Here is a 144,179-nt window from a genome sequence, read left to right as displayed (position 1 = left end):
TCCCAGAAGAGGAGGAATGCTCTGTGTAATAGAAGTGATCCCGACAGAGGAGGAATGCTCTGTGTAATAGAAGTGATCCCGGCAGAGGAGGAATGCTCTGTGTAATAGAAGTGATCCCGGCAGAGGAGGAATGCTCTGTGTAATAGAAGTGATCCCGGCAGAGGAGGAATGCTCTGTGTAATAGAAGTGATCCCGGCAGAGGAGGAATGCTCTGTGTAATAGAAGTGATCCCGGCAGAGGAGGAATGCTCTGTGTAATGGAAGTGATCCCAGCAGAGGAGGAATGCTCTGTGTAATAGAAGTGATCCTAGCAAAGGAGGAATGCTCTGTTTAATGGAATTGATCCCAGAAGAGGAGGAATGCTCTGTGTAATGGAATTGATCCCAGCACAGGAGGAATGCTCTGTGTAATAAAAGTGATCCCAGCAGAGGAGGAAGGCTCTTTATATAAGAGGTGATCCTAGCAAAGGAGGAATGCTCTGTGTAATGCAAGTGTTCCCAGCACAGGAGGAATGCTCTGTGTAATGGAAGTGATCCCAGCAGAGGAGGAATGCTCTGTGTATAAGAGGTGATCCTAGCAAAGGAGGAATGCTCTGTGTAATGGAATTGATCCCAGCAGAGGAGGAATGCTCTGCGTAATATAAGTGATCCCAGCAGAGGAGGAATGCTCTGTGTAATGGAAGTGATCCCGGAAGAGGAGGAATGCTCTGTGTAATGGAAGTGATCCCAGCAGAGGAGGAATGCTCTGTGTAATGGAAGTGATCCCAGCAGAGGAGGAATGCTCTGTGTAAGAAGTGATCCCAGCAGAGGAGGAATGCTCTGTGTAATAGAAGTGATCCCAGCAGAGGAGGAATGCTCTGTGTAATAGAAGTGATCCCAGCAGAGGAGGAATGCTCTGTGTAATAGAAGTGATCCCGGCAGAGGAGGAATGCTCTGTGTAACAGAAGTGATCCCGGCAGAGGAGGAATGCTCTGTGTAATGGAAATGATGCTAGCAGAGGAGGAATGCTCTGTGTAATGGAAGTGATCCCAGCAGAGGAGGAATGCTCTGTGTATAAGAGGTGATCCTAGCAAAGGAGGAATGCTCTCTGTAATGGAATTGATCCCGGCAGAGGAGGAATGCTCTGTGTAATAGAAGTGATCCCAGCAGAGGAGGAATGCTCTGTGTAATGGAAGTGATCCCGGCAGAGGAGGAATGCTCTGCGTAATAGAAGTAATCCCAGGAGAGGAGGAATGCTCTGTGTAATAGAAGTGATCCCGGCAGAGGAGGAATGCTCTGTGTAATGGAAGTGATCCCAGCAGAGGAGGAATGCTCTGTGTAATAGAAGTGATCCCGGCAGAGGAGGAATGCTCTGCGTAATGGAAGTGATCCCAGCAGAGGAGGAATGCTCTGTGCAATAGAAGTGATCCCGGCAGAGGAGGAATGCTCTGTGTATAAGAAGTGATCCCAGCAGAGGAGGAATGCTCTGTGTAATAGAAGTGATCCCGGCAGAGGAGGAATGCTCTGTGTAATAGAAGTGATCCCGGCAGAGGAGGAATGCTCTGTGTAATAGAAGTGATCCCGGCAGAGGAGGAATGCTCTGTGTAATAGAAGTGATCCCGGCAGAGGAGGAATGCTCTGTGTAATAGAAGTGATCCCGGCAGAGGAGGAATGCTCTGCGTAATGGAAGTGATCCCAGCAGAGGAGGAATGCTCTGTGTAATAGAAGTGATCCCAGCAGAGGAGGAATGCTCTGTGTATAAGAAGTGATCCCAGCAGAGGAGGAATGCTCTGTGTAATAGAAGTGATCCCAGCAGAGGAGGAATGCTCTGTGTATAAGAAGTGATCCCAGCAGAGGAGGAATGCGTGGTCAGTTATGGATCCACGTCAGATCCAACTCAAGTGGAGTGCATGGTCAGCAATGGAACCAACTCAGGTGGGGTGAGGGGTCCACGTTAAAACCAACTCTGGTGGAATGCGAAGTCCACGTCAGAACCAACTCAGGTGGAGTGCACGATCCACATCGGAACCATCTTAGGTGGAGTGCGGGGTCCATGTCAGAACCAACTCAGGTGAAGCGTGGGATCCATGTCAGAAACAATTCAGGTGGAAGCGTGGTCAGTGATGGAACCAACTCAGGTGGAGCGCAGGGTCCACGTCAGAACCAACTCAGGTGGAGTGCGGGGTCCACATCAGAACCAACTCAGGTGGAGCATGGGGTCGTCGGCAGAACCAACTCAGGTGGAGTGCAGAGTCAGCGATGGAACCAGCTCAGGTGGAGTGCAGGGTCCACGTCAGAACCAACTCAGGTGGAGTGCAGGGTCCACGTCAGAACCAACTCAGGTGGAGTGCAGGGTCCACGTCAGAAACAACTTAGGTGGAGCGTGGGGTCCTCGGCAGAACAAACTCGGGTGGAGTGCGGGGTCCACATCAGAACCAACTCTGGTGGAGTGCAGGATCCATATCAGAACAAACTCAGGTGGAATGGAGGTGCACGTCAGAAACAACTCAGGTGGAGTGCGGGTTCCACGTCAGAACCATCTCAGGTGGAGTGCGCGATCCACATCAGAACCATCTTAGGTGGAGTGTGGGTTCCATGTCAGAAACAACTCAGGTGGAGTGCATGGTCAGTGATGGAACCAACTCAGGTGGAGCACGGTGTCCTCAGCAGAACCAACTCAGGTGGAGTGCATGGTCAGTGATGGAACTGACCTCAGGTGACCTCAGGTGGAGTGCGGGGTCCACGTCAGAACCAACTCAGGTGGAGTGCGGGGTCCACGTCAGAACCAACTCAGGTGGACTGCGGGGTCCTAGGCAGAACCAACTCAAGTGGAGTACAGGGTCAGCGATGGAACCAACTCAGGTGGAGTGCGAGGTCCATGTCAGAACCAATTCAGCTGGAGTGCAGGATCCTTGTCGGAACCAACTCTGGTGGAATGCGCGATCCACATCAGAACCATCTTAGGTGGAGTGCAGGGTCCACGTCAGAACCAACTCGGGTGAAGCGTGGGATCCATGTCAGAACCAACTCAGGTAGAGCGTGGGGTCCTCGTCAGAACCATCTCAGGTGGAGTGCACGATCCACATCAGAACCAACTTAGCTGGAGTGCGGGGTCCACGTCGGAACCAACTCAGGTGGGGTAGGGGTTCACATCAGAACAAACTCAAATGGAGCGTGGGGTCCACGTTGGAAAAAGCTCAAGTGGAGTGCAGGGTCAGCAATGGTACCAACTCAGGTGCAGTGCAAGTTCCATGTCAGAACCAACTCAGGTGGTGCGCGGGGTCCTCATCAGAGCCATCTTAGGTGGAGTGCAAGATCCACATCAGAACCAACTTAGGTGGAGTACGGGGTCAGCGATGGAACAAACTCAGGTGGAGCGCATGGTCCACGTCAGAACCAACTCAGGTGGAACAGTGGGTCCTCGGCAGAACAAACTCAGGTGGAGTGCGGGGTCCACGTCAAAACCATCTCTGGTGGAGTGCAGGATCTGTGTCGGAACCAACTCTGGTGGAATGCGAGGTCCACGTCAGAACCAACTTAGGTGGAGTGCGAGTTCCACGTCAGAACCAACTCAGTTAGAGCGTGGTGTCCTTGTCAGAACCATCTCAGGTGGAGTGCGCGATCCACATCAGAACCATCTTAGGTGGAGTGCAGGGTCCACGTCAGAACCAACTCGGGTGAAGCGTGGGATCCATGTCAGAAACAACTCAGGTGGAGTGCATGGTCAGTGATGGAACCAACTTAGGTGGAGTGCGGGGTCCTCAACAGAACCAACTCAAGTGGAGTGCAGGCTCAGCGATGGAACCAACCCAGGTGGAGTGCGGGGTCCATGTCAGAACCAACTCAGCTGGAGTGCAGGATCCTTGTCGGAACCAAATCTGGTGGAATACGAGGTCCACGGCAGAACCAACTCAGGTGGAGTGTCGGGTCCACGTCAGAACCAACTCAGGTAGAGCATGGGGTCCTCGTCAGAACCATCTCAGGTGGAGTGCACGATCCACATCAGAACCAACTTAGGTGGAGTGCGGGGTCCTCGGCAGAACAAACTCAGGTGGAGTGCAGGGTCCACATCAGAACTGACTCAGGTGGAGTGCAGGGTCAGCAATGGAACAAAATCAGGTGGAGTGAGGGATCAACATTGGAGCTAACTCAGGTGGAGCGCACATTCAGCGATTGAACCAACTCAGGTGTAGTGCGGGGTCCACGTCAAAACCAACTCAGGTGGAGTGCAGGATCCGTGTAGGAACCAAGTCTGGTGGAATGCGGGGTCAACGTCAGAACCAACTCAGGTAGAGCGTGGGGTCCTCATCAGAACCATCTCAGGTGGAGTGTGCAATTCACATCGGAACCAACTTAGGTGGAGTGTGGGGTCCACGTCAGAACCAACACAGGACGAGTGCGGGGTCCTCGTCTGAACGATTTCAGGTGGAGTGTGCGATCCACATCGGAACCAACTCAGGTAGAGCGCGGGGTCCTTAGCAGAACCAACTCAAGTGGAATGCAGGGTCAGCGATGGAACCAACTCAGGTGGAGTGCGGGGTCCACGTCAAAACCAACTCTGGTGGAGTGCAAGATCCAAGTCAGAACCAACTCAGGTGGAGTGCGGGGTCCACGTCAGAACCAACTCAGGTGGAATGCGGGATCAATGTCAGAACCAACTCAGGTAGAGCGCGGGGTCCACATCAGAACAACCTCAGGTGGAGTGCGGGGTCAACGTCGGAACCAAATCAGGTTAATCGCAGGGTCCACATAAGAACCAACTCAGGTGGAGCGTGTGATCCATGTCAGAACCAACTCTGGTGGAGCGGTGGGTCCTCAGCAGAACAAACTCAGGTGGAGTGCGGGGTCCACATCAGAACCAACTCAGGTGGTGTGCGGGGTCCACATCAGAACCAACTCAGGTGGAGTGCGGGATCCACATCAGACCCAACTCAGGTGGAGCGCAGGGTCAGCAATGGAACCAACTCAGGTGGAGTGCGGGAACAGCATTGGAACCAACTCAGGTGGAGTGCGGGGTCCAAGTCAAAACAAACTCAGGTGGAGTGCGGGGTCCATGTCAGAACCAATTTACCTGGAGTGCAGATTCCGTATCAGAACCAACTCAGGTGGAGTGCAGGTTTCACGTCAGAACCAACTCAGGTAGAGCGCGGGGTCCTCGTCAGAACCATTTCAGGTGGAGTGCATGATCCTTGTCGGAACAAACTCTGGTAGAATGCGAGGTCCACGGCAGAACCAACTCAGGTGGAGTGTCGGGTCCACGTCAGAACCAACTCAGGTAGAGCGAGGGGTCCTTGTCAGAACCATCTCAGGTGGAGTGCACAATCCACATCAGAACCAACTTAGGTGGAGTGCGGGGTCCACGTCAGAACTAACACAGGTGGAGTGCAGGGTCCTCGTCGGTGCAAACTCGGGTGGAGCATGGGATCCATGTCAGAAAAAACTCAGGTGGAGTGCAGGAAAAACATTGGAACCAAATGGCCACAACCGACCCTGGAGGGAATCTATTCCACATTCTCACCACTCACTGTGAAGAAACCATTCTGTGTTTGGAGATTACATTTCTTTTCCTCCAGACGTAAAGAGCGCCCCCTTGTCCTCTGTGATGACCTCAGGGGGATTAACTACACCGAGTTCACTACATGAACCACTGATGTATTGTACATGGAGATCATATCCCCCCCTTATGTATTATACATGAGGATAATATCCCCCCCTTATGTATTATACATGGAGATCATATCCCCCCCTTATGTATTATACATGGAGATCATATCCCCCCCTTATGTATTATACATGGAGATCATATCCCCCCTTATGTATTATACATGGAGATCATATCCCCCCTTATGTATTATACATGGAGATCATATCCCCCCTTATGTATTATACATGGAGATCATATCCCCCCCTTATGTATTATACATGGAGATCATATCCCCCCCCTTATGTATTATACATGGAGATCATATCGCCCCCTTATGTATTATACATGGAGATCATATCCCCCCCTTATGTATTATACATGGAGATCATATCCCCCCTTATGTATTATACATGGAGATCATATCCCCCCCTTATGTATTATACATGGAGATCATATCCCCCCTTATGTATTATACATGGAGATCATATCCCCCCCTTATGTATTATACATGGAGATCATATCCCCCCTTATTTATTATACATGGAGATCTTTTCCTTCCCTTATGTATTATACATGGAGATCATATCCCCCCTTATTTATTATACATGGAGATCATATCCCCCCTTCTGTATTATACATGGAGATCAAATCCCCCCTTCTGTATTATACATGGAGATCATATGCCCCCCTTATGTATCATACATGGAGATCATATCCCCCTCTTATGTATCATACATGGAGATCATATCCCCCCTTATGTATCATACATGGAGATCATATCCCCCTTATGTATTATACATGGAGATCATATCCCCCCCTTATGTATTATACATAGAGATCATATCCCCCCCCTTATGTATTATACATGGAGATCATATCCCCCCCTTATGTATTATACATGGAGATCATATCTCCCCTTATGTATTATACATGGAGATCATATCCCCCTTATGTATTATACATGGAGATCATATCCCCCCCTTATGTATTATACATGGAGATCATATCCCCCTTATGTATTAAACATGGAGATCATATCCCCCCTTATGTATTATACATGGTGATCATATCCCCAGTATGTATTATACATGGAGATCATATCCCCCCTTATGTATTATACATGGTGATCATATCCCCCTTATGTATTATACATGGTGATCATATCCCCCCTTATGTTATATACATGGAGATCATATCCCCCTTATGTATTATACATGGAGATCATATCCCCCCTTATGTATTATACATGGAGATCATATCCCCCCCTTATGTATTATACATGGAGATCATATCCCCCTTATGTATTATACATGGAGATCATATCCCCCCTTATGTATTATACATGGAGATCATATCCCCCCTTATGTATCATACATGGATATCATATCCCCCTTATGTATTATACATGGAGATCATATCCCCCTTATGTATTAAACATGGAGATCATATCCCCCCTTATGTATTATACATGGTGATCATATCCCCCCTTATGTTATATACATGGAGATCATATCCCCCTTATGTATTATACATGGAGATCATATCCCCCCTTATGTATTATACATGGAGATCATATCCCCCCCTTATGTATTATACATGGAGATCATATCCCCCTTATGTATTATACATGGAGATCATATCCCCCCTTATGTATTATACATGGAGATCATATTCCCCCTTATGTATCATACATGGAGATCATATCCCCCCTTATGTATCATACATGGAGATCATATCCCCCCTTATGTATTATACATGGAGATCATATCCCCCTTATGTATTATACATGGAGATCATATCCCCCCCTTATGTATTATACATGGAGATCATATCCCCCTTATGTATTATACATGGTGATCATATCCCCCCTTATGTATTATACATGGAGATCATATCCCCCCTTATGTATTATACATGGAGATCATATCCCCCTTATGTATTATACATGGGGATCATATCCCCCCTTATGTATTATACATGGTGATCATATCCCCCTTATGTATTATACATGGAGATCATATCCCCCCTTATGTATTATACATGGAGATCATATCCCCCCCTTATGTATTATACATGGAGATCATATCCCCCTTATGTATTATACATGGAGATCATATCCCCCTTATGTATTATACATGGTGATCATATCCCCCCTTATGTTATATACATGGAGATCATATCCCCCTTATGTATTATACATGGAGATCATATCCCCCTTATGTATTATACATGGAGATCATATCCCCCTAATGTATTATACATGGAGATCATATTCCCCCTTATGTATTATACATGGTGATCATATCCCCCCTTATGTTATATACATGGAGATCATATCCCCCTTATGTATTATACATGGAGATCATATCCCCCTTATGTATTATACATGGAGATCATATCCCCCCATATGTATTATACATGGAGATCATATCCCCCCTTATGTTATATACATGGAGATCATATCCCCCTTATGTATTATACATGAAGATCATATCCCCCTTATGTATTACACATGGAGATCCTATCCCGCCTTATGTATTATACATGGTGATCATATCCCCCTTATGTATTATACATGGAGATCATATCCCCCCTTATGTATTATACATGGAGATCATATCCCCCCCTTATGTATTATACATGGAGATCATATCCCCCTTATGTATTATACATGGAGATCATATCCCCCTTATGTATTATACATGGTGATCATATCCCCCCTTATGTTATATACATGGAGATCATATCCCCCCTTATGTATTATACATGGAGATCATATCCCCCTTATGTATTATACATGGAGATCATATCCCCCATATGTATTATACATGGAGATCATATCCCCCTTATGTATTATACATGGAGATCATATCCCCCCTTATGTATTATACATGCAGATCATATCCCCCTTATGTATTATACATGGAGATCATATCCCCCCTTACGTATTATACATGGAGATCATATCCCCCCTTATGTATTATACATGGAGATCATATCCACCCTTATGTATTATACATGGAGATCATATCCCCCCTTATGTATTATACATGGAGATCATATCCCCCCTTATGTATTATACATGGAGATCATATCCACCCTTATGTATTATACATGGAGATCATATCTCCCCCTTATGTATTATACATGGTGATCATATCCCCCCTTATGTATTATACATGGAGATCATATCCACCCTTATGTATTATACATGGAGATCATATCCCCCCTTATGTATTATACATGAAGATCATATCCCCCCTTATGTATTATACATGGAGATCATATCCCCCTTATGTATTATACATGGAGATCATATCCCCCTTATGTATTATACATGGAGATCATATCCCCCTTATGTATTATACATGGAGCTCATGTCCCCCCTTATGTATTATACATGGAGATCATATCCCCCCTTATGTATTATACATGGAGATCATATCCCCCCTTATGTATTATACATGGTGATCATATCCCCCCTCATGTATTATACATGGAGATCATATCCCTCTTATGTAATATACATGGTGATCATATCCCCCCTTATGTATTATACATGGAGATCATATCCCCCTTATGTATTATACATGGTGATCATATCCCCCTTATGTATTATACATGGAGATCATATCCCCTTATGTATTATACATGGAGATCATATCCCCCTTATGTATTATACATGGAGCTCATGTCCCCCTTTATGTATTATACATGGAGATCATATCCCCCCTTATGTATTATACATGGTGATCATATCCCCCCCTTATGTATTATACATAGAGATCATATCCCCCCTTATGTATTATACATGGAGATCATATCCCCCTTATGTATTATACATGGAGCTCATGTCCCCCCTTATGTATTATACATGGAGATCATATCCCCCTTATGTATTATACATGGAGATCATATCCCCCTTATGTATTATACATGGAGCTCATGTCCCCCCTTATGTATTATACATGGAGATCATATCCCCCCCTTATGTATTATACATGGAGATCATATCCCCCCTTATGTATTATACATGGTGATCATATCCCCCCTCATGTATTATACATGGAGATCATATCCCTCTTATGTAATATACATGGTGATCATATCCTCCCTTATGTATTATACATGGTGATCATATCCCCCTTATGTATTATACATGGAGATCATATCCCCCCTTATGTATTATACATGGAGATCATATCCCCCTTATGTATTATACATGGAGATCATATCCCCCTTATGTATTATACATGGAGCTCATGTCCCCCTTTATGTATTATACATGGAGATCATATCCCCCCTTATGTATTATACATGGTGATCATATCCCCCCTTATGTATTATACATAGAGATCATATCCCCCCTTATGTATTATACATGGAGATCATATCCCCCCCTTATGTATTATACATGGAGATCATATCCCCCCTTATGTATTATACATGGAGATCATATCCTCCCTTATGTATTATACATGGAGATCATATCCACCCTTATGTATTATACATGGAGATCATATCCCCCCTTATGTATTATACATGAAGATCATATCCCCCCTTATGTATTATACATGGAGATCATATCCCCCCTTATGTATTATACATGGAGATCATATCCCCCTTATGTATTATACATGGAGCTCATGTCCCCCCTTATGTATTATACATGGAGATCATATCCCCCCCTTATGTATTATACATGGAGATCATATCCCCCCTTATGTATTATACATGGAGATCATATCCTCCCTTATGTATTATACATGGAGATCATATCCCCCTTATGTATTAAACATGGAGCTCATGTCCCCCCTTATGTATTATACATGGAGATCATATCCCCCCCTTATGTATTATACATGGAGATCATATCCCCCCCCTTATGTATTATACATGGTGATCATATCCCCCCTCATGTGTTATACATGGAGATCATATCCCTCTTATGTATTATACATGGAGATTATATCCCCCCCTTATGTATTATACATGGAGATCATATCCCCCCTTATGTATTATACATGGAGATCATATCCCCCCTTATGTATTATACATGGAGATCATATCCCCCTTATGTATTATACATGGAGCTCATGTCCCCCCTTATGTATTATACATGGAGATCATATCCCCCCCTTATGTATTATACATGGAGATCATATCCCCCTTATGTATTATACATGGAGATCATATCCCCCTTATGTATTATACATGGAGATCATATCCCCCCCCTTATGTATTATACATGGAGATCATATCCCCCCCCTTATGTATTATACATGGAGATCATATCTCCCCCTTATGTATTATACATGGAGATCATATCCCCCCCCTTATGTATTTTACATGGAGATCATATCCCCCTTATGTATTATACATGGAGATCATATCCACCCCTTATGTATTATACATGGAGATCATATCCCCCCTTACGTATTATACATGGAGGTCATATCCCCCCCTTATGTATTATACATGGAGATCATATCCCCCTTATGTATTATACATGGAGATCATATCCCCCCTTATGTATTATACATGGAGATCATATCCTCCCCTTATGTATTATACATGGAGATCATATCCCCCCCTTATTTTTTTATACATGGAGATCATATCCCCCCTTACGTATTATACATGGAGATCATATCCCCCCCTTATGTATTATACATGGAGATCATATCCCCCCTTACGTATTATACATGGAGATCATATCCCCCCCTTATGTATTATACATGGTGATCATATCCCCCCTTATGTATTATACATGGAGATCATATCCCCCCCTTATGTATTATACATGGAGATCATATCCCCCTTATGTATTATACATGGAGATCATATCCCCCTTATGTATTATACATGGAGATCATATCCCCCCTTATGTATTATACATGGAGATCATATCCCCCCTTATGTATTATACATGGAGATCATATCCCCCCTTATGTATTATACATGGTGATCATATCCCCCTTATGTATTATACATGGAGATCATATCCTCCTTATGTATTATACATGGAGATCATATCCCCCCTTATGTATAATACATGGAGATCATATCCCCCTTATGTATTATACATGGAGCTCATGTCCCCCCTTATGTATTATACATGGAGATCATATCCCCCCTTATGTATTATACATGGAGATCATATCCCCCCTTATGTATTATACATGGTGATCATATCCCCCCTTATGTATTATACATGGTGATCATATCCCCCCTTATGTATTATACATGGAGATCATATCCCCCTTATGTATTATACATGGAGATCATATCCCCCTTATGTATTATACATGGTGATCATATCCCCTTATGTATTATACATGGAGATCATATCCCCCTTATGTATTATACATGGAGCTCATGTCCCCCTTTATGTATTATACATGGAGATCATATCCCCCCTTATGTATTATACATGGTGATCATATCCCCCCCTTATGTATTATACATAGAGATCATATCCCCCCTTATGTATTATACATGGTGATCATATCCCCCTTATGTATTATACATGGAGATCATATCCCCCCCTTATGTATTATACATGAAGATCATATCCCCCCTTATGTATTATACATGGAGATCATATCCCCCCTTATGTATTATACATGGAGATCATATCCCCCTTATGTATTATACATGGAGCTCATGTCCCCCCTTATGTATTATACATGGAGATCATATCCCCCCCTTATGTATTATACATGGAGATCATATCCCCCCTTATGTATTATACATGGAGATCATATCCTCCCTTATGTATTATACATGGAGATCATATCCCCCTTATGTATTAAACATGGAGCTCATGTCCCCCCTTATGTATTATACATGGAGATCATATCCCCCCCTTATGTATTATACATGGAGATCATATCCCCCCCCCTTATGTATTATACATGGTGATCATATCCCCCCTCATGTGTTATACATGGAGATCATATCCCTCTTATGTATTATACATGGAGATTATATCCCCCCCTTATGTATTATACATGGAGATCATATCCCCCCTTATGTATTATACATGGAGATCATATCCCCCCTTATGTATTATACATGGAGATCATATCCCCCTTATGTATTATACATGGAGCTCATGTCCCCCCTTATGTATTATACATGGAGATCATATCCCCCCCTTATGTATTATACATGGAGATCATATCCCCCTTATGTATTATACATGGAGATCATATCCCCCTTATGTATTATACATGGAGATCATATCCCCCCCCTTATGTATTATACATGGAGATCATATCCCCCCCCTTATGTATTATACATGGAGATCATATCTCCCCCTTATGTATTATACATGGAGATCATATCCCCCCCCTTATGTATTTTACATGGAGATCATATCCCCCTTATGTATTATACATGGAGATCATATCCACCCCTTATGTATTATACATGGAGATCATATCCCCCCTTACGTATTATACATGGAGGTCATATCCCCCCCTTATGTATTATACATGGAGATCATATCCCCCTTATGTATTATACATGGAGATCATATCCCCCCTTATGTATTATACATGGAGATCATATCCTCCCCTTATGTATTATACATGGAGATCATATCCCCCCCTTATTTTTTTATACATGGAGATCATATCCCCCCTTACGTATTATACATGGAGATCATATCCCCCCCTTATGTATTATACATGGAGATCATATCCCCCCTTACGTATTATACATGGAGATCATATCCCCCCCTTATGTATTATACATGGTGATCATATCCCCCTTTATGTATTATACATGGAGATCATATCCCCCCCTTATGTATTATACATGGAGATCATATCCCCCTTATGTATTATACATGGAGATCATATCCCCCTTATGTATTATACATGGAGATCATATCCCCCCTTATGTATTATACATGGAGATCATATCCCCCCTTATGTATTATACATGGAGATCATATCCCCCCTTATGTATTATACATGGTGATCATATCCCCCTTATGTATTATACATGGAGATCATATCCTCCTTATGTATTATACATGGAGATCATATCCCCCCTTATGTATAATACATGGAGATCATATCCCCCTTATGTATTATACATGGAGCTCATGTCCCCCCTTATGTATTATACATGGAGATCATATCCCCCCTTATGTATTATACATGGAGATCATATCCCCCCTTATGTATTATACATGGTGATCATATCCCCCCTCATGTATTATACATGGTGATCATATCCCCCCTTATGTATTATACATGGAGATCATATCCCCCTTATGTATTATACATGGAGATCATATCCCCCTTATGTATTATACATGGTGATCATATCCCCTTATGTATTATACATGGAGATCATATCCCCCTTATGTATTATACATGGAGCTCATGTCCCCCTTTATGTATTATACATGGAGATCATATCCCCCCTTATGTATTATACATGGTGATCATATCCCCCCCTTATGTATTATACATAGAGATCATATCCCCCCTTATGTATTATACATGGTGATCATATCCCCCTTATGTATTATACATGGAGATCATATCCTCCTTATGTATTATACATGGAGATCATATCCCCCCTTATGTATTATACATGGAGATCATATCCCCCCTTTTGTATTATACATGGAGATCATATCCCCCCTTACGTATTATACATGGAGATCATATCCCCCCTTATGTATTATACATGGTGATCATATCCCCCTTATGTATTATACATGGAGATCATATCCCCCCTTATGTATTATACATGGAGATCATATCCCCCTTATGTATTATACATGGAGATCATGTCCCCCTTATGTATTATACATGGAGCTCATGTCCCCCTTTATGTATTATACATGGAGATCATATCCCCCCTTATGTATTATACATGGTGATCATATCCCCCCCTTATGTATTATACATAGAGATCATATCCCCCCTTATGTATTATACATGGAGATCATATCCCCCTTATGTATTATACATGGAGCTCATGTCCCCCCTTATGTATTATACATGGAGATCATATCCCCCCTTATGTATTATACATGGAGATCATATCCCCCCTTATGTATTATACATGGTGATCATATCCCCCCTCATGTATTATACATGGAGATCATATCCCCCTTATGTATTATACATGGAGATCATATCCCCCTTATGTATTATACATGGTGATCATATCCCCCTTATGTATTATACATGGAGATCATATCCCCCCTTATGTATTATACATGGAGATCATATCCCCTTATGTATTATACATGGAGATCATATCCCCCTTATGTATTATACATGGAGCTCATGTCCCCCTTTATGTATTATACATGGAGATCATATCCCCCCTTATGTATTATACATGGTGATCATATCCCCCCCTTATGTATTATACATGGAGATCATATCCCCCCTTATGTATTATACATGGAGATCATATCCCCCTTATGTATTATACATGGAGCTCATGTCCCCTCTTATGTATTATACATGGAGATCATATCCCCCTTATGTATTATACATGGAGATCATATCCCCCTTATGTATTATACATGGAGCTCATGTCCCCCCTTATGTATTATACATGGAGATCATATCCCCCCCTTATGTATTATACATGGAGATCATATCCCCCCTTATGTATTATACATGGTGATCATATCCCCCCCTTATGTATTATACATGGAGATCATATCCCTCTTATGTAATATACATGGTGATCATATCCTCCCTTATGTATTATACATGGAGATCATATCCCCCTTATGTATTATACATGGTGATCATATCCCCCTTATGTATTATACATGGAGATCATATCCCCCCTTATGTATTATACATGGAGATCATATCCCCCTTATGTATTATACATGGAGCTCATGTCCCCCTTTATGTATTATACATGGAGATCATATCCCCCCTTATGTATTATACATGGAGATCATATCCCCCCTTATGTATTATACATAGAGATCATATCCCCCCTTATGTATTATACATGGAGATCATATCCCCCTTATGTATTATACATGGAGCTCATGTCCCCCCTTATGTATTATACATGGAGATCATATCCCCCCCTTATGTATTATACATGGAGATCATATCCCCCCTTATGTATTATACATGGAGATCATATCCTCCCTTATGTATTATACATGGAGATCATATCCACCCCCCTTATGTATTATACATGGAGATCATATCCCCCCTTATGTATTATACATGGAGATCATATCCCCCTTATGTATTATACATGGAGATCATATCCCCCCTTATGTATTATACATGAAGATCATATCCCCCCTTATGTATTATACATGGAGATCATATCCCCCCTTATGTATTATACATGGAGATCATATCCCCCCTTATGTATTATACATGGAGATCATATCCCCCTTATGTATTATACATGGAGCTCATGTCCCCCCTTATGTATTATACATGGAGATCATATCCCCCCCTTATGTATTATACATGGAGATCATATCCCCCTTATGTATTATACATGGTGATCATATCCCCCCTCATGTATTATACATGGAGATCATATCCCTCTTATGTAATATACATGGTGATCATATCCCCCCTTATGTATTATACATGGAGATCATATCCCCCTTATGTATTATACATGCTGATCATATCCCCCTTATGTATTATACATGGAGATCATATCCCCCCTTATGTATTATACATGGAGATCATATCCCCCTTATGTATTATACATGGAGATCATATCCCCCTTATGTATTATACATGGAGCTCATGTCCCCCTTTATGTATTATACATGGAGATCATATCCCCCCTTATGTATTATACATGGTGATCATATCTCCCCTTATGTATTATACATGGAGATCATATCCCCCCTTATGTATTATACATGGAGCTCATGTCCCCCTTTATGTATTATACATGGAGATCATATCCCCCCTTATGTATTATACATGGTGATCATATCTCCCCTTATGTATTATACATGGAGATCATATCCCCCTTATGTATTATACATGGTGATCATATCTCCCCTTATGTATTATACATGGAGATCATATCCCCCCTTATGTATTATACATGGAGATCATATCCCCCCTTATGTATTATACATGGAGATCATATCCCCCCCTTATGTATTATACATGGAGATCATATCCCCCCTTATGTATTATACATGGAGATCATATCCCCCCCTTATGTATTATACACAGAGATCATATCCCCCCTTATGTATTATACATGGAGATCATATCCCCTTATGTATTATACATGGAGCTCATGTCCCCCCTTATGTATTATACATGGAGATCATATCCCCCCCTTATGTATTATACATGGAGATCATATCCCCCCTTATGTATTATACATGGAGATCATATCCTCCCTTATGTATTATACATGGAGATCATATCCCCCCTTATGTATTATACATGGAGACCATATCCCCCCTTATGTATTATACATGGAGATCATATCCCCCCCTTATGTATTATACATGGTGATCATATCCCCCCTCATGTGTTATACATGGAGATCATATCCCTCTTATGTATTATACATGGAGATTATATCCCCCCCTTATGTATTATACATGGAGATCATATCCCCCCTTATGTATTATACATGGAGATCATATCCCCCCTTATGTATTATACTTGGAGATCATATCCCCCTTATGTATTATACATGGAGCTCATGTCCCCCCTTATGTATTATACATGGAGATCATATCCCCCTTATGTATTATACATGGAGATCATATCCCCCTTATGTATTATACATGGAGATCATATCCCCCCCCTTATGTATTATACATGGAGATCATATCCCCCCCCCCCTTATGTATTATACATGGAGATCATATCTCCCCCTTATGTATTATACATGGAGATCATATCCCCCCCTTATGTATTTTACATGGAGATCATATCCCCCCTTATGTATTATACATGGAGATCATATACCCCCCTTATGTATTATACATGGAGATCATATCCCCCCTTACGTATTATACATGGAGGTCATATCCCCCCCTTATGTATTATACATGGAGATCATATCCCCCTTATGTATTATACATGGAGATCCTATCCCCCCTTATGTATTATACATGGAGATCATATCCTCCCCTTATGTATTATACATGGAGATTATATCCCCCCCTTATTTTTTTATACATGGAGATCATATCCCCCCTTATGTATTATACATGGAGATCATATCCCCCCCTTATGTATTATACACAGAGATCATATCCCCCCTTATGTATTATACATGGAGATCATATCCCCCTTATGTATTATACATGGAGCTCATGTCCCCCCTTATGTATTATACATGGAGATCATATCCCCCCCTTATGTATTATACATGGAGATCATATCCCCCCTTATGTATTATACATGGAGATCATATCCTCCCTTATGTATTATACATGGAGATCATATCCCCCCTTATGTATTATACATGGAGACCATATCCCCCCTTATGTATTATACATGGAGATCATATCCCCCCCTTATGTATTATACATGGTGATCATATCCCCCCTCATGTGTTATACATGGAGATCATATCCCTCTTATGTATTATACATGGAGATTATATCCCCCCCTTATGTATTATACATGGAGATCATATCCCCCCTTATGTATTATACATGGAGATCATATCCCCCCTTATGTATTATACTTGGAGATCATATCCCCCTTATGTATTATACATGGAGCTCATGTCCCCCCTTATGTATTATACATGGAGATCATATCCCCCTTATGTATTATACATGGAGATCATATCCCCCTTATGTATTATACATGGAGATCATATCCCCCCCCTTATGTATTATACATGGAGATCATATCCCCCCCCCCTTATGTATTATACATGGAGATCATATCTCCCCCTTATGTATTATACATGGAGATCATATCCCCCCCTTATGTATTTTACATGGAGATCATATCCCCCCTTATGTATTATACATGGAGATCATATACCCCCCTTATGTATTATACATGGAGATCATATCCCCCCTTACGTATTATACATGGAGGTCATATCCCCCCCTTATGTATTATACATGGAGATCATATCCCCCTTATGTATTATACATGGAGATCCTATCCCCCCTTATGTATTATACATGGAGATCATATCCTCCCCTTATGTATTATACATGGAGATTATATCCCCCCCTTATTTTTTTATACATGGAGATCATATCCCCCCTTACGTATTATACATGGAGATCATATCCCCCCCTTGTGTATTATACATGGAGATCATATCCCCCCTTACGTATTATACATGGAGATCATATCCCCCCCTTATGTATTATACATGGTGATCATATCCCCCCTTATGTATTATACATGGAGATCATATCCCCCTTATGTATTATACATGGAGATCATATCCCCCCTTATGTATTATACATGGTGATCATATCCCCCTTATGTATTATACATGGAGATCATATCCTCCTTATGTATTATACATGGAGATCATATCCCCCCCTTATGTATTATACATGGTGATCATATCCCCCCTTATGTATTATACATGGAGATCATATCCCCCCTTATGTATTATACATGGTGATCATACCCCCCCTTATGTATTATACATGGTGATCATATCCCCCTTATGTATTATACATGGAGATCATATCCCCCCTTATGTATTATACATGGAGATCATATCCCCCCCCCTTATGTATTATACATGGAGATCATATCCCCCTTATGTATTATACATGGAGATCATATCCCCCCTTATGTATTATACATGGTGATCATATCCCCCCTTATGTATTATACATGGAGATCATATCCCCCCTTATGTATTATACATGGTGATCATATCCCCCTTATGTATTATACATGGAGATCATATCCCCCTTATGTATTATACATGGAGATCATATCCCCCTTATGTATTATACATGGAGATCATATCCCCCCTTATGTATTATACATGGAGATCATATCCCCACTTATGTATTATACATGGTGATCATAGTGATGTATACCACATCCATAGCCACCCCTCTGTTCAAGTGTATCACGTCCATCTTTTGTCTTTCATGAATTCATGCTGTCTGCTTTCGATTTCTAGTCTGTTTCCTGTTTGGTGTCTCCAGTTTATTTCTTTTCTGTTTCCTGTTGGGTGCCTCCTGTGGATTTCTAGTCTGTTTCCTGTTTGGTGTCTCCAGTGGATTTCTAGTCTTTTTCCTTTTTGGTGTCTCCAGTGGATTTCTAGTCTTTTTCCTGTTTGGTGTCTCCAGTGGATTTCAGGTCTTTTTCCTGTTTGGTGTCTGTATTTGATTTCTAGTCTTTTTCCTGTTTGGTGTCTCCAGTTTATTTCTTGTCTGTTTCCTGTTGGGTGTCTCCAGTATATTTCTAGTCTGTTTCCTGTTGGGTGTCTCCAGTGGATTTTTAGTCTTTTTCCCGTACGATGTCTCCAGTGGATTTCTGGTCTTTTTCCTGTTGGGTGTCTCCAGTGGATTTCTAGTCTGTTTCCTGTTTGGTGTCTCCAGTGGATTTCTAGTCTTTTTCCTGTTGGGTGTCTTCAGTGGATTTCTAGTCTTTTTCCTGTTCGGTGTCTCCAGTGGATTTCTAGTCTGTTTCCTGTTCGGTGTCTCCAGTGGATTTCTAGTCTGTTTCCTGTTCGGTGTCTCCAGTGGATTTCTAGTCTTTTTCTTTTCTGCGTCTCCAGTGGATTTCTAGTCTTTTTCCTGTTGGGTGTCTCCAGTGGAATTCTAGTCTTTTTCCTGTTCGGTGTCTCCAGTGGATTTCTAGTCTGTTTCCTGTTCGGTGTCTCCAGTGGATTTCTAGTCTTTTTCTTTTCTGCATCTCCAGTGGATTTCTAGTCTTTTTCCTGTTGGGTGTCTCCAGTAAATTTCTAGTCTTTTTCCTGTTTGGTGTCTCCAGTGGATTTCTAGTCTTTTTCCTGTTCGGTGTCTCCAGTGTATTTCTAGTCTTCTTCTTTTCTGCGTCTCCAATGTATTTCTAGTCTTTTTCCTGTTTGGTGTCTCCAGTAAATTTCTAGTCTTTTTCCTGTTTGGTGTCTCCAGTAAATTTCTAGTCTTTTTCCTGTTCTGTGTCTCCAGTGGATTTCTAGTCTGTTTGGCTGAGGTATGGGATAAAGAAGGGATTCTGACTGGAGGGGAGGCAAGGAAGAGGATATGGGTTTTGAAGAGCTATTTGGGTGGGAAAGGTATGGGGTATAGAATGGGTTTTGACTGGAGGGGAGGTATGGGCTAGGGAGGAGTATTTATTTAGGATACGTATGGGGTGTGAAAGGTGTATTGGGGTGTATGTGTGTGTGTGTGGGGGGGGTATGGGGTATGGAACAGGTATTGGTAAGGGAAATGTATGGGATATAGAAGTAGTGTTGGCTGAAGGGGAGGTATGGTGCAGGTATGGGGTATTGAAGGGCTGTTGGTGTGGGAAACGTATGTGGTATAGAGGGAGTATTGGTTGGAGGTGAGGTATTGAAGGGGTGTTGGTTGGAGGGGAGGTTTAGTGGAGGTATGGGGGATAGAGGGTGTATTGCTTTTATAGAGGTATGGGGTATTAAAGAGGTGTTGGTTGGAGGAGAAAGATAGAAGGGTGTTGAATGGAGAAGAGGTATGGAGTATAGAAGAGGTACTGGTGTTGGAAATGTATGGGGTATCGAAGGAGTATTGGTTGGATGTGAGGTATTGAAGGGGTGTTGGTTTTGCTGAGGTATGGGTTATAAAAAGGGCATGGACTGAAGGGGTGGTATGGAAGGAATATTGAATGAAGGGGACATATGGGGCATAAAAAGATGTGTTGGGTGGAGGGGTGGTATGATATAAGGATTTTGGCTGGAGGGAGGTATTGAAAAGGTATTGGCTATGGTGAGGTATGGAAGGGGTTTGGTTGGAGGAGAGTATGGAGAAGGTGTGGGGTATGGAAGGGATATTGGTTTGGGTGGAAGGTATGGAAGAGGTGCTGGTTGTAGAGGAGGTATGGAGTGTGAAAAGGATATTGGTCTAGGGGGGTATAAAAGGGGTTTTGGTTTAGGGGAGATGGTAAGATCCATGGGCAGGGCCGCCTATTCCTTCTGTACTGAAATGTATTGTTATTGTACTGTCTCTCTTATATTGTGAAGTGCTGAGCAAACTATTGGCGTTTTATAAATCCTGTATAATAATAATAATAGGGGAGAGGTTTGGGGCATAGCAGGAGTATTGGTTAAAGGGGGGTATAGAAGGAATGTTTGTCGGGGGGTGATAAGGTGTGTGAAAGGGGTGTTGGGTGGAAGGGAGATAGGGAAGAGATATAGGGTATGGGAGAGGTATTGGTTGGAGTTGAGGTATGGGGTATGGAAAAAGTATTGGTTGTGATAAAGTAAGAGGTATGAAAGGTGTGCTGGCAGGATGGGTGGTGTGGATGAGGTATAGAAAGAGTTTATGTTTTAGGGAGGTAAGGGGTAAAGAATTGGTGTTAGTTGGAAGAGGAGTATGGAGTAGGTATGGAAAGGGTATTGGTTGAAGGGGAGGTAAGGGATTTAGAAAAGGTATTGTTTAGAGGGTATATGGGGTATAGAATAGGTGTTGGTTGAATGGCAGGTATGGAGAAGGTATTGGGTATTGATTTTGGGGAAGGTATGGGGTATGGAAGCTGTATTGGTTTGGAGGAGGCAGGGGGTATAGAAGGGGTGTGGATATTTGGGAAAGGTATAGAGTGTGGAAGGTGTATTGGTGTGGAGGTATGGATGGAGTATTGGTTGGAGGTGTGGTATGGAGGAGGTATGGGATATAGAAGGAGTTTTGGTTGGAGGAGAAGTAAAGAAGGGGTGTTGTGTGGATTGGAGGTTTTGTGATGGTATGGAGTATAAAAGAGTTATTGGTCGGAGGGGAGGTATGGGGTATGGAAAGGGTATTGGTTTGGGGAGATATGGGCTATGGAAGGGGTATTAGTTTGAGAGAGGTATGCGGTAAGGAAGTGTATTGGTTGGAGGGAGGTATGTGGCATTGGTTTGGGGAGGTATGGTGTATGGGAGGGGTATAGGTTTTGGGGAGGTATGGGGTATAGAGTATGGAATGGGTATTGGTAGCAAAAGATGTATGGAGGAGGTATGAGTTATGGAAGGAGCATTGCTTTGGGGGAAGTCTGGGGTATAGAAGGAATGCTGTGTGGAGGGAGGAAAATGGTGATGGTATGGGGTATGGAAAGGATATTGGTTTGGGGAGGTATTCAGTAGGAAAGGGGTTTGGTGATGTATGGGGTATGGAAGGGGTGTTGGATGAAGGGGAAGTATAAAGTTTGGAAGAGGTATTAGTTTGAAGGTTGGTTAGGGGTATAAATGGGGTGTTGGTTGGTGAGGCAATATGAAGACGAGAAGAGTTATGGACATGGTGTTGGTTGCAGGAGAGGTATGAGGTATGAAGAGGGTGTTGGATGGATGGAAGGTATGGAGGAGGTTTGGGATATGGAAGGAGTATTGGTTGGAAGGTGTGGAGGAAGTATGAGGAATGGAAGAGGTGTTGGTTGGAGGAGGTATCAGATATGGAAAGGGGTTTTGGTTTAGGAAGGTGTCTGGTATGGAAGGGGTATTGGTTTTGGGGAGGTATGAGATAAGGAGATGTGTTGAGTATGGAAGGGGTATTGATTTTCAAGAGGTATGGGCTATAGAATGGTACTGGAGGAGAGGAATGGAAGAGGTGTTGGTTGGAGGAGGTATCAGATATGGAAAGGGGTTTTGGTTTAGGAAGGTGTCTGGTATGGAAGGGGTATTGGTTTTGGGGAGGTATGAGATAAGGAGATGTGTTGAGTATGGAAGGGGTATTGATTTTCAAGAGGTATGGGCTATAGAATGGTACTGGAGGAGAGGAATGGAAGAGGTGTTGGTTGGAGGAGGTATCAGATATGGAAAGGGGTTTTGGTTTAGGAAGGTGTCTGGTATGGAAGGGGTATTGGTTTTGGGGAGGTATGAGATAAGGAGATGTGTTGAGTATGGAAGGGGTATTGATTTTCAGGAGGTATGGGCTATAGAATGGTACTGGAGGAGAGGAATGGAAGGAGTGTTGGTTGGAGGATAGTTGTATAGATGTGGTGTTATCTGGAGCTGCGGCATGGAATATGGAAGAGGTACTGTATAGGGGTGAAATAGGGTAATGAAGGGGTTTAGGTTTGGGAAAAAGGTAATGGGGTATGTCACAGATTTTGGTTTGGGGCAGGTATGGGGTATGGTAGGGGTATTGGTTTAGGGAGGTATGGGATAGGGAGAGGTGTTGAGTATGGAAGGGGTTCTGGTTGGGGCTAAAAGGGTATTGGAGGGAGTGTTGGTTGGAGGATAGTTATGGAGTATAGATGTGGTGTTGGTAGGAGGTGTGAAGTATGGAGTATGGAAGAGGTATAGGTTTTAGAGGAGGTATAGGGTTTTGGGCGGGTAAAGGGTATGGAAGAGGTGCTGGTTGGAAGGGATGTGTGGAAGGGGTGCTGGTCGGAAGGGATGTGTGAAAGGGGTGCTGGGTGAAAGGGATGTGTGGAAGGGGTGCTGGGTGGAAGGGATGTGTGGAAGGGGTACTGGTTGGAAGGGATGTGTGAAAGGGGTGCTGGGTGAAAGGGATGTGTGGAAGGGGTGCTGGGTGGAAGGGATGTGTGAAAGGGGTGCTGGGTGAAAGGGATGTGTGGAAGGGGTGCTGGTTGGAAGGGATGTGTGGAAGGGGTGCTGGTTGGAAGGGATGTGTGGAAGGGGAGCTGGTTGGAAGGGATGTGTGGAAGGGGTGCTGGGTGAACGGGATGTGTGGAAGGGGTGCTGGGTGGAAGGGATGTGTGAAAGGGGTGCTGGGTGAAAGGGATGTGTGGAAGGGGTGCTGGGTGGAAGGGATGTGTGGAAGGGGTGCTGGGTGAACGGGATGTGTGGAAGGGGTGCTGGTCGGAAGGGATGTGTGGAAGGGGTGCTGGGTGGAAGGGATGTGTGGAAGGGGTGCTGGTCGGAAGGGAGGTGTGGAAGGGGTGCTGGTCGGAAGGGAGGTGTGGAAGGGGTGCTGGTCGGAAGGGAGGTGTGGAAGGGGTGCTGGTCGGAAGGGATGTGTGGAAGGGGAGCTGGGTGGAAGGGATGTGTGGAAGGAATGCTGGTTGGAAGGGATGTGTGGAAGGGGTGCTGGTCGGAAGGGATGTGTGGAAGGGGTGCTGGGTGGAAGGGATGTGTGGAAGGGGAGCTGGTCGGAAGGGAAGTGTGGAAGGGGAGCTAGGTGGAAGGGATGTGTGGAAGGAATGATGGTTGGAAGGGAGGTGTGGAAGGGGTGCTGGTCGGAAGGGATGTGTGGAAGGGGTGCTGGGTGGAAGGGATGTGTGGAAGGGGAGCTGGTCGGAAGGGAAGTGTGGAAGGGGAGCTGGGTGGAAGGGATGTGTGGAAGGAATGATGGTCGGAAGGGATGTGTGGAAGGGGTGCTGGTCGGAAGGGATGTGTGGAAGGGGTGCTGGGTGGAAGGGATGTGTGGAAGGGGAGCTGGGTGGAAGGGATGTGTGGAAGGGGAGCTGGGTGGAAGGGATGTGTGGAAGGAATGCTGGTCGGAAGGGAGGTGTGGAAGGAATGCTGGTCGGAAGGGAAGTGTGGAAGGGGAGCTGGGTGGAAGGGATGTGTGGAAGGAATGCTGGTCGGAAGGGAGGTGTGGAAGGGGTGCTGGTTGGAAGGGATGTGTGGAAGGGGTGCTGGTCGGAAGGGATGTGTGGAAGGGGTGCTGGTTGGAAGGGATGTGTGGAAGGGGTGCTGGTCGGAAGGGATGTGTGGAAGGGGTGCTGGGTGGAAGGGATGTGTGGAAGGGGTGCTGGTCGGAAGGGATGTGTGGAAGGGGTGCTGGGTGGAAGGGATGTGTGGAAGGGGAGCTGGGTGGAAGGGATGTGTGGAAGGGGTGCTGGGTGGAAGGGATGTGTGGAAGGGGTGCTGGTCGGAAGGGAGGTGTGGAAGGGGTGCTGGTCGGAAGGGAGGTGTGGAAGGAATGCTGGTCAGAAGGGATGTGTGGAAGGAATGCTGGTCGGAAGGGATGTGTGGAAGGGGTGCTGGGTGGAAGGGATGTGTGGAAGGGCAGCTGGGTAGAAGGGATGTGTGGAAGGAATGCTGGTCGGAAGGGAGGTGTGGAAGGGGTGCTGGTCGGAAGGGAGGTGTGGAAGGTTGGAAGGAGGTATGTGGCATTGGTTTGGGGAGGTATGGTGTATGGGAGGGGTATAGGTTTTGGGGAGGTATGGGGTATAGTGTATGGAATGGGTATTGGTAGCAAAAGATGTATGGAGGAGGTATGAGTTATGGAAGGAGCATTGCTTTTGGGGAAGTCTGGGGTATAGAAGGGATGCTGTGTGGAGGGAGGAAAATGGTGATGGTATGGGGTATGGAAAGGATATTGGTTTGGGGAGGTATTCAGTAGGAAAGGGGTTTGGTGATGTATGGGGTATGGAAGGGGTGTTGGATGAAGGGGAAGTATAAAGTTTGGAAGAGGTATTAGTTTGAAGGTTGGTTAGGGGTATAAATGGGGTGTTGGTTGGTGAGGCAATATGAAGACGAGAAGAGTTATGGACATGGTGTTGGTTGCAGGAGAGGTATGAGGTATGAAGAGGGTGTTGGATGGATGGAAGGTATGGAGGAGGTTTGGGATATGGAAGGAGTATTGGTTGGAAGGTGTGGAAGGGGGTGCTGGTCGGAAGGGAAGTGTGGAAGGGGAGCTGGGTGGAAGGGATGTGTGGAAGGAATGCTGGTCGGAAGGGAGGTGTGGAAGGGGTGCTGGTTGGAAGGGATGTGTGGAAGGGGTGCTGGTCGGAAGGGATGTGTGGAAGGGGTGCTGGGTGGAAGGGATGTGTGGAAGGGGAGCTGGGTGGAAGGGATGTGTGGAAGGGGAGCTGGGTGGAAGGGATGTGTGGAAGGGGTGCTGGGTGGAAGGGATGTGTGGAAGGGGTGCTGGTCGGAAGGGATGTGTGGAAGGGGTGCTGGGTGGAAGGGATGTGTGGAAGGGGTGCTGGTCAGAAGGGAGGTGTGGAAGGGGTGCTGGTCGGAAGGGAGGTGTGGAAGGGGTGCTGGTCGGAAGGGAGGTGTGGAAGGAATGCTGGTCGGAAGGGATGTGTGGAAGGGGTGCTGGTCGGAAGGGATGTGTGGAAGGGGTGCTGGTCGGAAGGGATGTGTGGAAGGAATGCTGGTCGGAAGGGATGTGTGGAAGGGGTGCTGGGTGGAAGGGATGTGTGGAAGGAATGCTGGTCGGAAGGGAGGTGTGGAAGGGGAGCTGGGTGGAAGGGATGTGTGGAAGGGGTGCTGGGTGGAAGGGATGTGTGGAAGGGGTGCTGGTCGGAAGGGATGTGTGGAAGGGGTGCTGGTCGGAAGGGATGTGTGGAAGAGGTGCTGGTCGGAAGGGATGTGTGGAAGGAATGCTGGTCGGAAGGGATGTGTGGAAGGAATGCTGGTCGGAAGGGAGGTGTGGAAGGGGAGCTGGTCGGAAGGGAGGTGTGGAAGGGGTGCTGGTCGGAAGGGAGGTGTGGAAGGGGTGCTGGTCGGAAGGGATGTGTGGAAGGGGTGCTGGTCGGAAGGGATGTGTGGAAGGGGTGCTGGTCGGAAGGGAGGTGTGGAAGGGGTGCTAGTCGGAAGGGATGTGTGGAAGGGGTGCTGGTCGGAAGGGATGTGTGGAAGGGGTGCTGGTTGGAAGGGATGTGTGCAGGGGAGGACTGAAACTCATGGGGCCCCCGGGCAATAGGGGATCATGGAGCCCCTGTGTCCTTGACCACACTCATATCACTCCCAAAAAGCCTATGAAAGGTACCAGGGGCATTTCATGGGGCCCCCTACTGACCCTGGGCCCTCTGGCAGTGCCTGAGTGCTCGAATAGTCAGTCCGCCCCTGGATGTGTGAAAGGGGTGCTGATTGGAGAGGAGGTATGGAGTGTTGTTTTGGGGGAGATATAGTGCATGGAAAGGGTGCTACTAAGTTATGAGGTATAGAAGGGTATGGTTGGAGGGTATGAGGTATGGAGGAGGTATGAGGTATGGAGGAGGTATGAGGCATGAGGCATGGAGGAGGCATCAGGCAAGGAGGAGGTATGAGAAATGGAGGAGGTATGAGGCATGGAGTAGGTATGAGGCATGGTGGAGATATGAGGTATGGAGGAGGTATGAGGATAGGAGGAGGAATGAGGCATGGAGGAGGTATGAGGCATGGAGGAGGTATGAGGCTTGGAGGAGGTATGAGGCTTGGAGGAGGTATGAGGAATGGAGGGGGTATGAGGAATGGAGGAGGTATGAGGCATGGAGTAGGTATGAGGCATGGTGGAGATATGAGGTATGGAGGAGGTATGAGGCTTGGAGGAGGTATGAGGCATGGAGGAGGTATGAGGCTTGGAGGAGGTATGAGGCTTGGAGGAGGTATGAGGAATGGAGGAGGTATGAGGCTTGGAGGAGGTATGAGGCTTGGAGGAGGTATGAGGAATGGAGGGGGTATGAGGAATGGAGGAGGTATGAGGCATGGAGTAGGTATGAGGCATGGTGGAGATATGAGGTATGGAGGAGGTATGAGGAATGGAGGAGGTATGAGGCTTGGAGGAGGTATGAGGCATGGAGGAGGTATGAGGAATGGAGGAGGTATGAGGCATGAGGCATGGAAGGGGTGATGGTTGGCGATCAGAGATCGGTGAGGAGGGATTGAGGAGGGAGCAGAGGGTGATGCGGTTAGGGGGCGGGGCCAGGGCGGCCGGTGGGCGGGGATTTGGCTGGTGCTGATGTTGGAGCCGGAGATGCTCAGAGCGGCGGAGAGGAGAGGAGACCCCCCGGGATCCACAGAGAGGAGAGGAGACCCCCCAGATCTCCAAAAAGGAGAGGAGACTCCCCCCAATCTGCGGAGAGGAGAGGAGACCCCCGGGATCTGTACAGCCCGGTGACACCATGTGGATGCAGATGATGTGTGCGGCGTGCTGCTGCTGGGGGCTGCTGGGGGCAGGTAGGTCCGAGATCTACCCCCATCATCTCCCGACTACTCTTCATCTCCATCTACTACCCCATCATCTCCCGACTACTGCCCCCCACCATCTACTACCCCCATCATCACCCGACTACTGTTCATCACCATCTACTACCCCATCATCTCCCGACTACTGCCCCCCACCATCTACTACCCCCATCATCTCCCGACTACTGTCCCCCACCATCTACTACCCCCATCATCTCCCGACTACTGCCCCCCACCATCTACTACCCCCATCATCTCCCGACTACTGTTCACCACCATCTACTACCCCCATCATCTCCCGACTACTGCCCCCCCCCCTACCATCTACTACCCCCATCATCTCCCGACTACTGCCCCCCCCCCTACCATCTACTACCCCCATCATCTCCCGACTACTGCCCCCCCCCCTACCATCTACTACCCCCATCATCTCCCGACTACTGTTCACCACCATCTACTACCCCCATCATCTCCCGACTACTGTTCATCACCATCTACTACCAACCATCATCTCCCGACTACTGCCCCCCCCCCCCCTACCATCTACTACCCCCATCATCTCCCGACTACTGTTCATCACCATCTACTACCCCCATCATCTCCCGACTACTGTTCATCACCATCTACTACCCCCATCATCTCCCGACTACTGTTCATCACCATCTACTACCAACCATCATCTCCGACTACTGCCCCCCCCCCACCATCTACTACCCCCATCATCTCCCGACTACTGCCCCCCCCCCCCACCATCTACTATCCCCATCATCTCCCGACTACTGTCCCACCACCACAATTACCCTCATCATCTCCCGACTACTGCCCAATACCATCTATTACCCCCAACCATCTCCCGACTACTCTCCCACTCCCATCTATTACCCCCATCATCTCCATGTATTACCCCATCATCGCATGACTACTGTCCCACCAGCATTTATCAACCCCATTATTACCCGACTACTGCCCACCACCGTCTCTTACCCCATCCATCTCCATCTATTACTCTAATGAATCTCCAGACTACTGTCCACCTCTATCTGTTACTGTTATCATCTCCATTTACTACTCCCATCATCTCTCAACTACTGTCCACCACCATTTATTACTCTCTTATTCACAAGACTACTCTCCCACCACCATCTAATACCTCCATCATCTCGATCTATTACCCCCATCATCCCCTGACTACTGTCCCACCACCATCTAATACCTCCATCATGTCCATCTATTACCCCCATCATCCCCTGACTACTGTCCCACCACCATCTAATACCTCCATCATCTCCATCTATTACCCCCCTCATCCCCTGACTACTGTCCCGCCACCATCTAATACCTCCATCATCTCCATCTATTACCCCCATCATCCCCTGACTACTGTCCCACCACCATCTAATACCTCCATCATCTCGATCTATTACCCCCATCATCCCCTGACTACTGTCCCACCACCATCTAATACCTCCATCATGTCCATCTATTACCCCCATCATCCCCTGACTACTGTCCCACCACCATCTAATACCTCCATCATCTCCATCTATTACCCCCATCATCCCCTGACTACTGTCCCACCACCATCTAATACCTCCATCATCTCCATCTATTACCCCCATCATCCCCTGACTACTGTCCCACCACCATCTAATACCTCCATCATCTCCATCTATTACCCCCATCATCCACTGACTACTGTCCCACCACCATCTAATACCTCCATCATCTCCATCTATTACCCCCATCATCCCCTGACTACTGTCCCACCACAATATATAACTACTCTGTACCCTCATCTCTCCTCTCTCTGTACCCTCATCTCTCCTCTCTGCACCCTCATCTCTCCTCTCTCTGCAACCACATCTCTTCTCTCTGCACCCTCATCTCTCCTCTCTCTGTACCCTCATCTCTCCTCTCTGCACCCTCATCTCTCCTCTCTCTGCAACCACATCTCTTCTCTCTGCACTCTCATCTCTCCTCTCTCTGCACTCTCATCTCTCCTCTCTCTGTACTCTCATCTCTCCTCTCTCTGTACTCTCATCTCTTCTCTCAGCACCCCATCTCTCCTCTCTCTGCACTCTCATCTCTCCTCTCTCTGCACCCTCATCTCTTCTCTCTCTGTACTCTCATCTCTTCTCTCTCTGTACTCTCATCTCTTCTCTCTCTGCACCCTTATCTCTTCTCTCTGTACTCTCATCTCTTCTCTCTGCACTCTCATCTCTCCTCTCTCTGCACTCTCATCTCTCCTCTCTCTGTACTCTCATCTCTCCTCTCTCTGTACTCTCATCTCTTCTCTCAGCACCCCATCTCTCCTCTCTCTGCACTCTCATCTCTCCTCTCTCTGCACCCTCATCTCTTCTCTCTCTGTACTCTCATCTCTTCTCTCTCTGTACCCTCATCTCTCCTCTCTCTGCACTCTCATCTCTTCTCTCTCTGTACTCTCATCACTCCTCTCTCTGTACTCTCATCTCTCCTCTCTCTGTACCCTCATCTCTTCTCTCTCTGTACTCTCATCTCTCCTCTCTCTGTACCCTCATCTCTTCTCTCTCTGTACTCTCATCTCTCCTCTCTCTGTACCCTCATCTCTCCTCTCTCTGCACCCTCATCTCTCCTCTCTCTGCACCCTCATCTCTTCTCTCAGCACCCCATCTCTTCTCTCTGTACTCTCATCTCTTCTCTTTCTTTGCCCTCATATCTCCTCTCTTTGTACCCTCATCTCTCATCTCTGTACTCTCATCTCTCCTCTCTGTACTCTCATCTCTTCTCTCTCTCTGTATCCTCATCTCTCCTCTCTCTGTACCCTCATGTCTTCTCTCTGTACCCTCATCTCTCCTCTCTCTGTACCCTCATCTCTTCTCTCTCTGTACCCTCATGTCTTCTCTCTGTACCCTCATCTCTCCTCTCTCTGTACCCTCATCTCTTATCTCTGTACTCTCATCTCTCCTCTCTCTGCACCCTCATCTCTTATCTCTGTACTCTCATCTCTCCTCTCTCTGCACCCTCATCTCTTCTCTCTGCACCCTCATCTCTCCTCTCTCTGTACCCTCATCTCTCCTCTGTGTATTCTCAGCTTTTCTCTCTGTACTCTCATCTCTCCTCTCTCTGTACCCTCATCTCTCCTCTCTCTGTACCCTCATCTCTCCTTTCTCTGCACCCTCATCTCTCCTCTCTGTACCCTCATCTCTCCTTTCTCTGTACTCTCATCTCTCCTCTCTGCACCCTCAGCTCTTCTCTCTGTACTCTCACCTCTCCTCTCTGTACCCTCATCTCTCCTCTCTCTGTACCCTCATCTCTCCTCTCTCTGTACCCTCATCTCTCCTCTCTCTGTACCCTCAACTCTTCTCTCTGTACCCTCATCTCTCCTCTCTCTGTACCCTCATCTCTTCTCTCTGTACCCTCATCTCTCCTCTCTCTGTACCCTCATCTCTCATCTCTGTACCCTCATCTCTCCTCTCTGTACCCTAATCTCTCCTCTCTCTGTACCCTCATCTCTCCTCTCTCTGCACCCTCATCTCTCTACTCTCTGCACCCTTATCTCTCCTCACTCTGTACCCTCATCTCTCCTCTCTCTGCACCCTTATCTCTCATCTCTGTACCCTCATCTCTCCTCTCTGTACCCTAATCTCTCCTCTCTCTGTACCCTCATCTCTCTACTCTCTGCACCCTTATCTCTCCTCACTCTGTACCCTCATCTCTTCTCTCTCTGCACCCACATCTCTCCTCTCTGCACCCTCATCTCTCCTCTCTGTACCCTCATTACTCCTCTCTCTGTACTCTCATCTCTCCTCTCTGCACCCCATCTCTCCTCTCTCTGTACCCTCATCTCTCCTATCTCTGTACTCTCATCTCTCCTCTCTCTGTACCCTCATCTCTCCTCTCTGTACCCTCATCTCTCCTCTCTATGTACCCTCATCTCTCCTCTCTCTGTACCCTCATCTCTCCTCTCTCTGTACTCTCATCTCTCCTCTCTCTGCACCCTCATCTCTCCTCTCTCTGCACCCTCATCTCTTCTCTCTCTGCACCCACATCTCTCCTCTCTGCACCCTCATCTCTCCTCTCTGTACCCTCATTACTCCTCTCTCTGTACTCTCATCTCTCCTCTCTGCACCCCATCTCTCCTCTCTCTGTACCCTCATCTCTCCTATCTCTGTACTCTCATCTCTCCTCTCTCTGTACTCTCATCTCTCCTCTCTGCACCCCATCTCTCCTCTCTCTGTACCCTCATCTCTCCTATCTCTGTACTCTCATCTCTCCTCTCTCTGTACCCTCATCTCTCCTCTCTGTACCCTCATCTCTCCTCTCTATGTACCCTCATCTCTCCTCTCTCTGTACCCTCATCTCTCCTCTCTCTGTACTCTCATCTCTCCTCTCTCTGCACCCTCATCTCTCCTCTCTCTGCACCCTCATCTCTTCTCTCTCTGCACCCACATCTCTCCTCTCTGCACCCTCATCTCTCCTCTCTGTACCCTCATTACTCCTCTCTCTGTACTCTCATCTCTCCTCTCTGCACCCCATCTCTCCTCTCTCTGTACCCTCATCTCTCCTATCTCTGTACTCTCATCTCTCCTCTCTCTGTACCCTCATCTCTCCTCTCTGTACCCTCATCTCTCCTCTCTATGTACCCTCATCTCTCCTCTCTCTGTACCCTCATCTCTCCTCTCTCTGTACTCTCATCTCTCCTCTCTCTGCACCCTCATCTCTCCTCTCTCTGCACCCTCATCTCTCATCTCTGTACTCTCATCTCTCCTCTCTGTACCCTCATCTCTCCTCTCTGTACTCTCATCTCTCCTCTCTGTACCCTCATCTCTCCTCTCTGTACCCTCATCTCTCCTCTCTCTGTACTCTCATCTCTTCTCTCTCTGCACCCACATCTCTCCTCTCTGTACTCTCATCTCTCCTCTCTGCACCCTCATCTCCTCTCTCTGTACCCTCATCTCTCCTATCTCTGTACTCTCATCTCTCCTATCTCTGTACTCTCATCTCTCCTCTTTGCACCCTCATCTCTCCTCTCTCTGTACCCTCATCTCTCCTCTCTCTGTACTCTCATCTCTCCTCTCTGCACCCTCATCTCTCCTCTCTCTGTACCCTCATCTCTCCTATCTCTGTACTCTCATCTCTCCTCTTTGCACCCTCATCTCTCCTCTCTCTGTACCCTCATCTCTCCTCTCTGTATCCTCATCTCTCCTCTCTGTACCCTCATCTCTCCTCTCTCTGTACCCTCATCTCTCCTCTCTGTACCCTCATCTCTCCTCTCTCTGTACACTCATCGCTCCTCTCTATACCCTCATCTCTCCTCTCTGTATCCTCATCTCTCCTCTATGTACCCTCATCTCTTCTCTCTGTACCCTCATCTCTCCTCTCTCTGTACCCTCATCTCTCATCTCTGTACTCTTATCTCTCCTCTCTCTGTACTCTCATCTCTTTTCTCTCTGTACCCTCATCTCTCTTCTCTCTGTACCCTCATCTCTCATCTCTGTACTCTCATCTCTCCTCTCTGCACCCTCATCTCTCCTCTCTCTGTACCCTTATCTCTCCTCTCTCTGTACCCTCATCTCTCCTCTTTGCACCCTCATCTGTCCTTCTGTACTCTCATCTCTCCTCTCTCTGTATCCTCATCTCTCCTCTCTGTATCCTCATCTGTCCTTCTGTACTCTCATCTCTCCTCTCTCTGTACCCCCATCTCTCCTCTTTGCACCCTCATCTCTCCTCTCTCTGTACCCTCATCTCTCCTCTCTCTGCACCCTCATCTCTCCTCTCTGTATCCTCATCTCTCCTCTCTCTGTACCCTCATCTCTCCTCTATATGTACCCTCATCTCTCCTCTTTCTGCACCCTCATCTCTCCTCTCTCTGTACCCTCATCTCTCCTCTCTCTATACCCTCATCTCTCCTCTCTGTATACCCTCATCTCTCCTCTCTCTGTACCCTCATCTCTCCTCTCTCTGTACCCTCATCTCTCCTCTCTCTATACCCTCATCTCTCCTCTCTCTATACCCTCATCTCTCCTCTCTCTGTACCCTCATCTCTCCTCTCTCTATACCCTCATCTCTCCTCTCTCTGTACCCTCATCTCTCCTCTCTCGGTACCCTCATTTCTCATCTCTCTGTACCCTCATCTCTCCTCTCTATATACCCTATACTTTCTCTGTATCCTCATCTCTCCTCTCTCTGTACTCTCATCTCTCCTCTCTCTGCACTCTCATCTCTCCTCTCTGTACTTTCATCTCTCCTCTCTCTGTACTCTCATCTCTCCTCTCTGCACTCTCATCTCTCCTCTATATGTACCCTCATCTCTCCTCTGTGTACCCTCATCTCTCCTCTGTGTACCCTCATCTCTCCTCTCTGTACCCTCATCTCTCATCTCTGTACTCTCCTCTCTCCTCTCTCTGTACCCTCATCTCTCCTCTCTCTGCACCCTCATCTCTCCTCTCTCTGTACCCTCATCTCTCCTCTCTCTGCACCCTCATCTCTCCTCTCTCTGTACCCTCATCTCTCCTCTCTGTACTCTCATCTCTTCTCTTTCTGTACCCTCATCTCTTCTCTCTATGTACCCTCTTCCCTTCTTTTTTCTGTGCTCCGATTTTTCTTTTGTTTTTCTTCTTTCCTCTATGTACCTCCTTCTCTCTCCTCTCTGTACCCCAATTATTATCCTCCTAACCCCCAGCATTTCTTTCTCTGTACCCTGATCTCTCATTTATCTGCACCCCCAGATCTCTTCTCTCTGTACCTCTATCCATTTCCTCTTTACCACTCTCTCCCTTCTCCAATCTTTCTGACTGCATTATTTGCTCTCTAGGAAAACCCTCTTTTATGTCCAGTATTTCAATTGCACATCTTTTTCACTTCTATCAGCTTTTTACCCATCGCTGGTCGCTGCATACCCCAATATTTGTATTCATTTCAGGTACTTATATAGCGTCATGAATTTACGCAGCGCGTTACATATATAGTACATTCACATCAGTCCCCGCCCCCGAGGAACATACAGTCTAAGGTCCCTAACTCACATTCATACATACACATACTAGGGACAATATAGACAGGAGACAATAACCTCCCAGCATGTCATTCCCTTTACTCCTTCTTTTCATCTTTTCATCCTGGAGTTTCCGTTTCTTTCTCCACTTTCAGTTCTGTTCGCCCTGGGTGTCCCTCTCCTTCCATTCATAGTGTCTGTGCTCCTTTGCTGTCGCTGCGTCTCCTGGTGTCAGTAATGTTTGCCAGTATTTTTTTTTGTTTGTTTCACTATCAGAAAATAAAGACTAACTTTATCCTTTTCACAGACTTGCAGGTTCCTCCAGCTTTTTCTTTCTGTTCTCATCTCCAGATATTTAGCACTGATCTCAATTTTTGTCATTTTTTAAAAAAAAATCCTTTCTCTGTCTTCCATACACTTGTCTAGCTGTCACTCAGCATCTATTGTGAGCCTGCTGTCCCTCCTCAGATCTCTCTCCTATGTTCTCTCTAGTGGTCTCTTTCTTGGGTTCTATCTCTTCTGTCTCTCTTACTCTTGTAGTATTTTTCCAATATTTGCACCCTGGTGGTCTCTTTCTTGGGTTCTATCTCTTCTGTCTCTCTTACTCATGTAGTATTTCTCCATTACTTGCTCCCTGGTGGTCTCTTTCTTGGGTTCTATCTCTTCTGTCTCTCTTACTCATGTAGTATTTCTCCATTACTTGCTCCCTGGTGGTCTCTTTCTTGGGTTCTATCTCTTCTGTCTCTCTTATTCTCGTAGTATTTCTCTATTATTTGCTCTCTGGTGGTCTCTTTCTTGGGTTCTATCTCTTCTGTCTCTCTTACTCTTGTAGTATTTCTTCGTTATTTGCACCCTGGTGGTCTCTTTCTTGGGTTCTATCTCTTCTGTCTCTCTTACTCTCGTTGTATTTCTCCATTACTTGCTCCCTGGTGGTCTCTTTCTTGGGTTCTATCTCTTCTGTCTCTCTTACTCTCGTAGTATTTCTCCATTACTTGCTCCCTGGTGGTCTCTTTCTTGGTTTCTATCTCTTCTGTCTCTCTTACTCTCGTAGTATTTCTCCGTTATTTGCTCCCTGGTGGTCTCTTTCTTGGGTTCTATCTCTTCTGTCTCTCTTACTCTTGTAGTATTTCTTCATTATTTGCTCCCTGGTGGTCCCTTTCTTGGGTTCTATCTCTTCTGTCTCCTTACTCTCGTAGTATTTCTTCGTTATTTGCTCCCTGGTGGTCTCTTTCTTGGGTTCTATCTCTTCTGTCTCTCTTACTCTTGTAGTATTTCTTCATTATTTGCTCCCTGGTGGTCCCTTTCTTGGGTTCTATCTCTTCTCTCTCCTTACTCTCGTAGTATTTCTTCGTTATTTGCTCCCTGGTGGTCTCTTTCTTGGGTTCTATCTCTTCTGCCTCTCTTACTCTCGTAGTATTTCTCTATTATTTGCTCTCTGGTGGTCTCTTTCTTGGGTTCTATCTCTTCTGTCTCTCTTACTCTTGTGGTATTTCTTTGTTATTTTCTCCCTGGTGGTCTCTTTCTTGGGTTCTATCTCTTCTGCCTCTCTTACTCTCGTAGTATTTCTCCATTACTTGCTCCCTAGTGGTCTCTTTCTTGGGTTCTATCTCTTCTGTCTCTCTTAATCTTGTAGTATTTCTTCGTTATTTTCTCCCTGGTGATCTCTTTCTTGGGTTCTATCTCTTCTGTCTCCTTACTCTCAAAGTATTTCTTCGTTATTTGCTTCTTGGTGGTCTCTTTCTTAGGTTTTGTCTCCTCAGTCTCACTTCCTACCATAGTTGCTCTCTCATATCTTTTCTGTCTCATAGTTTAACCATCACTCTCACTCCCATAATCCTCTTTGTATTGCAGTCTGTACCCCGGAGCCCTCCTGGTGCTCACATTGTTCTTTGGCCACTGTGCCCAGCACTCAATTAGCTCTCTCTGTCGGTCTTTTAGCAGTGTGTGTGGGCCCCTGCGGTGTCCCTGTCTTTCTCCTCAGTGGGAGCTGTAGACTGTTATTAGGATTCCATTAGTATGTTTGCAGTGAATGGTCCAGGGCACAGAGAAGGAACAAGATCAGAAAGAAACGATGGGTGGCTGTGATTATTGGTCACTTTGTGCCTTTCATGTCATTTTCTTGTATTTTCTTCAGGTTCTCTGTTTCCCATCGCAATTTTCTTTGGCTTTTTGTTGTGTGCTAATCGACACTGACCCCTCTGCTAAGAGCAGTGTTGTTAATGGTGACAGACAGCTAAAACCATTCCAGGAATCACAGTGTATGCTTTCATTGGGTCTCTATTTTTAATGGGTGTTTACATAATGGCCAGTCCTCAGTCGTTATAATGTGCCTTTATCTGGTGCCTTAAAAAGCTTGCCAGCTGCTGGTACCATTGGTCTCCTTACCTCACCACTAGTACCACCTCCACCATCACCATTGCTGCATTCCTGAATACCAACACCATCACCGTCCCTGTACCTTCACCTCCACCATTGCTTCCTTCTTCCATACTACCACCACTACTGTCCCTGTACCTTCACCTCCACCATTGCTTCCTTCTTCCATACTACCACCACTACTGTCCCTGTACCTTCACCTCCACCATTGCTTCCTTCTTCTGTACTACCACCACTACTGTCCCTGTACCTTCACCTCCATCATTGCTTCCTTCTTCCATACTACCACCACCACTGTCCCTGTACCTTCACCTCCACCATTGCTTCCTTCTTCTGTACTACCACCACCACTGTCCCTGTACCTTCACCTTCACCATTGCTTCCTTCTTCCATATTACCGCCATTACTACCCCGTACCTTCACCTCCATTATTGCTTCCTTCTTCAGTATTACCACCACTACTGCCCCTGTATCTTCACCTCCACCATTGCTTCCGTCTTCTGTACTACCACCACCACTGTCCCTGTACCTTCACCATTGCTTCCTTCTTCCATATTACCACCATTACTACCATGTACCTTCACCTCCATCATTGCTTCCTTCTTCCATACTACCACCACTACTGTCCTGTACCTTCACCTTCACCATTGCTTCCTTCTTCCATATTACCACCATTACTACCCTGTACCTTCACCTCCATCATTGCTTCCTTCTTCCATACTGTCACCACTACTGTCCCTGTACCTTCGCCTCCACCATTGCTTCCTTCTTCTGTACTACCACCACTGCTGTCCCTGTACCTTTACCTCCACCATTGCTTCCTTCTTCTGTACTACCACCACTACTGTCCCTGTACCTTCACCATCACCATTGATTCCTTCTTCAGTACTACCACCACTACTGCCCCTGTATCTTCACCTCCACCATTGCTTCCTTCTTCTGTACTACCACCACTACTGCCCCTGTATCTTCACCTCCACCATTGCTTCCTTCTTCTGTACTACCACCACTACTGCCCCTGTATCTTCACCTCCACCATTGCTTCCTTCTTCTGTACTACCACCACCACTGTCCCTGTACCTTCACCTCCACCATTGCTTCCTTCTTCCATACTACCACCACTAATGTCCCTGTACCTTCACCTTCACCATTGCTTCCTTCTTCCATACTATCACCACTACTGTCCCTGTACCTTCACCTCCACCATTGCTTCCTTCTTCCATACTATCACCACTACTGCCCCTGTACCTTCACCTCCACCTCCACCATTGCTTCCTTCTTCTATACTATCACCACTACTGTCCCTGTACCTTCACCTCCACCATTAATTCCTTCTTCTGTACTACCACCACTACTGCCCCTGTACCTTCACCTCCACCATTGCTTCCTTCTTCCATACTACCACAACTACTGCCCCTGTTCCTTCACCTCCATCATTGCTTCCTTCTTCCATACTATCACCACTTCTGCCCCTGTACCTTCACTTCAACCATTGTTTCCTTCTTCCTTACTACCACCACTAATGTCCCTGTACCTTCACCTCCACCATTGCTTCCTTCTTCCTTACTACCAGCACTACTGCCCCTGTACCTTCACCTCCACCATTGCTTCCTTCTTCTGTACTACCACCACTACTGCCCCTGTACCTTCACCTCCATCATTGCTTCCTTCTTCCATACTACCACCACTAATGTCCCTATACCTTCACCTCCACCATTGCTTCCTTCTTCCGTGCTACCACCACTACTGTCCCTGTACCTATACCTTCACCATTGCTTCCTTCTTCCGTGCTACCACCACTACTGCCCCTGTACCTTCACCTCCACCTCCACCATTGCTTCCTTCTTCCGTGCTACCACCACTACTGTCCCTGTACCTTCACCTCCACCATTGCTTCCTTCTTCCGTGCTACCACCACTACTGTCCCTGTACCTTCACCTCCACCATTGCTTCCTTCTTCCGTGCTACCACCACTACTGCCCCGTACTTTTACCTCCATCATTGCTTCCTTCTTCCTTACTACCACCACTAATGTCCCTGTACCTTCACCTCCACCATTGCTTCCTTCTTCTGTACTACCACCACTTCTGCCCCTGTACCTTTACCTCCACCATTACTTTATTTTTCAGTACTACCGCCGTCACTGTCACCCTATTTCTACATCTACCATTGCTCCAAGCCCCACCTCGACCATCACTGTCTTCAACAATACCACCACCACTGTAACCCTACCCAACCATCACTGCTTTCCTCAGTGCCATCCCCACTATTTTCACGCTGCCTCCACCTCCACACTTACTGATTTCCTTCATACCACCACCACTACTGTGACCTGAACTCCTCCTCTACCATTGCCACCTTTTCAATACCACCACTACTAGTTCCACCATCATTAATGTCCCGCTACCTTACTCTCACCATCACAACCTTCAGCAGCACCACTAGGACCAGATCTACCACTAATGTCACCCAACGTTCAAATCCACTATCACTGCCTTCACAACTCAATACAAATGGCCCAAAACGTGCCACATCCCTATTTTATTTGAATTAACCAAGCATTTGACCTGGTGGGATTATTCGGGCACAACACAATTGTTCTGTTAAAACATAGTTTATTTGTACACGAACACTTAAAAAGTATTCTTAACATAAAATGTAATGTCTAAAACCACATTCCTGTATTTAAACTTGCAATACATCTCAAATATAATACAAAATACATATTCAGATTCTCGAAAACTAGACGCATTTCTTGGATTTAACCACTTCATCAGGAGATAGAGATGAATGTCCACGAATATAAGAACATATATTGTTAACACATATTATATTCTGCCCAAATGTACATATACAGTTTTTACAATTCCCACTAACCTAAATATGCCCAAAAGAAAAGTAAAGAAAAATGTTGGAGGTCCAGGCAAGGAGGCAGATCTGGATGTTGGAATCCCACCTTAGTAATTATGAGGCAAGGGACGCTGCACGAGCAAGTTAATGGGTTGTCCCGCATACTATATTCATAGATTGAATGAAGAGGCAGTATGTTGTTGGGATTATCTATGGTCTATAAAGAATGTCTTTTATAATTATCCCTTAAATATATCCCCAAATATATGTGTGTATACATATATGAAAAAAAAACACATACATGTCCCTTTGTTTAATACCAATGGTTTACCTAATATACTTGCTGGTTCCTCTTGAGGATGTTTCAAAACCTTCCCCAAGGATCGCAATAATCGGGATCCTAGCAGACAGCCAAACATTAGAATGCATTGTGGTATATTAAGACCAACCCACAAACTGGGTTCAAAAGAGCCTGTTTAGCGACAACAGACAAAAAACAAAAGCAAGATCCACCTACTATTAATGCCTAATAGTCATAAAATCGAAGACCCAGTCAACAGGGTTCCCCTCCACAGCTCTATTCACCCACAGGACCATTAGGGCTATCCAACCCCATATGCGTCACCCATATATACGGCCACTGAGATAATCCAACTGTGGATACCAGCCGGCAACCTGGATGCTCCAAGATGGCCAATTAAGAGGCAGGCCCATTAACTTTGGGCCTACCTCCTAATCCACCATCACTGCCTTCAAGAATACCATTTCCATCTTGTTACTGTTTCCACACCTTCACCTCCTCTATCACTGCGTTTGTCAATATTACCTCTACCGAATCCATAATCACTACTGTCACCCTACAGACCACCACTTCCTTCATCAACAGCACTTCTATTGGATCCACTAATATTGCTGTCACCCTATTATCACCATCACCACCACTTCCTTTCTCAATACCAGCACTACCAGTCCACCACCACTATTGTCCAATAAGAATCGTTCCCATCACTGCCTATCTGATTAGCAACACTACTATCACCCTTCACTGTCACCATCACTGCCTACCTCGGCACCTCCACTACCAGCCATTATTATTCTAGCAGAACCATCACCAGGATATATGAATCCCCACAGAGACCTTAGAAATAAGTAGATGTGAGCCCTCGCCCTGTAAAACAACCCATTCAGTTTAAACTAGAAATGAAAGGCAGAACACGAGGATAGATATATATATATATATATATTTATATAACATTATAAATAACTTTTCCCTTCTTTATCAGTGATCACTTTTCCTCTGTTCTCATCAGCATAGAGAGGTGATGGAGGAGAAACAGCAGCACACTGACCTTCCCAGTGAATTGCTGTGCAGGGGGTAGGGGTGTCAGGATGAATCTGATGATTGGAGGAGAGCAGGCTGAGTTCCCAGCATAGCTAGAGAACTGACCATGCTGTACTCTCATGCCTAGTGTGGTCAGTGTGTAATAGGAAAACAGAGGGACTGTCAGAAACACCAGGGATTTCACACAATAGCAATGTTTCAGGGAGCTTGTCCCCTTTTCTCAAGTCATGTCCCATCGCATTTAGGGATGTGCTGACTGCTGTGATGACTTATTTATTTGATTGTATATTCATGAGAGATGTTTGCAGGAGGTCTCTGGTATGGTTGCAGCACCCACTTACAACCTGTTTTGAGCATATAATAAATAGGGTGTGGATTGACCATCCATGTTTACTAGCTGTCCTGAGCATCCCCACCGCTACTGGTATCTTCACCAATACTGTCACCATCATTGCCTTTCCCACCACTATCCCTGTCTGCCTGAAGACCAGCACCATTACACTTGCTATCACTGCCTTTCCAAAAAAAGGAAACACCAACATTGCCATCACACCTCCACCAATAGTGTTTTACCACCATCACTACATTGGCACCAGGTCACCCTACCACTTTCTCCATTACAATCATTGCATTCCTACAAACAACAACCCTTATTCTACCATCCCCTTCACATTGTCCATCAATGACTTCAGAAAACCAGCATCCCCAATCTCCCCATTACTGCGTTCCTGACCACCAACTACCTTACACCACCAACACAATTGCCTCCAATTCCTTGACACCAAGACTGTAACCACACCAAGATCTTCATTATCATCAGTGCTTTCACCTCCACTACCATTCCAGCTCCATCATTACTTTCAGCAGACCATCATTAGTACTTCAGCTGACTTCCATGCCATCCCCATCACAGTTACCTTTACCATTGCTGCCAGCATCAATCCACGACCACTATCACCGCCATGACCACCATGACCACCTTCACCGCCATGACCGCCATGACCACCATGACCACCTTCACTGCCATGACCGCCATGACCACCCCCACCATGTGTCTTATCCCAATGTCTTCATTTTCCATCCTATCGCCATTCCTAATAGTTATAATGCACTTCCTAGATGACACCACAAACACCCTCCAACCCCCACCAGCAATATCCTTGATCCTCATAATGTTTGGAGTAGAAGAAAGGTGAAGAGACAATTTTTTAAAACTATTATCTCGCCATTTAAATTGTTGTTGAAAATTGGAAACAAGAATCAAAAAGTCTTTATAAACCATAAATAATCTGGAGTCTCTGTAGGCAGGATTTTATGAGATTATTGGAACTGAGAGGAAACCCAATCAGAGAAGTTCTCAGAGCAGCCCTATTAATAGACAAGATGTTGCAATCCGTGTTTTCCATGAAAAAATACAAAACATTATTTTTAGACTTTCATGAATAGAACCAAAAATATTTTATGTTTATAGACCTTCTGAGAAAGTCAAGCTTAATCAAATATCCAGACAAGAAAAAATCTAGCAAGATGTAGCTGCATACACCACGGCTGCAGGAAACACTCAGCATGTCCGAGTGACACGGAATGTATGGACACATGGAGTATGGACACATGGAGTATGGACACACGGAGTACGGACATACAGAGTACGGACACATGGAGTACGGACACACGGAGCATAGACACACAGAGTACGGACACATGGAGTATGGACACGCGGAGTATGGACACACGGAGTACGGACACATGGAGTATGGACACATGAAGTATGGACACACAGAGTACAGACACACAGAGTACAGGCACATGGAGTATGGACACACGGAGTATGGACACACGGAGTACAGACATATGGAGTATGGACACACGGAGTACGAACACATGGAGTACAGACATATGGAGTATGGACACACGGAGTACGAACACATGGAGTACAGACATATGGAGTATGGACACATGGAGTATGGACACATGGAGTACGGACACATACTGTACAGCTCAGCAATATGAGCACTCATTTTTTAGGGTCAGTAGGGGCAGGGGGGACAATGCTGTGCCCTGCCATGGGTTCTCATCCAGGCAAGCTGAGGGGCTCTAGGGTCCATTTTTCATTCAAAAGAAACCATTTTTTTCAGTTTCCGCAAGTTAATAAAACCCAGTTTTGGGACTTGGAGTCTGGAGACTTCATAGAGACTTGGGAGGGATGAAGTCTCCAATCCTGGGAACAGGGATTTTACAAACAAAACCCTAATTGGACAGGTATGTGCAGGGTTTTTATTAGAGACAGGAGTAGGGTCCAGAGCTCTGCCCAGGAGTCAGGAGAGCTCCACCTAAAAGCCAGAGGATGTTTCTGCCCAGGAGTCAGGAGGGCTCCACCTAAGAGACAGAGAAGTTGTCTGCCCAGTACAGGAGAGCTCCACCTAAGAGACAGAGGAGGTCTCTGCATGGGAGAAAGGAGGGCTCCACCAAACAGACAGAGGGGGTCTCTGCCGAGGAGTCAAGAGGGCTCCACCAAACATACAGAGGGAGTCTCTGCCCAGGAGTCAAGAGGGCTCCACCTAGGAGACAGAGGAGGTTTCTGCCTCTCTGCCTAGCAGTCAGGAGAGCTCCAACAAAGAGACAGAGGAGGTCTCTTCCCAGGAGTCAGGAGGGCTTCACCTAAGAGACAGAGGAGTTTTCTGCCCAGTAGTCAGGAGAGCTCCACCTAAGAGACAGAGGAGGTAGCTGCATGGGAGTCAGGAGGGCTCCAACTTGGAGACAGAGGATGTCTCTGCCCGGGAGTCAGGAGGTCTCCACCAAAGAGACAGAGGTGGTCTCTGTCCAGGAGTCAAGAGGGCTCCACCTAGGAGACAGAGGTGGTCTCTGCCTTTGAGTCAGGAGGCTCCACCTGGGAGAGAGAGGAGGTCTCTGCCTCTCTGCTCAGCAGTCAGGAGGGGGCTCCAACTAAGAGACAGAGGAGGTCTCTGCCCAAGACTCAGGAGGGCTCCACCTAGGAGACAGAGGTGGTCTCTGCCCAGGAGTCAGGAGGGCTCCACCTAAGAGACAGAGGAGGTCTCTGCCCAGCAGTCAGGAGGGCTCCACTTGGGAGACAGAGGAGGTCTCTGTCCAGGAGTCAGGAGGGCTCCACCTAAGAGATAGAGGGGTCTCTGCCTAGGAGTCAATAAGGCTCCATCTAAGAAACAGAGGAGGTCTCTGCCCAGGAGTCAGGAGGGCTCCACCTAAGAGACAGATGATTTCTCTACCCAGGAGTCAGGAGGGCTCCAACTATGACACAGAGGTACTCCCTGCCCAGGAGACAGGAGAGTTTCACCCAGGAGACAGAGGTGGTTTCTGCCCAGGAGTCAGGAGGGCTCCACATGGGAGACAGAAAAGGTCTCTGCCCAGGAGTCAGGACGGCTCCAGATAAGAGACAGAGGAGGTCCCTGCCCAGGAGTCAGGAGGGCTCCACTTTGGAGACAGAGAAGGTCTGTGACCAGGAGTCAAGAGGGCTCCACCTAAGATACAGAGGAGGTCTCTGGCCAGGAGTCAGGAGGGCTTCACCCAGGAGACAGAGGTGGTCTTTGCCCAGGAGTCAGGAGGGCTCCACCTAAGAGACAGGGGATGTCTATGCTCGGGAGTCAACAGGGCTCCACCTAAGAGACAGAGGGGGTCTCAGCCAAGGAATCAAGAGGGCTGCATCTAAGAGACAGAGGAGGTCTCTGCCCAAGATTCAGGAGGGCTCCACCTAAGAGACAGAGGTGGTGCCTGCCCAGGAGTCAGGAAGGCTCCACCTAGGAGACAGAGATGGTCTCTGCCTGGGAGTCAGGAGGGCTCCACCTGGGAGACAGAGGAGGTCTTTGCCCAGGAGTCAGGAGGGCTACACCTAGGAGACAGAGGATGTCTCTGCCCAGGAGTCAACAGGGTTCCACCTAAGAGACAGGAGGGGTCTCTGCCTGGGTGTCAAGGGGTCTCCATCTAAGAGACAGAGGAGGTCTCTGCCCAGGAGTCAGGAGGGCTCCACCTAAGAGAAGGAGGACTTTTCTGCCCAGGAGTCAGGAGGGCTCCACCTAAGAGACAGAGGTGGTCCCTGCCCAGGAGTCAGGAGGGCTTCACCCAGGAGACAGAGGTAGTTTCTGCCCAGGAGTCAGGAGGGCTCCACATGGGAGACAGAAAAGGTCTCTGCCCAGGAGTCAGGAGGGCTCCACCTAAGAGACAGAGGTGGTCCCTGCCCAGGAGTCAGGAGGGCTTCACCCAGGAGACAGAGGTGGTTTCTGCCCAGGAGTCAGGAGGGCTCCACATGGGAGACAGAAAAGGTCTCTGCCCAGGAGTCAGGAGGGCTCCAGCTAAGAGACAGAGGAGGTCTCTGCCCAGGACTCAGGAGGGCTCTACCTAGGAGACAGAGGAGGTCTATAACCAGGGATAAGGAGGGCTCCACCTGTGAGACAGAGGGGGTCTTTTCCCAGGAGTCAGGAGGGCTCCAGCTAAGAGACAGAGGAGGTATATGACCAGGAGTCAGGAGGGCTCCACCTAGGAGACAGAGGACTTCTCTGCCCGGGAGTCAGAAGGGCTCCACCTAAGAGACAGAGGTGATCCCTGCCCAGGAGTCAGGAGGGCTTCACCCAGGAGACAGAGGTGGTCTCTGCCCAGGAGTCAGGAGGGCTTCACCCAGGAGACAGAGATGGTCCCTGCCCAGGAGTCAGGAGGGCTCCACCTGTGAGACAGAGGGGGTCTTTGCCCAGGAGTCCAGAGGGCTCCACCTAGGAGACAGAGGATGTCTCTGCCTAAGAGTCAGGAGGGCTCCACCTAGGAGACAGAGGAGGTCTCTGACCAGGAATCAGGAGGGCTTTACCAAGGAGACAGAGGTGGTTTCTGCCCAGGAGTCAGGAGGGCTCCACCTGGGAGACAGAAAAGGTCTCTGCCCAGGAGTCAGGAGGGCTTCACCTAGATGACAGAGGAGGTCTTTGCCCAGGAGTCAGGAGGGCTCGAGCTAAGAGACAGAGGAGGTCTCTTCCCGGGAGTCAGGAGGGCTCCACCTAGGAGACAGAGGTGGCCTCTGCCCAGGATTCAGGAGGTCTCCACCTAAGAGACAGAGGAGGTCTCTGTTCAGGTGTCAGGAGGGCTCCACCTAGGAGACAGAGGAGGTCTCTGTTCAGGTGTCAGGAGGTCTCCACCTAAGAGACAGAGGAGGTCTCTGTTCAGGAGTCAGGAGGGCTCAGCCTAGGAGACAGAGGAGGTCTCTTCCCGGAAGTCAGGAGGGCTCCACCTAGGAGACAGAGGAGGTCTCTGTTCAGGAGTCAGGAGGGCTCCACCTAGGAGACAGAGGAGGTCTCTGTTCAGGTGTCAGGAGGGCTCCACCTAGGAGACAGAGGAGGTCTCTGTTCAGGTGTCAGGAGGGCTCCGCCTAAGAGACAGAGGAGGTCTCTGTTCAGGTGTCAGGAGGGCTCAGCCTAGGAGACAGAGGAGGTCTCTGTTCAGGTGTCAGGAGGGCTCAGCCTAGGAGACAGAGGAGGTCTCTGCTCAGGTGTCAGGAGGGCTCAGCCTAGGAGACAGAGGAGGTCTCTTCCCGGAAGTCAGGAGGGCTCAGCCTAAAAGACAGAAGAGGTCTCTGTTCAGGAGTCAGGAGGGCTCCACCTAGGAGACAGAGGAGGTCTCTGTTCAGGTGTCAGGAGGGCTCCACCTAGGAGACAGAGGAGGTCTCTGTTCAGGAGTCAGGAGGGCTCAGCCTAGGAGACAGAGGAGGTCTCTGCTCAGGTGTCAGGAGGGCTCAGCCAAGGAGACAGAGGAGGTCTCTTCCCGGAAGTCAGGAGGGCTCAACCTAGGAGACAGAGGAGGTCTCTGTTCAGGAGTCAGGAGGGCTCAGCCTAGGAGACAGAGGAGGTCTCTGTTCAGGTGTCAGGAGGGCTCAGCCTAGGAGACAGAGGAGGTCTCTGCTCAGGTGTCAGGAGGGCTCAGCCTAGGAGACAGAGGAGGTCTCTGCTCAGGTGTCAGGAGGGCTCAGCCTAGGAGACAGAGGAGGTCTCTGTTCAGGTGTCAGGAGGGCTCAGCCTAGGAGACAGAGGAGGTCTCTGTTCAGGTGTCAGGAGGGCTCAGCCTAGGAGACAGAGGAGGTCTCTGCTCAGGTGTCAGGAGGGCTCAGCCTAGGAGACAGAGGAGGTCTCTGTTCAGGTGTCAAGAGGGCTCAGCCTAGGAGACAGAGGAGGTCTCTGTTAAGGTGTCAGGAGGGCTCAACCTAAAAGACAGAAGAGGTTTCTGTTCAGGAGTCAGGAGGGCTCCACCTAGGAGACAGAGGAGGTCTCTGTTCAGGTGTCAGGAGGGCTCCACCTAGGAGACAGAGGAGGTCTCTTCCCGGAAGTCAGGAGGGCTCAACCTAGGAGACAGAGGAGGTCTCTGTTCAGGAGTCAGGAGGGCTCAGCCTAGGAGACAGAGGAGGTCTCTGTTCAGGAGTCAGGAGGGCTCAGCCTAGGAGACAGAGGAGGTCTCTGTTCAGGAGTCAGGAGGGCTCCACCTAGGAGACAGAGGAAGTCTCTGTTCAGGTGTCAGGAGGTCTCCACCTAAGAGACAGAGGAGGTCTCTGTTCAGGAGTCAGGAGGGCTCAGCCTAGGAGACAGAGGAGGTCTCTTCCCGGAAGTCAGGAGGGCTCCACCTAGGAGACAGAGGAGGTCTCTGTTCAGGAGTCAGGAGGGCTCCACCTAGGAGACAGAGGAGGTCTCTGTTCAGGTGTCAGGAGGGCTCCACCTAGGAGACAGAGGAGGTCTCTGTTCAGGTGTCAGGAGGGCTCCGCCTAAGAGACAGAGGAGGTCTCTGTTCAGGTGTCAGGAGGGCTCAGCCTAGGAGACAGAGGAGGTCTCTGTTCAGGTGTCAGGAGGGCTCAGCCTAGGAGACAGAGGAGGTCTCTGCTCAGGTGTCAGGAGGGCTCAGCCTAGGAGACAGAGGAGGTCTCTTCCCGGAAGTCAGGAGGGCTCAGCCTAAAAGACAGAAGAGGTCTCTGTTCAGGAGTCAGGAGGGCTCCACCTAGGAGACAGAGGAGGTCTCTGTTCAGGTGTCAGGAGGGCTCCACCTAGGAGACAGAGGAGGTCTCTGTTCAGGAGTCAGGAGGGCTCTACCTAGGAGACAGAGGAGGTCTATAACCAGGGATAAGGAGGGCTCCACCTGTGAGACAGAGGGGGTCTTTTCCCAGGAGTCAGGAGGGCTCCAGCTAAGAGACAGAGGAGGTATATGACCAGGAGTCAGGAGGGCTCCACCTAGGAGACAGAGGACTTCTCTGCCCGGGAGTCAGAAGGGCTCCACCTAAGAGACAGAGGTGATCCCTGCCCAGGAGTCAGGAGGGCTTCACCCAGGAGACAGAGGTGGTCTCTGCCCAGGAGTCAGGAGGGCTTCACCCAGGAGACAGAGATGGTCCCTGCCCAGGAGTCAGGAGGGCTCCACCTGTGAGACAGAGGGGGTCTTTGCCCAGGAGTCCAGAGGGCTCCACCTAGGAGACAGAGGATGTCTCTGCCTAAGAGTCAGGAGGGCTCCACCTAGGAGACAGAGGAGGTCTCTGACCAGGAATCAGGAGGGCTTTACCAAGGAGACAGAGGTGGTTTCTGCCCAGGAGTCAGGAGGGCTCCACCTGGGAGACAGAAAAGGTCTCTGCCCAGGAGTCAGGAGGGCTTCACCTAGATGACAGAGGAGGTCTTTGCCCAGGAGTCAGGAGGGCTCGAGCTAAGAGACAGAGGAGGTCTCTTCCCGGGAGTCAGGAGGGCTCCACCTAGGAGACAGAGGTGGCCTCTGCCCAGGATTCAGGAGGTCTCCACCTAAGAGACAGAGGAGGTCTCTGTTCAGGTGTCAGGAGGGCTCCACCTAGGAGACAGAGGAGGTCTCTGTTCAGGTGTCAGGAGGTCTCCACCTAAGAGACAGAGGAGGTCTCTGTTCAGGAGTCAGGAGGGCTCAGCCTAGGAGACAGAGGAGGTCTCTTCCCGGAAGTCAGGAGGGCTCCACCTAGGAGACAGAGGAGGTCTCTGTTCAGGAGTCAGGAGGGCTCCACCTAGGAGACAGAGGAGGTCTCTGTTCAGGTGTCAGGAGGGCTCCACCTAGGAGACAGAGGAGGTCTCTGTTCAGGTGTCAGGAGGGCTCCGCCTAAGAGACAGAGGAGGTCTCTGTTCAGGTGTCAGGAGGGCTCAGCCTAGGAGACAGAGGAGGTCTCTGTTCAGGTGTCAGGAGGGCTCAGCCTAGGAGACAGAGGAGGTCTCTGCTCAGGTGTCAGGAGGGCTCAGCCTAGGAGACAGAGGAGGTCTCTTCCCGGAAGTCAGGAGGGCTCAGCCTAAAAGACAGAAGAGGTCTCTGTTCAGGAGTCAGGAGGGCTCCACCTAGGAGACAGAGGAGGTCTCTGTTCAGGTGTCAGGAGGGCTCCACCTAGGAGACAGAGGAGGTCTCTGTTCAGGAGTCAGGAGGGCTCAGCCTAGGAGACAGAGGAGGTCTCTGCTCAGGTGTCAGGAGGGCTCAGCCAAGGAGACAGAGGAGGTCTCTTCCCGGAAGTCAGGAGGGCTCAACCTAGGAGACAGAGGAGGTCTCTGTTCAGGAGTCAGGAGGGCTCAGCCTAGGAGACAGAGGAGGTCTCTGTTCAGGTGTCAGGAGGGCTCAGCCTAGGAGACAGAGGAGGTCTCTGCTCAGGTGTCAGGAGGGCTCAGCCTAGGAGACAGAGGAGGTCTCTGCTCAGGTGTCAGGAGGGCTCAGCCTAGGAGACAGAGGAGGTCTCTGTTCAGGTGTCAGGAGGGCTCAGCCTAGGAGACAGAGGAGGTCTCTGTTCAGGTGTCAGGAGGGCTCAGCCTAGGAGACAGAGGAGGTCTCTGCTCAGGTGTCAGGAGGGCTCAGCCTAGGAGACAGAGGAGGTCTCTGTTCAGGTGTCAAGAGGGCTCAGCCTAGGAGACAGAGGAGGTCTCTGTTAAGGTGTCAGGAGGGCTCAACCTAAAAGACAGAAGAGGTTTCTGTTCAGGAGTCAGGAGGGCTCCACCTAGGAGACAGAGGAGGTCTCTGTTCAGGTGTCAGGAGGGCTCCACCTAGGAGACAGAGGAGGTCTCTTCCCGGAAGTCAGGAGGGCTCAACCTAGGAGACAGAGGAGGTCTCTGTTCAGGAGTCAGGAGGGCTCAGCCTAGGAGACAGAGGAGGTCTCTGTTCAGGAGTCAGGAGGGCTCAGCCTAGGAGACAGAGGAGGTCTCTGTTCAGGAGTCAGGAGGGCTCCACCTAGGAGACAGAGGAAGTCTCTGTTCAGGTGTCAGGAGGTCTCCACCTAAGAGACAGAGGAGGTCTCTGTTCAGGAGTCAGGAGGGCTCAGCCTAGGAGACAGAGGAGGTCTCTTCCCGGAAGTCAGGAGGGCTCCACCTAGGAGACAGAGGAGGTCTCTGTTCAGGAGTCAGGAGGGCTCCACCTAGGAGACAGAGGAGGTCTCTGTTCAGGTGTCAGGAGGGCTCCACCTAGGAGACAGAGGAGGTCTCTGTTCAGGTGTCAGGAGGGCTCCGCCTAAGAGACAGAGGAGGTCTCTGTTCAGGTGTCAGGAGGGCTCAGCCTAGGAGACAGAGGAGGTCTCTGTTCAGGTGTCAGGAGGGCTCAGCCTAGGAGACAGAGGAGGTCTCTGCTCAGGTGTCAGGAGGGCTCAGCCTAGGAGACAGAGGAGGTCTCTTCCCGGAAGTCAGGAGGGCTCAGCCTAAAAGACAGAAGAGGTCTCTGTTCAGGAGTCAGGAGGGCTCCACCTAGGAGACAGAGGAGGTCTCTGTTCAGGTGTCAGGAGGGCTCCACCTAGGAGACAGAGGAGGTCTCTGTTCAGGAGTCAGGAGGGCTCAGCCTAGGAGACAGAGGAGGTCTCTGCTCAGGTGTCAGGAGGGCTCAGCTAAGGAGACAGAGGAGGTCTCTTCCCGGAAGTCAGGAGGGCTCAACCTAGGAGACAGAGGAGGTCTCTGTTCAGGAGTCAGGAGGGCTCAGCCTAGGAGACAGAGGAGGTCTCTGTTCAGGTGTCAGGAGGGCTCAGCCTAGGAGACAGAGGAGGTCTCTGCTCAGGTGTCAGGAGGGCTCAGCCTAGGAGACAGAGGAGGTCTCTGCTCAGGTGTCAGGAGGGCTCAGCCTAGGAGACAGAGGAGGTCTCTGTTCAGGTGTCAGGAGGGCTCAGCCTAGGAGACAGAGGAGGTCTCTGTTCAGGTGTCAGGAGGGCTCAGCCTAGGAGACAGAGGAGGTCTCTGCTCAGGTGTCAGGAGGGCTCAGCCTAGGAGACAGAAGAGTAGAGCTGATGAATGTGTATTTGTTTAGTGGAAGAGAAATGCTGTAACTCTCCCAGGAGAGGAAACTCGATGTATTTTGTTGAACGTTTAAAAAAAGTGAGCAGGAAAAACTGCAAAGAGATTGAAAATTTCCTATTAATGCAAGGATACGTGTAATCTGGGGGATGGTATATATATTGGACCTGTAATCTGGGGGACGGTATATATATTGGACCTGTAATCTGGGGGACGGTGTATATATTGGACCTGTAATCTGGGGGACGGTGTATATATCGGACCTGTAATCTGGGGGATGGTGTATATATCGGACCTGTAATCTGGGGGACGGTATATATATTGGACCTGTAATCTGGGGGACGGTATATATATTGGACCTGTAATCTGGGGGACGGTGTATATATGGGACCTGTAATCTGGGGGACGGTGTATATATTGGACCTGTAATCTGGGGGACGGTGTATATATCGGACCTGTAATCTGGGGGACGGTGTATATATCGGACCTGTAATCTGGGGGACGGTATATATATTGGACCTGTAATCTGGGGGACGGTGTATATATCGGACCTGTAATCTGGGGGACGGTGTATATATCGGACCTGTAATCTGGGGGACGGTGTATATATCGGACCTGTAATCTGGGGGACAGTGTATATATCGGACCTGTAATCTGGGGGATGGTGTATATATGGAGCCTGTAATCTGGGGGACGGTGTATATATGGAGCCTGTAATCTGGGGGACGGTGTATATATGGAGCCTGTAATCTGGTGGACGGTGTATATATCGGACCTGTAATCTGGGGGACGGTGTATATATCAGACCTGAAATCTGGGGGACGGTGTATATATCGGACCTGTAATCTGGGGGATGGTGTATATATCGGACCTGTAATCTGGGGGATGGTGTATATATCGGACCTGTAATCTGGAGGATGGTGTATATATCGGACCTGTAATCTGGGGGATGGTGTATATATCGGACCTGTAATCTGGGGGACGGTGTATATATTGGACCTGCAATCTGGGGGATGGTGAATATATCGGACCTGTAATCTCAGGGATGGTGTATATATCGGACCTGTAATCTGGGGGACGGTGTATATATCGGACCTGTAATCTGGGGGACGGTGTATATATTGGACCTGTAATCTGGGGGATGGTGTATATATATGGAGCCTGTAATCTGGTGGACGGTGTATATATCGGACCTGTAATCTGGGGGACAGTGTATATATCAGACCTGTAATCTGGGGGACGGTGTATATATCGGACCTGTAATCTGGGGGACGGTGTATATATGGAGCCTGTAATCTGGTGGACGGTATATATATCGGACCTGTAATCTGGGGGATGGTGTATATATTGGACCTGTAATCTGGAGGATGGTGTATATATCGGACCTGTAATCTGGGGGATGGTGTATATATCGGACCTGTAATCTGGGGGACGGTGTATATATCGGACCTGTAATCTGGGGGACGGTGTATATATCGGACCTGTAATCTGGGAGACGGTGTATATATGGATCCTGTAATCTGGGGGACGGTGTATATGTGGAACCTGTAATCTGGTGGACGGTGTATATATATAACATGTAATCTTGTGGACGGTGTATATATGGAATCTGTAATCTGGTAGACGATGTATATATATAACATGTAATCTGGTGGACGGTGTATATATGGAATCTGTAATCTGGTGGACGGTGTATATATATAACATGTAATCTGGTGGACGGTGTATATATGGAATCTGTAATCTGGTGGACGGTGTATATATATAACATGTAATCTGGTGGACGGTGTATATGTGGAACCTGTAATCTGGTAGACGATGTATATATATAACATGTAATCTGGTGGACGGTGTATATATATAACATGTAATCTGGTGGACGGTGTATATATATAACATGTAATCTGGGGGACGGTGTATATATGGAATCTGTAATCTGGTGGACGGTGTATATATGGATCCTGTAATCTGGGGGACGGTGTATATGTGGAATCTGTAATCTGGTGGACGGTGTATATATATAACCTGTAATCTGGTGGACGGTGTATATATGGAACCTGTAATCTGGTGGACGGTGTATATATGGAACCTATAATCTGGGGGATGGTGTATGTATGGAACCTGTAATTCTGGTCGAAGGTATATATGGAACCTGTAATCTGGGGGAAGGTGTATATGTGGAAACTGTAATCTGGTGGAAGGTGTATATATGGAACCTATAATCTGGGGGATGGTGTATGTATGGAACCTGTAATCTGGTGGAAGGTATATATGGAACCTGTAATCTGGGGGAAGGTGTATATATCGGACCTGTAATCTGGTGGACGGTGTATATATTGAACCTGTAATCTGGTGGACAGTGTATATGTGGAACCTGTAATCCATGGGATGGTGTATATATGGCACCTGTAATCTGGTGGACTGTATATATATATGGATCATGTAATCTGGTGGACGATGTATATGTGGAACCTGTAATCTGGGGGACGGTGTATATATCAGATCTGTAATCTGGAGGACAGTGTATATATCGGACCTGTAATCTGGAGCACAGTGGATATATGGATCCTGTAATCTGGTGGACGGTGTATATATGGATCCTGTAATCTGGTGGACGGTGTATATATGGATCCTGTGATCTGGTGGACCGTGTATATAAGGATTCTGAAATCTGGTGGACGGTGTATATATCGGACTTGTAATCTGGTGGACGTTTTATATATCGGACCTGTAATCTGGTGGACGGTGTATATATCGGACCTGTAATCTGGTGGACGTTTTATATATCGGACCTGTAATCTGGTGGACGGTGTATATATCGGACCTGTAATCTGGTGGACGGTGTATATATGGATCCTGTAATCTGGTGGACGGTGTATATATGGATCCTGTAATCTGATGGACGGTGTATATATCGGATTTGTAATCTGGTGGACGGTTTATATATTGGACCTGTAATCTGGGGAATGGTGTATATATCGGATCTGTAATCTGGGGAATGGTGTATATATCAGACCTGTAATCTGGGGGATGGTGTATATATCGGACCTGTAATGTGGGGGACAGTGTATATATCGGACCTGTAATGTGGGGGACGGTGTATATATGGAACCTGTAATCTGGGGATGGTGTATATATCGGATCTGTAATCTGGGGAATGGTGTATATATCAGACCTGTAATCTGGGGGATGGTGTATATATCGGACCTGTAATGTGGGGGACAGTGTATATATCGGACCTGTATTCTGGGGGATGGTGTATATATCGGACCTGTAATCTGGAGGATGGTGTATATATCGGACCTGTAATCTGGGGGACGGTGTATATATGGATCCTGTAATCTGGGGGATGGTGTATATATCGGACCTGTAATCTGGAGGATGGTGTATATATCGGACCTGTAATCTGGGGGATGGTGTATATATCAGACCTGTAATCTGGGGGACGGTGTATATATCAGACCTGTAATCTGGGGGATGGTGTATATATCGGACCTGTAATCTGGGGGATGGTGTATATATCGGACCTGTAATCTGGAGGATGGTGTATATATCGGACCTGTAATCTGGGGGATGGTGTATATATCAGACCTGTAATCTGGGGGACGGTGTATATATCAGACCTGTAATCTGGGGGATGGTGTATATATCGGACCTGTAATCTGGGGGATGGTGTATATATCAGACCTGTAATCTGGGGGACGGTGTATATATCGGACCTGTAATCTGGGGGATGGTGTATATATCGGACCTGTAATGTGGGGGACAGTGTATATATCGGACCTGTCTTCTGGGGGATGGTGTATATATGGATCCTGTAATCTGGGGGACGGTGTATATATCGGACCTGTAATCTGGGGGACGGTGTATATATCGGACCTGTAATCTGGGGGACGGTGTATATATCGGACCTCTAATCTGGGGGACGGTGTATATATCGGACCTGTAATCTGGGGGACGGTGTATATATCGGACCTGTAATCTGGGGGACGGTGTATATATCAGACCTGTAATCTGGGGGATGGTGTATATATCAGACCTGTAATCTGGGGGACGGTGTATATATCGGACCTGTAATCTGGGGGACGGTGTATATATCGGACCTGTAATCTGGGGGACGGTGTATATATCTGGCCTATTTTTCTGGAGGCTCTATATATGGTGTATATATCGGACCTGTAATCTGGAGGATGGTGTATATATCGGACCTGTAATCTGGGGGATGGTGTATATATCAGACCTGTAATCTGGGGGACGGTGTATATATCAGACCTGTAATCTGGGGGATGGTGTATATATCGGACCTGTAATCTGGGGGATGGTGTATATATCGGACCTGTAATCTGGGGGACGGTGTATATATCGGACCTGTAATCTGGGGGACGGTGTATATATCTGGCCTATTTTTCTGGAGGCTCTATGGCCTTTTGTCAGGACCTGAGAGGGTATTTAGGTCCTCCTCATTCCAGTGTTTTGCTGCAGCCAGATCTTGTTCCTGCCGTGTACCCAGCACCCCACGCCTGGTTCCTGCCCTGTACCCAGCACCCCACGCCTAGTTCCTGCTCTGTACCCAGCACCCCACACCTGATTCCTGCCCTGTACCCAGCACCCCACGCCTAGTTCCTGCCCTGTACCCAGCACCCCACGCCTGATTCCTGCCCTGTACCCAGCACCCCACGCCTAGTTCCAGCCCTGTACCCAGCACCCCACGCCTAGTTCTTGCCCTGTACCCAGCACCCCACGCCTAGTTCCTGCCCTGTACCCAGCACCCCACGCCTAGTTCCTGACCTGAACCCAGCACCCCACGCCTAGTTCTTGCCCTGTACCCAGCACCCCACGCCTAGTTCCTGCCCTTTACCCAGCAATCCACAACTAGTTCCTGCCCTGTACCCAGCACCCCACGCCTAGTTCCTGCCCTTTACCCAGCAATCCACAACTAGTTCCTGCCCTGTACCCAGCACCCCACGCCTAGTTCCTGCCCTGTACCCAGCACCCCACGCCTGATTCCTGCCCTGTACCCAGCACCCCACGCCTAGTTCCAGCCCTGTACCCAGCACCCCACGCCTAGTTCTTGCCCTGTACCCAGCACCCCACGCCTAGTTCCTGCCCTGTACCCAGCACCCCACGCCTAGTTCCTGACCTGAACCCAGCACCCCACGCCTAGTTCTTGCCCTGTACCCAGCACCCCACGCCTAGTTCCTGCCCTTTACCCAGCAATCCACAACTAGTTCCTGCCCTGTACCCAGCACCCCACGCCTAGTTCCTGCCCTTTACCCAGCAATCCACAACTAGTTCCTGCCCTTTACCCAGCACCCCACGCCTAGTTCCTGCCTGTACCCAGCACCCCACGCCTGGTTCCTGCCCTGTACCCAGCACCCCACGCCGAGTTCCTGCCCTGTACCCAGCACCCCACACCAAGTTCCTGCCCTGTACCCTGCACCCTGTCTGGTGTTAGTCGGGGATTCTGTCTGGTATTAGTCGGGGATTCTGTCTGGTATTAGTCGGGGATTCTATCCGGCATTAGTCGGGGATTCTGTCTGGTGTTAGTCTGGTATTATGTCCGGTATTAGTCGGGGATTCTGTCCGGTATTAGCCGGGGATTCTGTCTGGTATTAGTCGGGGATTCTGTCTGATGTTAGCCGGGGATTCTGCCTGGTATTAGTCGGGGATTCTGCCTGGTATTAGTCGGGGATTCTGTCCTGTATTAGTCGGGGATTCTGTCCGGTGTTAGTCTGGTATTATGTCCGGTATTAGTCGGGGATTCTGTCCGGTATTAGCCGGGGATTCTGTCTGGTATTAGTCGGGGATTCTGTCTGATGTTAGCCGGGGATTCTGCCTGGTATTAGTCGGGGATTCTGTCTGGTGTTAGTCGGGGATTCTGTCCGGTATTAGTCGGGGATTCTGTCTGGTGTTAGTCGGGGATTCTGTCTGGTGTTAGTCGGTGATTCTGTCTGGTATTAGTCGGGGATTCTGTTCGGTATTAGTCGGGGATTCTGTCCCGTATTAGTCGGGGATTCTGTCTGGTGTTAGTCGGTGATTCTGTCCGGTATTAGTCGGGGATTCTGTCCGGTATTAGTCGGGGATTCTGTCTGGTGTTAGTCGGGGATTCTGTCTGGTATTAGTCGGGGATTCTGTCTGGTGTTAGTTGGTGATTCTGTCTGGTGTTAGTCAGGGATTCTGCCTGGTATTAGTCGGGGATTCTGTCCGGTATTAGTCTGGTATTATTTCCGGTATTAGTCTGGGATTCTGTTCAGTATTAGTCGGGGATTCTGCCTGGTATTAGTCGGGGATTCTGTCTGGTGTTAGTTGGGTATTATGTCTGGTATTAGTCTGGGATTCTGTTCAGTATTAGTCGGGGATTCTGCCTGGTATTAGTCGGGGATTCTGTCTGGTGTTAGTCGGGGATTCTGTTCAGTATTAGTCGGGGATTCTGCCTGGTATTAGTCGGGGATTCTGCCTGGTATTAGTCGGGGATTCTGTCTGGTGTTAGTCGGGGATTCTGCCTGGTGTTAGTCGGGGATTCTGCCTGGTATTATTCGGGGATTCTGCCTGGTATTAGTCGGGGATTCTGTTCGGTATTAGTCGGGGATTCTGCCTGGTAATATTCGGGTATTATGTCCGGTATTAGTCGGGGATTCTGTCCGGTAATATTCTGGGATTCTGTCCGGTATTAGTCGGGGATTCTGTCCGTTATTAGTCGGGGATTCTGTCTGGTATTAGTCGGGGATTCTGTCTGGTATTATTCTGGGATTCTGTCCGGTATTAGTCGGGTATTATGCCTGGTGTTAGTCGGGGATTCTGTCCGGTAGTAGTCGGGTATTATGCCTGGTATTAGTCGGGGATTCTGCCTGGTATTAGTCGGGGATTCTGTCTTGTATTAGTCAGGGATTCTGTTCGGTATTAGTCGGGGATTCTGTCCGGTAGTAGTCGGGTATTATGCCTGGTGTTAGTCGGGGATTCTGTCTTGTATTAGTCGGGGATTCTGTCCGGTATTAGTCGGGTATTATGTACGGTATTAGTCGGGGATTCTGTCCGGTATTAGTCAGGGATTCTGTCTGGTGTTAGTTGGGGATTCTGTCCGGTATTAGTCTGGTATTATGTCCGGTATTAGTCGGGGATTCTGTTCAGTATTAGTCGGGGATTCTGCCTGGTGTTAGTCGGGGATTCTGCCTGGTATTAGTCGGGGATTCTGTCTGGTGTTAGTCGGGGATTCTGTCTGGTGTTAGTCGGTGATTCTGTCTGGTGTTAGTCGGGGATCCTGTCTGGTGTTAGTCGGGGATTCTGTTCGGTATTAGTCGGGGATTCTGTCCTGTATTAGTCGGGGATTCTGTCCGGTATTAGTTGGGGATTCTGTTCGGTATTAGTCGGGGATTCTGTCTGGTGTTAGTCGGGGATTCTGTCTGGTGTTAGTCGGTGATTCTGTCTGGTTTTAGTCGGGGATTCTGTTCGGTATTAGTCAGGGATTCTGTCCTGTATTAGTCGGGGATTCTGTCCGGTATTAGTCGGGGATTCTGTTCGGTATTAGTCGGGGATTCTGTCTGGTGTTAGTCGGGGATTCTGTCTGGTGTTAGTCGGTGATTATGTCTGGTTTTAGTCGGGGATTCTGTCTGGTTTTAGTCGGGGATTCTGTTCGGTATTAGTCGGGTATTATGTCTGGTATTAGTCGGGGATTCTGTCCGGTATTAGTCGGGGATTCTGTCTGGTGTTAGTCGGGATTCTGTTCGGTATTAGTCGGGGATTCTGCCTGGTATTAGTCGGGGACTCTGTCTGGTGTTAGTCGGGGATTCTGTCTGCTGTTAGTCGGGGATTCTGTCCGATATTAGTCTGGTATTATGTCCGGTATTAGTCTGGGATTCTGTTCGGTATTAGTCGGGGATTCTGTCTGGTGTTAGTCGGGGATTCTGTCTAGTGTTAGTCGGGGATTCTGTCTGGTGTTAGTCGGGGACTCTGTCTGGTGTTAGTCGGGGATTCTGTCTGCTGTTAGTCGGGGATTCTGTCCGATATTAGTCTGGTATTATGTCTGGTATTAGTCGGGGATTCTGTCCGGTATTAGTCGGGGATTCTGCCTGGTGTTAGTTGGGGATTCTGCCTGGTGTTAGTTGGGGATTCTGTCTGGTGTTAGTCGGGGATTCTGCCTGGTGTTAGTTGGGGATTCTGCCTGGTGTTAGTCGGGGATTCTGTCTGGTATTAGTCGGGTATTATGTCCGGTATTAGTCGGGTATTATGTCCGGTGTTAGTCGGGGATTCTGTCCGGTGTTAGTCGGGGATTCTGTCCGGTGTTAGTTGGTGATTCTGTCCGGTATTAGTCGGGGATTCTGTCTGGTGTTAGTCGGGGATTCTGTCTGGTGTTAGTTGGTGATTCTGTCTGGTGTTAGTCGGGGATTCTGCCTGGTATTAGTCGGGGATTCTGTCTGGTGTTATTCGGGGATTCTGCCTGGTATTAGTCGGGGATTCTGTCTGGTGTTATTCGGGGATTCTGTCTGGTATTAGTCGGGGATTCTGCCTGGTGTTAGTCGGGGATTCTGTCCGGTATTAGTCGGGGATTCTGTCCGGTATTAGTCGGGGATTCTGTCCGATGTTAGTCGGGGATTCTGCCTGGTATTAGTCGGGGATTCTGTCTGGTGTTAGTCGGGGATTCTGTCTGGTGTTAGTCAGGGATTCTGTCTGGTGTTAGTCGGGGATTCTGTCCGGTGTTAGTCGGGGATTCTGTCTGGTCTTAGTCGGGGATTCTGTCCGGTTTTATTCGCGGATTCTGCCTTGTATTAGTCGGGGATTCTGTCCGGTATTAGTTGAGAATTCTGTGTAGTATTAGTCGGGGATTCTGTCTGGTATTAGTCGGGGATTCTGTCCGGTATTAGTTGAGAATTCTGTGTAGTATTAGTCGGGGATTCTGTCTGGTATTAGTCGGGGATTCTGTCTGGTGTTAGTCGGGGATTCTGTCTGATGTTAGTCGGGTATTATGTCTGGTGTTAGTCGGGGATTCTTCCTGGTGTTAGTTGGGGATTCTGTCTGGTGTTAGTCGGGGATTCTGTCTGGTGTTAGTCGGGGATTCTGTCTGGTGTTAGCTGGGGATTCTGTCTGGTGTTAGTCGGATATTATGTCCGGTGTTAGTCGGGGATTCTGTCAGGTGTTAGTCGGGGATTCTGTCTGGTGTTAGTCGGGGATTCTGTCTGGTGTTAGTCGGGGATTCTGTCTGGTGTTAGTCGGGGATTCTGTCCGGTATTAGTCGGGGATTCTGTCCGGTTTTAGTCGGGGATTCTGTCTGGTGTTAGCTGGGGATTCTGCCTGGTGTTAGTCGGGAATTCTGTATGCTGTTAGTCGGGGATTCTGTCTTGTGTTAGTCGGGGATTCTGTCTGGTGTTAGCTGGGGATTCTGTCTGGTGTTAGTCGGGGATTCTGTATGCTGTTAGTCGGGGAATCTGTCTGGTGTTAGTCGGGGATTCTGTCTGGTGTTAGTCGGGGATTCTGTCCGGTGTTAGTCGGGGATTCTGTCTGGTCTTAGTCGGGGATTCTGTCCGGTTTTATTCGCGGATTCTGCCTTGTATTAGTCGGGGATTCTGTCCGGTATTAGTTGAGAATTCTGTGTAGTATTAGTCGGGGATTCTGTCTGGTATTAGTCGGGGATTCTGTCTGGTGTTAGTCGGGGATTCTGTCTGATGTTAGTCGGGTATTATGTCTGGTGTTAGTCGGGGATTCTTCCTGGTGTTAGTTGGGGATTCTGTCTGGTGTTAGTCGGGGATTCTGTCTGGTGTTAGTCGGGGATTCTGTCTGGTGTTAGCTGGGGATTCTGTCTGGTGTTAGTCGGATATTATGTCCGGTGTTAGTCGGGGATTCTGTCCGGTTTTAGTCGGGGATTCTGCCTGGTGTTAGTCGGGAATTCTGTATGCTTTTAGTCGGGGATTCTGTCTTGTGTTAGTCGGGGATTCTGTCTGGTGTTAGTCGGGGATTCTGTCTTGTGTTAGTCGGGGATTCTGTCTGGTGTTAGTCGGGGATTCTGTCTGGTGTTAGTCGGGGATTCTGTCTGGTGTTAGCTGGGGATTCTGTCTGGTGTTAGTCGGGGATTCTGTCAGGTGTTAGTCGGGGATTCTGTCTGGTGTTAGCTGGGGATTCTGTCTGGTGTTAGTCGGATATTATGTCCGGTGTTAGTCGGGGATTCTGTCAGGTGTTAGTCGGGGATTCTGTCTGGTGTTAGTCGGGGATTCTGTCTGGTGTTAGTCGGGGATTCTGTCTGGTGTTAGTCGGGGATTCTGTCCGGTATTAGTCGGGGATTCTGTCCGGTTTTAGTCGGGGATTCTGTCTGGTGTTAGCTGGGGATTCTGCCTGGTGTTAGTCGGGAATTCTGTATGCTGTTAGTCGGGGATTCTGTCTTGTGTTAGTCGGGGATTCTGTCTGGTGTTAGCTGGGGATTCTGTCTGGTGTTAGTCGGGGATTCTGTATGCTGTTAGTCGGGGAATCTGTCTGGTGTTAGTCGGGGATTCTGTCTGGTGTTAGTCGGGGATTCTGTCCGGTGTTAGTCGGGGATTCTGTCTGGTCTTAGTCGGGGATTCTGTCCGGTTTTATTCGCGGATTCTGCCTTGTATTAGTCGGGGATTCTGTCCGGTATTAGTTGAGAATTCTGTGTAGTATTAGTCGGGGATTCTGTCTGGTATTAGTCGGGGATTCTGTCTGGTGTTAGTCGGGGATTCTGTCTGATGTTAGTCGGGTATTATGTCTGGTGTTAGTCGGGGATTCTTCCTGGTGTTAGTTGGGGATTCTGTCTGGTGTTAGTCGGGGATTCTGTCTGGTGTTAGTCGCGGATTCTGTCTGGTGTTAGCTGGGGATTCTGTCTGGTGTTAGTCGGATAATATGTCCGGTGTTAGTCGGGGATTCTGTCAGGTGTTAGTCGGGGATTCTGTCTGGTGTTAGTCGGGGATTCTGTCTGGTGTTAGTCGGGGATTCTGTCTGGTGTTTGTCGGGGATTCTGTCCGGTATTTGTCGGGGATTCTGTCCGGTTTTAGTCGGGGATTCTGTCTGGTGTTAGCTGGGGATTCTGCCTGGTGTTAGTCGGGAATTCTGTATGCTGTTAGTCGGGGATTCTGTCTTGTGTTAGTCGGGGATTCTGTCTGGTGTTAGCTGGGGATTCTGTCTGGTGTTAGTCGGGGATTCTGTATGCTGTTAGTCGGGGATTCTGTCTGGTGTTAGTCGGGGATGCTGTCCGGTATTAGTCGGGTATTATGTCCGGTATTAGTCGGGATTCTGTCTGGTATTAGTCGGGAATTATGTCCGGTATTAGTCGGGGATTCTGTCCGGTATTAGTCGAGGATTCTGTCTGGTGTTAGTCGGGGATTCTGTCTGGTATTAGTCGGGGATTCTGTCTGGTGTTAGTCGGGTATTATGTCCGGTATTAGTCGGGGATTCTGTCAGGTGTTAGTCGGGGATTCTTTCCGGTGTTAGTCGGGGATTCTGTCCGGTGTTAGTCGGGGATTCTGTCCGGTGTTAGTCGGGGATTCTTTCCGGTGTTAGTCGGGGATTCTGTCCGGTGTTAGTCGGGGATTCTGTCAGGTGTTAGTCGGGTATTATGTCCGGTATTAGTCGGGGATTCTGTTCGGTATTAGTCGGGGATTCTGTCTGGTATTAGTCGGGGATTCTGTCTGGTGTTAGTCGGGGATTCTGTCCGGTGTTATTCGGGGATTCTGCCTGGTGTTAGTCGGGGATTCTTTCTGGTGTTAGTCGGGGATTCTGTCCGGTGTTAGTCGGGGATTCTGCCTGGTGTTAGTCGGGGATTCTGTCTGGTGTTAGTTGGGGATTCTGTCTGGTGTTAGTCGGGGATTCTGTCCGGTTTTAGGCGGGGATACTGTCTGGTGTTAGTCGGGGATTCTGCCTGGTGTTAGTCGGGGATTCTGTCTGCTGTTAGTCGGGGATGCTGTCCGGTATTAGTCGGGATTCTGCCAGGTATTAGTCGGGTATTATGTCCGGTATTAGTCGGGGATTCTGTCTGGTGTTAGTCGGGTATTCTGTCCGGTATTAGTCGGGGATTCTGTCCGGTGTTAGTCAGGGATTCTGTCTGGTATTTGTCGGGGATTCTGTCCGGTGTTAGTCGGTTATTCTGTCCGGTGTTAGTCGGGGATTCTTTCCGGTTTTAGTCGGGGATTCTGTCCGGTGTTAGTCGGGGATTCTGCCTGGTGTTAGTCGGGGATTCTGTCAGGTGTTAGTCGGGGATTCTGTCTGGTGTTAGTCGGGGATTCTGTCCGGTGTTAGTCGGGGATTCTGTCCGGTTTTAGTCAGGGATTCTGTCTGGTGTTAGTCGGGGATTCTGTCTGGTATTAGTCGGGGATTCTGCCTGGTGTTAGTCGGGCATTCTGTCCGGTATTAGTCGGGGATTCTGTCCGGTATTAGTCGGGGATTCTGTCTGGTGTTAGTCGGGTATTATGTCTGGTGTTAGTCGGGGATTCTGTCTGGTGTTAGTCGGGGATTCTGTCTGGTGTTAGTCGGGGATTCTGCCTTGTGTTAGTCGGGGATTCTGTCTGGTGTTAGTCGGGGATTCTGCCTGGTGTTAGTCGGGGATTCTGTCTGGTGTTAGTCGAGGATTCTGTCCAGTGTTAGTCGGGGATTCTGTCAGGTATTAGTCGGGGATTCTGTCCGGTGTTAGTCGGGGATTCTGTCTGGTATTAGTCGGGGATTCTGTCCGGTGTTAGTCCGGGATTCTGCCTGGTATTAGTCGGGGATTCTGTCTGGTGTTAGTCGGGGATTCTGTCTGGTGTTAGTCGGGGATTCTGTCTGTTATTAGTCGGGGATTCTGTCTGGTATTAGTCGGGGATTTGGTCTGGTATTAGTCGGGGATTCTGTCTGGTATTAGTCGGGGATTCTGTCTGGTGTTAGTCGGTGATTCTGTCTCGTGTTAGTCGGGGATTCTGTCTGGTGTTAGTCGGGGATTCTGTCTGGTATTAGTCGGGGATTCTGTCCGGTATTAGTCGGGGGTTCTGTCCGGTATTAGTCGGGGATTCTGTCCGGTATTAGTCGGGGATTCTGTCTGGTGTTAGTCGGGGATTCTGTTCGGTATTAGTCGGGGATTCTGTCCTGTATTAGTCGGGGATTCTGTCTGGTATTAGTCGGGGATTCTGTTCGGTATTAGTCGGGGATTCTGTCTGGTGTTAGTCGGGGATTCTGTCTGGTGTTAGTCGGTGATTCTGTCTGGTGTTAGTCGGGGATTCTGTCCTGTATTAGTCGGGGATTCTGTCTGGTGTTAGTCGGTGATTCTGTCTGGTGTTAGTCGGGGATTCTGCCTGGTGTTAGTCGGGGATGCTGTCCGATGTTAGTCGGGGATTCTGTCTGGTATTATTCGGGGATTCTGTCCGGTATTAGTCGGGGATTCTGATCGGTATTAGTCGGGTATTATGTCCGGTATTAGTCGGGGATTCTGTCCGGTATTAGTCGGGTATTATGTCCGGTAATAGTCGGGGATTCTGCCTGGTATTAGTCGGGGATTCTGTCTGGTGTTAGTCAGGGATTCTGTTTGGTGTTAGTCGGGGATTCTGTCCGGTATTAGTCGGGGATTCTGCCTGGTGTTAGTCGGGGATTCTGTCTGGTGTTAGTCGGGGATTCTGCCTGGTGTTAGTTGTGTATTATGTCTGGTGTTAGTCTGGGATTCTGCCTGGTGTTAGTCGGGGATTCTGTCCGGTATTAGTCTGGGATTCTGTCTGGTGTTAGTCGGGGATTCTGCCTGGTATTAGTCGGGGATTCTGTCTGGTGTTAGTCGGGGATTCTGTCTGGTGTTAGTCGGGGATTCTGTCTGGTGTTAGTCGGGGATTCTGTCCGGTGTTAGTCGGGGATTCTGTCTGGTCTTAGTCGGGGATTCTGTCTGGTCTTAGTCGGGGATTCTGTCCGGTTTTATTCGCGGATTCTGTCTGGTCTTAGTCGGGGATTCTGTCTGGTCTTAGTCGGGGATTCTGTCCGGTTTTATTCGCGGATTCTGCCTTGTATTAGTCGGGGATTCTGTCTGGTGTTAGTCGAGGATTCTGTCCAGTGTTAGTCGGGGATTCTGTCAGGTATTAGTCGGGGATTCTGTCCGGTGTTAGTCCGGGATTCTGCCTGGTATTAGTCGGGGATTCTGTCTGGTGTTAGTCGGGGATTCTGTCTAGTGTTAGTCGGGGATTCTGTCTGTTATTAGTCGGGGATTCTGTCTGGTATTAGTCGGGGATTTGGTCTGGTATTAGTCGGGGATTCTGTCTGGTATTAGTCGGGGATTCTGTCTGGTGTTAGTCGGTGATTCTGTCTGGTGTTAGTCGGGGATTCTGTCTGGTGTTAGTCGGGGATTCTGTCTGGTATTAGTCGGGGATTCTGTCCGGTATTAGTCGGGGGTTCTGTCCGGTATTAGTCGGGGATTCTGTCCGGTATTAGTCGGGGATTCTGTCTGGTGTTAGTCGGGGATTCTGTTCGGTATTAGTCGGGGATTCTGTCCTGTATTAGTCGGGGATTCTGTCTGGTATTAGTCGGGGATTCTGTTCGGTATTAGTCGGGGATTCTGTCTGGTGTTAGTCGGGGATTCTGTCTGGTGTTATTCGGTGATTCTGTCTGGTGTTAGTCGGGGATTCTGTCCTGTATTAGTCGGGGATTCTGTCTGTTATTAGTCGGGGATTCTGTCTGGTATTAGTCGGGGATTTGGTCTGGTATTAGTCGGGGATTCTGTCTGGTATTAGTCGGGGATTCTGTCTGGTGTTAGTCGGGGATTCTGTCTGGTGTTAGTCGGGGATTCTGTCTGGTATTAGTCGGGGATTCTGTCCGGTATTAGTCGGGGGTTCTGTCCGGTATTAGTCGGGGATTCTGTCCGGTATTAGTCGGGGATTCTGTCTGGTGTTAGTCGGGGATTCTGTTCGGTATTAGTCGGGGATTCTGTCCTGTATTAGTCGGGGATTCTGTCTGGTATTAGTCGGGGATTCTGTTCGGTATTAGTCGGGGATTCTGTCTGGTGTTAGTCGGGGATTCTGTCTGGTGTTAGTCGGGGATTCTGTCCTGTATTAGTCGGGGATTCTGTCTGTTATTAGTCGGGGATTCTGTCTGGTATTAGTCGGGGATTTGGTCTGGTATTAGTCGGGGATTCTGTCTGGTATTAGTCGGGGATTCTGTCTGGTGTTAGTCGGGGGTTCTGTCCGGTATTAGTCGGGGATTCTGTCCGGTATTAGTCGGGGATTCTGTCTGGTGTTAGTCGGGGATTCTGTTCGGTATTAGTCGGGGATTCTGTCCTGTATTAGTCGGGGATTCTGTCTGGTATTAGTCGGGGATTCTGTTCGGTATTAGTCGGGGATTCTGTCCTGTATTAGTCGGGGATTCTGTCTGGTGTTAGTCGGTGATTCTGTCTGGTGTTAGTCGGGGATTCTGCCTGGTGTTAGTCGGGGATTCTGATCGGTATTAGTCGGGTATTATGTCCGGTATTAGTCGGGGATTCTGTCCGGTATTAGTCGGGTATTATGTCCGGTATTGGTCGGGGATTCTGTTCGGTAATAGTCGGGGATTCTGTCTGGTGTTAGTCAGGGATTCTGTTTGGTGTTAGTCGGGGATTCTGTCCGGTATTAGTCGGGGATTCTGTCTGGTGTTAGTCGGGGATTCTGCCTGGTGTTAGTCGGGGATTCTGTCTGGTGTTAGTCGGGGATTCTGCCTGGTGTTAGTTGTGTATTATGTCTGGTGTTAGTCTGGGATTCTGTTCAGTATTAGTCGGGGATTCTGCCTGGTGTTAGTCGGGGATTCTGCCTGGTATTAGTCGGGGATTCTGTCTGGTGTTAGTCGGGGATTCTGCCTTGTGTTAGTTGGGTATTATGTCTGGTGTTAGTCGGGGATTCTGTTCGGTATTAGTCGGGGATTCTGTCCTGTATTAGTCGGGGATTCTGTCTGGTATTAGTCGGGGATTCTGTTCGGTATTAGTCGGGGATTCTGTCCTGTATTAGTCGGGGATTCTGTCTGGTGTTAGTCGGTGATTCTGTCTGGTGTTAGTCGGGGATTCTGATCGGTATTAGTCGGGTATTATGTCCGGTATTAGTCGGGGATTCTGTCCGGTATTAGTCGGGTATTATGTCCGGTATTGGTCGGGGATTCTGTTCGGTAATAGTCGGGGATTCTGTCTGGTGTTAGTCAGGGATTCTGTTTGGTGTTAGTCGGGGATTCTGTCCGGTATTAGTCGGGGATTCTGTCTGGTGTTAGTCGGGGATTCTGCCTGGTGTTAGTCGGGGATTCTGTCTGGTGTTAGTCGGGGATTCTGCCTGGTGTTAGTTGTGTATTATGTCTGGTGTTAGTCTGGGATTCTGTTCAGTATTAGTCGGGGATTCTGCCTGGTGTTAGTCGGGGATTCTGCCTGGTATTAGTCGGGGATTCTGTCTGGTGTTAGTCGGGGATTCTGCCTTGTGTTAGTTGGGTATTATGTCTGGTGTTAGTCGGGGATTCTGTCCGGTATTAGTCGGGGATTCTGTCCGGTATTAGTTTGGGATTCTGTCCGGTATTAGTCGGGGATTCTGTCCGGTATTAGTCGGGGATTCTGTCCGGTATTAGTTTGGGATTCTGTCCGGTATTAGTCGGGTATTATATCTGGTATTAGTTTGGGATTCTGCCTGGTGTTAGTCGGGGATTCTGTCTGCTGTTAGTCGGGGATGCTGTCCGGTATTAGTCGGGATTCTGTCTGGTGTTAGTCGGGTATTCTGTCCGGTATTAGTCGGGGATTCTGTCTGGTGTTAGTCGGGGATTCTGTCTGCTGTTAGTCGGGGATGCTGTCCGGTATTAGTCGGGATTCTGTCTGGTGTTAGTCGGGTATTCTGTCCGGTATTAGTCGGGGATTCTGTCTGGTGTTAGTCGGGTATTCTGTCCGGTATTAGTCGTGGATTCTGCCTGGTATTAGTCGGGGATTCTGTCCGGTATTAGTCGGGGATTCTGTCCGGTATTAGTCGGGGATTCTGTCTCGGGGGTTTTGGTTTTTATTTCTCAGACACAGTCAGGTCCCAATGTCCTGATTGTAGCCCCCCCAGACCTGGGCATCCCGGCCGCTGATTCCTGACACCCTGTTTGAAGGGACTGTCCCGGTTCTGCTCCTCAGTCCGTCTCGGATGTCTACAATTCTCGGAGGTTTTATTTCATCTTGTATTGTGTATTATAGTGTTATGGTAGTAGTAGCTGGAGGTGTGTCCTTTATAAATATAAATAGGGGCGTGTACCTTATAAATATAACTGGGGGCGTGTCCTTTATAAATATAAATAGGGGCGTGTACCTTATAAATATAACTGGGGGCGTGTCCCTTATCTGTCAGGTGTTAGTCGGGGATTCTGTCAGGTGTTAGTCGGGATTCTGTTCGGTTTTAGTCGTGGATTCTGTCCGGTATTAGTCGGGGATGCTGTCCGGTATTAGTCGGGGATTCTGTCTGGTATTAGTCGGGGATTCTGTCCGGTGTTAGTCGAGGATTCTGTCCGGTATTAGTCGGGGATTCTGCCTGGTGTTAGTCGGGGATTCTGTCAGGTGTTAGTCGGGGATTCTGTCAGGTGTTAGTCGGGGATTCTGCCTGGTGTTAGTCGGGGATTCTGTCATGTGTTAGTCGGGGATTCTGTCCGGTATTAGTCGGGGATTCTGCCTGGTGTTAGTCGGGGATTCTGTCAGGTGTTAGTCGGGGATTCTGTCTGGTATTAGTCGGGGATTCTTTCCGGTATTAGTTGGGGATTCTGCCTGGTGTTAGTCGGGGATTCTGTCAGGTGTTAGTCGGGGATTCTGTCAGGTGTTAGTCGGGGATTCTGTCAGGTGTTAGTCGGGGATTCTGTCTGGTGTTAGTCGGGGATTCTGTCTGGTGTTAGTCGGGGATTCTGTCCGGTGTTAGTCGGGGATTCTGTCCGGTTTTAGTCAGGGATTCTGTCTGGTGTTATTCGGGGATTCTGTCTGGTGTTAGTCGGGGATTCTGCCTGGTGTTAGTCGGGGATTCTGTCCGGTATTAGTCGGGGATTCTGTCCGTTATTTGTCGGGATTCTGCCTGGTATTAGTCGGGGATTCTGTCTGGTGTTAGTCGGGTATTATGTCTGGTGTTAGTCGGGGATTCTGTCTGGTATTAGTCGGGGATTCTGTCTGGTGTTAGTCCGGGATTCTGTCTGGTGTTAGTCGGGGATTCTGTCCGGTGTTAGTCGGGGATTCTGTCTGGTGTTAGTCCGGGATTCTGTCTGGTGTTAGTCGGGGATTCTGTCCGGTGTTAGTCAGGGATTCTGTCCGGTATTAGTCGGGGATTCTGTCCGATGTTAGTCCGGGATTCTGCCTGGTGTTAGTCGGGTATTATGTCCGGTATTAGTCGGGGATTCTGTCCGGTGTTAGTCCGGGATTCTGTCTGGTGTTAGTCGGGGATTCTGTCCGGTATTAGTCGGGGATTCTGTCCGGTGTTAGTCGGGGATTCTGCCTGGTATTAGTCGGGGATTCTGTCTGGTATTAGTCGGGGATTCTGTCCGGTATTAGTCGGGGATTCTGCCTGGTATTAGTCGGGGATTCTGTCCGGTATTAGTCGGGGATTCTGTCCGGTATTAGTCGGGGATTCTGTCCGGTATTAGTCGGGGATTCTGTCCGGTGATAGTCGGGGATTCTGCCTGGTATTAGTCGGGGATTCTGTCTGGTATTAGTCGGGGATTCTGTCTGGTATTAGTCGGGGATTCTGTCCGGTATTAGTCGGGTATTATGTCCGGTATTAGTCGGGGATTCTGTCCGGTATTAGTCGGGGATTCTGTCCGGTGATAGTCGGGGATTCTGCCTGGTATTAGTCGGGGATTCTGTCTGGTATTAGTCGGGGATTCTGTCTGGTATTAGTCGGGGATTCTGTCCGGTATTAGTCGGGTATTATGTCCGGTATTAGTCGGGGATTCTGTCCGGTATTAGTCGGGGATTCTGTCCGGTATTAGTCGGGGATTCTGCCTGGTATTAGTCGGGGATTCTGTCCGGTGTTAGTCGGGGATTCTGTCCGGTGTTAGTCGGGGATTCTGTCCGGTATTAGTCGGGTATTATGTCCGGTATTAGTCGGGGATTCTGTCCGGTATTAGTCGGGGATTCTGTCCGGTATTAGTCGGGGATTCTGTCTGGTATTAGTCGGGGATTCTGTCTGGTGTTAGTCGGGGATTCTGTCTGGTGTTAGTCGGGGATTCTGTCTGGTGTTAGTCGGGGATTCTGCCTGGTGTTAGTCGGGGATTCTGCCTGGTGTTAGTCGGGGATTCTGCCTGGTGTTAGTCGGGGATTCTGCCTGGTGTTAGTCGGGGATTCTTTCCGGTATTAGTCGGGGATTCTGTCCTTTATTAGTCGGGGATTCTGTCCTGTATTAGTCGAGGATTCTTTCCGGTATTAGTCGGGGATTCTGTTCGGTATTAGTCGGGGATTCTGTCTGGTGTTAGTCGGGGATTCTGTCTGGTTTTAGTCGGGGATTCTGTACGGTATTAGTTGGGGATTCTGTCCGGTATTAGTTGGGGATTCTGCCTGGTGTTAGTTGAGGATTCTGTCTAGTATTAGTCGGGGATTCTGTCCGGTATTAGTCGGGGATTCTCTCCGGTATTAGTCGGGGATTCTGTCTGGTGTTAGTCGGGGATTCTGTCCGGTGTTAGTCGGGGATTCTGTCAGGTGTTAGTCGGGGATTCTGTCTGGTGTTTGTCGGGGATTCTGTCAGGTGTTAGTCGGGGATTCTGTCTGGTGTTAGTCGGGGATTCTGTCCGGTTTTAGTCGGGGATTCTGTCTGGTGTTAGTCGGGGATTCTGCCTGGTGTTAGTAGGGGATTCTGTCTGCTATTAGTCGGGGATGCTGTCCGGTATTAGTCGGGATTCTGCCTGGTATTAGTCGGGTATTATGTCCGGTGTTAGTCGGGGATTCAGTCCGGTATTAGTCGGGGATTCTGTCTGGTATTAGTCGGGGATTCTGTCTGGTATTAGTCGGGGATTCTGTTCGGAATTAGTCGGGGATTCTGTCCGGTATTAGTCGGGGATTCTGTCTGGTATTAGTCGGGGATTCTGTCTGGTGTTAGTCGGGGATTCTGTCTGGTGTTAGTCGGGGATTCTGTCCGGTGTTAGTCGGGGATTCTGTCAGGTGTTAGTCGGGGATTCTGTCAGGTGTTAGTCGGGGATTCTGTCCAGTTTTAGTCGGGGATTCTGTCCGGTGTTAGTCGGGGATTCTGCCTGGTGTTTGTCGGGGATTCTGTCTGGTGTTAGTCGGGGATTCTGTCAGGTGTTAGTCGGGGATTCTGTCTGGTGTTAGTCGGGGATTCTGTCCGGTTTTAGTCGGGGATTCTGTCTGGTGTTAGTCGGGGATTCTGCCTGGTGTTAGTCGGGGATTCTGTCTGCTATTAGTCGGGGATGCTGTCCGGTATTAGTCGGGATTCTGTCTGTTATTAGTCGGGTATTATGTCCGGTATTAGTCGGGGATTCTGTCTGGTATTAGTCGGGGATTCTGTCTGGTATTAGTCGGGATTCTGTCTGGTGTTAGTCGGGTATTATGTCCGGTATTAGTCGGGTATTATGTCCGGTATTAGTCGGGGATTCTGCCTGGTGTTAGTCGGGGATTCTGTCTGGTGTTAGTCGGGTATTATGTCTGGTGTTAGTCGGGGATTCTGCCTGGTGTTAGTCGGGGATTCTGCCTGATATTAGTCGGGGATTCTGTCTGGTGTTAGTCGGGGATTCTGCCTGGTATTAGTCGGGGATTCTGTCCGGTATTAGTCGGGGATTCTGTCTGGTGTTAGTCGGGGATTCTGTCTGGTATTAGTCGGGGATTCTGCCTGGTATTAGTCGGGGATTCTGTCCGGTATTAGTCGGGGATTCTGCCTGGTGTTAGTCGGGGATTCACCCTGGAATTAGTCGGGGATTCTGCCTGGTATTTGTCGGGGATTCTGTCTGGTGTTAGTCGGGGATTCTGCCTGGTATTAGTCGGGGATTCTGTCTGGTGTTAGTCGGGGATTCTGTCCGGTGTTAGTCGGGGATTCTGTCCGGTGTTAGTCGGGGATTCTGTCCGGTATTAGTCGGGGATTCTGTCCGGTATTAGTCGGGTATTCTGTCCGGTATTAGTCGGGGATTCTGTCCGGTATTAGTCGGGGATTCTGTCCGGTATTAGTCGGGGATTCTGTCTGGTGTTAGTCCGGGATTCTGCCTGGTATTAGTCGGGGATTCTGTCTGGTGTTAGTCGGGGATTCTGTCTGGTGTTAGTCGGGGATTCTGTCCGGTATTAGTCGGGGATTCTGCCTGGTATTAGTCAGGGATTCTGCCTGGTATTAGTCGGGGATTCTGTCCGGTATTAGTCGGGGATTCTGTCCGGTATTAGTCGGGTATTCTGTCCGGTATTAGTCGGGTATTATGCCTCGTATTAGTCGGGGATTCTGCCTGGTGTTAGTCGGGGATTCTGTCCGGTATTAGTCGGGGATTCTGTCTGGTGTTAGTCGGGGATTCTGTCTGGTGTTAGTCGGGAATGCTGTCCGGTATTAGTCGGGGATTCTGTCCGGTATTAGTCGGGGATTCTGTCCGGTATTAGTCGGGGATTCTGTCTGGTATTAGTCGGGGATTCTGTCTCGTGTTAGTCGGGGATTCTGTCTGGTGTTAGTCGGGGATTCTGTCCGGTGTTAGTCGGGGATTCTGCCTGGTGTTTGTCGGGGATTCTGTCTGGTGTTAGTCGGGGATTCTGTCAGGTGTTAGTCGGGGATTCTGTCAGGTGTTAGTCGGGGAATCTGTCTGGTGTTAGTCGGGGATTCTGTCCGGTTTTAGTCGGGGATTCTGTCTGGTGTTAGTCGGGGATTCTGCCTGGTGTTAGTCGGGGATTCTGTCTGCTATTAGTCGGGGATGCTGTCCGGTATTAGTCGGGATTCTATCTGTTATTAGTCGGGTATTATGTCCGGTATTAGTCGGGGATTCTGTCTGGTGTTAGTCGGGGATTCTGTCCGGTATTAGTCGGGGATTCTGCCTGGTGTTAGTCGGGGATTCTGTCTGGTATTAGTCGGGGATTCTGCCTGGTGTTAGTCGGGGATTCTGTCCGGTATTAGTCGGGTATTATGTCCGGTATTAGTCGGGGATTCTGTCCGGTATTAGTCGGGGATTCTGTCCGGTATTAGTCGGGGATTCTGTCTGGTATTAGTCGGGGATTCTGTCTCGTGTTAGTCGGGGATTCTGTCTGGTGTTAGTCGGGGATTCTGTCTGGTGTTAGTCGGGGATTCTGTCCGGTGTTAGTCGGGGATTCTGCCTGGTGTTTGTCGGGGATTCTGTCTGGTGTTAGTCGGGGATTCTGTCAGGTGTTAGTCGGGGATTCTGTCAGGTGTTAGTCGGGGATTCTGTCTGGTGTTAGTCGGGGATTCTGTCCGGTTTTAGTCGGGGATTCTGTCTGGTGTTAGTCGGGGATTCTGCCTGGTGTTAGTCGGGGATTCTGTCTGCTATTAGTCGGGGATGCTGTCCGGTATTAGTCGGGATTCTGTCTGTTATTAGTCGGGTATTCTGTCTGGTATTAGTCGGGATTCTGTCTGGTGTTAGTCGGGTATTATATCCGGTATTAGTCGGGTATTATGTCCGGTATTAGTCGGGGATACTGTCTGGTATTAGTCGGGGATTCTGCCTGGTGTTAGTCGGGGATTCTGTCCGGTATTAGTCGGGTATTATGTCCGGTATTAGTCGGGGATTCTGTCCGGTATTAGTCGGGGATTCTGTCCGGTATTAGTCGGGGATTCTGTCTGGTATTAGTCGGGGATTCTGTCTCGTGTTAGTCGGGGATTCTGTCTGGTGTTAGTCGGGGATTCTGTCTGGTGTTAGTCGGGGATTCTGTCCGGTGTTAGTCGGGGATTCTGCCTGGTGTTTGTCGGGGATTCTGTCTGGTGTTAGTCGGGGATTCTGTCAGGTGTTAGTCGGGGATTCTGTCAGGTGTTAGTCGGGGATTCTGTCTGGTGTTAGTCGGGGATTCTGTCCGGTTTTAGTCGGGGATTCTGTCTGGTGTTAGTCGGGGATTCTGCCTGGTGTTAGTCGGGGATTCTGTCTGCTATTAGTCGGGGATGCTGTCCGGTATTAGTCGGGATTCTGTCTGTTATTAGTCGGGTATTCTGTCTGGTATTAGTCGGGATTCTGTCTGGTGTTAGTCGGGTATTATATCCGGTATTAGTCGGGTATTATGTCCGGTATTAGTCGGGGATACTGTCTGGTATTAGTCGGGGATTCTGTCTGGTGTTAGTCGGGGATTCTGTCCGGTGTTAGTCGGGGATTCTGCCTGGTGTTAGTCGGGGATTCTGTCAGGTGTTAGTCGGGGATTCTGTCTGGTGTTAGGCGGGGATTCTGTCTGGTGTTAGTCGGGGATTCTGTCCGGTTTTAGTCGGGTAATCTGTCTGGTGTTAGTCGGGTATTATGTCTGGTGTTAGTCGGGGATTCTGCCTGGTGTTAGTCGGGGATTCTGCCTGGTATTAGTCGGGGATTCTGTCTGGTGTTAGTCGGGGATTCTGCCTGGTATTAGTCGGGGATTCTGTCCGGTATTAGTCGGGGATTCTGTCTGGTGTTAGTCGGGGATTCTGTCTGGTATTAGTCGGGGATTCTGCCTGGTATTAGTCGGGGATTCTGTCCGGTATTAGTCGGGGATTCTGCCTGGTGTTAGTCGGGGATTCACCCTGGAATTAGTCGGGGATTCTGCCTGGTATTTGTCGGGGATTCTGTCTGGTGTTAGTCGGGGATTCTGCCTGGTATTAGTCGGGGATTCTGTCTGGTGTTAGTCGGGGATTCTGTCCGGTGTTAGTCGGGGATTCTGTCCGGTGTTAGTCGGGGATTCTGTCCGGTATTAGTCTGGTATTATGTCCGGTATTAGTCGGGGATTCTGTCCGGTATTAGTCGGGGATTCTGTCTGGTGTTAGTCGGGGATTCTGTCTGGTGTTAGTTGGTGATTCTGTCTGGTGTTAGTCGGGGATTCTGTCCGGTATTAGTCGGGGATTCTGTCTGGTGTTAGTCGGGGATTCTGCCTGGTATTAGTCGGGGATTCTGTCTGGTGTTAGTCGGGGATTCTGTCCGGTGTTAGTCGGGGATTCTGTCCGGTGTTAGTCGGGGATTCTGTCTGGTGTTAGTCAGGGATTCTGTCTGGTATTAGTCGGGGATTCTGTCCGGTATTAGTCGGGGATTCTGTCTGGTATTAGTCGGGGATTCTGTCCGGTATTAGTCGGGGATTCTGTCTGGTATTAGTCGGGGATTCTGTCTAGTAATAGTCCGGGATTCTGTCCGGTATTAGTCGGGGATTCTGTCCGGTATTAGTCGGGGATTCTGTCTGGTATTAGTCGGGGATTCTGTCCGGTATTAGTCGGGGATTCTGTCTGGTATTAGTCGGGGATTCTGTCCGGTATTAGTCGGGGATTCTGTCTGGTATTAGTCGGGGATTCTGTCTAGTAATAGTCCGGGATTCTGTCCGGTATTAGTCGGGGATTCTGTCCGGTATTAGTCGGGGATTCTGCCTGGATTAGTCGGGGATTCTGTCCGGTATTAGTCGGGGATTCTGTCCGGTATTAGTCGGGGATTCTGTCCGGTATTAGTCGGGGATTCTGTCCGGTATTAGTCGGGGATTCTGTCCGGTATTAGTCGGGGATTCTGTCCGGTATTAGTCGAGGATTCTGTCCGGTATTAGTCGGGGATTCTGTCCGGTATTAGTCGGGGATTCTGTCCGGTATTAGTCGGGGATTCTGTCTCGGGGGTTTTGGTTTTTATTTCTCAGACACAGTCAGGTCCCAATGTCCTGATTGTAGCCCCCCCAGACCTGGGCATCCCGGCCGCTGATTCCTGACACCCTGTTTGAAGGGACTGTCCCGGTTCTGCTCCTCAGTCCGTCTCGGATGTCTACAATTCTCGGAGGTTTTATTTCATCTTGTATTGTGTATTATAGTGTTATGGTAGTAGTAGCTGGAGGTGTGTCCTTTATAAATATAAATAGGGGCGTGTCCTTTATAAATATAACTGGGGGCGTGTCCTTTATAAATATAAATAGGGGCGTGTCCTTTATAAATATAAATAGGGGCGTGTCCCTTATCTGTCAGGTGTTAGTCAGGGATTCTGTCTGGTATTAGTCGGGGATTCTGTCCGGTTTTAGTCGTGGATTCTGTCTGGTGTTAGTCGGGGATTCTGTCTGCTATTAGTCGGGGATGCTGTCCGGTATTAGTCGGGATTCTGCCTGGTATTAGTCGAGTATTATGTCCGGTGTTAGTCGGGGATTCTGTCTGGTGTTAGTCGGGGATTCTGTCTGGTATTAGTCGGGGATTCTGTCAGGTGTTAGTCGAGGGTTTCTGTCTGGTGTTAGTCAGGGATTCTGTCTGGTATTAGTCGGGGATTCTGTCTGGTGTTAGTCGGGGATTCTGTCTGGTGTTTGTCGGGGATTCTGTCTGGTGTTAGTCGGGGATTCTGCCTGGTGTTAGTCGGGGATTCTGTCCGGTGTTAGTCGGGGATTCTGTCCGGTGTTAGTCGGGGTTTCTCTCCGGTATTAGTCGGGGATTCTGTCCGGAATTAGTCGGGGATTCTGTCCGGTATTAGTCGGGGATTCTGTCCTGTATTAGTCGGGGATTCTGTCCTGTATTAGTCGAGGATTCTTTCCGGTATTAGTCGGGGATTCTGTTCGGTATTAGTCGGGGATTCTGTCAGGTGTTAGTCGGGGATTCTGTCCGGTGTTAGTCGGGGATTCTGTCAGGTGTTAGTCGGGGATTCTGTCTGGTGTTAGTCGGGGATTCTGTCCGGTTTTAGTCGGGGATTCTGTCTGGTGTTAGTCGGGGATTCTGCCTGGTGTTAGTCGGGGATTCTGTCTGCTATTAGTCGGGGATGCTGTCCGGTATTGGTCGGGATTCTGCCTGGTATTAGTCGGGGATTCTGTCCGGTATTAGTCGGGGATTCTGTCTGGTATTAGTCGGGGATTCTGTCTGGTGTTAGTCGGGTATTATGTCCGGTATTAGTCGGGATTCTGTCTGGTATTAGTCGGGGATTCTGTCCTGTATTAGTCGGGGATTCTGTCCGGTGGTAGTCGGGGATTCTGTCCGGTATTAGTCGGGGATTCTGTCCGGTATTAGTCGGGGATTCTGTCCGGTATTATTCGGGGATTCTGTCCGGTATTAGTCGGGGGTTCTGTCTGGTATTAGTCGGGGATTCTGTCCGGTATTAGTCGGGGATTCTGTCTCGGGGGTTTTGGTTTTTATTTCTCAGACACAGTCAGGTCCCAATGTCCTGATTGTAGCCCCCCCAGACCTGGGCATCCCGGCCGCTGATTCCTGACACCCTGTTTGAAGGGACTGTCCCGGTTCTGCTCCTCAGTCCGTCTCGGATGTCTACAATTCTCGGAGGTTTTATTTCATCTTGTATTGTGTATTATAGTGTTATGGTAGTAGTAGCTGGAGGTGTGTCCTTTATAAATATAAATAGGGGCGTGTCCTTTATAAATATAACTGGGGGCGTGTCCTTTATCTGTCAGGTGTTAGTCGGGGATTCTGTCAGGTGTTAGTCGGGGATTCTGTCCGGTTTTAGTCGTGGATTCTGTCTGGTGTTAGTCGGGGATTCTGTCTGCTATTAGTCGGGGATGCTGTCCGGTATTAGTCGGGATTCTGCCTGGTGTTAGTCGGGATTCTGCCTGGTATTAGTCGAGTATTATGTCCGGTGTTAGTCGGGGATTCTGTCTGGTGTTAGTCGGGGATTCTGTCTGGTATTAGTCGGGGATTCTGTCAGGTGTTAGTCGGGGATTCTGTCTGGTGTTAGTCGGGGATTCTGTCTGGTATTAGTCGGGGATTCTGTCTGGTGTTAGTCGGGGATTCTGTCTGGTGTTAGTCGGGGATTCTGTCTGGTGTTAGTCGGGGATTCTGCCTGGTGTTAGTCGGGGATTCTGTCCGGTGTTAGTCGGGGATTCTGTCCGGTATTAGTCGGGGATTCTGTCCGGTATTAGTCGGGGATTCTCTCCGGTATTAGTCGGGGATTCTGTCTGGTGTTAGTCGGGGATTCTGTCCGGTGTTAGTCGGGGATTCTGTCCGGTTTTAGTCAGGGATTCTGTCTGGTGTTATTCGGGGATTCTGTCTGGTGTTAGTCGGGGATTCTGCCTGGTGTTAGTCGGGGATTCTGTCCGGTATTAGTCGGGGATTCTGTCTGGTGTTAGTCGGGGATTCTGTCCGATATTAGTCGGGGATTCTGTCCGGTATTAGTCGGGGATTCTGTCCGGTATTAGTCGGGGATTCTGTCCGGTATTAGTCGGGGATTCTGTCCTGTATTAGTCGGGGATTCTGTCCTGTATTAGTCGAGGATTCTTTCCGGTATTAGTCGGGGATTCTGTTCGGTATTAGTCGGGGATTCTGTCTGGTGTTAGTCGGGGATTCTGTCTGGTGTTAGTCGGGGATTCTGCCTGGTTTAAGTCGGGGATTCTGCCTGGTATTAGTCGGGGATTCTCTCCGGTATTAGTCGGGGATTCTGTCCTGTATTAGTCGGGGATTCTATCCGGTATTAGTCGGGGATTCTATCCGGTATTAGTCGGGGATTCTGTCTCGGGGGTTTTGGTTTTTATTTCTCAGACACAGTCAGGTCCCAATGTCCTGATTGTAGCCCCCCCAGACCTGGGCATCCCGGCCGCTGATTCCTGACACCCTGTTTGAATGGACTGTCCCGGTTCTGCTCCTCAGTCCGTCTCGGATGTCTACAATTCTCGGAGGTTTTATTTCATCTTGTATTGTGTATTATAGTGTTATGGTAGTAGTAGCTGGAGGTGTGTCCTTTATAAATATAAATAGGGGCGTGTCCTTTATAAATATAACTGGGGGCGTGTCCTTTATAAATATAAATAGGGGCGTGTACCTTATCTGTCAGGTGTTAGTCGGGGATTCTGTCAGGTGTTAGTCGGGGATTCTGTCCGGTTTTAGTCGTGGATTCTGTCTGGTGTTAGTCGGGGATTCTGTCTGCTATTAGTCGGGGATGCTGTCCAGTATTAGTCGGGATTCTGCCTGGTATTAGTCGAGTATTATGTCTGGTGTTAGTCGGGGATTCTGTCTGGTGTTAGTCGGGGATTCTGTCTGGTATTAGTCGGGGATTCTGTCAGGTGTTAGTCGGGGATTCTGTCTGGTGTTAGTCGGGGATTCTGTCTGGTATTAGTCGGGGATTCTGTCTGGTGTTAGTCGGGGATTCTTTCCGGTATTAGTTGGGGATTCTGCCTGGTGTTAGTCGGGGATTCTGTCAGGTGTTAGTCGGGGATTCTGTCAGGTGTTAGTCGGGGATTCTGTCAGGTGTTAGTCGGGGATTCTGTCTGGTGTTAGTCGGGGATTCTGTCCGGTGTTAGTCGGGGATTCTGTCCGGTTTTAGTCGGGGATTCTGTCTGGTGTTATTCGGGGATTCTGTCTGGTGTTAGTCGGGGATTCTGCCTGGTGTTAGTCGGGGATTCTGTCCGGTATTAGTCGGGGATTCTGTCTGGTGTTAGTCGGGGATTCTGTCCGGTATTAGTCGGGGATTCTGTCCGTTATTTGTCGGGATTCTGCCTGGTATTAGTCGGGGATTCTGTCTGGTGTTAGTCGGGGATTCTGTCCGGTGTTAGTCCGGGATTCTGCCTGGTGTTAGTCGGGTATTATGTCCGGTATTAGTCGGGGATTCTGTCCGGTATTAGTCGGGGATTCTGTCCGGTATTAGTCGGGGATTCTGTCCGGTATTAGTCGGGGATTCTGCCTGGTGTTAGTCGGGTATTATGTCCGGTATTAGTCGGGGATTCTGTCCGGTGTTAGTCCGGGATTCTGTCTGGTGTTAGTCGGGGATTCTGTCCGGTATTAGTCGGGGATTCTGTCCGGTGTTAGTCGGGGATTCTGCCTGGTATTAGTCGTGGATTCTGCCTGGTATTAGTCGGGGATTCTGTCCGGTATTAGTCGGGGATTCTGTCCGGTATTAGTCGGGGATTCTGTCCGGTATTAGTCGGGGATTCTGTCCGGTGTTAGTCGGGGATTCTGCCTGGTATTAGTCGGGGATTCTGTCTGGTATTAGTCGGGGATTCTGTCTGGTATTAGTCGGGGATTCTGTCCGGTATTAGTCGGGTATTATGTCCGGTATTAGTCGGGGATTCTGTCCGGTATTAGTCGGGGATTCTGTCCGGTATTAGTCGGGGATTCTGCCTGGTATTAGTCGGGGATTCTGTCCGGTGTTAGTCGGGGATTCTGTCCGGTATTAGTCGGGGATTCTGTCCGGTATTAGTCGGGTATTATGTCCGGTATTAGTCGGGGATTCTGTCCGGTATTAGTCGGGGATTCTGTCCGGTATTAGTCGGGGATTCTGTCCGGTATTAGTCGGGGATTCTGTCTGGTATTAGTCGGGGATTCTGTCTGGTGTTAGTCGGGGATTCTGTCTGGTGTTAGTCGGGGATTCTGTCTGGTGTTAGTCGGGGATTCTGCCTGGTGTTAGTCGGGGATTCTGCCTGGTGTTAGTCGGGGATTCTTTCCGGTATTAGTCGGGGATTCTGTCCTGTATTAGTCGGTTATTCTGTCCGGTGTTAGTCGGGGATTCTGCCTGGTGTTAGTCAGGGATTCTGTCAGGTGTTAGTCGGGGATTCTGTCTGGTGTTAGTCGGGGATTCTGTCCGGTTTTAGTCGGGTAATCTGTCTGGTGTTAGTCGGGGATTCTGCCTGGTGTTAGTCGGGGATTCTGTCTGGTGTTAGTCGGGTATTATGTCTGGTGTTAGTCGGGGATTCTGCCTGGTGTTAGTCGGGGATTCTGCCTGGTATTAGTCGGGGATTCTGTCTGGTGTTAGTCGGGGATTCTGCCTGGTATTAGTCGGGGATTCTGTCCGGTATTAGTCGGGGATTCTGTCTGGTGTTAGTCGGGGATTCTGTCTGGTATTAGTCGGGGATTCTGTCCGGTATTAGTCGGGGATTCTGCCTGGTGTTAGTCGGGGATTCACCCTGGAATTAGTCGGGGATTCTGCCTGGTATTTGTCGGGGATTCTGTCTGGTGTTAGTCGGGGATTCTGCCTGGTATTAGTCGGGGATTCTGTCTGGTGTTAGTCGGGGATTCTGTCCGGTGTTAGTCGGGGATTCTGTCCGGTGTTAGTCGGGGATTCTGTCCGGTGTTAGTCGGGGATTCTGTCCGGTATTAGTCGGGGATTCTGTCCGGTATTAGTCGGGTATTCTGTCCGGTATTAGTCGGGGATTCTGTCCGGTATTAGTCGGGGATTCTGTCCGGTATTAGTCGGGGATTCTGTCTGGTGTTAGTCGGGGATTCTGTCCGGTGTTAGTCGGGGATTCTGTCCGGTATTAGTCGGGGATTCTGCCTGGTATTAGTCAGGGATTCTGCCTGGTATTAGTCGGGGATTCTGTCCGGTATTAGTCGGGGATTCTGTCCGGTATTAGTCGGGTATTCTGTCCGGTATAATCGGGGATTCTGTCCGGTATTAGTCGGGGATTCTGTCCGGTATTAGTCGGGGATTCTGTCCGGTATTAGTCGGGGATTCTGTCCGGTATTAGTCGGGTATTATGTCCGGTATTAGTCGGGGATTCTGTCCGGTATTAGTCGGGGATTCTGTCCGGTATTAGTCGGGGATTCTGTCTGGTATTAGTCGGGGATTCTGTCTCGTGTTAGTCGGGGATTCTGTCTGGTGTTAGTCGGGGATTCTGTCTGGTGTTAGTCGGGGATTCTGTCCGGTGTTAGTCGGGGATTCTGCCTGGTGTTTGTCGGGGATTCTGTCTGGTGTTAGTCGGGGATTCTGTCAGGTGTTAGTCGGGGATTCTGTCAGGTGTTAGTCGGGGATTCTGTCTGGTGTTAGTCGGGGATTCTGTCCGGTTTTAGTCGGGGATTCTGTCTGGTGTTAGTCGGGGATTCTGCCTGGTGTTAGTCGGGGATTCTGTCTGCTATTAGTCGGGGATGCTGTCCGGTATTAGTCGGGATTCTGTCTGTTATTAGTCGGGTATTATGTCCGGTATTAGTCGGGGATTCTGTCCGGTATTAGTCGGGGATTCTGTCTGGTATTAGTCGGGATTCTGTCTGGTGTTAGTCGGGTATTATATCCGGTATTAGTCGGGTATTATGTCCGGTATTAGTCGGGGATTCTGTCCGGTGTTAGTCGGGGATTCTGCCTGGTGTTAGTCAGGGATTCTGTCAGGTGTTAGTCGGGGATTCTGTCTGGTGTTAGGCGGGGATTCTGTCTGGTGTTAGTCGGGGATTCTGTCCGGTTTTAGTCGGGTAATCTGTCTGGTGTTAGTCGGGGATTCTGCCTGGTGTTAGTCGGGGATTCTGTCTGGTGTTAGTCGGGTATTATGTCTGGTGTTAGTCGGGGATTCTACCTGGTGTTAGTCGGGGATTCTGCCTGGTATTAGTCGGGGATTCTGTCTGGTGTTAGTCGGGGATTCTGCCTGGTATTAGTCGGGGATTCTGTCCGGTATTAGTCGGGGATTCTGTCTGGTGTTAGTCGGGGATTCTGTCTGGTATTAGTCGGGGATTCTGCCTGGTATTAGTCGGGGATTCTGTCCGGTATTAGTCGGGGATTCTGCCTGGTGTTAGTCGGGGATTCACCCTGGAATTAGTCGGGGATTCTGCCTGGTATTTGTCGGGGATTCTGTCTGGTGTTAGTCGGGGATTCTGCCTGGTATTAGTCGGGGATTCTGTCTGGTGTTAGTCGGGGATTCTGTCCGGTGTTAGTCGGGGATTCTGTCCGGTGTTAGTCGGGGATTCTGTCCGGTGTTAGTCGGGGATTCTGTCCGGTATTAGTCTGGTATTATGTCCGGTATTAGTCGGGGATTCTGTCCGGTATTAGTCGGGGATTCTGTCTGGTGTTAGTTGGTGATTCTGTCTGGTGTTAGTCGGGGATTCTGTCTGGTGTTAGTCGGGGATTCTGTCCGGTGTTAGTCGGGGATTCTGTCCGGTATTAGTCGGGGATTCTGTCCGGTATTAGTCGGGGATTCTGTCTGGTGTTAGTCGGGGATTCTGTCCGGTATTAGTCGGGGATTCTGTCCGGTATTAGTCGGGGATTCTGCCTGGTATTAGTCGGGGATTCTGCCTGGTATTAGTCGGGGATTCTGTCCGGTATTAGTCGGGGATTCTGTCCGGTATTAGTCGGGGATTCTGTCTCGGGGGTTTTGGTTTTTATTTCTCAGACACAGTCAGGTCCCAATGTCCTGATTGTAGCCCCCCCAGACCTGGGCATCCCGGCCGCTGATTCCTGACACCCTGTTTGAAGGGACTGTCCCGGTTCTGCTCCTCAGTCCGTCTCGGATGTCTACAATTCTCGGAGGTTTTATTTCATCTTGTATTGTGTATTATAGTGTTATGGTAGTAGTAGCTGGAGGTGTGTCCTTTATAAATATAAATAGGGGCGTGTCCTTTATAAATATAACTGGGGGCGTGTCCTTTATCTGTCAGGTGTTAGTCGGGGATTCTGTCAGGTGTTAGTCGGGGATTCTGTCCGGTTTTAGTCGTGGATTCTGTCTGGTGTTAGTCGGGGATTCTGTCTGCTATTAGTCGGGGATGCTGTCCGGTATTAGTCGGGATTCTGCCTGGTATTAGTCGAGTATTATGTCCGGTGTTAGTCGGGGATTCTGTCTGGTGTTAGTCGGGGATTCTGTCTGGTATTAGTCGGGGATTCTGTCAGGTGTTAGTCGGGGATTCTGTCTGGTGTTAGTCGGGGATTCTGTCTGGTATTAGTCGGGGATTCTGTCTGGTGTTAGTCGGGGATTCTGTCTGGTGTTAGTCGGGGATTCTGCCTGGTGTTAGTCGGGGATTCTGTCCGGTGTTAGTCGGGGATTCTGTCCGGTATTAGTCGGGGATTCTGTCCGGTATTAGTCGGGGATTCTGCCTGGTGTTAGTCGGGGATTCTGTCCGGTGTTAGTCGGGGATTCTGCCTGGTGTTAGTCGGGGATTCTGTCCGGTGTTAGTCGGGGATTCTGTCTGGTGTTAGTCGGGGATTCTGTCCGGTATTAGTCGGGGATTCTCTCCGGTATTAGTCAGGGGTTCTGTCCGGTATTTGTCGGGGATTCTGCCCGGTATTAGTCGGGGATTCTGTCCTGTATTAATCGGGGATTCTGTCCTGTATTAGTCGAGGATTCTTTCCGGTATTAGTCGGGGATTCTGTTCGGTATTAGTCGGGGATTCTGTCTGGTGTTAGTCGGGGATTCTGTCTGGTGTTAGTCGGGGATTCTGTCTGGTGTTAGTCGGGGATTCTGCCTGGTTTAAGTCGGGGATTCTGCCTGGTATTAGTCGGGGATTCTCTCCGGTATTAGTCGGGGGTTCTGTCCGGTATTAGTCGGGGATTCTGTCCGGTATTAGTCGGGGGTTCTGTCCGGTATTTGTCGGGGATTCTGTCCGGTATTAGTCGGGGATTCTGTCCGGTATTAGTCGGGGATTCTGCCCGGTATTAGTCGGGGATTCTGTCCTGTATTAATCGGGGATTCTGTCCTGTATTAGTCGAGGATTCTTTCCGGTATTAGTCGGGGATTCTGTTCGGTATTAGTCGGGGATTCTGTCTGGTGTTAGTCGGGGATTCTGTCTGGTGTTAGTCGGGGATTCTGTCTGGTGTTAGTCGGGGATTCTGCCTGGTATTAGTCGGGGATTCTGTCCGGTATTAGTCGGGGATTCTCTCCGGTATTAGTCGGGGGTTCTGTCCGGTATTAGTCGGGGATTCTGTCCGGTATTAGTCGGGGATTCTGTCCTGTATTAGTCGGGGATTCTATCCGGTATTAGTCGGGGATTCTGTCTGGTGTTAGTCGGGGATTCTGTCTGGTATTAGTCCGGGATTCTGTCCGGTATTAGTCGGGGATTCTGTCCGGTATTAGTCGGGGATTCTGCCTGGTATTAGTCGGGGATTCTGTCCGGTATTAGTCGGGGATTCTGCCTGGTATTAGTCGGGGATTCTGCCTGGTATTAGTCGGGGATTCTGTCCGGTATTAGTCGGGGATTCTGTCCGGTATTAGTCGGGGATTCTGTCTCGGGGGTTTTGATTTTTATTTCTCAGACACAGTCAGGTCCCAATGTCCTGATTGTAGCCCCCCCAGACCTGGGCATCCCGGCCGCTGATTCCTGACACCCTGTTTGAAGGGACTGTCCCGGTTCTGCTCCTCAGTCCGTCTCGGATGTCTACAATTCTCGGAGGTTTTATTTCATCTTGTATTGTGTATTATAGTGTTATGGTAGTAGTAGCTGGAGGTGTGTCCTTTATAAATATAAATAGGGGCGTGTCCTTTATAAATATAACTGGGGGCGTGTCCTTTATAAATATAACTGGGGGCGTGTCCTTTATAAATATAACTGGGGGCGTGTCCTTTATAAATATAAATAGGGGCGTGTCCCTTATCTGTCAGGTGTTAGTCGGGGATTCTGTCAGGTGTTAGTCGGGGATTCTGTCCGGTTTTAGTCGTGGATTCTGTCTGCTATTAGTCGGGGATGCTGTCCGGTATTAGTCGGGATTCTGCCTGGTATTAGTCGAGTATTATGTCCGGTGTTAGTCGGGGATTCTGTCTGGTGTTAGTCGGGGATTCTGTCTGGTATTAGTCGGGGATTCTGTCAGGTGTTAGTCGGGGATTCTGTCTGGTGTTAGTCGGGGATTCTGTCTGGTATTAGTCGGGGATTCTGTCTGGTGTTAGTCGGGGATTCTGTCTGGTGTTAGTCGGGGATTCTGTCTGGTGTTAGTCGGGGATTCTGCCTGGTGTTAGTCGGGGATTCTGTCCGGTTTTAGTCGGGGATTCTCTCCGGTATTAGTCGGGGATTCTGTCCGGTATTAGTCGGGGATTCTCTCCGGTATTAGTCGGGGGTTCTGTCCGGTATTTGTCGGGGATTCTGTCCGGTATTAGTCGGGGATTCTGTCCGGTATTAGTCGGGGATTCTGCCCGGTATTAGTCGGGGATTCTGTCCTGTATTAGTCGGGGATTCTGTCCTGTATTAGTCGAGGATTCTTTCCGGTATTAGTCGGGGATTCTGTTCGGTATTAGTCGGGGATTCTGTCTGGTGTTAGTCGGGGATTCTGTCTGGTGTTAGTCGGGGATTCTGTCTGGTGTTAGTCGGGGATTCTGCCTGGTATTAGTCGGGGATTCTCTCCGGTATTAGTCGGGGGTTCTGTCCGGTATTAGTCGGGGATTCTGTCCGGTATTAGTCGAGGATTCTGTCCGGTATTAGTCGGGGATTCTGTCCGGTATTAGTCGGGGATTCTGTCCGGTATTAGTCGGGGATTCTCTCCGGTATTAGTCGGGGATTCTGTCCGGTATTAGTCGGGGATTCTGTCCGGTATTAGTCGGGGATTCTGTCTCGGGGGTTTTGGTTTTTATTTCTCAGACACAGTCAGGTCCCAATGTCCTGATTGTAGCCCCCCCAGACCTGGGCATCCCGGCCGCTGATTCCTGACACCCTGTTTGAAGGGACTGTCCCGGTTCTGCTCCTCAGTCCGTCTCGGATGTCTACAATTCTCGGAGGTTTTATTTCATCTTGTATTGTGTATTATAGTGTTATGGTAGTAGTAGCTGGAGGTGTGTCCTTTATAAATATAAATAGGGGCGTGTCCCTTATCTGTCAGGTGTTAGTCGGGGATTCTGTCAGGTGTTAGTCGGGGATTCTGTCCGTTTTTAGTCGTGGATTCTGTCTGGTGTTAGTCGGGGATTCTGTCTGCTATTAGTCGGGGATGCTGTCCGGTATTAGTCGGGATTCTGCCTGGTATTAGTCGAGTATTATGTCCGGTGTTAGTCGGGGATTCTGTCTGGTGTTAGTCGGGGATTCTGTCTGGTATTAGTCGGGGATTCTGTCAGGTGTTAGTCGGGGATTCTGTCTGGTGTTAGTCGGGGATTCTGTCTGGTATTAGTCGGGGATTCTGTCTGGTGTTAGTCGGGGATTCTGTCTGGTGTTAGTCGGGGATTCTGCCTGGTGTTAGTCGGGGATTCTGTCCGGTGTTAGTCGGGGATTCTGTCCGGTATTAGTCGGGGATTCTGTCCGGTATTAGTCGGGGATTCTCTCCGGTATTAGTCGGGGGTTCTGTCCGGTATTTGTCGGGGATTCTGTCCGGTATTAGTCGGGGATTCTGTCCGGTATTAGTCGGGGATTCTGTCCTGTATTAGTCGGGGATTCTGTCCTGTATTAGTCGAGGATTCTTTCCGGTATTAGTCGGGGATTCTGTTCGGTATTAGTCGGGGATTCTGTCTGGTGTTAGTCGGGGATTCTGTCTGGTGTTAGTCGGGGATTCTGTCTGGTGTTAGTCTGGGATTCTGCCTGGTTTAAGTCGGGGATTCTGCCTGGTATTAGTCGGGGATTCTCTCCGGTATTAGTCGGGGATTCTGTCCGGTATTAGTCGGGGATTCTGTCTGGTAATAGTCCGGGATTCTGTCCGGTATTAGTCGGGGATTCTGTCCGGTATTAGTCGGGGATTCTGCCTGGTATTAGTCGGGGATTCTGTCCGGTATTAGTCGGGGATTCTGTCTGGTATTAGTCGGGGATTCTGTCCGGTATTAGTCGGGGATTCTGTCCGGTATTAGTCGGGGATTCTGTCCGGTATTAGTCGGGGATTCTCTCCGGTATTAGTCGGGGATTCTGTCCGGTATTAGTCGAGGATTCTGTCCGGTATTAGTCGGGGATTCTGTCCGGTATTAGTCGGGGATTCTGTCCGGTATTAGTCGGGGATTCTGTCCGGTATTAGTCGGGGATTCTGTCCGGTATTAGTCGAGGATTCTGTCCGGTATTAGTCGGGGATTCTGTCCGGTATTAGTCGGGGATTCTGTCCGGTATTAGTCGGGGATTCTGTCCGGTATTAGTCGGGGATTCTGTCCGGTATTAGTCGGGGATTCTGTCCGGTATTAGTCGGGGATTCTCTCCGGTATTAGTCGGGGATTCTGTCCGGTATTAGTCGGGGATTCTGTCCGGTATTAGTCGGGGATTCTGTCTCGGGGGTTTTGGTTTTTATTTCTCAGACACAGTCAGGTCCCAATGTCCTGATTGTAGCCCCCCCAGACCTGGGCATCCCGGCCGCTGATTCCTGACACCCTGTTTGAAGGGACTGTCCCGGTTCTGCTCCTCAGTCCGTCTCGGATGTCTACAATTCTCGGAGATTGTATTTCATCTTGTATTGTGTATTATAGTGTTATGGTAGTAGTAGCTGGAGGTGTGTCCTTTATAAATATAAATAGGGGCGTGTCCTTTATAAATATAACTGGGGGCGTGTCCTTTATAAATATAACTGGGGGCATGTCCTTTATAAATATAACTGGGGGCGTGTCCTTTATAAATATAACTGGGGGCGTGTCCTTTATAAATATATCTGGGGGCGTGTCCCTTATAAATATAACTGGGGGCGTGTCCCTTATAAATATAACTGGGGGCTTGTCCTTTATAAATATAAATAGTGGCGTGTCCCTTATAAATATAACTGGGGGCGTGTCCCTTATAAATATAACTGGGGGCGTGTCCTGTATAAATATATCTGGGGGCGTGTCCCTTTTAAATATAACTGGGGGAATGTCCCTTATAAATATAACTGGGGGCGTGTCCCTTATAAATATAACTGGGGGCGTGTCCCTTATAAATATAACTGGGGGCGTGTCCTGTATAAATATAACTGGGGGCGTGTCCCTTATAAATATAACTGGGGGCGTGTCCCTTATAAATATAACTGGGGGCGTGTCCTGTATAAATATAACTGGAGGCGTGTCCGTTATTAATATAACTGGGGGCGTGTCCCATATTAATATAACTGGGGGCGTGTCCTGTATAAATATAACTTGGGGGCGTGTCCTGTATTAATATAACTGGGGGGTGTCCTTTATAAATATAAGTGGGGGTGTGTCCCTTATAAATATAACTGGGGGAATGTCCCTTATAAATATAACTGGGGGTGTGTCCCTTATAAATATAACTGGGGGTGTGTCCCTTATAAATATAACTGGAGGTGTGTCCCTTATTAATATAACTGGGGGCGTGTCCTGCATAAATATAACTGGGGGCGTGTCCCTTATCAATATAACTGGGGGCGTGTCCTGTATAAATATAACTGGGGGCGTGTCCCTTATAAATATAACTAGGGGCGTGTCCCTTATCAATATAACTGGGGGGTGTCCTTTATAAATATAACTGGGGGGTGTCCTTTATAAACGTAACTGGGGGGTGTCCTTTATAAATATAAGTGGGGGTGTGTCCTTTTATTTGATATAACTGGGGGCGTGTCCCATTTCAGTATAACTGTGGACGTGTCCTGCATAAATATAACTGGGGGCGTGTCCCTTATAAATATAACTGGAGGTGTGTCCCTTATTAATATAACTGGGGGCGTGTCCCTTATCAATATAACTGGGGGTGTGTCCCTTATAAATATAACTGGAGGTGTGTCCCTTATTAATATAACTGGGGGCGTGTCCCTTATCAATATAACTGGGGGGTGTCCTTTATAAACGTAACTGGGGGGTGTCCTTTATAAATATAAGTGGGGGTGTGTCCTTTTATTTGATATAACTGGGGGTGTGGCTGCGGGTGTCCTTTGCCTTGAGGTGATCCATTTCATGTGCTGGAGAAGTATTGGGACTGGGACTGGTGAGCTGCTGCTCTGGGGATTTACTATCTGCTGCCTGAGAGACTGAGCCCTTTAGGAACTGAATATACAGCCATGTAGCAGCCTGGACTGGGACTATTCTCGGGGGCACCAACAGTATAGCTGGGCCCCAACGTTAGCCGGCTGAAGAGTTAGAACTAAAGACTGTTCCTTTACAGCTGCTACACAGAGACCTTCACCTATTGGTTAGGCTAAGAGGTACGTCTCAGGGGACATTGCACCATATCCTGCCATTCCCCTAGAGGGCGCTCTAGACTAGTTCTAGTATTATTCACATTGCAGGTAATGCTGATATGACTGTTTATTGCTGACTTTGCTGATTCCTGACTTCCTCCCAGTCTAGGGCTACAGAACGCCATTCTGGGCTACCTCAGCATACTCATTATACTGTCTATCGGGCTGTGAACCTACCTTCTTATGAACCTACCTTCTTATGAACCTACCTTCTTATGAACCCACCTTCTTATGAACCTACCTTCTTATGAACCTACCTCCTGTACTGACATACCTCCTGTATGAACCTACCTTCTTATGAACCTACCTTCTTATGAACCTACCTTCTTATGAACCTACCTTCTTATGAACCCACCTTCTTATGAACCCACCTTCTTATGAACCTACCTTCTTATGAACCTACCTCCTGTATGAACCTACCTTCTTATGAACCTACCTCCTGTACTGACATACCTCCTGTATGAACCTACCTTCTTATGAACCTACCTCCTGTACTGACATACCTCCTGTATGAACCTACCTTCTTATGAACCTACCTCCTGTACTGACATACCTCCTGTATGAACCTACCTTCTTATGAACCTACCTTCTTATGAACCCACCTTCTTATGAACCTACCTTCTTATGAACCTACCTCCTATACTGACATACCTCCTGTATGAACCCACCTTCTTATGAACCTACCTCCTATACTGACATACCTCCTGTATGAACCTACCTTCTTATGAACCTACCTTCTTATGAACCTACCTTCTTATGAACCTACCTTCTTATGAACCCACCTTCTTATGAACCTACCTTCTTATGAACCTACCTCCTGTACTGACATACCTCCTGTATGAACCTACCTTCTTATGAACCTACCTCCTATACTGACATACCTCCTGTATGAACCCACCTTCTTATGAACCTACCTTCTTATGAACCTACCTTCTTATGGGCCTACCTTCTTATGAACCTACCTCCTGTACTGACATACCTCCTGTATGAACCTACCTTCTTATGAACCTACCTCCTGTACTGACATACCTCCTGTATGAACCTACCTTCTTATGAACCTACCTTCTTATGAACCCACCTTCTTATGAACCTACCTTCTTATGAACCTACCTCCTATACTGACATACCTCCTGTATGAACCCACCTTCTTATGAACCTACCTCCTATACTGACATACCTCCTGTATGAACCTACCTTCTTATGAACCTACCTTCTTATGAACCTACCTTCTTATGAACCTACCTCCTGTACTGACATACCTCCTGTATGAACCTACCTTCTTATGAACCTACCTTCTTATGAACCCACCTTCTTATGAACCTACCTTCTTATGAACCTACCTCCTATACTGACATACCTCCTGTATGAACCCACCTTCTTATGAACCTACCTCCTATACTGACATACCTCCTGTATGAACCTACCTTCTTATGAACCTACCTTCTTATGAACCCACCTTCTTATGAACCCACCTTCTTATGAACCCACCTTCTTATGAACCTACCTTCTTATGAACCTACCTCCTGTACTGACATACCTCCTGTATGAACCTACCTTCTTATGAACCTACCTCCTATACTGACATACCTCCTGTATGAACCCACCTTCTTATGAACCTACCTCCTGTACTGACATACCTCCTGTATGAACCTACCTTCTTATGAACCTACCTTCTTATGAACCTACCTTCTTATGAGCCTACCTTCTTATGAACCTACCTCCTGTACTGACATACCTCCTGTATGAACCTACTGTCTTATGAACCTACCTCCTGTGTGAGTCTACACTCTGTATGAACCTACCTTCTGTGTGAACCTACCTCCTGTATGAACCTACCTTCTTATGAACCTACCTCCTGTACTGACATACCTCCTGTATGAACCTACCTTCTTATGAACCTACCTCCTGTATGAACCTACCTTCTTATGAACCTACCTTCTGTACTGACATACGTCCTGTATGAACCTACCTTCTTATGAACCTACCTTCTTATGAACCTACCTCCTGTATGAACCTACCTTCTTATGAACCTACCTCCTGTACTGACATACCTCCTGTATGAACCTACCTTCTTATGAACCCACCTTCTTATGAACCTACCTTCTTATGAACCTACCTTCTTATGAACCCACCTTCTTATGAACCCACCTTCTTATGAACCTACCTTCTTATGAACCCACCTTCTTATGAACCTACCTTCTTATGAACCTACCTCCTGTACTGACATACCTCCTGTATGAACCTACCTTCTTATGAACCTACCTTCTTATGAACCCACCTTCTTATAAACCTGCCTCCTATACTGACATACCTCCTGTATGAACCTACCTTCTTATGAACCTACCTTCTTATGAACCCACCTTCTTATGAACCTACCTTCTTATGAACCTACCTTCTTATGAACCTACCTTCTTATGAACCTACCTCCTATACTGACATACCTCCTGTATGAACCTACCTTCTTATGAACCTACCTTCTTATGAACCTACCTTCTTATGAACCTACCTCCTGTACAGACATACCTCCTGTATGAACCTACCTTCTTATGAACCTACCTCCTGTACTGACATACCTCCTGTATGAACCCACCTTCTTATGAACCTACCTTCTTATGAACCTACATTCTTATGAACCTACCTCCTGTACTGACATACCTCCTGTATGAACCTACCGTCTTATGAACCTACCTCCTGTGTGAGTCTACACTCTGTATGAACCTACCTTCTGTGTGAACCTACCTCCTGTATGAACCTACCTTCTTATGAACCTACCTCCTGTACTGACATACCTCCTGTATGAACCTACCTTCTTATGAACCTACCTCCTGTATGAACCTACCTTCTTATGAACCTACCTTCTGTACTGACATACGTCCTGTATGAACCTACCTTCTTATGAACCTACCTTCTTATGAACCTACCTCCTGTATGAACCTACCTCCTTATGAACCTACCTCCTGTACTGACATACCTCCTGTATGAACCTACCTTCTTATGAACCTACCTCCTGTATTGACATACCTCCTGTATGAACCTACCTTCTTATGAACCTACCTCCTGTATGAACCTACCTTCTTATGAACCTACCTCCTGTATGAACCTACCTTCTTATGAACCTACCTCCTGTACTGACATACCTCCTGTATGAACCTACCTTCTTATGAACCTACCTCCTGTGTGAGTCTACACTCTGTATGAACCTACCTTCTGTATGAACCTACCTCCTGTATGAACCTACCTTCTTATGAACCTACCTCCTGTACTGACATACGTCCTGTATGAACCTACCTTCTTATGAACCTACCTCCTGTGTGAGTCTACACTCTGTATGAACCTACCTTCTGTATGAACCTACCTCCTGTATGAACCTACCTCCTGTACTGACATACCTCCTGTATGAACCTACCTTCTTATGAACCTACCTCCTATACTGACATACCTCCTGTATGAACCTACCTTCCTATGAACCTACCTTCTTATAAACCTGCCTCCTGTACTGACATACCTCCTGTATGAACCTACCTTCTTATGAACCCACCTTCTTATGAACCTACCTTCTTATGAACCTACCTCCTATACTGACATACCTCCTGTATGAACCTACCTTCTTATGAACCTACCTTCTTATGAACCCACCTTCTTATGAACCTACCTTCTTATGAACCCACCTTCTTATGAACCTACCTTCTTATGAACCTACCTCCTGTACTGAAATACCTCCTGTATGAACCTACCTTCTTATGAACCTACCTTCTTATGAACCTACCTCCTATACTGACATACCTCCTGTATGAACCTACCTTCTTATGAACCTACCTCCTATACTGACATACCTCCTGTATGAACCTACCTTCTTATGAACCTACCTCCTATACTGACATACCTCCTGTATGAACCCACCTTCTTATGAACCTACCTCCTGTACTGACATACCTCCTGTATGAACCTACCTTCTTATGAACCTACCTCCTATACTGACATACCTCCTGTATGAACCCACCTTCTTATGAACCTACCTCCTGTACTGACATACCTCCTGTATGAACCTACCTTCTTATGAACCTACCTTCTTATGAACCTACCTTCTTATGAACCCACCTTCTTATGAACCTACCTTCTTATGAACCTACCTCCTATACTGACATACCTCCTGTATGAACCCACCTTCTTATGAACCTACCTCCTGTACTGACATACCTCCTGTATGAACCTACCTTCTTATGAACCTACCTTCTTATAAACCTGCCTCCTATACTGACATACCTCCTGTATGAACCTACCTTCTTATGAACCTACCTTCTTATGAACCTACCTCCTATACTGACATACCTCCTGTATGAACCTACCTTCTTATGAACCTACCTTCTTATAAACCTGCCTCCTATACTGACATACCTCCTGTATGAACCTACCTTCTTATGAACCTACCTTCTTATGAACCCACCTTCTTATGAACCTACCTTCTTATGAACCTACCTCCTGTATGAACCCACCTTCTTATGAACCTACCTTCTTATGAACCTACCTTCTTATGAACCTACCTCCTATACTGACATACCTCCTGTATGAACCTACCTTCTTATGAACCTACCTTCTTATGAACCTACCTTCTTATGAACCTACCTCCTGTACAGACATACCTCCTGTATGAACCTACCTTCTTATGAACCTACCTCCTGTACTGACATACCTCCTGTATGAACCCACCTTGTTATGAACCTACCTTCTTATGAACCTACCTTCTTATGAACCTACCTTCTTATGAACCTACCTTCTTATGAACCTACCTCCTGTACTGACATACCTCCTGTATGAACCTACCGTCTTATGAACCTACCTCCTGTGTGAGTCTACACTCTGTATGAACCTACCTTCTGTGTGAACCTACCTCCTGTATGAACCTACCTTCTTATGAACCTACCTCCTGTACTGACATACCTCCTGTATGAACCTACCTTCTTATGAACCTACCTCCTGTATGAACCTACCTTCTTATGAACCTACCTTCTGTACTGACATACGTCCTGTATGAACCTACCTTCTTATGAACCTACCTTCTTATGAACCTACCTCCTGTATGAACCTACCTTCTTATGAACCTACCTCCTGTACTGACATACCTCCTGTATGAACCCACCTTCTTATGAACCTACCTCCTGTATTGACATACCTCCTGTATGAACCTACCTTCTTATGAACCTACCTCCTGTATGAACCTACCTTCTTATGAACCTACCTCCTGTATGAACCTACCTTCTTATGAACCTACCTCCTGTACTGACATACCTCCTGTATGAACCTACCTTCTTATGAACCTACCTCCTGTGTGAGTCTACACTCTGTATGAACCTACCTTCTGTATGAACCTACCTCCTGTATGAACCTACCTTCTTATGAACCTACCTCCTGTACTGACATACGTCCTGTATGAACCTACCTTCTTATGAACCTACCTCCTGTGTGAGTCTACACTCTGTATGAACCTACCTTCTGTATGAACCTACCTCCTGTATGAACTTACCTCCTGTATGAACCTACCTCCTGTACTGACATACCTCCTGTATGAACCTACCTTCTTATGAACCTACCTCCTATACTGACATACCTCCTGTATGAACCTACCTTCCTATGAACCTACCTTCTTATAAACCTGCCTCCTATACTGACATACCTCCTGTATGAACCTACCTTCTTATGAACCTACCTTCTTATGAACCCACCTTCTTATGATCCTACCTTCTTATGAACCTACCTCCTGTACTGACATACCTCCTGTATGAACCTACCTTCTTATGAACCTACCTTCTTATGAACCTATCTTCTAATGAACCTACCTTCTTATGAACCTACCTCCTATACTGACATACCTCCTATATGAACCCACCTTCTTATGAACCTACCTTCTTATGAACCTACCTTCTTATGAACCTACCTCCTGTACTGACATACCTCCTGTATGAACCTACCTTCTTATGAACCTACCTTCTTATGAACCTACCTCCTGTACTGAAATACCTCCTGTATGAACCTACCTTCTTATGAACCTACCTTCTTATGAACCTACCTCCTATACTGACATACCTCCTGTATGAATCCACCTTGTTATGAACCTACCTCCTGTATTGACATACCTCCTGTATGAACCTACCTCCTGTATGAACCTACCTTCTTATGAACCTACCTCCTGTGTGAGTCTACACTCTGTATGAACCTACCTTCTGTGTGAACCTACCTCCTGTATGAACCTACCTTCTTATGAACCTACCTTCTTATGAACCTACCTCCTGTACTGACATACCTCCTGTATGAACCTACCTTCTTATGAACCTACCTCCTGTATTGACATACCTCCTGTATGAACCTACCTTCTTATGAACCTACCTCCTGTATTCCACCCCGTCCCAATACACTGAGTTCATTAGCCAGTAATCGATCGATCTGGTGTCCACATCCTGGTGATAACTCACCGCCGAGGTGAAGCTCTCTACACGCGTCTCCTCACTCAGGGGGTGTCAGAGGGGCGGAGGTTGTTCTTGGAGTTGAGGAGCAAAAAAGAGAACCCCAATCACCATGTGGCTCCTGCGGGGGGAGCTCTACATGTGGAAGAAGTATTGAGGACTGTGTGTGTTCTGTCCGGGACTGCAGGACTCGCCCTTATTCTGTATTATAGAACTTTTATTTGACTTTTTTGATGTATTATTTCTTTCTTTAAATAAAACAATGAGTCCAGTGAGGGGCGGTCCTTTGGCAGAAGAATGGGTGTAACCTTCAGAAGCCATTTAAAGTGGAACTCCGGGAATGATGGTTCTACCTCCATGTAGTGTGGCGGGGTGTAAGTGTCCACATCTGACCTGTAGAGGGCGCTGGAGATGCTGCAAATCACTCAGGACGCCTTGCATTATATTTCAGTGTATACAAGGCTTTCTCTGAATGGATGAGGTGGGGGAGGGGTGGAGTTTATTTGAAGAACTCGGGAGTGAAGTATCATTTGCTGGTGATTTGTAGATTTTTTTTCTTTGTAAATGTCAGCGCTGCTGCAGCACTTTCTGTACATCACAGAGATGGGACCTTTCACAGGCAGGATAAGGACACCCCCCAGGGTTTAGGGAACCCCCAAGGATAAGGACACCCCCAGGGATTAGGGAACCCCCTAGGGATTAGGGAACCCCCAAAGAATAGGACACCCCCCAGGGATTAGGGCACTCCCCAGGATCAGGACACCCCCCAGGGATTAGGGAACCCCCAAAGATAAGGACACCCCCCAGGGATTAGGGCATCCCCAGGATCAGGACAAGCCCCAGGGATTAGGGCACCCCCCAGGATCAGGACAACCCCCAGGGATTAGGGCACCCCCCAGGATCAGGACAACCCCCAGAGATTAGGAACCCCCAAGGATTAGGACAACCGCTAGCGATTAGGGAACCCACAGAATTAGGACACCCCCAGGAATTAGGACACCCCCAGGATTAGGACACCCCCCAGGAATTAGGACACCCCCAGGATAAGGGCACCCCCCAGGGATTAGGGAACCCCTCAGGATTAGGATCCACCCCAGGAATTAGGGAACCCCCAAGGAATAGGACACCTCCCAGGGATTAAGGAACCCCCCAGGATTAGGACACCCCCATGGATTAGGGCACCCTCCAGGATTAGGACACCCCCAGGGATTAGGACACCCCCCAAGATCAGGACACCCCCCAGGATCAGGACACCCCCAAGGAAGAGGACACCCCCCAGGATAAGGACCCCCCCTAGGGATTAGGCAACCCCTCAGGATTAGAACCCTCAAGGGATTAGGGAACCCCCAAGGAATAGGACACCCCCAGGGATTAAGGAACCCCCAGGATTAGGGCACCCCCCAGGGATTGGGTTACCCCTCAAGATTAGGACAACCCAAAGGACTAGGACACCCCCCAGGGATTATGGCACCTGCCAGGATCAGGACACCCCCCCAGGATTAGGACAGCCCCCAGGGATTAGGACACCCCCAGGATTAGGACAACCCCCAAAGATAAGGACACCCCCCAGGGATTAGGGCATCCCCAGGATCAGGACAAGCCCCAGGGATTAGGGCATCCCCCAGGATCAGGACAACCCCCAGGGATTAGGGCACCCCCCAGGATCAGGACAACCCCCAGGGATTAGGGCACACCCAAGGATTAGGACAACCGCTAGCGATTAGGGAACCCACAGAATTAGGACACCCCCAGGATTAGGACACCCCCCAGGAATTAGGACACCCCCCAGGATAAGGACACCCCCCAGGGATTAGGGAACCCCTCAGGATTAGGATCCACCCCAGGAATTAGGGAACCCCCAAGGAATAGGACACCTCCCAGGGATTAGGACACCCCCTAGGGATTAAGGAACCCCCCAGGATTAGGACACCCCCATGGATTAGGGCACCCCCCAGGATTAGGACACCCGCAGGGATTAGGACACCCCCCAAGATCAGGACACCCCCTAGGATCAGGACACCCCCAAGGAAGAGGACACCCCCCAGGATAAGGACCCCCCCCTAGGGATTAGGCAACCCCTCAGGATTAGAACCCTCAAGGGATTAGGGAACCCCCAAGGAATAGGACACCCCCAGGGATTAAGGAACCCCCAGGATTAGGGCACCCCCCAGGGATTGGGTTACCCCTCAAGATTAGGACAACCAAAAGGACTAGGACACCCCCCAGGGATTATGGCACCTGCCAGGATCAGGACACCCCCCCAGGATTAGGACAGCCCCCAGGGATTAGGACACCCCCCAGGATTAGGACAACCCCCAGGGATTAGGGCACCCCCCAGGATTAGGACACCCCCCAAGAATGGTATGTAAAGGGACTGGGCACTTCTAATGTTTTACTTTAAGAACTTAAAATTTACTGATATCTGCCAAATTGAATTTTTTTTTGCTTTGGCGCATGTTCCCCAGCCCCCCCCCCCCCCCCCCCGCTACTTTTGATAACCTCTTGCCTATTAGCCCAGAAAATGGGCATTTTTAATTTGACAAATTTGGCTCCTTTTGATTTTGTTGGAATTTGGGTTCAGCATTCACCTCTTCAAAGTTCATATATCTCTCATTCTGAAGCCAGGGCGGTTCAGATCATCACCACTCATGAGCAGCTGATTGTAATCTTGGGAACGTCCTACCTTGAACCTTGAACAAGCAACGCTCGTCCCGGAAACGTCCAATGACCATCTCACCTGCGATACGTATCGGCATCTGATGACCTCCACACAGAATATAGATATTGGTCTGCTAAAGCTTCCAATCACAAATGTCCCAGAAGGCTCAGAAAAATATCTGTAGGCAGAACAGGCTATCCTCAGACTGGAGAAGAGCAATCATGTCATACCATGCGGGTTCACTCAGTAGGTTCATGCTTGGCCCTCAAGAAACCATTTTAGGAACCATTTTCCTCCACCAGAAGCTTCATCTTTTGGTTGACCTTCCTCTGGTCTCCTAAACTTGTCTGACTGACGTCTCCTTCTTGTAGGCCTTGCTCTGCAGATCCAGTGCTACCAGTGTGAGGAGTTCCAGCGAGATGACTGCTCTTCCCCGGAATTTATTGTCAATTGTACAGTCAATGTCCAGGACACGTGTCAGAAGGAAGTCATGGAGAAGAGTGACGGTGAGTGTGACATTGTCTGCTGATGTGTAGGTGTGACTGGTGGAATCCAGGTCCTGGCACTCTTGGGTATAAAATAGAATAAATGTTCCTTCAATAGGCTATGAAACAACAAAGGCGCGCTGTAGATGGTCCTGGTCCTGGTCCTGGTCCTGGGCTGCTGCCTCCTTGATAGATGGGAACGCTCAGTAGATGACAATAGACATGTGCACAACAAAGACATTTGCTTTGTTTTGTTTCAGATCGACTGATTAAGTTACTAATTTTGTTTTGTTGCTTTTGTAACAAAGTCATTGTGAAGAGTAGCTGGCTCTATTCTTTCTATTTTATTCTATTTTTATTTTCTGTTTTAGTCTATTCTATTTTCTATTCTGTTTTTTTCTATTCTCTTCTTTTATTTTCTGTTCTATTTTATTATTTTATTTTCTATTCTGTTTTATTCTATTCTATTCTTTTTGCAATTCAAATTTTGGAAGATGGCTATATTCTTTTTACTTTATTCTATTCTATTTTTTCTATTCTAATTTATTCTATTCTTTTATTTTCCATTCTATTATTTTCTATTCTATTCCTTTATTTTCTATTTTATTCTATTCTTTTCTAAATTTGAATTTTGGAAGACAGCTATATTCTTTCTATTGTATTATAGTCTGTTCTATGTTTTCGATTTAATTTTTTGGTATTTTCGACTCTATTATATTACTTTCTTTTCTATTCTATTCAATATGTTTATATTTAGAATTTGTGTTTGAATTCATTGGAAAATGGACTCGAGTTCGATTAGATTCTAATTTCATTTCATTATTTTGGGTTTGTTTAAAATCGTTACTATTGTAATTCGGAAATTCAGATACATCCGAATCTCCAAATAATCAACATTTTGGCTGAAATGTGATTTGGAACAAAACGAACTGCACGTGTCTAGATGATAGTGGGGAGCACCCAGTAAAAATATTCAGGACACTCAGAGGTCTAATCGAAATGTTTACTGGGCAACAGGTGAAGCCAACTCATTTCAGGGGAAATGCCTCCTTCCTCAGAGGTCAATAGTGGAGATATAACTTCTGTATTTATTATGACGACATAGAATGTATATAAAATGTTCTCTTTCAGAGAGCCGAGGGAATAGGAAAGGGGGTGGAGTCTGTCTCTATGTGAGAAGTGATCTCAGAGCGGGTGTGAAAGAGGACCTAGTTGATGGAGAGTGTGGTGAGGCTGAAGTATTATGGGTGGAACTGCACATGGGGGGCGGGACGTACTACAAAGGTAATCATTGGAGTTTGTTATAGGCCTCCTAGTGTTAATGAGGAGGCGGAGACTCAGCTCCTCCCACAGATGGAAAGGGCTGCAAGGGCTGGAACAGTGATAATAATGGGGGATGGTAACTACCCGGAAACTGACTGGAGTAATGGTACTGCAGGAACAGTTAAAGGGCAAACATTTATAAACCTTCTACAGGACAATTTTATGGTCCAGTTCATAGAGGCCCCAATTAGGAATGATTGTCAGGAATGGACTCAGCACTGGTGGTGGGACTCCCCTGCCGTGTGGGCTGCAGTATCAGAGCTGACCAGCGGGTGCTCTCAGCACTGGTGGTGGGACTCGCCTGCCGTGTGGGCTGCAGTACCAGAGCTGACCAGCGGGTGCTCTCAGCACTGGTGGTGGGACTCGCCTGCCGTGTGGGCTGCAGTACCAGAGCTGACCAGCGGGTGCTCTTAGCAGCCAGAAGCTCACAATCAGCCAAACCTGGGGCTGATTACAGAAAGGTGTATATAAGGCATGACCAGGTCTGTGCTGTGGGCCTTGGTGTATGGTTTCCCATGAGCCTCTGTACCTGTATCCTGTGTTCCAGCTTCGGTGCTGACCCGGCTTGATCCTGATCTCTGTTGACCGTCTCCTGTTCTGACTACTGGCTCATCCCTGACTATTCTTCTGCCTACTCCTATGCTGTTTGACCTCCTGTTGCTGTACCTTGGCTTGTGACCCGTTTACTCTTTGCCTGCTGCTCTGTACTGATCTGCCTCCACCGTTACCGACCCGGCTTGTCTGACCACGCTAACTACTCTGCCATCCATCCATCCTGCACGGATCCAGCCGTACCTGCACATACCTCTGGCGGATCCCTCTACCACTAGCAGGGGTACTCAGGGGCCGCGACCTGGTCTCAGTCCTGCGCCAAGTCCATCCCCACCATCAGGGGCTCTGGTGAAAAGGCAGACTGGGGCTTAGACTCCGCGCCCTGGGGAATCCTGCCCTGAGGACCGCTAGAGGTACCACCAAACGGTCATTACAGAACCCTACGGCCGGCCTGACCGTTCCACCTCTCCAGCCCTGACTACGCCTGTGTTCCTGCACCTCCTAAAGATTAGTGGAAGGTTGGTTTGCTCACTGTGCGTTTATATACATATATATATCCGGGTGGCTAATAATAACCTGTATTGTATTGTATTGTACCTGAGACCTGCGTTTCCCTGTGTCAGTCCACACCTTTCTGGTCACTCCTAGATTCCTGACAATGATGCTCTTCTGGACCTGGTCATCTCCAACCATGCAGAACTTATTACGAATGTCCATATAAAGAACATCTGGGTAGCAGTGACCATAACATGATTTAATTTATTGTGAGCTGTAAACAGTGACCACATACAGGAAAGATAAAAACGCTCAACTTTAAGAGATCTAATTTTCCAAGACTTAGACTGGGAGGGAATATTGGCATTGATGAACACAACACAGAAATGGGAGTTCTTTAAAAAGACTGTATGTGACCACACTGCAAAATATATTCCCATGGGCAACAAGTATAAAAGGCTACAAATCCAACCTCTGTGGCTTCTGGCCAAAGTTACAAAAGCTATTGATAATAAGAAAAGAGATTCTATTAAATATAAAAATGAAGGAACGCGATCATCGTTTACACATTACAAAGAATATAACAGACTAGAAAAGCTACAATTTCTGGGGAAATTGTGTGAAGTGTTCTTGCCTCCACCAGTAGTCTACAACTGGAGTGGGCGGAGTAACTGGGTGGCGTGGGCGGAGTAATTGGGTGGAGTGGCTTGAGTAACTGAACAGGTCAATGGGCGGCGTGAGTTGCAAACAAATGGTCATACTGTGAAAACTATCAGGACTATGGCTTAGCCGTGGACATTTTTAGTGGCAGCCGGGATAGCTGAACGTTTTGATATAAGATTTGTGTAGGTGGGCTTGAAAATGAGGGAGTGACGGCAGTTTAGAGATCATGTCCTGATTTTTCAGCTCCCACTCTAGCTTTGAACATTCCGCCATTCATTCCTATGGGACCAATTTCACCACAAACCGGCGATATTTCGTGAACCATTCGGCGAAACGTTCCACAAAGTAATAGCACACCAATCGGGAACAATCCGCACGTTTCAGTATATTACTGTCTATGTAGTGTAAAAACTGTGGGAGGAGTTAGGGGGGTAAATTTGGCTATAATAATAAGAATATATATGTGAGATAACAGGAAGGGGTCGCCATGCAGGAACACAAATATGCAAAAAGCAAATAAAGGCAAAAATGGAAAATGAATGACAGATTGTAAAAGATATCAGGATGACCCCAAATATTCCTCCAATATATAAATAGTAGAAAGGTCCGGTCCCAGCATGTAGGCCCTTTACAGAACCATCTAGAGGGGGGGACTGGGGACAAAGAGAAGGACAATGTATGAAATCCCTTCTTCAGCTCTGGGAATACAAAGGAGCATGCGGGGGCTCTTGTCCATAATGGGGGGGTGGTACTGACACCCCCCAGATGATCCACATTGGCTCACAATTGATATGATCCAGAAATATTTAGACAGAATAAAGGTGAATAAAGCCCGTGGACCGGATGGCAGACACCCACGGGGCCTTACAGAATTCAGCTCTGTCATCTCACAGCCATTGTTTCTCATTTTTAGGGACTCTTTAATGACTGGCATAGTACCACGGGATTGGCGTAAGGCCAATGTGGGGCCAATATTTATAAAGGGGTCAAAATCTTTACCAAGTAATTATAGACCTGTTAGTGTAACTTCTATAGTTGGGAAGATACTGGAGAGTTTAATAAAAGACCACAGAGAGGAGTTCTTGCTGGAAACAAATATTGGAAGAAACAGACAGCATGGATTCATGAAAGACAGAAGTTGTCACACAAATCTGATTTCTTTTTATCAAGAGGTGAGCAAAACCTTGGAGAGAGGGGTGGCAGTGGACGTGGTATACTTGGACAGAGGGGTGGCAGTGGACGTGGTATACTTGGACAGAGGGGTGGCAGTGGACATGGTATACCTGGACAGAGGGGTGGCAGTGGACATGGTATACTTGGACAGAGGGGTGGCGGTGGATGTTGTATACTTGGACATAGGTGTGGCGGTGGATGTGGTATACTTGGAAAGAGGGGTGGCTGTGGACGGGGTATACTTGGACAGAGGGGTGGCAGTGGATGTGGTATACTTGGACAGAGGGGTGGTGGTGGATGTGGTATACTTGGACAGAGGGGTGGTGGTGGATGTGGTATACTTGGACAGAGGGGTGGTGGTGGATGTGGTATACTTGGACAGAGGGGTGGCGGTGGATGTGGTATACTTGGACAGAGGGCTGGCTGTGGATGTAGAATACTTGGACAGAGGGGTGGCGGTGGACGTGGTATACTTGGACAGAGGGGTGGTGGTGGACATGGTATACTTGGACAGAGGGGTGGTGGTGGATGTGGTATACTTGGACAGAGGGGTGGCTGTGGACATGATATACTTGGAAAGAGGAGTGGCTGTGGACGTGGTATACTTGAACAGAGGGGTGGCGGTGGACGTGGTATACTTGGACAGAGGGGTGGCTGTGGACGTGGTATATTTGGACAGAGGGCTGGCTGTGGACGTGGTATACTCGGACAGAGGGCTGGCTGTGGACGTGGTATACTCGGACAGAGGGCTGGCTGTGGACGTGGTATACTCGGACAGAGGGCTGGCTGTGGACGTGGTATACTCGGACAGAGGGCTGGCTGTGGACGTGGTATACTCGGACAGAGGGCTGGCTGTGGACGTGGTATACTTGGACAGAGGGCTGGCGGTGGACGTGGTATACTTGGACAGAGGGGTGGCTGTGGACCGTGGTATACTTGGACAGAGGGCTGGCTGTGGACGTGGTATACTTGAAGAGAGGGGTGGCGGTGGACGTGGTATACTTGGACAGAGGGCTGGCTGTGGACGTGAAATACTTGGACAGAGGGGTGGCGGTGGACGTGGTATACTTGGACAGAGGGGTGGCGGTGGACGTGGTATACTTGGACAGAGGGGTGGCGGTGGACGTGGTATACTTGGACAGAGGGGTGGCAGTGGACGTGGTATACTTGTACTGTAATGGAACCCGGACCCCAGACCGCACTTGGGTATATTCCGTTATACTGCAGCTTCCCTGTCCGAACACCATCCACGGGCACCACCCGCTGATCATGCAGGAAATAAGACAGCACCCGACTTTTCTTAAAACAGGAAGTCAACTCCTTTATTCTTACACACACACACAAGATATATACAGGGGGCGGGGAAACACAACCAGGAACAGGAAACACATCATCAGCCCGCCCCATCAGTGGCAAAGGCTACAGGAAACACACACCCCCACCAAGACACAGAACAACGGGATGCAGCACATGGCAGAGGACAATGGCAGCCACATGGCAGAGAACAAAGGAGAACACACCAATACACAATATACATTCCCATTCACACCCTGTACCCCTTAGCAGGCGCAGGGTGGGTTAAACATAAGAATTAGGGAAGATGATACAGGGTTCCCCCCAACACCAAAAAGTCACTCCTGTCACTTGGACAGAGGGGTGGCGATGGAAGTGGTATACTTTGACAGAGGGGTGGCTGTGGATGTGGTATATGTGGACAGAGGGGTGGCGGTGGATGTGATATACTTGGACAGAGGGGTGGCGGTGGATGTGATATACTTGGACAGAGGGGTGGCTGTGGATGTGATATACTTGGACAGAGGAGAGGCTGTGGACGTGGTATATGTGGACAGAGGGGTGGCTGTGGATGTGATTTATGTGCACACAGGGGTGGCAGTGAATGTGGTATACTTGGACAGAGGGGTGGATGTGGACGTGGTATACTTGGACAGAGGGGTGGCGGTGGATGTGGTATACGTGGACAGAAGGGTGGCTGTGGACGTGGTATACTTGGACAGAGGGGTGCCTGTGGACGTGGTATATGTGGACAGAGGGGTGGCTGTGATATACTTGGACAGAAGGGTGGTGGTGCATGCGGTATATGTGGACAGAAGGGTGGCGGTGGATGTGGTATACTTGGACAGAGGGATGGCTGTGGACATGGTATATATGGACAGAGGGGTGGCTCAGTGTTATTAGTGGGGGACCCCAAGGTTCAGTGTTATTAGTGGGGGACCCCAAAGGTTCAATGTTGGGACCCGTACTCTGTAATCTATATACACGATATGGGGTCGGGGATCTCAGTCCTTGCAGATGACACCAAGCTGTGCCGGGGAATAACGGCCTTACAGGATGTCTCCAACTTACCTCAATGCTCTGTGTAATTGGGGGACTATGGGGCCAATGAGGTCTAATGTTGATAAATGTAAGGTTCTGCACTTGGGGGCTAGGAAAATGCATGCATCATACATACTAAGGGGGGTACAACTGGGGGGGGGGGGTCAATGGTGGAGAAGGATTTGGGGGGGTCAATGGTGGAGAAGGATTTGTGGGGGTCAATGGTGGAGAAGGATCTGGCGGGGTCAATGCTGGAGAAGGATCTGGGTGGGTCAATGGTGGAGAAGGATCTGCGGAGAGGTCAATGGTGGACAAGGATCAGGGGGTTCTAGTAGATCACATGGAATGCCAAGCTGAAGAGCTTGTATTAGGAGAGGTATAGACTCCAGAGAGAGATATCACCCCCCCTCCCCCCCCCCCCCCCCCCGGGTACAAATCATTAGTAACATCTCATCTGGAATATGCAGTTCAGTTTTGTGCTCCAATTCGCAAAAAGAATATTGGGGAACTGGAGAAAGTACAGAGAAGGGCAACCAAACTGATACGAGGCATGGAGGAGATCAGCTATGAGGAAAGATTAGAGGAACTGAATGTATTCTCTACTGAGAAGAGGAGATAAAGGGGGGATATGATCTCCATGTATAATACATAAGGGGGGGATATGATCTCCATGTATAATACATAAGGGGGGGATATGATCTCCATGTATAATACATAAGGGGGGGGGATATGATCTCCATGTATAATACATAGGGGGGGATATGATCTCCATGTATAATACATAAGGGGGGGATATGATCTCCATGTATAATACATAAGGGGGGGGGATATGATCTCCATGTATAATACATAGGGGGGGATATGATCTCCATGTATAATACATAAGGGGGGATATGATCTCCATGTATAATACATAAGGGGGGATATGATCTCCATGTATAATACATAAGGGGGGGATATGATCTCCATGTATAATACATAAGGGGGGATATGATCTCCATGTATAATACATAAGGGGGGATATGATCTCCATGTATAATACATAAGGAGGATATGATCTCCATGTATAATACATAAGGGGGATATGATCTCCATGTATAATACATAAGGGGGGATATGATCTCCTTGTATAATACATAAGGGGGGGATATGATCTCCATGTATAATACATAAGGGGGGGATATGATCTCCATGTATAATACATAAGGGGGGATATGATCTCCATGTATAATACATAAGGGGGGATATGATCTCCATGTACAATACATAAGGGGGGATATGATCTCCATGTACAATACATAAGGGGGATATGATCTCCATGTATAATACATAAGGGGGGATATGATCTCCTTGTATAATACATAAGGGGGGGATATGATCTCCATGTATAATACATAAGGGGGGGATATGATCTCCATGTATAATACATAAGGGGGGGATATGATCTCCATGTATAATACATAAGGGGGGATATGATCTCCATGTATAATACATAAGGGGGGGATATGATCTCCATGTATAATACATAAGGGGGGGATATGATCTCCATGTATAATACATAAGGGGGGGATATGATCTCCATGTATAATACATAAGGGGGGGATATGATCTCCATGTATAATACATAAGGGGGATATGATCTCCATGTATAATACATAAGGGGGATATGATCTCCTTGTATAATACATAAGGGGGGGATATGATCTCCATGTATAATACATAAGGGGGGATATGATCTCCATGTACAATACATAAGGGGGGATATGATCTCCATGTACAATACATAAGGGGGGATATGATCTCCATGTATAATACATAAGGGGGGGATATGATCTCCATGTATAATACATAAGGGGGATATGATCTGCATGTATAGTTGTGGGAACCCCTCATAATGTTCACAGCGGGTGTACAGACCTTGGGAACTCAGCACCGGGATGGTGGGAACCCTCATAATGGGCGCGGGGGGGGGTAAAGACCCCGGAACTTGGCACAGGGATGGTGGGAACCCCTCATAATGAGCACAGGGATGGTGGGAACCCCTCATAAAGGGTGCAGGGATGGTGGGAACCACTCATAATGGGCACCGGGGGGGTACAGACCCGGGAACTTGGCACAGGGATGGTGGGAACCTCTCATAATGGGCACAGTGGGTTGGCCCTACATTCCAGTTGTTGGCGGAGTTATTCCGCGCGGGGGGGGGGGGGTCGGGGGGGTCATACTGACATAAAGGAATAGAAGTCGATCCACTCAGAGCGGCTGAACTTTTCCTGTGAATCTCCTGGTTGCGTTTTCTATCTCTGTGGTTCTGGTTTTGGTGTCACAGAAATGTTCGGTGTTTTTCCCGCCATGGCGAACGGATATTTCTCCTCCTGGCGGGTCGGTCTGCGCTCTCGGCTCTTCGGTCCTGAGGTCAGAATTCCGGTGGAAAGTCTGGATCGGTTCGGTTGGGAATATTCGGCGTTCCCGGGATCCTCAGTGTAGAAGTCCCGTCTGGAGTTTTCTCTTTTATTATCTCGGCTGCCATTTCATTTCTCAATTATACTTTGCCCGAGGCGGCCCATTTATTGAGCAGCTTTGCCGAGGACCGCCGGCTGAGACGGGATCAGATTGGACGGTCAAGTCTGCTGGAAGAGCTGGGCAGGTGTGGGGGACAGGGGATGGGGGGGACGGGGGGATGGAGGGGGGGGCTTATCGTGTTTTCCTGCTGAGATAAGTCCAGTTATGTGATCAGGAGAATGCGGAGGAGATGGACGTGATGGGGGAAGGGGAGATGATTCCCATAGTATGGCAGACAAAGACGGATGTATGGTGTGGGCAGACGGTGCGGCTCCACGGGGCCCTCCGGGACTTAGGGGTCAACATGCTGTAGACGTGGCCTGGATTGGACCCCAATAAGCTTAAGGATACTGACCGCCTATAGGTGAAACCTCTTCTAAATGTTTCTGTACCTGGGCTCCAGCTGACACATGTTCTCCTACTGGGGCCTGTGGCAAACCTGCTCATCAGAGTGGAAGCGGAGTTCTTCTTTTTTTTTTGTTCTTTTCTGTTATTTGAGGTATTCCTGGATCATTCCTCACATCCCCCCTTTCCCTTCCTGAGAGACCAACGTTATCTCCTGACAGATGGTGGGGGTCAGCCCAGGAGAAACATTCCTGGTGGGGCCAGCAGGCTGGGAAAACTTTCACCTTTCTCACCTACGTCTGATAAGGCCGCATTTCTCAGAGGGCTGGGAAGCATTGACCCAAAATGGCGTAAGCCCACACATTATCAAACTGACCAGAGTAATTGCACTTTCCTCAGGTCAACCGTATGTTTCATGTCATGTATTATGAAGCTATAGTTAATTCAGTTTCCCGCTGACCACTCCCAAAACGTGTAGTAAGAGCCCCCCTCCCCTTTGAGAGGGACTTTTAAGAGAGACAAGTGAGTTAGAGCTACACACACAGAGATCTCCTTAGCTGAACATCGGAACAAAAGTAGACTAAGGAATCATCCTGCTCTACAACTTGGATCTGCAAACCCAGGCATATGGGCAAGTAAATTAACCCTGTAATCTTTTTCCTAATTATCTCTTTGCTGTGTCTTTATATACATATATATATATTTTTGTGACATCTCTTTGTAAATATTTTATTGCACCTGTCTGACGCTTTTAGTAATAAATCTTTCTTTCTGAAAGTGTTAAACTGTTTCTAAGCGCTTACTTGCAATTCACGAATCCCTGCCTTTGAAGAGACGCTACTGTTGGTTATATCTCTGTATGGTAGGTCCGCGGGCCGTGCTATATAGATCAATATTTCAATCATTATAGTGTATATTTGATAACGGGAGTTTCCCCGTCTCCGACAAAAGTGGTGGTGGCAGTAGAGGGTTAGTTGCGTAATTAATCCGACCCAGTAACAAGCGCATTCAGGCTGCAGGCACAGATTGTAGACCATTAGCTGGGCAATCGCTGTGCTGGGTGCAGCTGGGTGAGGCCTTGTTACGCGCGTCACACCACGGTTTTAGATCGGCTGGTCCTTCGGTCACGAGTTTGGTGAGAAGGTCTGGGGTCTGACGCCGTGGGCGTGACGTATTACTGTTAGTCGCGGTCGTGCGATTGTCGCCCTGTTGGTGGTGGCGACCGCGGGTCGTGACAGGGCCACTTAGTGACTTTGTCCACCACTGGGGCCCCTTAGTGACTTTGTCCACCACTGGGGCCCCTTAGTGACTTTGTCCACCACTGGGGCCCCTTAGTGACTTTGTCCACCATTGGTGTGAAGAAATGGGTAAAGACTTTTGAGGTGGAGGTGGAAATGCCCCCTCTATTCCAGGTTGGAGGTGGGGGTTGCTGAGCAGTAATTGAATGTTCAGGCCAATGAAGGTTATTGTGGGCGGGGTCATAGTATTTCTGATTGGTGGGATGAAGGTGGATTGTACGGCCTGCTGAGGTCTCTGTACAATATACAGGTTAGATCTACATACAATATATGGGGAAGTCTGTGATGCCTGGAACCCCCCTGGAGGTCTGTGATACCTGGAAGTCTGGTACCCCCCTGGAGAAGGGCGTGGCCCCCTGGAGAAGGGCGTGGCCCCCTGGAGAAGGGCACGGCTCCCTCTCTGCGTTCTTCATTGAACATGTATGGGGGACTCTGCGTCGTGGGATCTGGGCAGCCGCGCTCGGAGTAGAATTAGTCGATGAAAGCTCGGCTCGGATTCTCACAGATCTGATATGAGAAGATGTTTGTAAAGCGTGAAGAGAATGTGATGCGCGGGGATGTCGTCGGCGTGATTTACACATCTAAGCGAAGCGCGGGAATGGGGTGCGCGGGGCCGGCGCCTGCAGCTGCTGATAAACAAACTTCCAAGTGAAGGCGGACTTCCAGCGCCTGTCATTAATTTTCAGCACGCAATGAGCCTGACGCGGGATATATTGCACTGCGCCGCCCGCGGGGAATCTGCTCTTATTAATAAATTGCTTCCAATTTTTCACTCGGCTCCGATACTTTAAGGCGAACGGCAGATAAAGCGGATTAGGTGCCTTAAATAAGCCGAGAGTGAGGAGAGCGCCTAATAAATAGTGATTTTACGGGCTGTGGAGTGCGGTGGGGAAGTCGGCAGACAGTCTACAGATGGGGACCGCAGGAAGCCGGCAACGCAGCCGGGCGCAGATGATGGAGTGCGGGATTATTGGACGCGCTTTGTGCTCGGCTGACTTTCATTCCTCACATGATATAGTCGGTGACTTTTAATGTTTTCCATTTTCAGCTTTCGTCCTGATCTGTGGATGACTTCCATCTCCTCCACCTTCAGAAATACCAAATGCAAATCGCGGCTGATAAGAGGACTCCTCCAGCCGGCGCGCCTCGCGCTCGCCATTTTCTACTCAATTTACTTTAACTCAGACATGAAAGAGACATCAGAGCCGGAGAAGATCGCTTTCACTTTATATTTCTATAAATGTTTATTGAAAGAAGTCAGAATCAGTCACTACCAGGGCCGGGAGCCAGAATCCGAGGCCAGGAGCCAGAATCCGAGGCCGGGCGCCAGAATCCGAGGCCGGGCGCCAGAATCCGAGGCCGGGCGCCAGAATCCGAGGCCGGGCGCCAGAATCCGAGGCCGGGGCGCCAGAATCCGAGGCCGGGGCGCCAGAATCCGAGGCCGGGGCGCCAGAATCCGAGGCCGGGGCGCCAGAATCCGAGGCCGGGGCGCCAGAATCCGAGGCCGGGGCGCCAGAATCCGAGGCCGGGGCGCCAGAATCCGAGGCTGGGCCGCCTCCTTCACTAACCAGCTCATCGAAGGTTTTATTTCCACTAAATATGGCCACCAGTCAGCTAGTGCTCAGAACTTGATGTCCTTCAGTTTGGAGCTCACATTGCAGTGGGGTTCCGGTAATTGATCAGGTGATCAGGCTATAATTCATCAATGGCTGTATATAGAATATTGATTCCATCCACTGAGGATCTACTAGGTCTCCAAATAAACAATATACAGGGCCAGGATGGGTCACCTTCTTGTGTCTCTATGAGACCCCCATACTCTTAGATTAACCCCCCTCAGGTAGATGTGGAGTTTCTTCTTCTATCGAACTGAAGTCCTGGGTGGGGCACCTTCCTGTGGCTCCTAACCCCCCACATACTGGGATTTACCCCCATCCTACCTCCAGGAAGGTGTGGGGTTTCGTCTTCTATAGACGTGAAGTCAGGGATGAACTTCCCCGGTGAACACTTGGAGCACTGGGACAGGAAGTGGGGCTCATCCATTGGCAGTGGTGGGATCATTTCTTCACTATCGATGGTGGGTTCACTTGGTGATCTGGTCTTTTGATATTCTTTCCTCTTCTACTCTTCATTGTTTCCAGGGACAGGCTTGGGTGCCATGATGGCCTTTTCAGAATGTAGCATACAGATGATTGTTTCCATGTTTTCTGTTTTGCACATGGCAGCTGTGTAGCCGGTAGACCTTTGGTGCCCAAAATGCAACTCACAGACCATTGGGCACCAGTTAAGCAGCATGGTGCTGGGCACTGGAACTCTCCCTGAGCTCAGATACAAAGACTATACTACAGGCTGAGTTATCCCCAACCCACAGCCCTGGCCTGGGGAGAAAGAGTAGGATGTAGATCCAGGTTGGGTTGTACATGTGGGTCCAGATTGGGTGTAGATGAGGTAGTGCAGGGTGTAGATGTGGGTTCAGGTTGGGTTGTGCAGGGTGTAGATGAGGTCCAGGTTGGGTTGTGCAGGGTGTAGATGAGGTCCAGGTTGGGTAGTGCAGTGTGTAGATGTGGGGCCAGGTCTGGTTATGCATGATGAAGGTGTGGGGCCAGGTCGGGTTGCACAGGGTGAAGATGTGGGTCTAGGTTGGATTGTGTGACATGAGTGACTTTGGGTGGGAGGCCCATACAACACAGCTCACTTTGGAAAGGTGGCCCACTGCTGCCACCAATGCAACGGAACTGGACCCAGACTGCACTCGGGTATTTCCGTTAGACTCAGCTTCCCTGTCCAAACACAGATCCACGGACATCACCGCTGATCATACAAGACGAGACAGCACCAGACTCGTATTAAAACAGGAAATGGACTGCTTTATTTTAACATAGATACAAGATATATACACAGGGTGGGGAAATACAGACCCAGAACAGGAAACACATCAGATGTGAGGCCAGGTTGGGTTGTGCAGGGTGTAGATGTGGGCCCAGGTTGGGTTGTGCAGGGTGTAGATGAGGTCCAGGTTGGGTTGTGCAGGGTGTAGATGTGGGCCCAGGTTGGGTTGTGCAGGGTGTAGATGAGGTCCAGGTTGGGTTGTGCAGGGTGTAGATGTGGGCCCAGGTTGGGTTGTGCAGGGTGTAGATGTGGGCCCAGGTTGGGTTGTGCAGGGTGTAGATGTGGGCCCAGGTTGGGTTGTGCAGGGTGTAGATGAGGTCCAGGTTGGGTTGTGCAGGGTGTAGATGTGGGCCCAGGTTGGGTTGTGCAGGGTGTAGATGTGGGCCCAGGTTGGGTTGTGCAGGGTGTAGATGTGGGCCCAGGTTGGGTTGTGCAGGGTGTAGATGTGGGCCCAGGTTGGGTTGTGCAGGGTGTAGATGTGGGCCCAGGTTGGGTTGTGCAGGGTGTAGATGTGGGCCCAGGTTGGGTTGTGCAGGGTGTAGATGTGGGTCCAGGTTGGGTTGTGCAGGGTGTATATGAGGTCCAGGTTGGGTTGTGCAGGGTGTAGAGGTGGGCCCAGGTTGGGTTGTGCAGGGTGTAGATGAGGTCCAGGTTGGGTTGTGCAGGGTGTAGATGAGGTCCAGGTTGGGTTGTGCAGGGTGTAGAGGTGGGTCCAGGTTGGGTTGTGCAGGGTGTAGAGGTGGGCCCAGGTTGGGTTGTGCAGGGTGTAGAGGTGGGCCCAGGTTGGGTTGTGCAGGGTGTAGATGTGGGTCCAGGTTGGGTTGTGCAGGGTGTAGATGTGGGTCCAGGTTGGGTTGTGCAGGGTGTAGATGTGGGCCCAGGTTGGGTTGTGCAGGGTGTAGATGTGGGCCCAGGTTGGGTTGTGCAGGGTGTAGATGTGGGCCCAGGTTGGGTTGTGCAGGGTGTAGATGTGGGTCCAGGTTGGGTTGTGCAGGGTGTATGAGGTCCAGGTTGGGTTGTGCAGGGTGTAGATGTGGGCCCAGGTTGGGTAGTGCAGGGTGTAGATGTGGGGCCAGGTCGGGTTGCACAGGGTGAAGATGTGGGTCTAGGTTGGATTGTGTGACATGAGTGACTTTGGGTGGGAGGCCCATACAACACAGCTCACTTTGGAAAGGTGGCTCACTGCTGCCACCAATGCAACGGAACTGGACCCAGACTGCACTCAGGTATTTCCGTTAGACTCAGCTTCCCTGGCCAAACACAGATCCACGGACACCACCGCTGATCATACAAGACGAGACAGCACCAGACTCGTATTAAAACAGGAAATGGACTGCTTTATTTTAACATAGATACAAGATATATACACAGGGTGGGGAAATACAGACCCAGAACAGGAAACACATCAGATGTGAGGCCAGGTTGGGTTGTGCAGGGTGTAGATGTGGGTTCAGGTTGGGTTGTGCAGGGTGTAGATGAGGTCCAGGTTGGGTTGTGCAGGGTGTAGATGAGGTCCAGGTTGGGTTGTGCAGGGTGTAGATGAGGTCCAGGTTGGGTTGTGCAGGGTGTAGATGAGGTCCAGGTTGGGTTGTGCAGGGTGTAGATGTGGGGCCAGGTTGGGTTGTGCAGGGTGTAGATGTGGGCCCAGGTTGGGTTGTGCAGGGTGTAGATGAGGTCCAGGTTGGGTTGTGCAGGGTGTAGATGTGGGTCCAGGTTGGGTTGTGCAGGGTGTAGATGAGGTCCAGGTTGGGTTGTGCAGGGTGTAGATGTGGGTCCAGGTTGGGTTGTGCAGGGTGTAGATGAGGTCCAGGTTGGGTTGTGCAGGGTGTAGAGGTGGGCCCAGGTTGGGTTGTGCAGGGTGTAGATGAGGTCCAGGTTGGGTTGTGCAGGGTGTAGATGAGGTCCAGGTTGGGTTGTGCAGGGTGTAGATGAGGTCCAGGTTGGGTTGTGCAGGGTGTAGATGAGGTCCAGGTTGGGTTGTGCAGGGTGTAGATGTGGGTCCAGGTTGGGTTGTGCAGGGTGTAGATGTGGGCCCAGGTTGGGTTGTTCAGGGTGTAGATGTGGGCCCAGGTTGGGTTGTTCAGGGTGTAGATGTGGGCCCAGGTTGGGTTGTTCAGGGTGTAGATGTGGGCCCAGGTTGGGTTGTTCAGGGTGTAGAGGTGGGCCTAGGTTGGGTTGTGCGGGGTGTAGATGAGGTCCAGGTTGGGTTGTGCAGGGTGTAGAGGTGGGCCTAGGTTGGGTTGTGCGGGGTGTAGATGAGGTCCAGGTTGGGTTGTGCAGGGTGTAGATGAGGTCCAGGTTGGGTTGTGCAGGGTGTAGATGAGGTCCAGGTTGGGTTGTGCAGGGTATAGCTGTGGGTCCAGGTTGGGTTGTGCAGGGTGTAGATGAGGTCCAGGTTGGGTTGTGCAGGGTGTAGATGAGGTCCAGGTTGGGTTGTGCAGGGTGTAGATGAGGTCCAGGTTGGGTTGTGCAGGGTGTAGATGAGGCCCAGGTTGGGTTGTGCAGGGTGTAGATGTGGGTCCAGGTTGGGTTGTGCAGGGTGTAGATGTGGGCCCAGGTTGGGTTGTTCAGGGTGTAGAGGTGGGCCCAGGTTGGGTTGTTCAGGGTGTAGAGGTGGGCTCAGGTTGGGTTGTGCAGGGTGTAGAGGTGGGCCTAGGTTGGGTTGTGCGGGGTGTAGATGAGGTCCAGGTTGGGTTGTGCAGGGTGTAGAGGTGGGCCTAGGTTGGGTTGTGCGGGGTGTAGATGAGGTCCAGGTTGGGTTGTGCAGGGTGTAGATGAGGTCCAGGTTGGGTTGTGCAGGGTGTAGCTGTGGGTCCAGGTTGGGTTGTGCAGGGTGTAGATGAGGTCCAGGTTGGGTTGTGCAGGGTGTAGATGAGGTCCAGGTTGGGTTGTGCAGGGTGTAGATGAGGTCCAGGTTGGGTTGTGCAGGGTGTAGATGAGGTCCAGGTTGGGTTGTGCAGGGTGTAGATGAGGCCCAGGTTGGGTTGTGCAGGGTGTAGATGTGGGTCCAGGTTGGGTTGTGCAGGGTGTAGATGAGGTCCAGGTTGGGTTGTGCAGGGTGTAGATGTGGGTCCAGGTTGGGTTGTGCAGGGTGTAGATGAGGTCCAGGTTGGGTTGTGCAGGGTGTAGAGGTGGGCCCAGGTTGGGTTGTGCAGGGTGTAGATGAGGTCCAGGTTGGGTTGTGCAGGGTGTAGATGAGGTCCAGGTTGGGTTGTGCAGGGTGTAGATGAGGTCCAGGTTGGGTTGTGCAGGGTGTAGAGGTGGGTCCAGGTTGGGTTGTGCAGGGTGTAGAGGTGGGCCCAGGTTGGGTTGTGCAGGGTGTAGATGAGGTCCAGGTTGGGTTGTGCAGGGTGTAGATGTGGGTCCAGGTTGGGTTGTGCAGGGTGTAGATGTGGGCCCAGGTTGGGTTGTTCAGGGTGTAGATGTGGGCCCAGGTTGGGTTGTTCAGGGTGTAGATGTGGGCCCAGGTTGGGTTGTTCAGGGTGTAGAGGTGGGCTCAGGTTGGGTTGTGCAGGGTGTAGAGGTGGGCCTAGGTTGGGTTGTGCGGGGTGTAGATGAGGTCCAGGTTGGGTTGTGCAGGGTGTAGATGAGGTCCAGGTTGGGTTGTGCAGGGTGTAGATGAGGTCCAGGTTGGGTTGTGCAGGGTGTAGATGAGGTCCAGGTTGGGTTGTGCAGGGTGTAGATGTGGGCCCAGGTTGGGTTGTGCAGGGTGTAGATGTGAGGGGTTAATTACAACCACTAGAACCCATCCCCCCCCCCTTTCTATAGTAATCCAGGGATGGAAATCTCTCTATTTGTGCCGATGGGAACACGTTCCTCACCAATGAATACCGAGAGGTGAGACCCCCTGTCAGTGTTGGGGGGAGGGGGAGGAATGAGATCCCCTGTCAGTGTTGGGGGGAGGGGGAGGGAGGAGACCCCCTGTCAGTGTTGGGGGGAGGGGGAGGAATGAGACCCCCTGTCAGTTTTGGATGGGAGGGGGAGGGAGGAGACCCCCTTTCAGTGTTGGATGGAGGGGGAGGGGTGAGACCCCCTGTCAGTGTTGGATGGAGCGGGGAGGGGTTAGACCCCCTGTAAATGTTGGATGGAGGGGGAGGGATGAGACCCCCTGTTAGTGTTGGATGGGGGGAGCGGGAGGAGACCCCCTGTCAGTGTTGGATGGAGGGGGAGGGAGGAGACCCCTTGTCAGTGTTGGATGGAGGGGGAGGGGTGATACCCCCTGTCAGGTGTTTATTGCTGTCTGTGTCCCCGGTAGGGAGATTCCCTCCTTATTCACTGAGGTGGAATAAAATCCAGAATTTTGGGTTGTCCCCAGAACAAGGGAAATCCTCCAATCAGGACCCTAGTTCTAGAAATATAAATCCTCAGGGCTCGTGTACACGTGATTCAAGTGGAACATACATGCCTTTGGATTCTACACGTGTGATGCTGTTTTCGAATCTTCCGGATGTACATCATATCCATGTATGGGGCACCTTAATACCAATATGCCCGAGGACACTGTTACACCCTGCATGCACCCCCGTGTAGACCGGAAGGGACGCAATTAGCCCCCCCCCAACACGTTTCATCATAGTGACGTCATCATGACCGAAACACGTTGTAAGTGACGCAATTAGCCACACTCATGACTGAAACGTGTTGGGGGGGGGGGGGCTATTTGCGTCCCTTCCGGTCTACACGAAGGTGCATGCAGGGTGTAACAGAGTCCTCGGACATATTGGTATCAAGGTGCCCCATACATGGATGCGATGTACGTACAATTTGATGCAATTTTACTGGAATAAAAACAGTCTAACGCTCTGGAAGTTTCCCTCTGACTATTCCTATGTGGGGGAGGGGAATTGGTGGGCGATTATTTCTCTTCTTACTGGGAGGATCCAGGCTCAGTGGACAGCGGTCTTGGAAGCTCACAGGAGGCTGGTCCAACACAGGGGCTCGAAGCACCCAAAAGCGCTTTTTGACCTTCCTACATTTAGGTGGTGAATATCTTGTGGTGAAGAGGGGAGCACGTGGGGAGCACGTGGGGAGCACGTGGGGAGCACGTGGGGAGCACGAGGGGAGCACGAGGGGAGCACGCATCAATAATTGTTGTCAAGGTCACCAGGGTGTCACGAAGTCTCTTCTTTTCTAAGATATAAGAGTTGATGGAGTCGTCTTTGTGAGGGTCTCTACATCCCACAGACAAAGCTGCTCATGTATCCGGCTCTTTGGTGCCCATGTATTGGATCAATGTGAGGCATGGTCTACCTCCTTGTCAGATCATGGCCACCAAACCTTTCCATGTCCCTGGCGCTTGGTGCCTACAATACCTTGGTACCTGAATGGTTGGTTTTCGTGAGAGGGATTTGGTTCCATCCATATACATTTCCCTGCGGTGGAGACTCGTGTTCTCCTTCCTTAGACTCTCGCCCCGGGGTGTCATGCCCCAGGCGGAATACCATTCCATAGATGTGAGGCATTGAAGGTCCCTCCGTATTCCATGGTGTCACGGCTGCTGGGAACTGAAATTGCAGCAATAAAGCAAACATATTGGGGCTGAACATGGAGATAATCTGGAAAGTGCATCTGCTGCATTTGTAGCTCCAGGTCGATATTTCACAGAAGAGGGGAGATGGAGAATCCGCTGTCAGGGGAGTATTTCACCTCCAATGGCCTGTGATCTGTCCGAGAAGATATGTGAACAATCTTTCCTCAACAGCTACGGCCTCTTGTCAGCATTGTCTCTGCGCTCCATGAAGAGCTCAGCCTGCTGACTGAATGGCCGGTAATCCTGGATGTGCAAACCACCGAGAGCGCCAACATGCGTCATTCATAGATATTCCTTCTTCTCCCCCATAGGGCTCCATCTGTAATACCAGACTATCAGAGGACATCATACATAGCATACATGTTACTGGAAGCAGGAAATCTGTGGAATGTGTGACGTGTTGGGCAAAGCGGGAGATGTCTGTGATCTCAACATACAATATTCTTCCCCTAAGTACTGTATATACCAGCCAGGCAGTATACGGGACGGCGAGTACTACGCAGGCAGATGTCTACTAGAATGGAGAGGGGAGAAATATTATATCATACATGCACATCATACTAACATACAGTCCATATCATACTATTATCATACATCATACATACAGTCCATATGACACTATTATCATACATACAGTCCGTATCATACTATTATCATACATACAGTCCATATCATACTATTATCATACATCATACTATTATCATACATACAGTCTTTATCATACTATTATCATACATTATACATACAGTCCATATCATACTCTTATCATACATTATACATACAGTCCATATCATACTCTTATCATACATTATACATACAGTCCATATCATACTATTATCATACATACAGTCTGTATCATACTATTATCATACATACAGTCCATATCATACTATTATCATACATCATACATACAGTCCGTATCATACATGCACATCATACTAACATACAGTCCATATCATACTATTATCATACATACACATCATACTAACATACAGTCCATATCATACTATTATCATACATACAGTCCGTATCATACTATTATCATACATACAGTCCGTATCATACTAATATCATACATACAGTCCGTATCATACTATAATCATACATACAGTCCGTATCATACTATAATCATACATACAGTCCGTATCATACTATTATCATACATACAGTCCGTATCATACTATAATCATACATACAGTCCGTATCCTTCTATGATCATATATACTATCACTCTAGGAACAATACATGGGGGGGGGGGAGGGGCACTAATAATTTTCACCACTAAATCTTACCAGTGAAAAGACACAATCAGTATAAATCAGGTTACAGGGGGGGGGGGGGGACACTTCTTATTGTACTGACACTCAGCACACAGGATTTCAAGAGTAATAAATAGGAGTTTCCTTTCTTCTTCTGGTATTGCTTCAGACTGGAGAAAGAGGAGAACTTATAGACTGCGGACAGTACAGGAGATGACCAGAGACTGCGGACACAGTACAGGGGATGACCAGAGACTGCGGACAGTACAGGAGATGACCAGAGACTGCGGACAGTACAGGGGATGACCAGAGACTGCGGACAGTACAGGAGATGACCAGAGACTGCGGACACAGTACAGGAGACGACCAGAGACTGCGGACACAGTACAGGAGATGACCAGAGACTGCAGACACAGTACAGGGATGACTAGAGACTGCGGACACAGTACAGTAGATGACCAGAGACTGCGGACACGGTACAGGAGATGACCAGAGACTGCGGACACAGTACAGGAGATGACCGGAGACTGCGGACACGGTACAGGAGATGACCCGGCACCACTGACTCAGACACAGGAGATGACCAGAGACTGCGGACACGGTACAGGAGATGACCGGAGACTGCGGACACGGTACAGGAGATGACCAGAGACTGCGGACACGGTACAGGAGATGACCAGAGACTGCGGACACGGTACAGGAGATGACCAGAGACTGCGGACACAGTACAGGAGATGACACGGCACCACTGACTCAGACACAGGAGATGACATGTAAAAACTGGACCAAGAGATATCTGAAGACAGATTTTTCGAAGGTGTTATGGACGGATGAGATGATTGACTCTTGATGGACCAGATGGATGGGCTTGTGGCTGGATCAGTAACGGGCTCAGAGCTTCACTTCCACTCAGACGCCAGCAAGGTGGGGGTGGGGTACTGGTAATGACTGGAATTATTAAAGATGAGCTGGTTGGACCTTTTGGGGTTGTAGATGGACTGAAGATCAACTCCCAAACCTCCTGCCCGTGTTTAGAAGACACTTTCTTCAGGAGTGGTAGAGGAAGAAGTCTGCATCTTTCAAGAAGACCATGATCTTATGCAGGACATGCTCCATCGCAGGCTCCTTCCTTCTCTCTCTCCTTCTCCTGTCTCTCCACCACTGGGCTCCGAGGAAAGGGTCCCCGAGCTGGGGGCTCCTCAGTCCAAGCCTATTTTTTGTCCCGGTCTGAGCCTTCTAATAGTCGCCCAATAATTGTCTCCACATCGATATCCAAAACCTCACTTTACTTTCTAAATATTTTGGTTTGAGGTTTGTTAAGGCCCCTTTCACATGGGACAGACTCGTCTCCTTTTGGTGGATTGGACACTTGTCCGTTTACGCTCACTGCTCCATAGCGGGAAATAGAGGTTCCGATCGGGACCCCATCGGAATGTCCGTGTGAACGGGACCAAACATTCTGGATTGACGGAGAGCAGTGGAGTTGTTCAATATTGAAATGAACCCTCAAAAGTACAACAAGGACTATGTAGGACTAATCTGTCTGTTCATAGAGGTGTCATAGGTGACATGTCCCCGGGTACTGCGGGGTGTCCTGAACGTCCCTGCAGGTGGAGACGAGGAGCATTCTGTCTCTCCTGTGGGGATGACATGGAAATGAAATCTCTCTGCCCCATTGTCCCAGCTGTGTAGAAGACTAGCAGATTTGTCACCACAGACACCCCACGGTGCCCTGTACAGTATAGACTACATGGGCCTACAGGCAGAAGAACGTTCTGGATGTATTTCACAGTCACCCAGAATACATTGCACAGGGGGTTGTTGTGCCGTATATGTCAGCTCTTCCATCCACTCACATTCCATTACTACATAACATACTCCATGTGGGCTTCACTTAGGAATTCTGTGGGGCCATCGCTGGTTTCTGTTTCATCGGCCGATCGGCAAAGTCGGCTAATTTTTTTCCAACTTTACCAATAAAAAAAATGTGCCAAAATCCCAAAAAATGGCCGACCTATTAACCCACGAACGATCCGAAAATCGGCCGATTTTCGACCCATCTATGGCCTGCTTAAGGCTGACACCCTCCTGTCCCAATGCCGGACCCTTTTCTGGGGTTGTGTCAGTGGAGACCGAAGTCCCATCCATGGATCAGCTCAAGCTGCCGTTGTGAGGTGCCGATTGCATCCTCTTCCTGTAGCTCCTGTGGTGCTGATTGTTGTGGGCAGAGGTCAACCACGCCATGCCCTGGTGCCAGCTCTTCTGCTGGAGGCGCGACGGCTGGTTCCTCCTCAGCAGAAAAGTCAATCAAATCCCCAGCCTCTGGAACTGGTGTCTGGGGTTGGGGGTTCACCATTTCCTGTCCGTGGAGCCCAGAAGATGTTACCAGTGCTGGGCAGAGGTCGCTAATGTTTGGCCCTGTTGCCGGCTCTTCTGCTGGAGGCTCCCCAGGTTATTTTTCCTCAGCAGAGAAGTCTATCAGATCCCCAATCTCTGGAATTTCCACTGCCGATTCTTGGGCATGCTGCTGAACATGTCTTAGCAGTTGCCTGTATGCCCTTTCCAGATGCAGTTCTTTCTTCAGCAGGTATTCCAGATCTGGTTCAAGCTCTGAGACCCCTGTGAGACCGAACATAGCCTCTCTGTCTTCTCGCAGGTCCTCCAGGGTAGGTTCTCCTTCATCGCCAAACACAAAATGGTCTGTAAGGCTCTCCCACAGCAATCCAGGACCACCAAAGTCATGTCCCTCCGGAGAGCATTCTGTTGTCACCCCTAAATATTCCTGCTGTGCGTACCATTGCAGAGCCCGATATCGGTTGTCCAGCTCTATCTCCTGCTGGACCAGCCTGTCCAACTCAGTCACCCATTGCTCCTGGGGTCGCTCTCCCAGGAATGGCATCCATAACTTCCGATGGTCCCTGGCCCGTTCCCCTGGGGTTGGATAGCATTTGCCCTTGTCCATACCAGCAACCTGGAGGGCTCCTCTCCAAAGCACCTCCCAAATCCGCTGCCTGAGCTCCAGGTACTGATCTGTAGACACAGTCCTGGGGTATGGTGCAAGAACGATCCTCAGCAGCCCTGGGAACTCTGATGCCAAGTCCATATCTCCACTGGGGTGACCGACGTCTCCTTTCCTGATCTTGGATCCCGGTGATGGTTTGGACGTGTTCACAGCTTGGAAGCACAATCCCACCGCTGCCACCAATGTAACGGAACCGGACCCCGACTGCACCAATGTAACGGAACCGGACCCCGACTGCACCAATGTAACGGAACCGACCCCGACTGCACCAATGTAACGGAACCGGACCCCGACTGCACCAATGTAACGGAACCGGACCCCGACTGCTCCAATGTAACGGAACCGGACCCCGACTGCTCCAATGTAACGGAACCGGACCCCGACTGCTCCAATGTAAGAGAACCGGACCCCGACTGCTCCAATGTAAGAGAACCGGACCCCGACTGCTCCAATGTAAGAGAACCGGACCCCGACTGCTCCAATGTAAGAGAACCGGACCCGACTGCACTCGGGTATTTCCGTTAGACTCCCGCTTCCCTGTCCGAACACAGATCCATGGATACCACCGCTGACCATACAAGAGGAGACACACCAGGCTTGTAGGAAAGACAGCAAATAGACGGCTTTATTGTAACATAGATACAAGATAAATACACAGGGCGGGGCTATACACCCAGACAGGAAACACATCAGCAGGCCGTCCCATCAGGAGGAAGGGCTGCCGGAAACATTACATCCCATAATAGTTTGCTCCCAAGCAAGACACACAATAGAACAGTTGGATGCAGCCACAAGGCAGAGAGCAATGAACAACCCCCACACTAATATTAGAACATGCCAGGAATCGTCTGGTGGGAGTGTCCTAGTATTATATATACGGTACGGGGGGAGTGTCCTAGTATTATATATACGGTACGGGGGGAGTGTCTGAGTATTGTATACAGTATAGGGGGAGTGTCCTAGTATTATATATACGGTACGGGGGGAGTGTCCTAGTATTATATATACGGTACGGGGGGAGTGTCCGAGTATTGTATACAGTATAGGGGGAGTGTCCAAGTATTATATATACGGTACAGGGGAGTGTCCTAGTATTATATATACGGTACGGGGGGAGTGTCCGAGTATTGTATACAGTATAGGGGGAGTGTCCGAGTATTGTATACAGTATAGGGGGAGTGTCCGAGTATTATATATACGGTACGGGGGGAGTGTCCTAGTATTATATATACGGTACGGGGGGAGTGTCCGAGTATTGTATACAGTATAGGGGGAGTGTCCGAGTATTATATATACGGTACGGGGGGAGTGTCCTAGTATTATATATACGGTACAGGGGGAGTGTCCGAGTATTGTATACAGTATAGGGGGAGTGTCCGAGTATTATATATACGGTATGGGGGGAGTGTCCTAGTATTACATATATGGTACGGGGGGAGTGTCCTAGTATTATATATACGGTACGGGGGGAGTGTCCTAGTATTATATATACGGTACGGGGGGAGTGTCCGAGTATTGTATACAGTATAGGGGGAGTGTCCGAGTATTATATATACGGTACGGGGGGAGTGTCCGAGTATTGTATACAGTATAGGGGGAGTGTCCGAGTATTATATATACGGTATGGGGGGAGTGTCCTAGTATTACATATATGGTACGGGGGGAGTGTCCTAGTATTATATATACGGTACGGGGGGAGTGTCCTAGTATTATAAACACGGTACGGGGGAGTGTCCTAGTATTATATATACGGTACGGGGGGAGTGTCCTAGTATTATATATACGGTACGGGGGGAGTGTCCTAGTATTATATATACGGTACGGGGGAGTGTCCGAGTATTGTATATACGGTATGGGGGGAGTGTCCTAGTATTATATATACGGTACGGGGGGAGTGTCCTAGTATTATATATACGGTATGGGGGGCGTGTCCTAGTATTATATATACGGTACGGGGGGAGTGTCCTAGTATTGTATATACGGTACGGGGGGAGTGTCCGAGTATTGTATATACGGTACGGGGGGAGTGTCCTAGTATTGTATATACGGTACGGGGGAGTGTCCGAGTATTGTATATACGGTACGGGGGGAGTGTCCTAGTATTATATATACGGTACGGGGGGAGTGTCCGAGTATTATATATACGGTACGGGGGGAGTGTCCGAGTATTGTATATACGGTATGGGGGGAGTGTCCTAGTATTATGTATAAGGTACAGGGGGAGTGTCCATGTATTATATGCGCGGTGCGGTAGCATTGTCCATGTATTATATGCGCGGTGCGGTAGCATTGTCCATGTATTATATGCGCGGTGCGGTAGCCTTGCCCTATGACTATATGTGCGGTAGCATTGTCCATGTATTATATGCGCGGTGCGGTAGCATTGTCCATGTATTATATGCGCGGTGCGGTAGCATTGTCCATGTATTATATGCGCGGTGCGGTAGCATTGTCCTATGACTATATGTGCGGTAGCACCATCTTCGCGCTTTGAGAAGGCGCACAAGGTGAGGCGGTGACCTTCACAGGCGGTCTCTCCCTGTTTCCATTGACATTATGCTGATCAGGAACAATGATTGGGAGGTTCCGGCGGCTCGATAGGCAGGTGGGGGGAGCGGCTGGATAGGCAGGTGGGGGGAGCGGCTGGATAGGCAGGTGGGGGGAGCGGCTGGATAGGCAGGTGGGGGGAGCGGCTGGATAGGCAGGTGGAGGGAGCGGCTGGATAGGCAGGTGGGGGGAGCGGCTGGATAGGCAGGTGGGGGGAGCGGCTGGATAGGCAGGTGGGGGGAGCGGCTGGATAGGCAGGTGGGGGGAGCGGCTGGTATCGCGGAACATCAATAGTTCATTTCACAGATCAGCGTTTCTCTGATGGGAAAGTAATTGGCTCTCCTTGTTTTCCAGGCATATTATACCGCAAGTCATGTGCTTCGTCGGCCGCCTGTCTCATCGCCTCGGCTGGGTACCAATCCTTCTGCACTCCGGGGAAAGTCAATTCCGTGTGTATCAGCTGCTGTGACACCTCCCTCTGCAATGGACCTCGCAACAAACGCAACCGGAGCGCCGCAGCCAAGCATCATGGGACTTCCCCCGCAATACTCACCTCTCTAGTGGTGGCCCTGCTGACAAAGCAGCTATAGGGGGCGCTGCACTCAGGACTGCCCCCGGCCGGGCCCCCAGGACAGGAACTGACATTCTTGTTGGTTTGTTGGAAAAGCCGACATGACGGGTCACCAAAAATCTATTTTGTTATATTTCTTGCTGGTGTCAGTGATGGGATCTTCGGTTGTACTTTCCTCCGGCACTGTAATAAAGGCCATTCTGCTCCTCGCCAATGGAAGTCTGACCATCTGTCTGTCCGTGGCACCATCTGCCACCAATCCGCCCTTTTATGTCCAATCATTTACCTTCACCAGATCATTGATGACACAAAAGAACAAGAATCCCACAATGCTCTATAAAAACCGACCAATAGGAACACTTCCCCATTCAGCCTGAAAGGCGTCACATCCACCATGTTTGCTGGCTGACCCTCTGATGGGTGAAATGTCTGGATGGGGTTGGGGGTGGGGGGGGGGTACCTGGTGCCAACCAGTAACTGATACCGACACATCCACTCCACCAATGTCCTCCTCAGGTCATATCTATACACCCCAGATGGGGGCCCCACTTCTTCCAGCTCTGGGGGGGGGGGAACCTGGTACTAACCAGTAACTGATACCGACACATCCACTCCATCAATGTCCTCTACATGTCATATCTATAGACCCCAGGTGGGGGCCCCACTTCTTCCAGCTCTGGGGGGGGTACCTGGTACTAACCAGTGACTGATACCGACACATCCACTCCACCAATGTCCTCCTCATGTCATATCTATACACCCCAGATGGGGGCCCCACTCCTTCCAGCTCTGGGGGGGGGCACCTGGTGCCAACCAGTAACTGATACCGACACATCCACTCCACCAATGTCCTCCTCATGTCATATCTATACACCCCAGATGGGGGCCCCACTCCTTCCAGCTCTGGGGGGGGTACCTGGTGCCAACCAGTAACTGATACCGACACATCCACTCCACCAATGTCCTCCTCATGTCATATCTATACACCCCAGATGGGGGCCCCACTTCTTCCAGCTCTGGGGGGGGTACCTGGTACTAACCAGTGACTGATACCGACACATCCACTCCACCAATGTCCTCCTCATGTCATATCTATACACCCCAGATGGGGGCCCCACTCCTTCCAGCTCTGGGGGGGGGCACCTGGTGCCAACCAGTAACTGATACCGACACATCCACTCCACCAATGTCCTCCTCATGTCATATCTATACACCCCAGATGGGGGCCCCACTTCTTCCAGCTCTGGGGGGGGGCACCTGGTGCCAACCAGTAACTGATACCGACACATCCACTCCACCAATGTCCTCCTCATGTCATATCTATACACCCCAGATGGGGGCCCCACTCCTTCCAGCTCTGGGGGGGGGGTGCCTGGTACTAACCAGTAACTGATACCGACACATCCACTCCACCAATGTCCTCCTCATGTCATATCTATACACCCCAGATGGGGGCCCCACTCCTTCCAGCTCTGGGGGGGGTACCTGGTGCCAACCAGTAACTGATACCGACACATCCACTCCACCAATGTCCTCCTCATGTCATATCTATACACCCCAGATGGGGGCCCCACTTCTTCCAGCTCTGGGGGGGGTACCTGGTACTAACCAGTGACTGATACCGACACATCCACTCCACCAATGTCCTCCTCATGTCATATCTATACACCCCAGATGGGGGCCCCACTCCTTCCAGCTCTGGGGGGGGGCACCTGGTGCCAACCAGTAACTGATACCGACACATCCACTCCACCAATGTCCTCCTCATGTCATATCTATACACCCCAGATGGGGGCCCCACTTCTTCCAGCTCTGGGGGGGGGGGGGTACCTGGTGCCAACCAGTAACTGATACCGACACATCCACTCCACCAATGTCCTCCTCATGTCATATCTATACACCCCAGATGGGGGCCCCACTCCTTCCAGCTCTGGGGGGGGGGTACCTGGTGCCAACCAGTAACTGATACCGACACATCCACTCCACCAATGTCCTCCTCATGTCATATCTATACACCCCAGATGGGGGCCCCACTTCTTCCAGCTCTGGGGGGGGGGTGCCTGGTACTAACCAGTAACTGATACCGACACATCCACTCCACCAATGTCCTCCTCATGTCATATCTATACACCCCAGATGGGGGCCCCACTTCTTCCAGCTCTGGGGGGTACCTGGTGCCAACCAGTAACTGATACCGACACATCCACTCCACCAATGTCCTCCTCATGTCATATCTATACACCCCAGATGGGGGCCCCACTCCTTCCAGCTCTGGGGGGGGGGGTACCTGGTGCCAACCAGTAACTGATACCGACACATCCACTCCACCAATGTCCTCCTCATGTCATATCTATACACCCCAGATGGGGGCCCCACTCCTTCCAGCTCTGGGGGGGGGTACCTGGTACTAACCAGTAACTGATACCGACACATCCACTCCACCAATGTCCTCCTCATGTCATATCTATACACCCCAGATGGGGGCCCCACTCCTTCCAGCTCTGGGGGGGGGGGTACCTGGTACTAACCAGTAACTGATACCGACACATCCACTCCACCAATGTCCTCCTCATGTCATATCTATACACCCCAGATGGGGGCCCCACTTCTTCCAGCTCTGGGGGGTACCTGGTGCCAACCAGTGACTGATACCGACACATCCACTCCACCAATGTCCTCCTCATGTCATAGCTATACACCCCAGATGGGGGCCCCACTCCTTCAAGCTCTGGGGGGGGGGTACCTGGTGCCACCCAGTGACTGATACCGACACATCCACTCCACCAATGTCCTCCTCATGTCATATCTATACACCCCAGATGGGGGCCCCACTTCCTCCAGCTCTGGGGGGGGGGTACCTGGTACTAACCAGTGACTGATACCGACACATCCACTCCACCAATGTCCTCCTCATGTCATATCTATACACCCCAGATGGGGGCCCCACTCCTTCCAGCTCTGGGGGGGGGGGGGCACCTGGTGCCAACCAGTGACTGATACCGACACATCCACTCCACCAATGTCCTCCTCATGTCATATCTATACACCCCAGATGGGGGCCCCACTTCTTCCAGCTCTGGGGGGGGTACCTGGTACTAACCAGTGACTGATACCGACACATCCACTCCACCAATGTCCTCCTCATGTCATATCTATACACCCCAGATGGGGGCCCCACTCCTTCCAGCTCTGGGGGGGGGCACCTGGTGCCAACCAGTGACTGATACCGACACATCCACTCCACCAATGTCCTCCTCATGTCATATCTATACACCCCAGATGGGGGCCCCACTTCTTCCAGCTCTGGGGGGAGGGTGTACCTGGTGCTAACCAGTGCTGCGAATGATACCGACACATCCACTCCACCAATGTCCTCCTCATGTCATATCTATAGACCCCAGATGGGGGCCCCACTTCTTCCAGCTCTGGGGGGGGGGGGTGTGTACCTGGTGCTGCGAATTATACCGACACCGGGCTCCATTCACAAAGAGTTCTTTTCCTCGTAAAATCTGAGATAAAATACCTCGTATCTTTTTTTAAAAAAGTTTTGGCATGTCATAAAAATCACTATTGAAGTAAAGCGTGAGCCATTTCCTGGGAATGTTGGGTATTGATCCCATGTATTGATCCCATGTATTGATCCCATGCCACCATTGGGTATTCTATCTCATGGCATGATGTGGAGGGGGATGGGTACAATGGAGAGGAATTAGACTCCCCTGTAACCTGGTTACACCGCAGAAATGTGCCAACTCACTAAAAGAAAGACGTCAATGGAGAGATTTCCCTTCTCTTCCAGACCCAGCGTCCCCATTGGAAGATTTCCTCTCTGTTACTTTTCTGGGGACAACCCAACATTTAGGATTTTCTGTCCACTTTCAGTAATAATGGTAATCAGGACAAATAGAGAGACGGGATCTCCGTAATGGGGCAGACAGCAATACCACCTGACAAGGGGTCCAATCCCTCTCCACCCCACCCAACATCAACAATAACTTTCTATAGTAGTCTACTTTCTGTAATCCCCCCCCCCCCCCCCAATGATTCTGTGTTCTCCATATTTCGGTTTCTATGTATTACTGGTGAGAGAACAGATCCAGGACGGTGGAGACTCCTCCAAAGTGGCGATGAGACTTTTCCATGCCTTCCACCTCTCATGCCTGCACCGCCACCTATTCCCAACATCCATTTATTTCCTTTACCGTATTGACCTTAACGCCGTTTTATGAGGGATTTGCAGAACGTTTTTGGTTTGTTTTGTAGATCCCTCATGAGGTGATAGAGAATTGACATTTTCAGCATCTCATGTAATTGGAGGAAATGCATCACCTGATTCTGTTATCTCATCAGATATATTTAGTGAATGGAGCCCACATCCACGTCCACCAACCTCCTCCTCATGTCAAATCAATACATTACAAATGGAGTCCACGTCCACCAACCTCCTCCTCATGTCAAATCAATACATTACAAATGGAGGCCACTAATTCCTTCAAGCTCTTTATTAGATTTGAAATGTGCATGATCTGTATGTGGGCCATTATTTCCAGGAGAAGCCTTCTAGATTTATCTTCTAGGTCAGGGGTCTCCAAGCTTTCCAGGCAAGGGGCCAAATAGCTGTCCTTCAGACTTTGTGGGGGCCAAACTGTGGCCAATGTAAGCAGAAAATGCCCCATCATTGGTATCACTGGGAGGAATAATGCCCTATTCCTGGTTTCAGCGGGAGGATGTTCCTCCTTTGTTGGTGTCATTTGGGGAAATAATGCCTTTTATCAGTGGCAGGAATAATTCCTCAAGGGCCAGATAAAGGGAAGCAAGGGGCCACATCCCCCGGCCATAGTTTGGAGACCACTGTCCCATTGGATGGCCGTTCTACCTCAAACCCGTTACATTACCTAACAATGAATTTGCAACCCCTAAACTTTCTGCCTCATACAATGTACACCCGTCTAGGGCAGTGCCAGGCAACAAGTAGCTTTCTTGCTGTTGTGGAACTACAAATCACAGCATGCTGATCCACTCCCATGTATGGCTCTGAGGATCTCTGTGACTTCGCAGGAGCTGGAGATCTGCTGGTTGCCTATCACTTGTCTAGAAGAAAGGTAGACAGAAGTATGACGGCTACAAGGTTTGTTGGAATCCTGACAAGGCCACCCGGGAGGTAGAAGTCAGTCAGACAAATGGAGATGTTACTTCAGAATTTCCATTGTCAATAAATGGGAAGAAGAGAGTGCAGACAGCTGGGGAGCAGGTGGTTGTATCCGAGATAATGGACAGCAGACTCAGATCTGACAGTGACGAGTCCGTCTTCCCACTCTGACCCAGAACCCTCCCGCAATTCCAGATTGGAGCTTCTAGAACGTTTTGCTTGTTTAGCCAACCATGAACAGACTGATATCAGCACCTGTTCCCTCCCGCTCATCCAAATGATATGTCATCTCCATGTTGTATGTCTATGTGTGTCTCTTCAATATTGTATGTGTCTAATGCACAATGTATGTCCCCCGTGTTCCGTATACTGTACACTTCGGGGGGGATTTACTGAAGGCAAATAGACGGCGCACTCTGCAAGAGCTCCAAAGCTTAGTACATGAGGGGAAGCTATCCTGACTTTCATCATCCAATCATGTGCAAGCAGAAATTATGTTTTTTTTTTCCTTGCATGTGATTGGGTGTTCCTTACAAAATTAAGTTTCACATCATTTACTAAACTCTGCATCCAATGCCTTGGCAAAGTACACAGTCTATTTGCCTTTAGTAAATTGACCTCTTTATGCTGCTTTGCATTGCATTGTCATGTTATATCCTCCTGTCTCCCCATATAATCCCCTACATTGTATACACCTTTGTGTCCTCTCATATTGTCCAGCCTCCAGTATTCCCTCTGTACTTTGTGTCCTCTCATATTGTCCAGCCTCCAGTATTCCCTCTGTACTTTGTGTCCTCTCATATTGTTCAGCCTCCAGTATTCCCTCTGTACTTTGTGTCCTCTCATATTGTCCAGCCTCCAGTATTCCCTCTGTACTTTGTGTCCTCTCATATTGTTCAGCCTCCAGTATTCCCTCTGTACTTTGTGTCCTCTCATATTGTTCAGCCTCCAGTATTCCCTCTGTACTTTGTGTCCTCTCATATTGTTCAGCCTCCAGTATTCCCTCTGTACTTTGTGTCCTCTCATATTGTTCAGCCTCCAGTATTCCCTCTGCACTTTGTGTCCTCTCATATTGTTCAGCCTCCAGTATTCCCTCTGTACTTTGTGTCCTCTCATATTGTCCAGCCTCCAGTATTCCCTCTGTACTTTGTGTCCTCTTATATTGTCCAGCCTCCAGTATTCCCTCTGTACTTTGTGTCCTCTCATATTGTCCAGCCTCCAGTATTCCCTCTGTACTTTGTGTCCTCTCATATTGTCCAGCCTCCAGTATTCCCTCTGTACTTTGTGTCCTCTCATATTGTCCAGCCTCCAGTATTCCCTCTGTACTTTGTGTCCTCTCATATTGTTCAGCCTCCAGTATTCCCTCTGTACTTTGTGTCCTCTCATATTGTCCAGCCTCCAGTATTCCCTCTGTACTTTGTGTCCTCTCATATTGTCCAGCCTCCAGTATTCCCTCTGTACTTTGTGTCCTCTCATATTGTCCAGCCTCCAGTATTCCCTCTGTACTTTGTGTCCTCTCATATTGTTCAGCCTCCAGTATTCCCTCTGTACTTTGTGTCCTCTCATATTGTTCAGCCTCCAGTATTCCCTCTGTACTTTGTGTCCTCTCATATTGTCCAGCCTTTGTGTCCCTCTTCATTCTGCATTTCTCTCTGTGACTCCTGGAGCTATCTTTGCCTTGGCATTTTCTCTAAATCACATTTCCCTCAGTTTCTTCTACATCATGTCCTCCCCATTATGTCCTCCTCTAGGTTTTCTCCCCATCATGTCCTCCTCTAGGTTTCCTCCTGATCATGTTCTCCTCTATGTTTCCTCCACATTGTGCCCTCTTCTATCGTTCCTCCCTATCACATCCTCCTCTAGGTTTCCTCTCCATCATGTCCTCCTCTAGGTTTCCTCTCCATCATGTCCTCCTCTATGTTTCCTAACCATCATATCCTCCTCTATCGTTCCTCCCCATCATGTCCTCCTCTAGGTTTCCTCCCCATCATGTCCTCCTCTAGGTTTCCTCCGCATCATGTCCACTTCTATGGTTCCTCTACATTGTGCCCTTCTTTAGGTTTCCTCCCTATCATGTCCTCCTCTATGTTTCCTAACCATCATGTCCTTCTCTATCGTTCCTCCCCATCATGTCCTCCTCTAGGTTTTCTCCCCATCATGTCCTCCTCTAGGTTTACTCCCCATCATGTCCTCCTCTAGGTTTACTCCCCATCATGTCCTGCTCTATCTTTCCTCCCCATCATGTCCTCCTCTAACTTTCCTCCCCATCATGTCCTCCTCTATCTTTCCTTCCCATCATGTTCTCCTCTATGTTTCCTCCAAATCTTATCCACCTCTATATTTCCTCTACATTGTGTCCTCCTCTAGGTTTCCTCCCCATTGTGCCCTTCTCTATCTTTACTCCCCATCATGTCCACCTCAATGTTTCCTCCACATCGTGTCCACCTCTATGGTTCCTCTACATTGTGTCCTCCTCTAGGTTTCCTCCCCATCATGTCTTCCTCTCGGTTTCCTCCCCATCATGTCTTCCTCTCGGTTTCCTCCCCATTATGTCCTCCTCTAGGTTTACTCCCCATCATGTCCTCCTCTAGGTTTCCTCTGCATCATGTCCTGCTCTATCTTTCCACCCCATCATGTCCTCCCTCTAACTTTCCTCCCCATCATGTCCTCCTCTATCTTTCCTTCCCATCTTTTTCTCCTCTATGTTTCCTTCAAATCTTGTCCACCTCTATATTTCCTCTACATTGTGTCCTCCTCTAGGTTTCCTCCCCATCGTGTCCTCTTCTAGGTTTCCTCCCCATTGTGCCCTTCTCTATCTTTACTCCCCATCATGTCCACCTCAATGTTTCCTCCACATCGTGTCCACCTCTATGGTTGCTCTACATTGTGCCCTCCTCTCGGTTTCCTCCCCATCATGTCTTCCTCTCGGTTTCCTCCCCATCATGTCTCCCTCTTGGTTTCCTCCCCATCATGTCTTCCTCTCGGTTTCCTCCCCATCATGTCTTCCTCCTGGTTTCCACCCCATCATGTCCTCCTCTCGGTTTCCTCCCCATCATGTCCTCCTCTCGGTTTCCTCCCCATCATGTCCTCCTCTCGGTTTCCTCCCCATCATGTCCTCCTCTCGGTTTCCTCCCCATCATGTCCTCCTCTAGGTTTCCTCCCCATCATGTCCTCCTCTAGGTTTCCTCCCCATCATGTCCACCTCTATGGTTCCTCCACATCATGTCCACCTCTATGGTTCCTCTACATTGTGCCCTTCTTTAGGTTTCCTCCCCATCATGTCCTCCTCTCGGTTTCCTCCCCATCATGTCCTCCTCTCGGTTTCCTCCCCATCATGTCCTCTCGGTTTCCTCCCCATCATGTCCTCCTCTAGGTTTCCTCCACATCATGTCCACCTCTAGGTTTCCTCTGCATTGTGTTCTACTCTCTGTTTCCTGATTTTCTTGTCCTCCCATGTACCTTCTCTAGCTTGTTCTCTTCTGTATTCTTCTAGATCATGTGTTCTGACCTGCTTTCAAAGACTTCACTTATTTTTGTTCTGCTGCCATCATATATATAAAATGTTCTGCTAATAAAAGCACAATAAGTTCCTTCTACACAGCTGGGCTTAGATCTCACTTTCACAAAGACCATTTCTGGCGGATGTCTTTGGTGTTATCTCCGTTCGAAGCTCCTGAGATTTCAGAGTGTTGGCCCTCCTCTCAGGCTCACTCTGAAAAGTGCTAAAGGAATATTTCTCAGTAATTCTAGAGGAGTGGTTGCGTTTTAAAGACAATAATGGACGTTTATAGTTGGTGCTGCTTGCAGCAGAATTTAAGTGGGCTCTCCGGAGCTTCTCTTTGTTTGCATGTTCCAGAGTAAGACGACAACAAAGGACTTGCAGGAAAACCTCTCTGAACTGCTTTGAAGAGATGTTGTATAAGAGGGGGTTCACCACTGAGCTGAGGTAGAAGAAGGTGTCAGCAATCGGGAGCAATGTCATGTAGATCCGGAAGTAGGAGATGGACCATTCCTGCTTTGGTGTGCTTGCTGCCATAATGCGAAGGGCTTGGTTGGGCATCCAGCAAACAGCGAGGGTCAGTACAATAAGACCTGGGAAAAGGAGACACAAAGACCTTAGAAGGTTGGGACACAACATCTCAGGGGCTATTTTTATCACACACCTTATGGACATTGTTTCCCTTCGAACAAAGTGACAATGAATGATCATAGGCAATGCAGTCAGGAGACTTTGTACAATGTCACCTTGACCGTGGCATTATTTAAACAGGCAGACCCAGTAATAGCGGAGAAGGCAGCATAAAACTAAGTTGTAGATGGAATAGATTTCTAGAATTATGTTTATTGATCTGCACCGCTCTGCTGGTTCCTTCATTGCATGAGGCTCAGCAGACAATACACCTTCATTCTGTCCTGGTATCCATACAAGTAAATCTTGATATTGATCAATTCTCAGATAAGCCCAATAAAGCACATTCAGCTGTCAGTAAAATGATAACACACATTTTTCTTATGTAAACCTTTCAGGCGTTTTAAACATGTATTACTAACATTCCTGCCCAAAAGTAGGCAGCATGGGGGGGGGGGGGGGGCTTCTGTTCCTATTAGCAGGGAAAACTTTTTCTCTGCATCTCTTTGATTTAGTTTTTGTGTTTTTGTAGCTTCTGAGTATAGTCCTGTCCAGCTGCCACCCCCTCCATTCAATGAGAGCCTGTCAATGTCCATTAGGGACCTTCTTATTGAACATGATAGAGGCATCTGGCTGTAGCTTCTCCAACTGTGCATGCTCAGATGGCCATTTATATGGAGGCCTCACTCCCTTTCATGGGCATAACAGTGGTTCTGTGATCGCTCTCAGGCACCTAGACTGGAATGTTGTAGGGTTTGTAGAACACCATGATAAAAAGTAGGTGATGCTTCACATTGCCCACTTAATTGACTTGTAGGGACCCTGCCTCAGTCAGCTGTGTCTCCCTGTAGGGTTAAGGTGTATGGCTAGAAGTAGATCCAGGGTCTGAGCTGCTCTCTTCGGGTGTCCTGTGCCCTAGGCCACTTCTCTCAATGGTCTTCTAGACCATTTCACCTATTCAACCTATTGATGCCCAGCCTCCACATCTCACTGACAGTCAAGAGTCCAAACCCTAAGTGAAATGTCAGCCCACCAGACCACTGGGTGTTCCTAATAGTCTCTAGGGGGGGAGGTGGTGCTATACACTGTTATAAAAATTCCTTTTGGATTGGACCTGTAATGTGCAAATACGGAGAAATAACTGCACGTAAAAAACAAATGTATGGTATTGCTTAAAAATATATAAATTATTAGAAATCTTTCACCACAAACATAATGTGCAAAAATATGCATCTCTCTTAGTGAATGGACATTCATTTGTTTAGTCAAAAGAAGTACGCATTATGCAGAAGCCAAGTATCTACTAAAAAATGGCAGATTCTCTTTTTATCTACCTAACATAATTCTATAGGATTGGAAGGGGAGTTTCTAATGGAGGAAGCTATGGGACATGTGCCCTGGGTGTGAGGGCTCAAGAGAACTCTGTAGAATACCTGGGAAATTTACCCTGGGTGTCAGGATCTAGGGGTACTCAGTAGGTGACCAGGGGTATGTGCCCTGGGTGTCAGGGTCTAAGGACACTCGGGATGATCTGGGGTATGTGCCCTGGATGTCAGGGTCTGGGGGTACTCAATACATAACCTGGGGTATGTTCCCTGGATGTCAGGGTCTGAGGGTACTCAGTAGATAAACTGGGGTATGTTCCCTGGGTGTCAAAGTCTAGGGGGCGCTCATTAGAAGATCTGGATTATGTTCCCTGGGTGTCAGGGTCTAGGGGGAGCTCATTAGAAGATCTGGGTTATGTACCACTCAATAAAAGACCTGTCAGGGTTTAACAGCACTTAGTAGATGACATGGAGTATGTTCCCTGGATGTCAGGGTCTGGGGGTACTCAGTTGATGACCTGAGGTATGTGCCCTGGGTGTCAGGGTCTAGGGGGCGCTCATTAGAAGATCTGGGTTATGTACCACTCAGTAAAAGACCTGTCAGGGTTTAACAGCACTTAGTAGAACACCTGTGTGTCAGGGTTAGGGGCACTCATTATAAGACTTGGGGAATGTTCCCTCCTGCATTCAGGATCTAGGGGTACTCAGTAGAACACATGGAACATGTGCCGTGGGTGTCAGGGTTTAGAAACACTCAATAAAAGACCTGGGACATATACCCTTGGTGTCAGGGTTTAGAGGCACCCAATATAGGACCTGGTGATCATGTCCTGGGTGTCAGGGTCTAGGGCCAGTCTGCAGAAGACCTGGGAAATGTGCCCTAGGTGTGAAGGTCTGGGGCCACTCAGTAGAAGACCTGGGGATCATGTCCTGGGTGTCAGGGTCTAGGAGCAACAATAGTTGTTTGTAACATGGGAACCTTCTTGTCACCTGCCATAACCCTCCCCCCATCTTTCCCCATTCCACCCACCAATAGGAGATGATGCCTGTCTGATCTGTCTGCCCCATTATAATCTAATTCTCACTCCCCCCTAAATCCTAGTTTAAATACTCCTCCAGCCTTCCCATAAACCCCTCCCCCAGCACAGTAGACCCCCTTCCATTAAGAAGCAAATGAAAAGTCAGCGCAGTGCTCTAGAAACCCAAATCCTTCCCTCTTACACCAGGTCTTCAGCCATGCATTGAGTTCTCTAATCTCCCCGTCTTTCCTGAGTTGCACATGGCACCGGTAATATTTCAGAGAATATCACCTTGGAGGTCCTTCCCTTCAACTTGCAGCCTAGTTCTCTAAATTGATTCTTAAGGAGCCTCCACCTTCCATGTATTCTGTCATTGGTTCTAACATGGACCAAGACAGTTGGGTCATGCCCAGCCCCTCCCAGTAATTTATCAACCCGGTCCACCACATGGCGAAACCTGGCACCAGGGAGACAGCAAACCATTCGGCTGAGGCAATCTTGGCGACAAATTATTCTATCAGTCCTTCTAATAGAGAATCCTCTACTACCACCAGCTGTCTAGGTCTTCCTGCACTACCCTCACCCCCCAGTCTAGGCCTTTCTGCACTACCCTCTCCCCCAATCTAGGCCTTCCTGCACTACCCTCACCACCCCTCCCAGATGGTCTGCCCTCCCGGTGTTAGGGATAGCAGTGACATCCAGAGCTGCCGCCCCTGAGCTTGCCACCCCCACATCTTCACCCAACTTGGCAAATCTGTTTGGGTGCTCAAATCCAGGGCCGGCCTTCCTTTTCTGTGAGCCCCTCCCACTCACTCTCATGACAGTAACCCATCTTCCTACCTGATAATCCTGACATACCCCTCCACCCTCCACCCTCCGCATCAACCCCATTAACTACCTTCTCAGAGAGTAGAAGACCCCTTTCAAGGATGCCAGTTCTGCCCAGTGTGAAAACTTGCTCCTCCAGATCTCTAATGTGAGCCTCCAGAAGGGCGACCCTCTCACATCTATTGCAGCCAGGGGTGGACTGACAACCCATGGGGCCCCCGGGCAATAGGGGATCATGGGGCCCCTGTGTCCTTGCCCAAATTAAAAAAAGCCTATGACAAAGGTACCAGGGGCATCTCATGGAGCCCCCTACTGACCCTGGGCCCTTGGGCAATGCCCGAGTTTCCAAATGGTCAGTCCGCCCCTGGTTGCAGCGGTATCCGTCCTGGAGGTGTGGCTCCATTGTTGTATACATGGGGCACACTGTGCAAAACCTTCCACCCCGCTATTTCCCTGTTACAATATTAATATTACTAATAGGAAATATCAGATGTTACTTCCGGGTAGAAGACTCCTGTTATAATCTGTTTTAAAGTCCGCTTTTTAACTCCACTTAGTCAAAGTTCCAGCAAGCTCAGAGTAAGTTCTACAGAAAGTCCTATAGTACCTGGAGCACCTGTGACAAATGAATCCCTCCCCTTAATTTGCAGACTGAGGGGAGGAAAGAAAAAAAATGCTATTTAAAAAGTGTCAGAAAAGGTATTTTAAAAAGCTACTAAAGACCCCAAAGCAGAAAACAAAAGAAAGTACAACAACTGCAACCACAAGCAATCACCAGCAGGCAAAAGCAAAACTGTTTTTCACTCAAATTTCCCACTCTTCAGCTTCCAGTCAGCAAAATGTGTGTCAGGGCTTAGGGATACTCAGTAGAAGACCTGGGGAACATGTCCTGGGAGTCAGGGTCTAGGGATACTCAGTAGAAGACCTGGGGAACATGTCCTGGGAGTCAGGGTCTAGGGATACTCAGTAGAAGACCTGGGGAACATGTCCTGGGAGTCAGGGTCTAGGGATACTCAGTAGAAGACCTGGGGAACATGTCCTGGGAGTCAGGGTCTAGGGATACTCAGTAGAAGACCTGGGGAACATGTCCTGGGAGTCAGGGTCTAGGGATACTCAGTAGAAGACCTGGGGAACATGTCCTGGGAGTCAGGGTCTAGGGATACTCAGTAGAAGACCTGGGGAACATGTCCTGGGAGTCAGGGTCTAGGGATACTCAGTAGAAGACCTGGGGAACATGTCCTGGAAGTCAGGGTCTAGGGATACTCAGTAGAAGATCTGGGGAACATGTCCTGGGAGTCAGGGTCTAGGGATACTCAGTAGAAGACCTGGTGTCACGAGTTCCCCACACGCACACGCCTACAGTGACTAGATAACCAAGGCACACGTGTGGCCATGACTTGGGGTAAGAGGGAATAAAGGGGACTTAACTTTGAATATATAAAACTGTATATAAGATCAGCCGTGATACACTTCCACAGCTGCACTACCTCTGCCCACTACCAGAGGGAGACTCCACTCCAATCGGGATGGCTGACCACACACTGGCAGATACAAATCTTACATACAATCTTGTGCACTAACTAGGGTTGAGGAGCAGCTTAGCAATCACACCCCTTCTAGGGTCCCTCCACTGTCCTACAGCCAGAACCCCGGTGTTAATCACTCTTTCACTGTCCACACCCCCCACACCAGACACACCACAAAAGGTAGCCTGCCGCCACCCAACAGTTTATCCGCAGAATGGTCTGCTGGGACACCCCACACACACAGATCTCCGTCTGGCCGATCTGTTACCTTTTACAATCTGCACGCAATCTGCCCACACACAGTGCAATTGCATACAGATTGGCAATGAGCTTTACCAAGAGTTTAAAGGCACTAAAATACAATACAATCTAATCTCTCCAATCTAATCTCTCCGAAGATATGAGCCCGAGCTTAAATACCCAGAAGTCACTAATTAATTTTAAGATCTAATTTCCCAAAAGTGTGCGGGGCATAAAATATGTACAAAATATAAAAAGTTACAAAAATACAAAAACTACAAGAAACACACAAATGACTATTCACTATAAAATAAAAGGGGATAAAAAACAGAGATAAAACTTTTACCAAAATCTATCCTGGAGCAAGTCAGGGAGAAACAGCAATCCGTTGGTCGATCAAACCAGCTCCATACAAATTACCATGTCCCAATGCCCGGGTACTCAATTTATGGGGATATGGACGTAGGCGGGACATTAGTCCGTGGCCAATTGACCCTGGGGGGTGTTCCTGTACCCACCCACAGGATGTTCTGGGTGCTGACCTGCCCAAGTTCCATCGGACCAAGACCGGCTTGAATCACCAAATCAGGGATTAGATTTCCGACACCAGCGCATCAGTCCGATCGCGGCAGTACCAAACACTGTTTGACTGTTGCACTCCAGCACCACCTAACCATTTCCGGCATTTTCCTGGCCTTCTACCTAATCCACAAATATGATTTTTATATGTTGGTGTGACCCACAGGGTGCCCCATCAAAAGGAAGTATTTTCATCTCTCTGCAACTAGTATTTTAGCTGTTATGAGAGATTAAACATTTCCTTTGATGTATGTATATTATTTTAGAGCTCCCAATGTCAGGGAGACAATCTGTCTACAGCCATTTCCTTCAAACCGGTTTCCCCAGAAGGTGACAAACTCTTATTAGCCCCAAGGTACCACTTGCAGAGGAAGCTAGGCTTTTGAGAAGGTGACAAAATCTTCTTAGCACTTAGGTGTCACTTCCAGCCTGTGGAAGCTGCTCTGTCTTTTCAGATGCTAATGCATGAACACATGTCTCTGAATACCTATGACTGAATATATGACTGAATACATCTTTAATAACAAGGCATGCAACTACGTTTAGCTACGTTTAGGATTACATATTGCTAATGATCACATCTTATCTACTCAAATCTGTACCTTTATGTCACACCTGGGGAATGTTTTCTGGGCATTGGAGTCTAAGGATACTCAGTAGAACACCTGGGGAACGTTTCCTGGGTGTCAGGGTCTAGAAGTACTCAGTAAAAGACCTGGGGAATATGTCCTGGGTGTCAAGGTCTAGGGGGGATTCAGTAGAAGACCTGGGCAATGTGTCCTGGGTGTCAGGGTCTAGGGATACTCAGTAGAAGACTTGGGGAATGTGTCCTGGGTGTCAGGGTCTAAGGGACTTAGTAGAAGACCTGCGGAACGTGTCCTGGGTGTCAGGGTCTAGAAGTACTCAGTAAAAGACCTGGGGAATGTGTCCTTGGTGTCAAAGTCCAGGGGGGACTTAGTAAAAGACCTGGAGAACATGTTCTGGGTGTCAGGATCTAGAAGTACTCAGTAGAAGACTTGGGGAATGTGTTCTGGGTGTCAGGGTCTAGGGATACTCAGTAGAAGACCTGGAGCATGTGTCCTGGGTGTTAGGGTCCAGGGATACCCATAGAAGACCTGGGGAATGTTTCCTGGGTGTCAGGATCTAGGAGTACTCAGTAGAAGACCTGGGGAACATGTCCTGGCTGTCAGGGTCCAGGGGCACTAAGTAGAGGACTTGGGGAATGTGTCCTTGGTGTCAGAGTCTAAGGGGACTCAGTAGAAGACCTGGGGTGCATTTCCTTGGTGTCGGGGTCTAGGGGCATTCAGTAGAAGACCTGGGGAGCATATCCTGGGTGTCAGGGTCTAGGTTAATTCAATAGAAGACCTGGGCAATGTGTCCTGGGTGTAAGGGTCTAGGGGCACTAAAGTAGAGGACTTGGGGAATGTGTCCTTGGTGTCAGAGTCTAGGGGGACTCAGTAGAAGACGTGGGGTGCATGTCCTTGGTGTCAGGGTCTAGGGGCATTCAGTAGAAGACCTGGGGAGCATATCCTAGGTGTCAGGATCTAGGTTAATTCAGTAGAAGACCTGGGGAATGTGTCCCGGGTGTCAGGGTCTAGGGATACCCATAGAAGACTTGGGGAATGTGTTCTGGGTGTCAGGGACTAGGGAAATTAGTAGAAGACTTGGGGAATGTGTCCTGAGTGTCAGGGTCTAGGATTACTCAGTAGAAGACTTTGGGAACATGTCCTTGGTGTCAGGGTCTAGGGATACTCACTAGAAGACCTGGGGAACGTGGCCTGGGTGACAGGGTCAAGGTGTACTCAGTAGAAGACCTGGGGAAAATGTCCTGGGTGTCAGGGTCTAGGAGCACTCAGTAGAAGACCTGGGGAACGTTTCCTGGGTGTCAGGATCTAGGAGTACTCAGTAAAAGACCTGGGGAACATGACCTGGGTGCCAGGGTCTAGGGGCACTAAGTAGAAGACTTAGGGAATGTGTCCTCAGTGTCAGGGTCTAGGGGGAATTCAATAGAAGGCCTGGGGTGCATATCCTTGGTGTCAGGGTCTAGGTTCATTCAGTAGAAGACCTGGGGAATGTGTCCTGGGTGTCACGATCTGGAAGTACTCAGTAGAAAACCTGGGGAATGTGTCCTGGGTGTCAGGGTCTAGGGGGACTCAGTAGAAGACCTGGGGTGCATGT

General features: G+C 48.7%; 2 protein-coding genes across 4 annotated transcripts; one reads left to right on the top strand and one right to left on the bottom strand.

Annotated features, from left to right (window-relative positions):
* Nucleotides 1–28,351: 28,351 nt before the first annotated feature.
* Nucleotides 28,352–127,420, top strand: LYPD1 (LY6/PLAUR domain containing 1). Of its 3 annotated transcripts, none has more exons than XM_089665501.1 (3): nucleotides 28,352–28,583; nucleotides 100,533–100,667; nucleotides 126,990–127,420. In XM_089665501.1, the coding sequence occupies exons 1-3, from the start codon at nucleotides 28,529–28,531 to the stop codon at nucleotides 127,223–127,225; spliced, it is 426 nt and encodes a 141-aa protein (XP_089521627.1). In that variant the 5' UTR covers nucleotides 28,352–28,528; the 3' UTR covers nucleotides 127,226–127,420. The 3 variants fall into 3 exon arrangements, with proteins under 3 accessions (XP_089521627.1, XP_089521628.1, XP_089521626.1); XM_089665500.1 differs by lacking the exon at nucleotides 28,352–28,583 and adding an exon at nucleotides 100,254–100,407; XM_089665502.1 differs by lacking the exons at nucleotides 100,533–100,667; nucleotides 126,990–127,420 and adding an exon at nucleotides 43,605–44,154.
* A 4,273-nt stretch (nucleotides 127,421–131,693) lies between these two features.
* On the bottom strand, nucleotides 131,694–136,905 carry LOC149431534 (G protein-coupled receptor 39-like). The gene has a single exon (XM_089665499.1). It carries the CDS (start codon nucleotides 136,563–136,565, stop codon nucleotides 135,963–135,965), a length of 603 nt encoding a protein of 200 aa, XP_089521625.1. The 5' UTR covers nucleotides 136,566–136,905; the 3' UTR covers nucleotides 131,694–135,962.
* Between the last annotated feature and the right edge of the window lie 7,274 nt (nucleotides 136,906–144,179).

The sequence above is a fragment of the Staurois parvus genome, unplaced genomic scaffold (assembly GCF_062004578.1).
Source record: "Staurois parvus isolate SC_StPar_1 unplaced genomic scaffold, SC_StPar_1.0 ptg002221l, whole genome shotgun sequence".
Classification (NCBI taxonomy): domain Eukaryota; kingdom Metazoa; phylum Chordata; class Amphibia; order Anura; family Ranidae; genus Staurois; species Staurois parvus.
This window is presented reverse-complemented; position numbering and strand designations above follow the sequence as displayed.

Excerpts from the sequence above, each read along its gene's own strand:
- LYPD1 (XM_089665500.1), top strand. The coding sequence starts at position 100,314 with ATGTCCCAGAAGGCTCAGAAAAATATCTGTAGGCAGAACAGGCTATCC. Across the intron at positions 100,408-100,532 it reads ATACCATGCGGGTTCACTCA|GCCTTGCTCTGCAGATCCAG; the intron begins GTAGGTTCATGC and ends TCCTTCTTGTAG. Across the intron at positions 100,668-126,989 it reads AGTCATGGAGAAGAGTGACG|GCATATTATACCGCAAGTCA; the intron begins GTGAGTGTGACA and ends CTTGTTTTCCAG.
- LOC149431534 (XM_089665499.1), bottom strand. The coding sequence starts at position 136,565 with ATGATCATTCATTGTCACTTTGTTCGAAGGGAAACAATGTCCATAAGG.